At 33.6% G+C, this 144,179-nt stretch overlaps 2 protein-coding genes across 2 annotated transcripts; both read left to right on the top strand.

The window, feature by feature from the left end:
• The first annotated feature begins 36,377 nt into the window (after positions 1 to 36,377).
• Positions 36,378 to 89,451, top strand: LOC150104014 (O-acyltransferase like protein-like). The gene is made up of 15 exons (XM_090396777.1): positions 36,378 to 36,738; positions 55,706 to 55,935; positions 56,940 to 57,054; positions 60,589 to 60,682; positions 67,573 to 67,664; positions 70,750 to 70,920; positions 71,737 to 71,833; positions 73,791 to 73,874; positions 74,185 to 74,350; positions 77,349 to 77,428; positions 78,112 to 78,234; positions 82,611 to 82,731; positions 82,979 to 83,165; positions 85,114 to 85,256; positions 88,875 to 89,451. Exons 1-15 carry the CDS (start codon positions 36,420 to 36,422, stop codon positions 89,142 to 89,144), a joined length of 2,292 nt encoding a protein of 763 aa, XP_090252903.1. The 5' UTR covers positions 36,378 to 36,419; the 3' UTR covers positions 89,145 to 89,451.
• A 7,505-nt stretch (positions 89,452 to 96,956) lies between these two features.
• On the top strand, positions 96,957 to 138,760 carry LOC150104013 (nose resistant to fluoxetine protein 6-like). The gene is made up of 12 exons (XM_090396380.1): positions 96,957 to 97,293; positions 104,704 to 104,951; positions 107,064 to 107,178; positions 112,974 to 113,061; positions 113,223 to 113,323; positions 117,171 to 117,341; positions 117,516 to 117,609; positions 125,626 to 125,724; positions 128,771 to 128,896; positions 132,506 to 132,626; positions 133,125 to 133,311; positions 138,585 to 138,760. Exons 1-12 carry the CDS (start codon positions 96,957 to 96,959, stop codon positions 138,758 to 138,760), a joined length of 1,863 nt encoding a protein of 620 aa, XP_090252506.1.
• The last annotated feature ends 5,419 nt before the right edge of the window (positions 138,761 to 144,179 follow it).

Here is a 144,179-nt window from a genome sequence, read left to right as displayed (position 1 = left end):
AATAATGCAAATAAAATGTAACAAAATCGCTTCCTAATTTTTTCTACTGTGCTAAAAAAAAAAAAAAAAAAAAAAAAAATCAGCTGAAGAATGAGGTGCTGTTTGCAATTATGGTTGGCGAGACTACGGCTATGAGGTCAGTATATTATGCTTGTAAATTGTATTTGCGTGTTTTGTGGTTTATTTGTCTATTTGCGAGATGTAAGCTTCAAGTTGCCGGGATGAAAAACCTCTTCTACTTCCATATGAGACGGCTAATTCAACCTCATTTGTAAAGTCACACCCGTGACGGGATAAAATAAGGTCTTCTTTCGAACCAAAAGGCATTGCCAGCTGAAATACGGAAGCTGTCGTCAAAGGAAAATGAGATAATTATTGATGAATGGTTGGTATTCTCCCCAATGTAGATTTGGGGTAATGCCATGTATACAGTGCAGAGGTCATTTTAGGCTGGTTCGGAGTCGCCATTTCCAGGACATTTTATATGCATTTAATGTGACTAAAATCCGTGCTTTGAGAAGGCGAAGGTTTTTTTTTTTCTTTTTTTCAGAATATTTCTTCATAGCATTTATGAACCTGACAGCATCGATAAGAATCATTTACTTGGTACATAAAAGTCCTTTCTGAAAACTATGAACACAGCGATAATTCTTACTTTCAAGATGTCGAATAACTGCTAATAGACCCACATCACACCATGTGAAATAGCTCAGCGAAACTTCATTGTCGATCCAGCGCAATCTTCTTAATAGTAGTCAGTGTGTGGACATTGGAGATAAGCGATAGAAATGTCGGATGAAGCAGCTAATGAAACCAGTGTATATTACAACTGTTAATTGATTTTGCTGCCGATTGGTCAATTTTGTAGATGAAAATTTGATTTCTAAGAGAAAAAGTCCTTCCACTTCCGTATGGAAGTACGTCAGGTTTTTTTTTAGCTGCTTAGCTTTCTACGCGGATTCAAAACTGGATCTTTCCAACCAAATTGTATCATCCCATACCGACTGCAGTGCAAACGAACCTGCTACCTGACGAATAGATGCATCAGCAATATCGAATTATTTTGCCCTCTCCTCATTTGTGTCGCAGATCTGTATCACCGGGCCGTTTGCGTGTCTTTCTGTTATTTGTGTTGTCATCTACGATTCAACTACTACTGGATTTGTGGATGAGTGAAGTATTCCAACATATCCAAATATATGTTGGAGGATGGGGGAATTAATAGAAGTTTTAAAAATACACGCTTAATACGGATATGAATTTTAAAAATTATTTTAGTTGAATACCAATAATTCAAAAATTCTCCTTCAAAAACTCGCCTACACAGAGACTAGTAGTTACCGATACAGGAGGGTGCTCCACCCTTCTACGTACTTCGCTGAAGTACTAAGAAGAAATGAAATTTGTCAGATTATGGACAACTGTTTTTTTTCTTTTCTTTTGGAGTGAAAAAGTGTTGTTTTTTTTGTTATTCTGACTGATTTGTTGTTTCATTTTAGGGATGAAAAACAAGAGCTTCCTTCTGCAGGAGAAATCCTTAAAATTATGTATGAGACTGACTAATTAATATTCAGTTAAAAATTCCTTTGTTTGGCTGTGTAGCTCAGTGGAAGTGGCGCTTGCGTCCTCTGCGCTTGGTCGCTCGAAGTTAGACTTAAGTTCAAGTCTAGTCACCGAGTGGAGGAACTTTTTCTAAGCCTTTCTTCGGCCGATTCCCGAGTTAGTCGATCTCTGGCACGGGCAAGCGGGTTTTTCCTCCCAGGAAACTCAGGTTTTTCGTCCCGTAAACTCATGAAAATCGACCATAGTACCCACATTATTTCAGACAGTAACATATCTTGTTAGGGTTAGGTACCAAGAGATGGCAGCACTTGTCTGCCAGCCTCTTCATCGATGGCTGCTGTAATCAGTGATAGACATGGGCAAGCTATCTCTGATTGGCTACCGGTGGAGATCGAACTGCCCACTCAGTCTCCAAAAGCTAGATAGGGTATAAAGGTCTCGCCTACTCCCTATAAGGGAATAAAAGGTGTTAGCTGATTTTTTTTAATTCCTTTATGTAAGTTGTTTTCGTCCTACGGGATTCAAACTTATGCTGTCCGACAAAAGGGCACGTCGATCCCACAGTGCTACGGAAAATAAGCTACTTTCAGTATCTATTGACGAAGATTTAACTCCTTCGAGATTTAACTCGTTCGATTTAACTTATACATAATGAAATGACTGTGTGGTTTAAAAGGTTGTATTTAAACACAAAATCATCCCGGATTAAAGAAGCAAAAAAAAGAAATTAAAAAATTATTTTTTTTCATTTTGACAAAATGAATTTGAAAAGATGATTCATTCATTTTTAAACATTGAGAAACAACACTGCAAATCGGAACATTCAGCAGTTTCTATACAGCTGAAGGACTAAAAAGAAAGGTATCGAATTAATTTCGAATAAATAAGTCTTTATCTAGGCATAAATCTGTTATGATTTTTTTTTATGTTGGGCCCATACTCAGGAGGTTGGTTGGTCAACCTATAGTACATTAGCACCGTGTATGGGTAAAACGAATATGCATGCAATAGAAAATAAATAAGGTATTCTAAGTTAAAATATTTTATTGTTCTAAATACTACACGTATAGTTGGAAGTAAGTTTGAGCATGCGAAGATATTCCCTGTTGTATTTATAGCCATAGAGTAAAATCTTATAATATTTGGTAAAATTACTCTATATATTCAAATTACGATAATTTGAATATATATTAACTACAATCGTACGAAATTTTGACATAAACTTCACAAATATAAGAAACTTCCATTCCTTTATGCTTTAGGAGTAAATAAAAATCAGAATACGAATTTCAGAAAAGACGATTTGTTAACATCGCCTTTAAGAAACCAAACTCCTTTCAAGAATTTAGAAATCAAACTCGATATGAATTACAAGATGAAAAAAAAAAGACGTGTTTTTATGATATGCAGGGGAAACGTGACTGATGATATTCATTTGGGCACGGAAAGTTCAAAATAATGCAAAAATAATATTTTGCGAAAAATGTCAGTATTTGTTAATCTAGTGTTAGTGGATTAATAAACGCGTTTTAATAACCTAGCAAAATGGTTTCGAAAGTCATGTTACTTGATCTACTCAATGCTGATTTGGAAATGCGTCTTTCTATAGATTCATTTCTTTTAATCCAAATTTAGTTTATTAATTTCTTTTTGATTAAGTATCAGTTTTCATTTCTTTATATCACGAAAAATTATTCAGCTTCTTATATCTAAAGAATTTAATTTAAAGAATGCAAAGTTAAATAGAGGAAAGGAAGCAACGAACAAACAAATCACTTTACTTCGTTAACAAATCCAAAAACGAAAAAAGAGAAAGGGGGAAAAAAAATTTGAAGTATTTAATTTGATTACAAGGAAACAAGAAAAAGTTGACATCGCGTGGCATTCAGAAGGAATTAAGATAAAACTGCTGAACGAGAGATAAAAGGTTTTATGTAAAATCGAAAGGTAAGGAAAACGTAAGGATTAATTGTCATATTAAGGAAGTAGCAGACAACGATGACCTACTAAAGTGATCCAGAGATATACTCTGTCCATATCAAATATGGCACGTTAACTGTCGAGAGCGAAAATGAAGCTATTAATGATAAGATATATAAAGAAAAAATAAAATGAAATGACATAAATCAGAAATGTGTAATTATTGTTTATTAAAGTTTATTAGCTCGCACATAGATACAGAAAAAATACGTATTTTGTATTAGGTCTCTTGCCGAGCCAATATATGATATCAGTGAAAATAGCTATTTCTACTGATATTATATTTTTACATACATAAATCCGCAAACTTCATCGGTACATGCATGTATGTTATAGATAAAATAAAATAAAATAAAATAAAAAAATATACCGTTAAACCAGAGATATATTAAGTATGGGAAGCGATATCTAAAAATAATTCACGTATTCAGCAACGATACATTAAAACATAAACAATAAGTCAACAGCAGCGACATTTATTTTCTTTTAAATTGGATTAGATTAAAAAAATATATGATAATACACTCATTTGAAATTGAATTAAGAAGATAAGTTTTATAAGAAATATTCTGTTAAATATAAAATTATTTAAATTATTTAAAGATATACAAAACACTTTTATTTTTATTCAATACAAAGTATATGAAAACATTAATATAAGTTAATTTTATTGCGAGCGGTTATCGGATTAGTTCATTCTATCCAATACCCTTAGAGGGTAATGGATGGCAATGCTGTAGCCAATGAAGTTCTAACTGAGGCTCGGGTATTGCTGTTACCCTCCTGCCATGATCAGAGCGTTAATTGCTCAATAACACCTTATCCCTACACTGTCCTCTACAGATAACGGGGAATATGAAAAGCATTCTTGCTTCCCCCTTTAAGCCAGTCCTTATAAGGACTATAATTTTATTGCATTTTGTTGTTATAATTAAATTTAGTTATGGTCTGCTTATTATATGCTTTGATTCCACAATATACATGAATTCTTAATTTATGATCTGCTTTTGGTACAAACTGGTCCAAGTCTTCAGGCTTCATAAAATTGTCCGTTTTCTGGTTCTAATCTTGCAGTATTATAAGTCTGTTTTATCATCGGATGATTAGGCAAAGGTAATTTTTACTTCCTTGGAAGTTCTTTTTCTATCAAAGAAATAGATCATCTACAACTCAGATAATAGAATTTTCGAGGAAGGGGGGGGGGGGAGAAGGCGGGAGGGAGTGTGAATCACTGCCAGAGTTTTCCACCAGTTGTATTTCTTTATTGCTGAATGTACTGACACGAATCTCATTCACGATGACCCCGCTGAATAAACTAATAAACTGTTGTGGTCCTTGATGTGTTGGTGAAAGGACGTTAAGGATTACGTAAAGGAGTAAGATTTCTTAGAAATGCCTTGCATAAATTTCTTCATGCTAAAATGTCGAGTGAGTGAAGATTAATTCTACTGTCTGTTGATGCTTTTCCTCTGCTTCTAAATTGATTAAAAACTTTGTGACATAAATCTTCAAAGAATTGTCGTGGTATTGCCCTGGTTAAAATATATAAAGGATGTTTAGTAGTACATATATATTGGCATTTTATTGGTGATTTTGATTGATATCTCGCTGGCTTAACATTGCTCAGAACAGTTGGTTCTCGTAAAGTGGACAGAACCTGTCTTCATTGTTGTTGTTGTTGTTGTTGCTGTAATTTAAAAAGTGCTTTAGGCTATCCTGTTTGAAGTAGAAATAATCTTCTAAATAGTTCAGTAGGAAACTGTTGCACTTGCAAATAAAAATATTCCTGTTTACGAGACGAAGAATAAAAAAAAACGAAACTGATTAATTCTTAACGTGATTGTCAGACTGAAATAGCTTCTTAAGATCCAGTTTATTATGTATTCAGTATAACCTATAATCAAGTGATTTTTGAAAGTATCGCAATGACAGTGCCGGATTAACTTGTTCACCTAACAAGGCAATGGTCAGTCATGCAAATCACTTACGGGTACTCGAAAATAAACGGCTAATTCATGTAAACGGCTACTTATATTTATTTCAGCTTTGGCACTAAACGCGAATCAAATAAACAAAAAAATATTTTATACGTTTCTGAATAGTTGAATAAATTCTTATAAATTATAAATTTATAAGAATTATAAATTTATAATTTATAATTTATAAGAATTATAAATTATATTCATATATAATTAACTAATATCATCTAATAATTTAAATAAACTACAGAAATTGTATACACTGTACGTAAGACAGATACAATTATATGTCCTATTTATCAATTATATTTAGTTAAGTTATTTAATCACAAAAGTAAATTCAAATTCTGAATACATATTGAATCCATTTCCATCTACTTTTTTTTAACACTGTGATACGTTTTGCTCTCTCTCTCTCTTGTTTATATAACTCATCATTTGTTATACATTGTGGCCAAAATGTTTTTAATATTTTATGCAAATAATGTTATTGATCAATTACGATGTAAAACATAATCTAGATATTAAGCAAAACCTTCACAAATCATTCCGATGTTGTTTGCTTGTAATCACAGCAAATGCCATTTACTTTTACTATGTTGATAAGTTTTCTTAATTATTCGCATACATTTATGAAATATTCCATAGTTTGTAATAATTATCCATAATGTCTCTTTATCAGTACTACCAAAAGATCTGGCAAAAGCTATAATACCATTTACAAAAGGGTATAAGGAAATTCTAAATTCTACACTTTGTTTAGTAATATACCGATAAAAATAAAAGTGTGATGCATTTCTGTTTTATATTTTCTCACGCTTTAACATCTTCCCTTTCATAATATTTACTTTCATTATTTCACTTTAATCCTGTGCATCAAGCTTCTACAAGAAAGTTGGAGACACTGACGGTAGATTGAAATCTATTGAAATATATTCGAATTTTATTATTATTACTATTAGTAGTAGTAGTAATTTATTTAAGTTTTTTTGTGTGGTATTTCGAGAAACCAATTTCACCTAAAATTCTCTTACTAGGGTATGAATCGTGTCCGATACACAAGTTAGTTTAGCAAATAATTTGGGAGCGATACGCCCAACTGGATTTGAAAATGAACATTCTGTTCATCATCGCCTTTGCTTTAATGAGTTCCTTTTAGATAAGGTAGATTTTAATCTTTCTTAACCAAACTGGTGTTTAACTTTAATTAAAAGAACGAGAATGCAAGCATTACTTTGGTTATTAGAAAAGGAGGACAACATGTGACATACTAACATTCGTCTTATGACTTTGGCCGAAGTCCTTACCCATGTGTGAGTTTCATAGAAAAAATCAGCTGGAGCTCAAAATGGCTAATCTTTAATTTCTATATTGCTCAGACCATATTAGCGATAGCCTCGATCAGTAGCGGCCCGTACATAAGCACTGCGACACTGTAGTACCCCCAAGGAAAAAATAAAAATTTTAAATTTTGTTTGTGTTTATAAATAATAACAATGCTTACAACATTATATAAGTGCAACATGTTAAAGGTTACAGCTTATGTTTCGAGATTGATTGAATACTTAATGATTGGAATTGTTCGATTAACGCTTTAGATTACGAAACAAATGCACTGCGATCTAACGCCGATATTCGTTTGCAAATGTCATTGCTATTGATTCGAAACATTTATTATTGGTCTTTGTTTGTGGTGAGGATGAAATATTTTTAATAAAGCAATTTTTATATGTAAATTCGTTTATTAATTAATAAATTCGTTACTGATTAGGGAAAAAAGTGTTATATATATATATATATATATATATATATATATATATATATATATATATATATGCAACACCCCCACTTAAAATTTTCACCGGCCGCCACTGGCCTCGCTATAAATAAAGCAAATGCATTAAAAAAAGCCACCTCTCTCTCTCTCTCTCTCTCCAACTACATGGCTGGATAGACCGATTGACGTTTATGCAGATATTATATAGATGCTCATCACTCAGATCACATTGTGTTCTGGTATTGCATTATCTTGTTGTTTACATATTTATATTTACATTTATATATTTAACTTAAAATCAATATTAATACAAGTTATTTTCTGACAATCATAGAAAAATTGAAATCATTAAATTTTAAATTGAATAATTATTAAATTTAAATTATAAAATGAGTACCTAGGTAGTGGTCTGGTAACGTTTCCGCTTCAATAATGCTAGAACCACCTGAAGAAAGACCGTTATACGTTCGATTTAGTAGCCGACTATTGGAATTTTTTTTTCAGCATATTTCGGGTTTAGTCGATCTTTGATGCGACAAATAATATTTTCCCCTGAAAATCAGGATGTTAAACTAAGCAACTTAGAAAGATCTACCACCACTTTTTAAACAATCTTCTTCTTCTACGCATTATTCCCGCTTCCTATGCAGGGTCCGCGTGTTATTTAGATGCGACTTCTTGTTAGTACTACTCCCAACCGACCCGTCGCCTGGTCTGCCGCTGGGGGATGGGGATATATTTTTGACTGTAGAGGCGTATGTTCACCGGGCCGGTTTGTCTGCTTGCGGGATGAAAAACGCCAGATAAACTTGCGAAAAAAACCCTACTGACCGCGCCCAAGACCGGCTAACTTGGCTATGCCTGAGGAACATCCTCAAATTCCTCACGTCTACAATGGGAATTGAACCTGGGACACTCCTTCCCCAGGCATATGATTGCGAAGCGCAAAGCCACTAGGCTAACCGCGCGGTCCCACCACTTTTTAAACAATAATATGCCATTTAGGCTTTAGAATCACGAGAAAATAATACTGAGGATAATCTCCTTCATGAGTGTATGAAAGTAGGTATAAAAATCGCTGCAAAAAGATAACTTCCTAGTTGAAGTAAATACGAGACCAGTAGGTGGTAGATGAACTGCAACTGCCTGGTAAAAGAACACCACTTGGGTTTTGGAGCCAGGAAGTGGTGAATGCCATGTTTGTTTTCCATAACAGAGTTCTTCTCCATGCAGTGTACTAGTGACTATTCAAGGCCACACTAAACATATTTAGAGACCCAAAACCTCATCCATTTCTATGGCATATCAGTATAAATAAAAAAAAAGGCAGTGTCGCAGGCCAACCACCAGATAATAAACGATCCCAAAACTGTCAAGAGGCTTTCGTTCAGCTGATGCATTATCCTGCGACTACATACTCTGCCATATCATACCGGGAGAGAGAACAAAGTAATGGTATGTGGGAGGTACTGTCCAGGCCATTTTATAGCATAGAGATGGTTCAAACCCTGTATGGCTCTCATATTTAAGATTCTATCTCCCTCGTTGCATGGTCCTACTCTACCCTTCCATCTAACCATAAATGAACCAAAAATAAAACGTACAAATAATAACACTACGACTAACACAAATCTCCTCAAAACTAATCCCAACAAAAAGACAAACCAAGCATGAAATACAACACATGTTAGAATCCCCCCCCCCTCAAAAAAAAAAATATATATTTTTGTCAGAGTTTATATATATATATATATATATATATATATATATATATATATATATATATATATATATATATATATATAAACTCTGATGAATATATATATGAAATAAACTCTGATGAATATATATATATTCATCAGAGTTTTATATGATTTCCACCCTCAAAAGACTGTAAATCTACAGTGCATCCGTACCGTCAATGGGCTAATGACTTTTTTTTTTATTATTTTCAGTTTTATTTATTTTATGTAACAATGAAATCAATGTGATAATTACATTAATTTGTGGCATCTGTATTTATAAATTGTTCATCAAATTTTAAATTTTGTTCAACCTTCAAGTTGAATCCAACTGAAAAGAGAATTGACTGCATTATAATCTTTTTCTTTTCCCTTAAGTACAGGCTAACAGAAAAATAGCCAGTGGCAGATTTAGGAAGTGTGAAGCACTACGTAAACGGGGATCTCGAACTCCAGCGGCAGTCAAGGTCAAGCTCCATTCCATCTGTTCGAGCCACTCCCGCGTATTTCGTCAGAGAAATTTCTCTGATATGCATGGTACAGTATGTAAGAGAAATGGAACATTTATTTTTAATAAAATATCATATTACATATCGGAAAACGTTATTGATCACTTGTTGATTAACCTTGTCAATCCCACCATTCTCCACTTCCACTTAAAATATTTAATTTTCTGGTCTTTATTTCTCTGTTTCGTTTCTCAGCTGACAATCGACTGTCGAACAGCACATTGCGAATTCAAGGTTGCAAGTGTTGCCATTTCTGACAGTCCACTGTTGCAAGTTCGATTTTATTCAAACAACGCCCTATTTATAATATGAAAAGAAGCTACGTGGGTTGCCTTGTGTGATGCATGTGAAATATTTAGTCCACTTTGAAGTTAGTATGTTCGTGGATGTTTTATATTTAATTTCCTCAATTTTGACAAGATACATTTGCTTTTTCACGTTTCCCTAATCATTTTTATCATTTTCTCCTGTTAATTAATTTTATCTTATTGTTAGCTAATTTCGTTTTTACTCTGAGCATTATTTTAATACCAGGGTGGCTTATAATTTTCCGTTTACAGGTTTTATTTTTCAAGACAATTATGTGTGTGCGTGAGCAAATGGAGGTTGTTTTGTTTGATTAACTCTCTCTCCTACCCTCTACTCATACCTACACTGTCCTTCACTATTCTTAAATTCGAGTTGAAGTATTAAAACCAATCTATTAGCTTATGTACTTCTTCAAAGTATAATGGCTTTATGATGCTGAAATCATTTAATTCTTCTTATCAATACTGGGGCCTTTTGGAAGTCACGGTGTGTTTCTGCACTCTCTCCGAACAAAAAACACTTTAAACGATAATCAAATGTAAACTGACAAAGGCACAGATTAAGATGTGATGAAACTGGAACACGTTTGATCGAATTGTAATAATTCAATCACACATTCCAGTTCTATCAAACTACATCGCAATCGATGTCTGTGTTATCATATATTATTATTATCGAATTATAATTGAAACTACTGCATGAGTGTTCAAGGGAATAGCTTGTCAGGAAAATAGAAGTACTTGGAGGAAAGCAACCAAAAATAAAAAATAAAATAAAATAATTAAATAAGAAATACACCACAGCCTTTTGAATGGCTTGTGTATACTCACTTAACTTATCTTCTCAAACGTTCTTTATCTTATTTTATTTCATTTTATTTTTCCATAAATCTTAATACATAGGCACATAACAATACCGGCATGTTAAGCACTGCCAAATTAGATATTCATTGAATATAAAATGTAATTGTTATTTATCCTCCAGCCATTATAACTATACCATTCTGCTACATAAATTCTCCCCTTCCGGTTGATGAAATGTTTACGCACACACACATTGCGTCTTTTGCTAGATAAATTGATCAGATTAAAACAACCAATCGATTCTTGTAACTGTCATGGCACAAACCCTCTACCAACTTCCAGTCTTCTTTGAATACCAGTGATTTTCTTGACATCCATGAAAACCCTTGGACACTAAATCTCGGAGCTATAGATCAACTGGACCTGACTGCAAATATAACGGTGTCAAAACTTTCTTTCTTCTACAGGTGAATCCTCGCTTAATTAATAGTACAATCTCTGAGCTTTATTGTTTGCCCTACATACAATTCCTGTACTTAAATTCTCTATTAGCCAAAATAAACTATCCAAATTTTCATATTCATTAATTTTTCTGATGCCTGTCAATGCAACTTATAACATATACTGTTTTCTTCGATTCGTTTTTTCCGAATCGAATTTTTTGCATCTGTTCCCATTAAATTTTAAACCTTATTTCCTCCCAGTCCACATTTTTCAATATTTTAGGTCATCCACTTATTATGTTGATGTCCACTGAGTAGATGGACGGATAGAGTCATCATGTAAAGAGCATAGTCATCTAAACAATTGACTATTTTGCCGATTTATATAATAAGCAATGGAAGAAAGTTTGCTATTAATATTTGAACCTAGATCATATATGAATATATTAAATGACAATGGGTCCTAACGCTGTCCCTTGTAGCATCCCGTTCCTAACAAGCTTGTTTTGAAGAATCTCCTCTGAAGACAACTTTTTGTTATCCATAATCAACCTATTTTTACCCATCCCATTAAGTGATAATCAACACCTATTTGTGCCATTTGATTAGTAGGCTTAACTGGAATGCAATCAAAGGCTTTTCTGAAATCCAAGGAAATCACACCATAGCCATTACCCTGGTCTTTTCTAATTATTTCTTCATAGAAAAGTAAGCGGACTTATCATAACTGATCTTCTTTAACAAACCATGCCGTGATGTGTTCAACAAGTGATCCCTATCACGAATATCTTGGTATGATTCCTATTTTATTTTTTTATTTCCAGAATCAGACAAAAATCATTGGTCTACAATTTTTTGGTTTATATGATGAATCATCCTTATTCCTTATTTGGAATAGCCTATGTAAACCTCCAATCAGAAGCAACTATTCCCAATCTAGTGATTCACTAAAATAATTAAAAAGTAGATTAATTAACTCTGGCATATCTCTGTTTTCTCCAAAGATGTATATCTCTCCTACATCCAACCTTACTGATTTCCAAGCGATTTAAATAAAAAATTTCTTCCTTCTGTATTATGTCATTATTTAATTCTTGTCCATCAAGCAGTATTCTCCCTTTTAACTTACCACATGTCCACTTCCAAAAATACTTACTCAATTCTTTTGCAACCACATCTAGCTCGTTAAAATTGTTCCAGAAGACCTGATTATTATGATTAATTCATCGGTATTTCCTTACTCCATTTTAATATCTATAGAAACTTTTAGGATTAATATAGCATTCCTAAATAGTCGTAATTCAAGTTTTGGTCTACAATTGTTATTTAATAGTCCACTGCAAATTATAATATATAAGCATTATATGGTAGCATATAAGTAGATAGATATTTAGCATTAGCATGATGTTAATGCTTACGGTATCTATCATACTTAATAATCAATTTATCAATTCGTTTCTCTTTCGATTTTTTTTCTTCATAACATATTTCATTAAGAATTTGAATATTTATCCAACAGGCCCAAAGTTTATTACAAACTTTCTCCTGGAGATCAATTGCAATATTAGATTATGCAAGATGTGCTTCAGTTCTATTCATTTTGCATCATTATCTCTCCCATTAAATAGAGTCTTTCAGTTACTAATGCTTTAGTAGCTTCAGTTATTAATTCTCTTCAACAGATTGTTTCTAATTCAATTATTATTTCCCCTTTAGCCTTATTCCCCTCCCAAGGTCAAATGACAGTGGTCTAAGAAGAGTAATATGATCCATCGTTAATTCCTGTGTTATCAAATATAAGATCTTATCTTTTCTAATTGGTATTTGTAAATGTTGCTTTAGGTAACTATCAGGAAGTTGTTGCTCCAAAAATTTACTGTCAGTTAAATTATCATCTTTTTCATTCTTCCAGTTAATATCTCTTACTTTAAAATCTCCCATTAATAATACTTTACTTTTCCTTATCTCTTTTAGTAGCTGGGACATAATATTATTCATTATTGCCTTCACTACATTAAGATACTTTCGCCCTCATGTAAAGATCTCATACTTATTATGCACTACATTGTCTTGTATTCCTGTCCCGAATAAGAATTCAATAACTAAGCCAATAGATAGTTTAAATCTTCTCGTTGAAGCAATAATACCACTATTTTAGCTGTTTAGGCTTTTCTAACAACATTATAATTGTCATTACGCACTTCGGTATCATAAAGGCAATTCGTTAAGCCAATACGCAGAAATCGCCAAAATATGGGGCTTAATTTACCCCATTAGATCTGAACTTAATTATGATTTAATTTAATTGTGGTTAATTTATATAATTCCTTCAATTATTTAATCGTGCTGTTAACTATTTGGATTCTTCTTCCAGTTAGCCTGTTTAGAAAACGAAAAACCTTAAAACTTCGGGAGGGAACCTGCACTCTTCACAAATTGAAATTATTACCAACTCACCGTCAACTGAAGCCCTTATAAATGTAAAGGTTCTTCGCGTTCTAGACTTGCTAAGAATCTGGGTCTTTCCGATGAAAGGTCGTAATCGTTACCGACTGAAGTATGGGGCTCCCATTCACCGGGAATTCTTGCCAACTCATCAAAAATCGCTTAAAGAAAATTTATCGTTTGTGATCGAACAAATGTAAATAGAACTAACTGATTGACAATTGACAACTATAACTGAACGATTAATGTTAACGAAATGCTAAATTTCATTAGCATCGAATAATTGTGAAAGAACCTTTCAGGTTCCTATCTGAATGTCCTACCTAACTTTCGTCGAAAACATCACAGAATCTCGCTCCATAAGCATTCCTGTTCGTTAACAATAGATTAATAATCGTTTAAGTTTTTGTTTTAAAAAAATAAAAATAAAATAAAAAACAAGTTATCAAAAGTATAAAGAGGTTAGTTGGTTTAACCTACGTTCCAGAAACACTGTTTACCAAGTCATTATCTGCTGTTCCGGGATTCTGATGTAACCAGTCAGCAGGTTAGATATTTACTTTCACTATCTTTCTCTTTTCAGTATACATGCATAGCGGTCATTGGATTGGATCGGTAATATTTAAAATTGCACGAACGCATCTGTAAATGAGGACGCTGCAAACAAAATTCAGTTGAGATCATTTCTCGGTTGAAATAAACAGAGTAGTGGCATAAACTGGTACATATGCATATGCGCACATTTCAAACTGTAAACATTTATACAGGAAGCGAAAATATCATCACTGTAAGCAATCGAAAGCAGTTAAATAGACAAAAACTTCCCTAAATAACAATGACGCATTTGGCACTTAAAGCTTGATTTTGTTTAGTACAAAATTTCTAATTGTGAAATACCAGCTAAAGCAACAAGAAAACTAAGATCGACTTGAGAAGACTGAAAGTGGAAACTAAGAACGATTTGAATTATAATAATCGACAGAGTGATATTTTTTCCAAAGAAAAACTGAAGTGCTTCTACATTTGTAATATTTATCATTTTAATTTTAACTTCTTTAAAAGAAAAATAATGATTTGTTACTTTTTGGCAATTATGCTATTTCGATGTATATTATGAGTTGGACATTTTTATTTGTAATAAAACTGGATATTCCAGTCTTCCAATAGTGGAATGTCCGAGAACTTTTTATCTGTTTGTTATACATTATTAACCTCTCCCTTAAATAAATAAAAGAGTAAAACCTAGAATGCTATCGTATTTTATTGGTATGAATATTATTTCATAGCAGTCCTAAAAAAAATAAACAAATAAACCTTATAAAAATAGCACAGTATAGCAATGAACTCAAATTAAAAGTAATTTTTAAATAAATGAGAGGCGCGAAAGTCACAGTGATTACGTCATTGTTTATTTGTTCTATTTCGAAGAAATAGAACAAATAAACAATGAAGAAATATTTCGAAGAAATATCCTCCGTCGTGACCTAGCCTGATTTTGCATATAACCTGGCTATTTAAGATATTTGTTTAGTTTGTTTAGGCAAAACTAATATTATATTTTTATCATTTCCGTCCTGCCAAGGAAGAAATAAACGAAGAAGAAGCGCAATATGATTACACTTGATTAGATAACACAAGGAAGTTAACAATACTTTCGGTTTCCATCTGGTTACATATTTATTTTTCTTTATTTTCCTTAAAGCCAAAAAATATGTCATTAATTTGACTCAGTATGTGCTTTCGGTGCGTTTTTAAAATTGAATGAGAGAATTAGATAAAAGAAATATATTTCAGCCCATTTACGGAAAACATCTAGATTGAGTTAATGCATCTAATTTTGCATGATTACAACATTTTATAATTCTTTTTAAAATAAGACAACTATTTTAATACTATGGATTTATTCCCCGTAGCATTAAAGTGCTACTTAGGGAATGCCAACAACGAAATACATTTTAGGAATGTACTTTCAACGACATCTTCAATAAATCTTAAACATAATGACTTAATTTAGTGTAGAAACAATTAAATTCTATAAACAAATCATTAGATAAAACAGATTATTTCAATTAGCTTCTTAATATTAATAGGAAGCTGTAATACCATCCATAAAAATTACATCAATCGAAAATTTTGATTTAAGAAGATATGTCTTCAAGAAGTCTTCCGTAGTTCAGTTGGTATTCACAATGTTCTTTGGTTGGAAAGACTTGGGTTCTAATGCAGTCAAGTTCGCATTAGAACATTCATAAGAGGTTGTCAAGTGAAGTTGAGTTAGTCAGTCTCATACGATGGTGGGAAGGGTTTTTCATCCCGCAAAACAAGGAAACGGCAATTTACAGCCATATCAGACAATACAGCTGGGAATAACTGCCCTCTCATAAGCACTAAGGAGGTTTATAAGAAGCCAAGTTACTTGGCCGTGACCGGCCACTGAGCCTAACACGACAAGGAAAATGGGAGGAGATGGGATGTCTGCAACAAGTAGTTTTAAGAAATATAATGTTGAAAGACATTTAATGGAATAATCGTGAGTTAAAAATCAATAATGTACTACCAAGTAATTTGTTCCATTGTGGTACTCCACCTTCATTATAGAAAATACTTTTCATTCGGCGAAAATATTGCATAACTCTTTCGAAATTGCCTTTTAGAAATGCGCGCACACACACACACACACACTTCAAAGTATTTATGGTTTCATTCAACAGATACTTAGACGTATTCCTAGACGTGAAAAGTATCAAAATGAAACACGATAAAAAAAAAACAACCAACCAGAAAGAAGTACTGTGTGTGTGTGTGTGTGTGTGTGTGTGTGTGTGTGTGTGTGTGTGTGTGTGTGTGTGTGTGTGTGTGTGTGTGTGTGTGTGTGTGTGTGTGTGTGTGTGTGTGTGTGTGTGTGTGTGTGTGTGTGTGTGTGTGTGTGTGTGTGTGTGTGTGTGTGATGTGTATGACGTGTGGTCTTGCAATTATCTATACAGCATATTATATATTATAGAAGATGCCTTCTCTCAGCGGATTTTTCCACTAATCTGGATAAACAGATGTATTTTTACACATTCATGACACATTTGACGCATGGAAAAGAATTTCACTCATATGGCCATACTTGTCATTTACTGCTCTAATAAATGAAACATATACCTTAACAAAAGAATGTATGTTTGTATACTCCCAAAGGCGTGTGAGAAAGAAGTATTTCGACGTTCTCACACGGACGTCGAAAGAGGATATCATATCGTCGATTGATGCAATTGTTAACATATTACATCAACCAGATCAGCTGTAGTCAACATTTTCAGCCGACCGGAATGTTAGGGTGCCCTCACAGACATGAAACGCAAGAGAAGACCAAGGAAACTAACCAGGAGACTAAGTGATAATGATGAAATCTCGGCAATCCTAAGCCGAGGCAATCGGCCAGTTTCAAAGAGTATATATGGGTTAATATCGTTAGAAATAAGTAATTAGAGCACTACACAAAATCTTGCTCGCTCTTAGTTTATACGGAAGGGTAGCGGTACATACTCAAATATCAATTATAGGGATCAATCGCACGACTGAATTGTTAAAAACAACATGAGGATTGGTCCGTAGAACTTTGAACGGATGAACGTGATATGCAGCGACGAAGAACATTGCAATCGACAATGGAACATCTGAACTATGATTTTCTGTAGTGAATATGTAATGCTGTTCCGAAGGATCAACACCGACGGTGTGTAACACTTCTGTTAATAAATGCTTCCTATATTGCGTCTCTCTTTATTTATTCATTACCACAGTTCTCTATATTTTACTGCTGATGCTATTGCAAGACTACTTCAGGTAAATAATGTTGATGAATTCAATAAATGGGGGAAAATGACAAACTTGTAATCTCGACTCATCTGATTATGAGTGCCGTATCCACTCTCGAAAGCACGTGGATGTATGCGATTGTATCTTTAAGTGAGAGATGAATTTCATCGCTCAGTGTGAGACCATCTCCCTGCTTATTGGAGACTTGAAATAGCATGAAAGCAGGAATAAGTTCCGTGTTTAGTCTCTTTGGAAGAAGTAGGGGACAATTACTTAATAAATAAAAGTATAAAATTTCATAAAATGTAGAAAAAATCATTAGCCCACCCAGAGTACTAATAGTACTTGAGGTTTATAACCTTTCGTGTAATAATTAGTGTCTGTTAATTGCCAGTGCTTTCATGAGGCTGACTTGATTTTTCAGCAGGAAAAAAACTCAGGAGCAAATCTTTTCCACTCATGTATGAGACTAGTCTTCGCACCTTTCGTTGAAACGATCGTAGTAATGTGCCGCATATCCTAAATTATAATCAATATCTGCCAGGCACAACATCATAAACGAGCTGACAGGCACGACTTGTGGTTGTAATGCCTCGACTCTCAGAACAGTAGCTCTAGCTCTAGTCTTCCCTGTTACAGAGTATTGTTCTCCAGTTTGGAGTCGGTCACCACACAACTCTTGTAGACACACAGCTTAACATAACAATGAGAACCATCCCTGGTACCTTCCGATCCACTCCTCTTCTATTGTTGCCTGTTCTTTCCCACATCACTCCTCCATGCTTCAGAAGAGGAGGTTACCATCAAAGAAATAAAGAAAATCAGAAATAATATGTATCCTGCTACTCATCAAGATACTTGTGCTTCCTATTCATCTCTTGATGAATAGGAAGCACAAAGCACATTGCTTTGTCTCCAGATCTCCCATATGACATGTAGAATTACCAGATGATGATCTCCAGAACTGGTGGAGAAGACTCTCTTACAAACTACAAACGAGTACCTGATCACAGATTCAATTATCAAACTGCCAGAATTCATTCTACCTCGACATCTCTGGTGTCGGCTTAACCGATTTAGGACTAAATAAGGCCGCTGTGCCCGCTTGTTACATCTGTGGAGAATTTCACAATCACTCTTTTGCGTTTGCGGTGCTGTGCAGACTATGCATCATATCACTGATGACTGATCCATACACTTCTTTCCTGGAGGCCTCAGGAATTTGAATTTATCCCAAACAGTGCATTGATTGGTTAACTGAACTGTCAGTTGGTATATAGTTTTGCTCAATAAATTTTTGTATTTCCTTCATACGATAAATTAATAAATAATAAATAAATACTTAAATATAAAGAGCCAAGAGGCTTCATTTCGGCGATATAAACATTATTTAAATTAAGGAGATATTAAATCCCACATTGTTTTAAAACCGAATAAGAAACTCAAAGATTGGAATCAGAGAGTTTCATGCCGAATATAGTAAACTATAAAAGTATCGGCGAATACTAGCGTGAGCTGAATGCAAGTAGTCCTAGAACGTAGTACAAATTTGGGCAACTCACAGCAAAGGTGGTAAAGTTCTGATCGCTATTCTTGGTATTTTTCATAATGTAAAACACATTTCCTAGGAAATGTATGCTGTTATTACATTATGATGGGAGGTCACTAGCCTCAATAAAGGCTGAAATCGGTCTGGGTAGTGACCTCCCACCATAATGTAATAACAGCATACATTTCTTAGGAAATGTGTTTTACATTATGGAAAATACCAAGAATAGCGATCAGAACTGTACCACCTTGGGCGAGTTGCCCAAGTTTGTAATACGTACTTGGACTACTTGCATTTAGCTCGCGCTAGTGATCGCCGCTACTTTTATACTTTACTATATTCAGCATGAAACTCTCTGATTCCAATCTTTGAGTTTCTTATTCGGTTTTAAAACAATGTAGGATTTAATATCCCCTTAATTTGAATAATAAATAAATAAATAAAATCCAAGGTTTGCTTTCCTATTAAGGAGAACTGACATTCTCTCAAGTACGCTACAGAAAAGTGTTACGCTAAAGAATCCTAAGATGAAGAAAAGAAACAGAAATTAGTTTCTTCCAGGACTGTTCTTCATATATTGTAGAATTAAGACGGTTATTATGTTCTTTATGTAACTTCCACACGTAAAATGTTATAAACCTATAGTATATTAGTTCTATGGGTAGGTTACGATTTTTTCTTTTTCTTTTTTATATTTTTATATATTTCACATAAATAAGAAAAATTTTTATATAAAAAACCAAATATGATTTATTTATCCAATTATGGCCTAAAATAATTGAAGTTAAGCTATTACACCTAATAATAAAATTCATATTTCACCTACGTTATATAATAGAGGGCCGATTGATGTAATGGAGGAGAAGGAGATGCGGTGATTAATACCCTTGGAGGGTAATGGATGGCAATGCTGTAGCCAATGAAATTAAACTGAGGCTAGGCTATTGCTGTTACCCTCCTGCCATGATCAGAGCTTTAATAGCTCAATAACACCTTATCCCTACACTGTCCTCTACAGATAACGGGGAAGATGAAAAGCATTCTTGCTTCGCCCCTTTAACCCAGTCCTTATAAGGATATAAGGACTGATGTAATGGGAGAATAGAATTTGACCCAGGGAGGGTAATAGATGGCACCACTGCTGTAGCCAATGAAGTTCTAACTGAGGCTCGGCTATTGCTGTTACCCTCCTTCCATGATCAGAACTTTAATAGCTCAATAACACCTTATCCCTACACTGTCCTCTACAGATAACGGAGAATAAGAAAAGCATTCTCTCTTCGCCCCTTTAAGCCAGTCCTTTTAAGGACTGATGTAATTTAGCTGTGTTATATCCATAGGCTGCATGACCATAAAATGGGTACAAAACAAGTAATCCATCCTCAGATTCAAGTATTTTCCCTTAACATGGAAGAAAGCGGATATCAGGACAATCAAAAAGATTGGAAAGAATTCTCAACTCCCTGAGAGCTACAGACCTATCAGTCTTCCATCCAGCCTCGGAAAGGTAGCGGAAAAAGTCATTCTTACAAGACTTCAGACAACAACGGATAAGTTAGGAATTATTCCGGATGACCAGTTCGGATTCAGAAAAAACCATAGCACTGAACAACAAATACACCGGCTGGTCGAATATATCACTAAAGGTTTCAACTGGAACCTCCACACAGCTGCGGTCTTTATAGATGCTGCGAAGGCTTTTGATAAGATGTGGCATTAGGGTCTTCTCTACAAACTCATCAAATTCAATATACCAATTAATCTAGTAAAAATAATTGATGCATATCTCAAATACAGATACATGCAGGTCAAAATAAATGAAACTGTATCAACCAATCGCAAGATCCTGGCATGTGTACCGCATAGTTCACTTTTGCCCCCCCCCTGCTGTTTCCTATCTACATAGCTGATATCCCTCGAAACCCAAGCTCCACAATCACTGCTTTATATGCATATGATACTGCTTTATTAGCAAGATCTCTCACCCCTAAATTGGCTATCACAAGACTCCAAACAAATATTCATACACTGGAGAAGTGGTTGATGGACTAAAGGATCCAACCCAATCCTCAGCATTCTCTTCTGCAAAAAGAAGGTCCAGACTAAGAAAGACATACACCTGTTAGGAGTCAAGATTCCTTCGCAGACTGAGATCAAATATCTCGGCGTGTTGCTTGACAAAAAACTCCAACTCAGTCACATATAACACATAAGCTCGAAGACATCCAAAGTAATCGCGCAACTCTACCCCATGATCAAACTACTCATATACATGATGGTAATACGCCCAGTCATCACTTACGCATCTCCTGCATGGAACCATACCTCGAATACAAATATTTAAAAGCTGCAGAGGATACAGAATAAATGCCTGAGAATGATTCTGGACGACCCAAGGTTCATTAGAAACTTCCAGATTCACCGAGAAGTCAACACTATCTACATCACATCTCTCCTTCATGATCTAGCAGAAAAGTTCTTCACTAAGACAAGCAATCATCCAAACCCACTGATCAAGCAAGAATTCTACAAATACAAAAGACCCAAGTCAATTGTATGCTCAGCTGAACACAGTTAATCTCACTGCCCTTCCAGGGCGAGCTTAAAGCTCAATAACTCTCCACTCAACGAACTTCCCTCTCAGACAAAGGGGAATATGAAAAGCATTTATGCTTCACCCATCGAATCAGTGATATTCTGCGTTCTGCGACTGATCTTTCGTGTGGTGGCCGGGATATGAATAGCCCAATGTAGCCCATGCATGTCGTACGAGGCGACTAAAATGGGTACCCAGGGAGGGTAATGGATGGCAATGCTATAGCCAATGAAGTTTTAACTGAGGCTCGGCTATTGTTGTTACCCTCCTGTTTGTCATGATCAGAGCTTATACCACTATATTACCCTATCCATACATTTTGTTTACAGATAACGAGGAATATGAAAAGCATTTTTTCTTCACCCATATAGCGAAAAAAAAAACAACTGAACTTTCGTGAATTTTGACTAATAATAGAAGCTAAATATTTGGTAAGGAAAAACCAGCAGCTTATCATAACAAAACTTCTTTGATTTCTTATCAGAAGAATTTTAAGCATTTCTAATTAAATGTATTCAGAAATCCTTCCTTGCAAAAAGATCCTCATTCGAGTATTGAGTTCTTTATCAACCAGCATGTTATTTCCACACAGGATGGTTTCTGTATTCATTGCAGGCATTGCGATAATTGTTACGCCTTCCTGTTTTTTTCATCAAAAATCATGATGCAAAGTTGAAAAACAGGTTTGAAATGTAACACTCTGACATTTTCACATGCTTGGCCCTGAAACGTAATCACTGCTTTTAAAAAAGCTAGATTCGCCGGAAAATGACGAAAACAACTGAAAAGTCATATGAGTGGGAGAAAGTTGACATCACTTAAAGATAACTTATTCAAGTGGCACCTGGAGTTGCGCTTGCTAGTATCATCCTCAGGGATAAAATAATAATAAAAGAAATAAAAAAAAAAACACGGTTCGTCGCACATCGTTACTTCCTCTACTCTCAGATGACACATCATAAAGATTATTGTAATTCTTATGCGAAACATGAGAGATGAGATACGCAAATCTTTCATAATTCGTCATCAACGTAATAATTTGGTATTTTTCTTCTCAAATACAGCAATTACTATTGTCGTCAACCGTTACGCAGACACTGCGTAATTGATAAAACTTATTAAGTTCATGTAATAGATGACAAAATAATATCCTAATCATCAATAACCATCGATGCCTAGCTGGTCTTCTGTTCTTTCTCTGATATCTCTTCCAAACTAAATTTAAAAAGATAAAAATTCATTCTTTCCAAGAAATGTTTCAGTAAACTCCTATATACTCTTATTCAAGTTTTATTCCCTCTTCGGGACTGATATTTATGCATGTTTACTAAATAATGCAAAGAACTCAACATTGTGTACTTCTGTTCTATACATGCGTTGGCACAGTTGGTTAGCCTTGAAAAGTTAGACATGAACAATAAACAGCAATGGAGAAGATAACATTAATGATCAGGGGCACGCCAGTAGTTGTCCGGCGCCTGTGTTAACTTTAACAAGTTACACAATAGGTAATTTTTAAAAATGGTGCATGCGCAAAGCAATGTAGTTGTGACGTCACGATTGCCTGTCTACTTACGACAATCGGTTAGTAATAATGTTAACAAATTTTATAATTCGTTTATTTGTCATAAGAGTATTTTGTTTTCGTAGGTGCGGTTGCTACAATTAATTATCATTCCTAGGAAACGGTAAAAAATAAATTCTACAATGGATAAAGCAGGGCCAAGTAGGAAACGCAAACTACAGGTGTAAAATGGCAGTTTCAGTATAGCTGGACCGAAAAATATGGTTTTGTGCAGTCGTTTAATAATATCGTGTGCTTGATTTGCAAAAGTCCTGTAGGCATACCAAAAGAATACAATATAAGGAGACACTATGAAAGTCTGCATTCTACGTTTGCAAATCTACCCGAAGAACTACGTAAACAAAAGATTTCATTTTTGAAGTGAGAAATGACAGGTCAGCAAGTGATGTTTACAAAACCTATTCAAGATTCGGAAATCGCAACAGAAATAAGTTTCGAAATATCTCGCCTTATAGCAAAAAAGGTGCCGACCATTTACAGAGATTTCGTTAAAGATTGCCTTGAGATAGCTGCTAAAAATATTTATGCTGAATCAGCCAAAAATGTTGAGAAAATTCAGTTAAACAGGATGACTGTGCAAAGAAGAATTACTGCAATGTCGGAAAATGTAAAGGACCAATTAACATCTTATTCAAAGAAATTTGCCTATTTTTCATTAGCTATTGCTGAATCAACTGACATTACTTCCACAGCCCAGTTGTTAATATTTGCACGTGGAATAACGCAAGAGTTTAAGGTAAGCGAGGAGCTGATTGGAATGAGTTCATTGTGAGATCAAACGAAAGGTAATGACCTGTTCACTGGGCTTTTGGAACAGTGTTCCAAAATTGATTTAGATCTAACAAAATTATCAGGTATCACGACTGACGGAGCTCCTTCCATGATAGGAGCTAATTCTGGATTGGTAACATTATTGAAACAGCATTTGGGACGGCATGACGATGAGTTGATACAATTCCACTGTATAATCCACCAGGAGAGCTTGTGACCTGAGAAACTTGGATTTGAACATGTCATGAAAGTTGTGGTTTCAACGATTAATTTTATAAAATCCTGTGGCCTTAATCACCAATAATTTAAAAAAGTTTCTTGAAGACATTGAAAGTGAATAGGGTGACTTAATTTTTTACACAGAAGTGAGGTGGCTAAGTCGTGGACAAACATTGGAGCGGTTCCTAAATTTAATTGATGAAATTGAAATCTTCATGACTGAAAAAAACAAAAACGTCCCTGACATAAAAAATCCGAATTGATTATGTGACTTAGCCTTTCTGGTTGACATTACTAATCATTTAAATACGTTAAATACGCGACTTCAGGGAAAAGATCAATTGGTTACTCAACTTTACGACCACATTTTGTCTTTTCAGTGCAAGTTAAATCTATTTCAAATCCAACTGAAGTCACGGAATTACATCCATTTTCCTAATTATAAGAAAGTTTCTGAAAAGTTCAATATCAACTTCGAAACTGTGTATGTTGAAAAGATTGATAACTTGATATCAGCCTTCAAGGATCGGTTTTCTGATTTTAAAAAAGTGAAACCGTTTCTAGATTTATTTAGCAATCCTTTTGCCATTTTGTCCGAAAATGCACCCGAATCAGCACAGCTTGAACTCATCGACATTCAAAACGATGAGAGCCTGCGAAATAAATTTAACGAAGGTAATTTATTAAACTTCTATCGTTGTGTCGATAAAAACAATTATAAATGGTTGCTAGATAATGCATTGAAATGTGCAAGCCACTTTGGCTCAACATATATTTGTGAGCAAACTTTTTAAGTGATGAATATTAACAAATAGAAAAATAGGAACCACTTGACTGATGAAAATTCAGAATCAATTTTGCGGTTGGCTGCTACAAAACTCGAACCAAATATCAAAACAATTGTCAAATCAATCCAATGTCACGCATCAAATTAAATTCACTTACTTTTTATTACCTTTTTTGTAACAATTATAATAGGTATAAATAAAATAAACAATATATGGTAGATAACTTTCAAGTTTTTTTTTGGCGGCGCTCCCATAAGTTACAGTGGAACTATGCCGCCCTCGGCCTTAACAAGTTTGTGCGTCTCTGGTCTAAACAATTCATATTTTCTGATCTTGTTGAGAAACAAATGTTTGGGAAGAACGATATATACTGTCCTGAAGTTCTGCCGCAGATTTGAAAAACGACTATAGGGACGTGTTATGAACTATTTTGTGACACTGATCGTATTCTATGAAGCAGAAGAGCAGGTGAGTTATTATTATTATTCTAAGAAACTAGATCATGAATCGAGATTACTCGCTAAATTCCTCTCCCCTAAAATAAAAAAGAAGTTGTTTGTTTTAAATATTTTTGATTAGCATTTATATGCTGCTTAACTAAAAAAAAAAGCTTTCAATGGCTTTAAAATTTTGGAATGATTAGAATTCGATAATACACCATTTTATTTTTTGTATACAAGAAATAAAAATAGATTATCTATTTCAGTTTTTTTATCTCTTTTTATTTAGAAAGTATTGTAGATACTTGCTTTTTCTATGAAATAAAACGTACGGATAAACAGAAATTAAAGTAATGTTAAAGCCGTAAGATTTCAACATTAATCTCAAAGAGTGATGACATCTATTGACACAGAAATTTGTATGATTTTTAGATGTTAAGTGTAATTCTTTATTATACAGTTTTTATCTATTTTGGATAATTTGGGCAAAAATATTGCATTATTTTAACTGTTCAAATAGCTCCATAATTTTTATTAGCTATTCCAAAAATTAAATTTAATTAGAATCCATCTAGAACTCCAGAGATGTATGCGTAGAGATGGATAAAAATAAGGCGATAAAAATTCACATTACCAAATAATGGGTAACCAAGTTAAAATACAGTGTGGGGACTTTTCCATCTATACGATTATTCACTGCTGTGCTTCATTGTGAACACGTCAGTAAGTGAAACAAAGTCATCTTTCGTCACAGATTGAACATTAAATTTTTGAAAATATCCTTTTCTCGATAATGTCAGTCGGAAAGTTCTGTGATTCAACATCCTTGACATACATCTTTGTATGGGAAATTTAGATACGCTTCCTGAATGAAACAAATAACATCCTGACTTTTATTACTCCCATTTCACTCGGAATATGTTATGGCTTCATTCATTGCATTATGTCTAAAGAGTATTTACATCAACAAGGTTTCTTTAAGAATCCTCATTCTTTATCTTTTCGGTGCAAAGTTAGTTCGACTATAAAAAAAGTATTCTAACCAAAACCGCTTGCAATATTATTTCTTTCTTCTTTACATTTATTTCAAAGAATATTTTATGGTGTCACTCTAACTTCAAAAACTATTATCTACTACGTCAATTGTTTCAAAAAATGGTTTTGGGCAATTTTGCAAGAGTGAAAATAACAGCATATTAGTTAACAAGAATTATAAGGAATGACCACTTAACACCTAACCTCATGGAAATTTTAAAATGGTCCAAGTTCACCAGTCAACACTTATTATACGTGGATAACTCGTCTGTCTATCATCTATAATTTACTTGCTGGTTTATAATCTACTGTATAACCGTATTTCTTCTTGCTGATTTCGTGCTACATCAAAATTGCAAAATTATATTCCAGATTACATTTCAATAAATACATTTCAATTGTCTTCACTTGTTAAAAATCTTTCTTTTACTTATAGGATTTATATTTCTTTCTTCATTGGCTTGTTTAATGAAAGTTCGGATGTGTCATTCTCATCTTCGAAATGGAGTGCATGTCTTAGAAAAAAAATATCTGTTCATATGCTTTTCGAAATATTTAAATATTAATATTCAATCCAGCATTACTTAGTACTTTTTCTTTTTAAAAATGGAGATCTGTTACTATTGGAAACTGGACATTAAGATATTTTATGTTATATTTTACATTATTCCTTCTGCAATACTTTACAGTGCTACTCGCATCGGTTATTTATACCTACCCCTTCTTCCATAACATCGAGGTTTCAAACCTGTATTGAACTGCAAATACCCCTCTACATAGGTGAATACGTTTGAAGAGCAGTGGGCAACCATACTATTCGTTCTAAAGCAAGTAGCCTGCAAGACAAACAGAAATCACCAACATAACGATGATTCAGTAATTTTTAATTAATTCTAAAGCCCGGAGCTATTGGGATCTATGACTTGACTAATAACCACAAAACAAACACACTGACAGATTTAGAAGATTATGGAGACAGGATTATGCCCTAATAATAAAAAACACTGGGTTTATCAAAGCAAAGATTATTCCTTCAACTGTTCTTTAGTTCGTAAAGGAAATGCAAAGATCATTCGAATGTAGGTCATAGGAATACCTAGAAGCAGCTCAGGTTTTCATAGTTATAAAAGGCAACTCATACAGAAAAATTAACGATCTATAATCAGAAGGAGCGAACTTAAAAAGGAAACTTAAAAGTTCCTCCTCAGATAATATATTTTGAAAACATCTAAACGTTTAAAACGTATTCAGATGCTCATATGATTTCTGTCCCCTGCTCAATATACAGGACTTTATCATTAATAGCGAATCTGAGTTCTCATTTCCTGTAATTGTTGCCAACTCTTGATATGTTTTCGCTACTCAACTGACAAATAATATAATAAAATTGAAATATCCTATCATTTAATTTTAAAAAATCCAGTTATTTTTATGATACGTTTTGGCGAGTTTGTAGTAAAGCCAACCCGGTCCATAATAAAATGCATTCTCCAACCTTCTTTCTCCCCGCCCAGAGACCTTGTGTTCTTTGCGGTCGTGTGGTCATCATAACAATTTAGCCTTGAATATACACATTCCACATTAAGAGATCTTCAATATTCTATTTTAAATTTCTAGAATGGCGAAATCTGAAGGTTAAACCAATACTTTAAATTTCGTTACGGATATCAGTGAAAAACCGAATACCATATGGAAAATACTTAGAAAATAAACACATTAATGACAGCGGTCTAGTATGAGATGTGTAAACAAAATTTCGGTAAGGGTAAGAGAACAAAGGGGGAGGTGAGCCATCTAAAATTCTGAAAATAAAATTAATAATTTCTTTTACTATTTACCTACTTCATTTCATTTTAATCTTTTTTGAGGACGTTTTATAAGGCATGCATTTATATAAGTCAAGCTGTATGGCAAGAACATGCTTTTGAGCGGAAATATAAAGAATAAATAAAAATATGATAAAAGAACAAAAAACCTGAGCTCACTCACGTACGAATAGCTATGGAGTTACAGCGTTTTGTCTGTGGGAGTTACATAAAGAAAAAACCGTAAAGATGAAATGGGACGTGACTGGATATAACCTATTTTGTCAAAATGACTATACTGGCAAGTTACTTAACGCGTTCTTGTGTAATAATTATTATTATAATTTATTAAAAAGTGTGTTTTACAAAGCAATGCTATTGGAAAACACAATTTTTATAATCTCAGATCATTTCTATATTATTATTATTATTATCATCGTTATTACGCGATACCTTTGAGGAGTCCAAGGATTCATCGTGGGAGGGAACAATACTCCACTACACACAACTCACAATCTCCCCTTTTTATCTTTCAACTACAACACACAACGACATTGCTATCATCAACACACAACTTCATCTACCATCCATCACCAATAACAGTATTTTGTTAAATTGCATGTGTGTGTCTCATGGCTGATTTGCCTGTTCTTTTTTGCAGGAAGAATAATTCCTGCTACCACCGTGTGAGACCCGCTAAATCACCTTCAAGTGAAAAACCCATATAAAGATTCCGCTCGTTATGTCCAGAATCGAACTTAGGCCATTTTTAATAGAGGGACGCAATGTCCACGTATTTGTTGGCATATGCGTATTTAATATAGGTAGGTTATACAGGGTGTTCGGGATAAATTTGACAGTTTCGTAAGGAAAAAGAAAATCTTCTTTGTATCTATTAAATTTAATGAATTGACAAAAAAACATTACAGGCAGAGTTAATTACAATACTATCAACAAGATTTACTCAAAATAACCACCATTAGCATCGATCACAGCTTCAATTCTGCTTCGGAACCTCGAACAAGCTGATGCTACAGTCTCCCTGGGAAGGGCCGCAAAAACTGTTTTAATTTTATCCATTAACTGGGCTTTTGTATTACTGGAAGTGCGATTGGTGTCTTTTTCAACTGCGCCCCATACAAAATAATCCATGGGGTTAAGGTCTGGGGAGTTTGGAGGCCAAACATTTGGACTGGTGAAGTCGTAGAAATTTTCAGACAACCATTTTTGACTTTTCCCAGAGGTGTGGCAAGGGGCCGAATCCTGCTGCCATACATACGGCCTACCATTGGCTACCCTTGTTATCCAGGGCTTGACTACAGTTAGCAACTCCACGAACAAAGCCCGAATTCCAATGCCAGGGTTCTTCAACACCTGTTCCTGCAGATTTGCGAGGAATTCTGCTGTACGAACGCAATCAGATCGTCTGCTAGGGATCTTTCTTCTTGCTACATCCTCGTAGTCACCATTGCAAGTCTCTAGTTCATGCCTGATTGTTTTTACTGTATTCAGGGAGCATTGGGCAGCAGTCGTAATATCCTTATTTTGATGGCGGGCACGAATCATCATGATACAAGTTATTCTCTTCCATGATTCAGGTGGGTTCCAGCTATCCATCCTTCCTGACATCTTGTATATGAATGAAGAAGGGTCCAAACTTTTAAATGAAGAGAAGTGTGTGTTAATACATGTAACTTACGGAAAAATATAATTAATTATAAATATGTCAAATTTATCCCGAACACCCTGTATATCCTCGCTTTCAACATATAATTGAGTTTTGTAAGGACTAATGAAACGAATCCAAGAGATTTTTTACGCATTCTATATCTTTTTTTTTAATCATAGTTTTAACTTATGAGTCTATATAATCGAACACATTGCAGAGACACAGTACAGTGAAATAAATATCTGAATTGAATTAAAACTGAAGAAATTTGATTAGACTCTCCTTCAGGTCAACAAACGGCTAACTAGGACTGCTAAGATGGAAAAGTATAAGACCAGTTCTGGTATACGTCAAATGCATGTCGCTGTCACACAGTACAAACCTGCACGCAAGATGTCTGTATGAATAAATATAAAATATTTTATTGCAAAGTTATTTGGAATGAGACTAAGAAATTACTTATTGGAAACACAGGTTATTCACCCCAAAAATTGAGCCTTCAGCAAGTATGCACGAGCCATACCGTAGCTGAATCCCTAGAAGAATGTCAGTAGATGTGAAAGTTATACATCAGTGTCCGATATTATCTTGTTAAATTATTTAACAGTTTAACAGAATGACAAATCGTTCAATTTTAATTTTACATTAATGTGATTTTCTTCTCTCCCCTTCCACACACAAACTGCTGTAAACATTGCAATCAGAATATTTATATTTAACATAAATAAATTATCGAACTGACAGTTGAACTAATTGAAAACTGTCAGTCGGTTCAACCGTGGACAGACATTTTTCTCATTATATTATCAACTATTTCACTGTTCAGTCCCGAAATTTGGAAAATGTACGTGCATACTTGAATACTTTTCCGGCAATATCTCACCTTCTGGGACAACTTAAGTATGATTCCATTTATACGTCTTCGATATGCATGGATAGCCCGTACGTTGACACAATTCTCAACATTCTGCCTTTCTGCTCAAATGTCATTGAGTCCTCAGAATAAGCTTCGAGAATTCTTGTTAAAACTATTTCTTGTTTGCATCCGATGTGAATTACATATCAATCACACTTAACTGCTTAAATAAATTGAGTTATCGCGAGTGGATATTGTTCTTGAGTTTAATAATCTACTTCTGCTGTCTCCCTCCCAAGATAAAAAAATTTCAAAATAATTACATCTTGGAGCAAATGACATCATAAATTATTTATACTAGAAAAAGGTCAATACCAATCTCTGACTGAAACCGGCTCATACAATGGATTTAAATGATGAAAATGAAAGTGTTATGCAGAGAAAAAAAATTGCTTACTCACGAAAGAAATTCGAAAGGTTATTAAAAATATAAAAGAAATATAGCATTTCAAGCCCGTACATGTTTAAGAGCATGGATCAGTATCAAATACTGATCCATGCTCATGCAAAAGAACCTTTTGTATGAGCATGGATATGAATTTATTTTATGAGCTGAAGAAATAAAATTGTTTCACGCGAGATCAAAGATTTTCGAATTGCAGCCAGTAGGAGGGAACAAGTATTTACCAATTTCACGTTTTGCATCGCTGAGAACTACGATGCTTGTCGGGGATGTGACAATGCAATTAAATCAAGGCTATTGAAAAATTAGTCGGTAGACCATTCCTAAACCCTGTGGAAATGACAAACTCAACATTTCAATTTTAAAGGTGCTAGAATAAACCTCGCTGCACGAGTAACATATTCATTTCTTTAGATCTATAACCCCCCCCCCCTTCTTGAAGCCGGCTTTTGCGGAATAAATTAAGTGCAATCAAAATTTGGAAGATAATTGGTGGGATTTCGGAAGTGATCTGAATACAGTTTATGCAATTGATTTCCCACAAAGTGCAACACTGAAATTATTTATGTCCTCTTCGGAAGTTCAGCAACTGTGATCCCCCTAAGGAATACACAAAGTAACAAAAAAAAATGTTAGTTCCATCTAGTTGCAAGTCAAAAAACGAAGGATTGTTCCTGAGAGGTGCTATCCATAAACACATCGCTTGTTATTGGAACACCTATACTGTTAACATCAGGGTAAAGTACATCGAAGTTCTAAGAAAAGCATAATATAACAAGCCAAATACTTCCTGATTCAATACAATCAGTAGTATCTTAAAGTATCCCTTCCATCTTTCCATCTTTCTATGGGAAACCAGCTAAATCATGTTCAGTTGAAAAAGTCTTTAGAAATGCTCTTAACTTCCTAGATGGAATTACAACCGAAATCTTTCCAACCAAAAGGGTGGGATTAATAGAGAATAAGCTACGGAGGCTATGGAAAAGAGGTCGGCGTTTTCGTAGAGCAGGATTGAGAATTTATTTGCCGAGAGATTGAAAGCAGGACTGAAAGTGAATATTAAAATTCTATGTTAAGTTGGAATGAGGAGACTCTACACACATGAAAAATAGCTAGGTAATATTTTGACGAGGGATTATTAATTTACAGATATTTTAATTGCATTTACATCTGTTCCACATACGAGAGACTGCACAACCTATATCTCAGTACATCTGTGGGTAGGGTGAGAGAAGAAGAAAGCTATTGATATTCTTTATTAGCTGTTTCTACTTTATTCGCCTTTATACCTGTACAATATAATACGTGGTACTTTCCACGAAATCTTAACTCATTGTCAAACACATTAATTCACGTAAGTAGTAATGGGAGTAGATATTTACGACCAACAACACTGAATGGAAGACTTCCGTCCCATTAGTCGCAGTTGTAATAAATAAAATGAAATTTATAGACAACTGAGAGTGAACATGAACAATTGATGATGTATAAAAGATATCCTTGAAAGTGAATAGGTTTCTCTTTGTGCACGTATAGTAAATGACACCAACAAATTTAACTAAGAAACGGTATTACGTCATTCTTTCTTTTGATCACTTCGTACATATATAAGCTGACAGTGAAATCGTATTACTTGTAAATTGTCTTAGAATTTCAATCGAGCTTGGCTACATTATTTTAAAAATACCTGAAGTTTTCTCCATGGTTTATGAGAAACCGAAAATTATGGTTTATGTTGTTGGCGTAGGAATTATTATAGCATTGCTCATAACAAGTTGCTGGGGTCAGTATAGTTATGAAAACAATTCAGGCCATTCAAACGACACTGTTTTGAATGGCAACCTATCAGCACCAAATTTTATGGATTACTGGACATCACTGGAAACTATGTTGAAAAAACAAATGACTAATTTACTGAAAATGTTTCTTCCTGCTATTATTCGATCCAGTTCACACATTACTGACGGCTGTATAAACAGTTTAATGAAGTTGGCAATTGATCTTCAGAAATTAAAATCGTGGCCCTTCAGAAGTAAGTACGGTTTTCTTGAAGACTTGAGATAAATGAAAAAGTAAACAAATAATCAGAAATATTATTACAATTTTGTTATCAGATTATTTATCAGACTATTATAAAACTGTCTGAAATTTTTAAAGTAGTCAATGTTTTCTATTATATACTGAGAGAGGGGTTAACGATATTTAAAGTTGACAAAAAATGGCCAAAGCAAAGAGTTGTCTTATACTCCGAGCATAAATCTGAACTTCTGAATACTACAATGAAAATGAAAAAATTGTCGGAGGAAGCTAAATGTTCTAATAATAATAATAATAATAATAATAGTAATAATATATTGATGGTTATTTATGAAGTACTTCTCGAAACTACCATATCCTCCTTTTACTGTTCCTTTTAATTCTAATGATTACACTCCGTAAGACGAATGCTTGTGTCTTTGTTTTCCTAAATTCAAGTATAAACAATTTCACCTGCATGCACATATTAAAAATAAACAATCAAATAAAACGATTGCCGGGTTCTAAGTTAATTATGTAGGTCTATCAAAACCCTGCTAAAAGCTGCTAATCAGAACCTATTATTGCCTTTTTTTTTTCAGCTCGGAGAGGTTAGTGAGGAGCTCAGAATATAAACTCCACTAACTCATAAATTTAGTTTTTTCAGAACGTAACAACACAACTAGTATATTATGTGTTAACTTTAAGAACGATAGTAATGTACCATTAAAAGAAAAATGATTCATAGCATATTTGATTTTCCTTACTAGACTTATCTTAGTATGAGACTGGAAATACAAGCATGGGTCTAAGAGCGTAAAACATATTAAAATATTTGAAGCAACGTCCACTCATTTCTTAACAAATATTACTGAAAAAAAAAGCAAGTGACGCATATATTTAAAATGAGCCTCTGGGCTATTATTCGAACCACTTCGCACACGTATGATGACAAACGCAAGCACGTGAATTGGATTTTGATCAGAATATTAATTAGCGTAATTGCAAATTTCATTTAGGGTTCATCTAACCATGAACTCATTCATATTGAATTCACTGAACGTTGCAGCATTTTTGTGCTAAAAGTAATTATACCTATTAAGACATGAGTAAAGTATTATCGCAAAAAAACTTAATTAGTAATAATGATCACATAAATTCTGACATTTGCTTTCAGTTCCACTTCTATAACGGAAAATAATAATAATAATAATAATAATTATAATAATAATAATAATAATAATAATAATAATAATAGTGATGAAAGGAAAATTGATTGGGTATAGGAGCAGTTTGACATGCTATCAATAATTTAAGCAGAAAATAATTCTTACTGCAAGATTTGCAGTAAGAATTACATCATATATGAAAAGTAACGTAACGTTTTTTTTCATTTTATTTTTTTCATAAGAAATAAAAGTTCATGCATGAGTTGGCCTTTCAAATATGGTAAAGAATTATATCCACAATCATTAACTCCTTATGATTTCGCATGTATGACCCCCTGCAATAAAAAGTCAGGTCTTGCTTACAACTGGATTCTCTAGCTCTTAACTTTGTCTGTGCAAATAAGCCTGAGGATCCCTCATATTTTGTATAGGCTTATTTGTAGCTAATGTCACTTGTTTCAATTACTATTTTACATTGTGTAAAATCTCTCTCAGAGATTTGTCCATGATTGTTCGAAATTTTAGAATCCCTTATCCCTTTCTCACAAATTTTTACAGATAATTACTTCCTCCAAAGAAATTTACAACTGAATGTATGGAAAAGCATTTGGCGTCCTGAGCACATTAAAGTTATAAATTCCTGAGGCTTGTTTTTCGTGGTAAATATCTTTTGTGTTTATGTGTGGGTGTATCGCTCAGCGCAAAGGGAGTGTGACCTCATTTTAAAATAAATATTTATTACTGCTTTCTTATATAGAAGCAGAATCTTGAAATTCTGAAAAAATAACTTTCGTAATACTAATTCTTGAGTTTATCAACAGATTCCTCAATGTTGTTAATCAAGTTTATTTTCGTGTCACCATTCTACGCCTTCATTTAACTCATCTGAAATAATTATCGTTATTATCTTGTCAGATGATAAGAATATCAACTTTTTAATATCCATTTTTAAAACTTTATTTAATATCCATTTTTAAAACTAATCGGATAAAGATCTCGATCCTTTGACAAGTTACTCTGGTGAAGGTCAATATTTGAATTCTAAGCGCTTTCTGTATATTTATTTTTAATATAGATACATCTTTTACAACTTAAAAATAAATACAGTATACTGATCACGTCTTATAATACAAATAATAAACTTGGAGGGTATGTTGACAATATTTGTTGCTTCAGAATAGGTCAAGATATTTTATTTGAAAAAAAAAAATAAGCAATATAAAAAATATTCTGTTTAATTTTCTATTCCATTATATTTCCCAATTATCTTCGGAAATATAAAGGAATTATATTTCCCAAGATAATTAGGAAATATAATTGGGTCCTAAACAGTCATCAATTACTTTTCAATCATTTTTTCAAAACATTTTTTCAAAACATTTTTTCACTTTTTGAAATATCGTAATAATTGACATCATACTATGTGTTAAAACCATCCTTACTAGGCTGATTACTTGCTATTATCAAATCGTGCCCCCCCCTTCTCTCTCTCTCTCTCTCTCTCTCTCTCTCTCTCTCTCTCTCTCTCTCTCTCTCTCTCTGGTGGAGTATTGTAACTGTTACCTTTCCTTACTTCCGTTGAATTAACAGAATTTTATTCTTGTCAGTTTGACTCGCAATGTATCGCTATATCATAAAATGATGACGCAGATATCTCCTATCTGCCTTTTGTGGTGTAATTTATGAGTGTTGATCAAATTATATACATACGTACATATATCCTGTTAATATAATTCAAAATTATGATTTATTACTACATGACTAATCATTAAGATCTGCTTTTATTAAACTGTGGTTATGTTAGAAGCCAACACCGTCAAGATTTACTTCATTTCTAGTTGACTGACTTGGAAAAACACAGATTAAAAATAAAAAAAAGAGAGACTGACAACTTTTCTTCCCGCTCTGCGTTTGCGCAGTGACGTCATGAAAGTTGTCTATCGTGTTCATGCCACACGTGCTTTATTCATTACTCTCTCTATATAAACATACAAAAGATGAAGTCTCTCCATTGGAAACACGTGCGTTTAAGGCTTACCTCGATAAAAGAGATGCAAATAGAGGGGCACTTTTGGTAACGGGATAGTTGACAGAGTCAAGAGGGATGGGGATTGCTATGAAACGAGTGATTTGGACTGTGGCAGGTATTCTGGTGATGTGCGCGTTATGTGACTGCAGCAACAATGATAATAACACTGATGTGGTTGAGGTTACCTCGAATAAGACAACAGAAGCAGATCGAGTACGAGATCACTGGATCGCTCTCGGAAAGGTTGTGAAGGCAGGTGTCAAAGGATTGATGAAGAGATTACTTCCTAATATTATTAGAGCCAGTTCAACTCTTAATATCTCTACTGCATGCATGGGAAGTATCACAAAACTCATCTTCGATCTCCAGAAATTAAAACCCTGGGCTTTTAAAAGTAAGTCATGTTTTCATAGCTATTAATTGATATTTTCTTCTTTCTCTTTATTCAATGGATATCGTTTTTTACCACTTAGGACCCGTGAACTGAATTACAATAAACGTATTAAAATAATTCAATGATGACAATTAAATTAATATCATTAAATGAGCCTCCGTAGCTCAGTCGGTATAGACGAAACCCTTTGGTAGCAAAGACCTGGGTTCAATTCCCGTCCAAGAAGTGAGGAACGTCTATCTGGCCTTTTTCGACTAAAGGTGAGTTAGCCGGTGTCATACATATGTAAAGGGTTTTTCACCAGGAAATTCGGGTTTTTCGTCCTTCATAACAGGCAAACCTGCTTCGTGAACACACACACACACACACACACACACACTTCTGCAGACATAAGACTCTCCTCGAATAAGGAGTAACCAGCAACCAACCTATTCCATAGGGATTTCGGCTTGAATGCCTACACGGTAAAGTGTGGGTCTACGCGTGAGCATAAATCAGGATCATTAAATAGGTTATCTAAATACGATTCAAATAATCAACTAGTTAGTACAAAGCTTTAATTACTTTTTCTTAATTTTCGAATATTTAAAGATTCAAGTAATTAAAAAAGTATTAAAATATTATAACATTTTTTCAAAACTAGGGATTATGAAAATTATGCGAGTGACGTAATTATATAAGTGGAAATGAAATGTTTCCATTTATATAATTACGTCATGTTTAAAATATTAAATAATTAAATACTTTTTAAATACTCAAACAATTAAAAGAAATACTAATTAAATATTTTAAAAATAATCATTCTGTGTGTGTGTGAATCCCGACCAAGATTGTACAACTACTGAACATTTAGTAAGTGGAGAAGATCAAAAGATAAATATATCGGAAATCCTGCTCCTTATTATATAATTATTTAATAATAATTATAGACATAAGTATTCTATATATAATATTGGTTTTAAATAAAAATCCCTTGATTTTAATAAATACTATTTCTATTATGTTATATTATTAGTTGTGCAGATACTTGACATGGAAACGTCTTTTGCATACACTTGTATGAAGGATTAAAAAAGAATATAACTTCCGGGCATCTTCAATTTATGTTATAGAATTATCTAATCAGTTTCAATAAATTATTTTTTTTTTAGTCTAGATGGGTGAAGCAAGAATGCTTTTCATATGCCCCGTTATCTGTAGAACAAAATGTGTAGATAAGGTAATATACAGCTATAAGCTCTGATCATGGCAGGAGGGTAACAGCAATAGCCTAACTTCATCGCCTACAACATTGCCATCCATTATCCTCCTTGGGTACCCATTTTAGTCGCCTCATACGACATGCATGGGCTACCGTGTGGCTGGTATGTAAGTAACGCCCTCTCTAAAAATTAAGGCGATCTCCTTACCACTCCCTTCGAGTGGCCGAAAGACCGTCCAATTCAGCGTTGGTTCCACTCAGTGACGGAACCCCATCACTGAGCAGAACCGCTCATATTCCAGGGAAAGGCATCCACCGACAAGGCCCCTCACAGGCCACGCCGGTGAACACCTCCCCAAAGACTCAAAATGCTCTCTCAGGGTTTGCCCGAGAGATCATTTAAAGCTTATTACCGAATGTGGATAATATTAGATTTTATTTATTTATATGTCCTTTACAGTAGTGTAATTGAAAGAACAATTGCGAAAGGCAATACATGTGTCCAAAAGATTTGTTTCTGATTTTTTTTTTCAGTATAAATGCTATTCAAATTGGGTTTTGACAAAGATACACTCCTGTAAGGAAGTGATATAAAACGAAACTGCTAGTGTGAAGTTTTAGAAAATTAATATAATAACTAAATTAATGAATAAAAGTACTTGTCGAACTATTAATAATTTCAATATTTTTCCCAATTTTAATTTGCTTGCGTTGATGTCACAGTACAAAAAAAAAGTCATTTATTATTAAGTTTTTCATCTCTTTTCCGAGGAGAAACAAGTTAGTAATTTTGGATTCAAAATTATTTCGCTAATTTATAAGTTCTACCATCTTGTGGATATTAATTTCATTTATTTAAAGTATTTTTAACGCAGTGAAAACGTTTGTCTCTTTTTAAACGTTCATTTTGCTTGGAATGCGATTTCATCGAAAATTAATGGTTCAGGAGGTCTTTAACTCGGATATTGACATCTGCTGACGTTAAATGACGTCAGATGACGTCAATCGGTCTGCATTCCGGCATGATTCGCACGAGGGTAAAATATAAATCGGTATTCCAAGTTATATTTTATCCTCCGTTTACGTTTCAAGATAAGGGAATGCTCATCCTGATAATGAAACACCTGATGATGTTTGCAATGAAATTTGTAAGAAACATTAAAAGCTGTAAGTTGATGTTCGTAAAAACTTTGTAAGCAACATTAAAAGTGCTCTCTGAGTTAATTAAAGTGCATTATATTTTCCCATTAACGACAGATATATATTTAATAACAATGAGTATGAAATCTAGGCAGACGTTATGAATGTAAGGAAGCACATGTCAGGTTGGAAATTTAAGAAGCTGAATTCCAGTGCCGCGGTTGTTGACACAGTTGTGATAATGCATGGCTTAACTGTTGGTATTTAAGATTTTTTTTTCCAATGCTTCGATTTCCCACACGGAATAATCCGGACTAGAAAACGTAAAGTTGTTGTCTCATTTGGTGGAAGGTTTTTAAGATTTTCATAATTTTAATATACTTTATGATGGGACAAAATTTCTATTTTAATGTCACAACCGGCGTACACCTGAAGTTTATTGCAGTGGAGAAGCTCCTATGGGCCTTTCTAAGTCAAAGTTAACTAATCTTAATAGATGCCGCAGGGTTTTCTGTTTATGGAACTTCCATGATTCAATTTCTTCGCTTGGCAGCCAGGGAAATAACTCGAACCAAACCCAACGGAATACACTAAACTCAATAACTTCGTTGTTGTTGTTATTTTAAGAGTTTTCTTGTTGTAATTTTCGTATTGGACAAAGAATTATTGTTCATATGTTATATCAACACAGCCTCCATAGTCAGTCGATATAGATACGAGTTTGGTCGAAAAGACCTAGGGTCGATTCCCGTCCTTGACGTGAGAAACCTTTATCTGGTCTCTTTCAACTAAAGGTGAGTTAGATATTTCATACGTAGGTAGGGTTTTTTTTCATCCAGAAACTCTGGTTTTTCGTCCCCCACAACAGGCAAACCGGTCCCCTGTACACACATATCTACAAACATAGGACACACACCGGGAGGCATAGGGCTAACTACCTTATACTCTAGTTAGGGCTGCAGTTGCGACGTCAAAGAATAATTGGAAGGTCGTGGACACTTAAATGCCTGTTAGGACCACTGATGGATGGAGGGATGTTATATAAACACAGTTAATATCATTTCCCCTACTTACGCAACAGAGTCACATTTTGTGCAAGAAAGGAAACCCTCCATCCGTCTACAAAAAACGAATATGGAAATGATTCTAAACAATCATAAATCTGATTTCCGATTATTTATTACATTCTATCTGTTATTTTAAGTACCTTAATGATGACACGCAAGTGGTCCAAATCAAAGTATTATTTAAGATGACTCGACAAATGTTAGTAAAAATCTTAATTAATGTGGACTTTTATTAAATTTCATCGAAAGTGAATAGAATATTTATTTGATATTATTTCAAAATGTTTTGCCAGGTCTCATCAGGAAAATGATCCAATTAAAACCATTATTAACCGCGTCAGACTAAGGCGCGTTGATGCTCATGAACAATAAGTTTTCAATCCAATCTAATCTTGAGTCCAATCAAAGTCCAATTCCATCTTGATTATATTACAGAATTTTGAAACAATATTTTCTTTATACACAGAGTGGCGTTTAAATTACTCTGTTGCTCCGTCAGTAATCGCAATGCTATAATCGAAAAGGGTCTGAGTTCGATTCGCGTCTAGGAAAGAACTTCAGGACTGAGGATAAATTAACTAGTTTCAAACTAGTTTATTATTATGATGATATTGGATGCACAATAGGAATCGCAAAATGATTACATTAAGAATGCCTCTCTAAAGAATCCCAGGATTAAAGGCCCATTTAAACGGGCCTTTAATCCTCGGATTCTCCTTTAATTTTGTAAGTACCTATGGATATATTCACCACAAATAACTTATAGAAGTCATTCTGTAAATCTAAAATATTGTTAATGATGAATAATATTATGTTGCACAATCATGATTCATTGATTCATTTCTAAGAATATTTTTAAAACTCCATCTCAGCTTTGAGTTAACTGAATTTTGTTTCATCACGAAGAGGTAACAAAGTGTTTTGTTTGCATTTCTAACAAGTTTTTTAATGAATCATTTTCTATGAACTACCCAACAGTAAGAAACACCTTGGGAGTGAAAGGTATTCAGATTAAACTAAAGGGCGTTACTGTTATGCTTGTTGCCCCCTTCCAAAAATCCTTGAACCCTAAAATCACGTCTAAGTAACTGGTTGCGTGACTGTGTGACTAATTTGTTTTTGTCTTATTAAGTAATATAAGAGTTCCTCATAGCAGCCGAAAGACAGATGAGGTCGGATTACCTGACAGCTGTTTTCGACCGTGTCCTTGTTTGCCTTATCTAGCATATAATCATTACGCTCAGTTTACGTCTAGGTTCTGAACAAACCTTAAGCTCTCAATGATAGGAGAAGTTTGGAAAAGGAAGATGGCTCTAATAACTTCTCAAATATAACTCTGAAGCTAACTAAAAATTAAAAGTCGCTTTAAGTTAAAAATTATGACCCAGTTTAACTGGATAAGCAATTCACTCGCGTACTAGTGTAACTAGTATGCGATAATATGGATATAACGACAATAACTTACAGAAATAAAGTCCCTTAAATGAAAAATTTTCCTATATTGTGTGCCAAATGGTAAATCCTCTGTTTCTAGGTCTGTAGAAAGTAAGAACACTGCACTTAGGTGTGAGTGAATATGTAGTTTCTATTCCCACTGTGCACGCTTTTCTGAAATGTTTCTATGAGAAGTCCTAAGTTCTTCTTGAATAACAGTATTAGGAATATATCGTATCGTTTATTATTCCTAATACTGATCGTAGGCATATTTTCCCAAACGTATTGACAATATTAATCGCACGTTGAGTAGTGATGTTCCATGTGTAGGTAAATATGGATTTACCGGTAAATAAAAGACGAAATATTTTATTTACAGTAAAACATTGTATAAATAAATACATAAGTAAAATTATAAATAAAAATTATAAAATTTGATAAAAAGAAAAGAATTTTTTAAAAGTATAAAAAATTAATAAAAATTATAAAATGTTAAAAATTATAAAAAAATAATGAAAATTATAAAATATTAGAAATAAAAGTTTTTATAAATTTACACAAGATTAATTCCTATCTTTATCGGATCATACTTGATGCTTTTAGAGTATTATAAATTATATTATTTTCGATAACAATTATTTTTTGAGACTCCCACGCACGAATGTGTAGCACTTCGTAGAGTGGTTGAACTGAGAATTTTTTTTATTATTTCGTGAAGTTCATATATGAGTTTGTAATTTTATTTATTTACTTTTATCTGGTCCCTGCTCTAGAGACCAAACATGGAACTTTTTTCAAGCCACTTCAGGCCTTCAATATGCAGTAAGATAGTGAACGACAATCATAATCGTCCATTCCCAGGGCGGGAATTCGATCTCGCAGCTTGTTGGTTGGAGAGCGGATACTATAATCATAATTGCACACGTTTTTTTTTTTTCATTTTTGTTTATTTCTTACATAATCCTGGAACACTTCTCCGGAGACCAAACATGAAACTTTATCAAGCATCTTCTTCAGGCCTCCTATATGATGGCCAGTTTATAGGAGGCTTGAAGAAGAAGCTTGATAAAGTTTCATGTTTGGTCTCCAGAAAAAGTGTTCCAGGATTATGTAAGAAATAAACAAAAATGAAAAAAAAAATGTACAAAATTAATAAAAATATAAAAAGAATCCTTAGTCCATCCACCATACGAACGTACTATAGATTTTTCAAAAAAACCTTTCTAGGGCGGGAGTCTCATAAAATATTCATTTTAAATCTTTTAATTTATTTAAAAGTAATTTAAATTATTCATTAAAAAAATGCTGATCTTAATATAATGACGAAGGAACTTTGACTCTAATGCATCCCATTCCTGCACATCTTGTGGTACTCTGATAATAGTTTGATATTTTAGTCCACAAAACACTTATCGAAAATTGTAAACTTCCACTAGAACCACGAAAAAAATTCAACTACGGATATTTTTTCTGACTAAAAAAATATCAATTTGTTATTTTTTATCTTTATCTGTATTATATGATCTCATATGATCCTAACTCATCTCCAAGATGTTTTGACTTTATTTTCAGATTGTTGCAACATCAGGCGGGGCTGAAGTATCACTTTAATTAAAAACATTTAGTAAACTTATCCCATTTAACTTCTCTGGTCTTTGACATTATTTAATACAAATAAAGAAGATACCAATGTTCGTTAGTTAAACACATTAACCTGTGTACTTCAATACCAATATTCGTTATTGAAGCACAGTACACAGGTTAATGTGTTTCACACAAAGCTGCTGCTATTATGCGCCTGGTAAAAGTCTGTGAAATCGTGTGGTTCACTGCGATGTGTTCGAGTGTTATCGTTACAGAAATTAAAACAGCACTGACTTAGACAATAGTTCACAAATAAACATTTCACGCATGTAAAACAGGTTACGCCTAAAGCGATAAAGAAAAAAAATAGCTCATTTTCAGAAAATAAAATTTGAATTAACTGATGACTTTTTTTTTCAATACTGTTTATTGAAAGTGATTTAAGATGTTTATTAAACTTAGTTTCCGTATGAAGCAATACAATACATCAAGACTTAAAAAATAATCCCGTGAAGTAATGAATAATTATTTTCAGATCCCAATAAATGTCCGCCCATTGGCACGGATGTATTCCTTTGGTCAATGATGTCGTGAAATCAACAGTATCATCACGTGTGTTTCAAGGAAAAGATAAAAATCTCCAGATGCTTACATTTAGCTAAAACCATAAATTTAAATGATCCGCTGAATACTAATTAATGTTTTTACATCAAAATTCTTGATAAGGGTTGTAACTGGAAGCAAACAATCAATTATATGCGTTTTTTGTCGAGATGTTTACAGATGCAACAGATTACGGATCTAAAATTCTGGAACTTTGCCATAATTCAGTTTGAATTATTAAATAAATAATTACTACTATATTAATATGAATTATTAAATAAATAATTATAGGATTCCAATAATCCTAAATTCTCCGAAGTAGGGAAGATAATATTATCTTCTCTTATAATATGACATGATTTGCATAATATTGAACACTTGATTGCTATTTACTTATACGTGAAAGTAACAATGTTCATATACTAGTTTATATCAGCATCGAGGCCTTTGCAATATTTTCCATTTGGCTGGATTCCTATCTGTACACGATGAACTTTTATAAGGGCTTTTAATTAAAGATGTGTTGTTAGCCAGTTTCATAGAGAAGTAACATTGCTTCTAATTTAATAATCTAAATGTTCTAATAATCCTGTCTCTGCTGTTTTTCTCTTACACATGCAGGATATAAAACACTGTTGAATATGGTCATCCCTACGTATAAGAATAGGATTTCTAAATCTCTTACTTGACCGTACAGCCATCAGGGTCCTCTGTTGGAAATCAGATCCGGTTTTACCTATTATCACCAACCAATACACAATTGAAGGCAGTTTACTCTCTGGAGACAATCTACCGCTGATTTATAATCATTATTTCTCAGATGTCATTAGTTGAACGTGCGTTACCGGTAGATTACAGCACGGATATGTGTCAAATAGTTTAAATATACATGGAACTTTGCCATATAGAGGGTGGGTATAAAAAATATGAAAAAAGCACAATGTAATATATGAAAGCTCCAATAGATGTGGAGCTTTCCTGTATAATAGCACCTCTCACTCTTGTTTCCTAGTTTATAGTGAGGTCCTCTAATTCCTAACCACAATGACATATTTAATATCTCTAGACTATGACAACACATATGTCCGTGTTAGTAAGTGTAATACTGGAATTTCTCTACGCTTTTTGTCCTAATCGTTGAATCCCATATAGAAACCGAGAAACTATACTTGGCTTTCTTACCAAAAATTCGATTTTTCATTTCGTCGAAATAAGCAACAGGTCTAAAGAGCATGCGCAGTTAACAAACATAATCTACCGGCCTCAATGACCTTCTCTAATTCGAATCAAATACCAAACTTCCTAAAATCGATGTATAACTTTATAACTAATGCGATAGAACTAACCCTTTCCTCTCACGTTTTCGCAGATATTACGTTAGCCCGCTGTTATTTCACCGGTCAGTTAACGATGTTACGAGTCAGAACTGTATATTCAAACGATTGTCAAGATACTGTCACGTTTTTCTCCGAGGAAGACATACATCTTGATGTTTCAATACTGACAACATAATGATAGATAAAAACATAAATAAAATAAAATAAAATGTATGAGTAGCGCCGTAATGTTAGCAGTTTGAAGGACAGCATCTGTTCTGCAATGTGCTTTTCCTTGGACTCAATTTGAAGAACCAACTGAGCCGTTGTGGTTTATATACCATTTTTCTATAACCACCTTGGAGCATTTTGTTATGATTAACCTTCATATTCCTTTTTTTATTTTGTATAAAAATTTGTATTAGGAAAAAGTGAATTAACATAAATAGAATTTGGTAATGACAATGAGCTAAGCAGATCTTGGAGTGGCCTTCATTTTTAAGCGAAACATTTCAAATGGCCTTACACTCTATGAAGGAAGAGTAGTAATCAGAAATGCGAAACATTGAGAGAAATGAGAGAAAATTGTCATCCATGTTTAAAACAGAAGAGTAAGATTGAAAAAGATTGGGAAATAAAAATTAAGTACCAGGTAGCTAAAGAAACTAGTTGTGCAACTGCTAGTTGTGCATCTACATGAAGATCGTTTTTTAATAACATTGAATATGTATTGTTTTTTATTTCTTTTATATAGTCATTTTATTGGTTCAGTTCCTCATATGCATTCGATTAAAACATGATCTGGAGGAGGAAGAAGGAGTAATTGTTTCTGCTATTCGATATCCACTAAGGATCTTCAATAATTCTGCTCTGAGCTTGCCTTTAAGATTTTTTTTTAATTGTGTCATCCATATTTAACGCCGGGGATCTCATCCGGCATCCTATTACGTTTATGTATTAAAGGAAGTCATCAGAATAAAAAAGCGGTGTAAATATTTTTAATTTAGAGTTACGCTAATAGCCTCTGAAATATATTACAAAATGAAAAATTATATGCCTAAAAATAATTAGTAGTGAATAAAAACATAAAATTGCTTCGGAATGCCAGTTTGTTTTACACTTAAATAAATAAATTTTTTATTAAGTTTTTGTCATTCTTGTTATTTTTGTTGCTTACGATCACGCCAAGATAACTGATGTCAAAAAAGGGATTTTTGTCATATTAAACAAGAATTCAAAGCACCGTTTCATAGATTTCAGCATGCATAATGAAAGTATAAATCACACATGTGATTCAAATGTTTTGATCCAGCATTCATGCATTTGATTCATTACTTTTACATCTAGCCTATCCTTTTACTCTTTTTATTTTTAAATATCTGTCTTTTTCTTTCGTTTCTGGTAAGATTTCGTTAGAAGCGATGGATATGTTGTAATCACTTATCTAGACCTCTTCGTGGTATTTTAAACCGGTTTCAATAAACAGTTATGACTGAAGAAAAACATAAATATTTTTGACAGTATAATATAGAGAATGCTGAAATATGCTTCTTTATGACAATAAAATTTTAGACAATAATATTTCGAGGTTATTCAATTTCAGATACGTTTAAAATAACACGTGCCTTCGAAATAAATACTTCGTCCCATATGACTTTCAAAAACTGAGAAATATTGAGCTGCGAAATAACTGGCTGCAAACTTGTCTGCACGCACAACATGTATGTGTGTGTGTGTGTGCGTGTGTGCGTGTGTAGATTATGACAATAAAGTTTCAGAAAAATGTCAAAATCAGCGATTAGTATCATAAGTTACTAATTATAAGTTAATGAAGGTGTATATTTCTCTCCAACTCTCCTAAATGACAGATTGAAAAGCCAAACTTTCTTTGTGTTACATTTTTAGAACTGGCAATCTAGTAGCGACTTGAAATTTTAATTAATGATTATTGCTGTCACAGGGATTATTTACGTATATCATTAAGTTTCCGGGGTGAAACCAGATATTCAAATTAGTGACCTATAGCTGCGATGTTCTTCAGCTTACTCATCTCGACGTTTTCCTGGGAACAAGATAATAATTTAGCTGTTTAATACGTGTCATTAAAAAAACAACCAATCTCAATAAAATATGGCTGATTTTTTATGAGTGTGTTTTCTTATCGTAATTAAGTTGATGAATGCTGGTACAAAAAAACACTAATAATTGAAACAGAGACCTTTCGTTGATTTTTCCAAGATCAATTATCCATGCTTTTCAAATAGCAAATCCTGTAATAATGCAAACTAAATAATAAACTAAACTAGAAATGTGATGAACTCGGTTTGAGAATAAGCATTCATGTGTGGAAAAAGATAAAGAGGTGGATAAAAACCTTCTATATATATATATATATATATATATATATAGATGAAGTTCAATGTTTGGCATCAAGAGCAAGGTTTCAGACTATAAAACTGAATAAAAATACGAAAAAAAGCAATATATAAAATCTTTAAGAATATAAAAAAGTCCTTAGCCCACCCACTGTACACGAATAAACCTTTCGTGGATGGGTGCTACATAAAAAAAAAAGTATATTAATTTAAAATAATGCAAAAGACTAATTGCTTTCTAGATGTAATTGCTAAACAGACTGATGCCAAATAACTAAGTAGAAGAGGCTACAAAGAAACAATGCTTGAAAGAGCACCCCCTCCCCCCCACCCAAAAAAAAAAAGAAATTCACTGAATTGAGATCAGGAGGAGTAAAGCCTTCAATTTGTTTTTAATTGGTTTCAATTAAAAACAAATTGAAGCCTTTGGCTCTTCATATATTTAGTAATTTTAAGAAATTAAATTTTAAATTATAAATTGAAATTAAAATATAAATTACATTATTCTTTCGAATAGAAATGAAATTTACTTTATAACCTGTGTAAGTAGTATAAAATGGATATAATCGCGTTAGTTTTTCTCTATCAAAATATTTGTAGAAGCGAGATGTATAAATACAACTGGTAAATCGTTAAGTCAAAATTATAGAACTATAAGACTACTCTTGGCTTGAACACTTGTAAAAGCAAAATATACCCGTCCCCTCTACGACTGAAATAGCACCCGATAAATCCATTATACAAATTAACATAAAGAAATTTATACTACACGTGGGAAAATAAATCTAGCAGCCGTTGCTCTATCCAAAGGATATAATTATTCCCAGCCTTAAATTATTTTAAGATTATTTTAAAATAATCTTAAAATAATCTTGAGAAATGCCGTTGTCGCAATATAAATTCCATTTAAAAGCCCTTAAGCTTAAATTTCTTCTTGTTAACGAAGCAGAAACATAGACGGTATATTTATTGGCCCAAAAATAAGGAACAAACAAAAGCTGAAAGTTTTAGAAAGCATTTTGAATTTCCTAGAACCAAAAGTTGAACCTTATCATGCTCAAACTTAGTGGAAGCGATGGACGAAAGCGGTCTTGGAGGTCGACTTACTATTAGTACACCAAAAACATAATCAAGAGAACTGGAATCCAATTATGTTATCATACTACTTATCTGATGTGATTATAGCATTGCCATGATACTTAAAATATGCTACATTTCAAGGTCTTGTATATGAAAATAATTTTCTAATTATAGTTTATACGTGCGTTGATTTATTTATGTGTGCAAGTCAGTGAGTTGAAGATAAAATCTAGAGGGAGGGGGGAAGGTTTAGTTCCTAGATTTTATATTTAACTCACTTAAGATATCCATGAAAACTAGTTTCGACAGACTCGATTACCTTTCCTCCCATTTTCTATTATGCGTCTGTTATCGAAACTTTAAATCTTATATAAACGTTACAGTGTCGGAAAAAGACGGGAATGTAAAGTGGAATAGAAAATAAAGATTTTCTATGCAAATAGAAAATGTCTCAATAATGCAATTAATGCAAATATTTGGATTAAAATATTGAAAACAACAACAATCTAACACAAAGAAACGGTTAAGTTATTCCACTTGACATTCTTATATGGATAAACTACAAGAGTTCAAAGCATTTGTACGAAGTATGTTGTTCCCTTGGAGAATAATGAATATAAAGTTATAATCTCGAATACCTACGGGAAACCAACATTACGATACACTTAGAATTATTGATCACTGTTTGGCCAGTAGTTAGGATAATCTGTTATTATGTTTGCAGTATGAATAGTTTGTTGGAGATCATATGTCGCGGATATATTTAAGTACTAAATGTGTCAGTTTAAGTGGGAAAATAGCAAGATGGTCAGTGAACAATAAAATTTCTAAGAAATGTGACAGAATAAAATTTCTAAGAAATAGAGAATAAACAGTGATTTTTATATACTGATGTGGAATTTAACTCTTAGAAACCGCAGCACCTTACATAAATATAATATTTAGTAGTTAAATAGTCATTTTCATTATATAAAATATTTCATTTTATCATTATATTAAGGATTTCGTTGTATTGCATCATTTATCATTGCCACGGCTTTCTGTATAATACAATAGTTGCCGCTATTGCGTCAGAATTTTTATGCTATAAATAGACAGCAAGAACTAGATTTCGCAATTTCGTGTTGCTATCGCTATGGCTACTTTCGTGCAATTAACACCTCGCAGAAAAAGTGTGATTCAAGCTTTGAATAGAGAGGGCTATTCCTCTCGTGAAGTATCTAAAAGGATGTGCTGTAGTCAATCTACTGGGGTAGAGCTCCTGTCGAAAGTGAAGGAAATCGGATCTGCTGAAAGGAAAAAAGGGAACAGGAAGAAAGCCACTGTCTACACCATACCAAGATCAAGTTCTAAAAGCTCTGCTTCAAAAATTGCCATGCGTCGTCCGGAGAACTGAAACGGGACTGGGAATAACAAACGGGAGTTGTGATAAGCTCTATAGCGGTCAGGACAAGACTCATTCGAGAGGGACTGATAGCTAGGCACCTTAAAAAAAAAATAATAATAAAAAAATATTGGCTCGGTTCAATTAGTGCAAAGAGCATGCCAAATGGACTCCTAATCAGTGGAAAATAGCAATTTTTTCTGGCAAGAAAAAGTTTAATCTGCAGGGGACCGACAGTAGACAGACAGTTCGAAGATGATCGGGGGGGGGGATTTAACGCTGAGCGTTTGGATTAACAGTCAAATTCTCAGTCAGTGAGATGATCTTGGACTGCGTGTCGTATCATGGTGTTGGTCACCTGCATTTCAAAAAAGGTTCAGTGAATGCACAATGTACCAGAACATTTTAGAATAACTGCTGCCTACTGTCACAGACCACTTCATCATAACGACGAACTGCATCTTTCAGGATGACTCTGCCCCTTGTCACAGGGCAAAAAGTGTAAGTAATATGCTATTATAACCCTAAAATGTATCATAAGAATTGAGTTTAGTACTTAATAAAGCTTTAGTTTTGGTTGCAGTTTAATAAGTGGCTTAATGAACACTAGATTCAGTCACTAATAACGTGGCTGGAAACAGCCCAGAACTCAACCCCCATTGAGAATTTGTGGTACCAAATGGAGACTGGAATACACAAGAAGAAGATGAATACAGTTCGGCAGCTCAAAGAAGCGATTATAAGGGTATGGAACCATGAATTGACAGTTGCATCCATCAGGAAATTGATTTTGCCAATGCGAAAACTAAAGTTTGAGACCTGTATTTGTTTTTCCAGTGAAAATATCACTGTCCACTCCATTTTGAAATATTTACAAATTTGTCAAGTCTGTTATTTCCTAATTATGTCACATACTGTACTAAAAAGAACCAAATATTAATCAAAAATAAAAAAAATTATATTATCTTCTTAATTATTTGTGACAACTACTGTGGTATTATTCCTCAAATAGGCATTCAAATTTAATTACCAAAATAAAATAAAAAAAATCATGGTTACAACACGAGATGCCGTTTCTATGAACAAGAGGGCATAATGATCGAATAAAGTGAGCTTTTTGATTAGACACTCTTTTATAGAATATCTGCAAACGGATATCTACAAATCCCACTTCACCACTAAAGGAAGAATTTAGTTTGGAAAAGTAATGGAGTTTCGAAGGATGCAAATAGACATCGCAGAGGCTAAAACTATATTACATATTTTGTTAATTAAATCGCTAGAATTTTTGATGTCACTTTTGATAAGATAAAGCATTACCATTACATTCTATCAGTGCTATCTCATTACTGTTATATGAGCTAACATAATCCAATGCAGCTCGCTCGGGATCGACGATATCGTTTGCTTAGGAAAGTCATCTGGGTTCGAAACTTATCTACGTCATACGAAGAACCTTTATAAGCTTTTTAATTGAAAATGATTTAAACGGTTTTATATGGAGGTGAAAGGATTAACCTCCAGCAAAACAGAAAACTTAGCGAAGAGCAATTAGCAGACAGTAACAAACTAGCCGCATAACCTTAGTTGCTGCTGCCATAGTTCAAGACAACTCAACCTAACCCTAAGAACTAGTGTTTAAAAAACTGCACATTCAAAATAGAATATATGCGGAACTGATTTATGTTATTCTTCGTAACTGAGATATTATTCAAGATATATAAAAGACAAATGGTACGAATCCAAACTTGAACTTTTCCTTGAAACTAAAATCCACATTTTTGGCTACTTCAAATATCAAATAAACAAAGTCATACACCAAACGATAATGATTTTTTTCACCTCCCTCCCGAGTGATATCTACTGTTATAGATGGTTGCCGTTTCTTCTTAGTGTTCTTGGAAAAACAAGGAATTTCATTATCCCATCCCTCTATCATCAGCTTCCTTGTGTTTGCACTTTTCGCAAAACATTTTATTCTGGAACTAGAAAATGTGGAATGTACCAAACAGAACAAGATATGTTTTCTGTGTTCTGACTGCAGGCAGCTAAGCTAGAATTCTACTGGCGAAATTTAAAATGATACTTTGAAAGATTTTGTACACAACCATTCAGACCTTCATTGAGCAGAGTGAGGGTCTTAGACCGCAAGCAAAATCGCCAAGTAAATGTAATTTTCTAATACAGCATATCATGCACTTGCAGGGAGAGAAAAAATTCGGTAAACCCTTTATGTCACTGCGGTGTGAATTTGAAAACCGTTATGTGCTAAATTATCGTTATTTTCTTGTCAATGAAGTAAATGCATACCTGTTATTTAGCTGATAATTCAGTAATAAGCACCGAAAGTTAACGAAAGAAGTGAAGAATAGAAGATTGAGATTTGCAATTAGATGCCCAAGACAAAATTCTGTGTAACATACAATTTAAACTGGTTTACGTTCAACTAAAACCGCTAGCACTAAGATAGCTTTAAACTAGATTTGTGAAAACTCATTTATTGTTGTGTCACTCATGAAGATTTAAAAATCATGTAATATTTATAAGATGCTTGCGTGTATGTTTATTTTTCTAGGTGATGTCACTTATACAATAGAATGTTCCCAGGATGAAATCAGATGTAAAAATTTCAATGAAAAGGCAATTTTGAGAATTTTAATCGTTTTGTGGCAAGAATATTCTTTATAAGGACATTGGACAGGACCAGGCTAGTAATTAAGAATTCTCGAAGATGTATGAAATTTTTTTATATAAACAATATTTATTCAGAAAGAGAGAAAAAAAAAAGAAAGATGCGTCAGTGTGAAGCTCAATAAATGCGTCAGTGTGAATCTGAAGCTCAATAAATCAGATGAGTGATATTCGCAACTTCCCACCCAATCCTAATTAAGTGGGAAGTTACGAATGGCGTTTGCTCTTTTGGTTGGTTTCCGGGATGGAACACTCTACCATCTCCATATAAGACTGGCTAACTCACCTTCAGTTGAAAATCCCTTATAAAGATTCTTTGCCTCCTTTTAGACGGAATTCGAACCATGGTCTTTCCAATCAAATGCATCGTCGATACACGGAGGCTTATCGAAGCTCTATTTATAACTTGAAGGCTAAATTATGCTTTTATACAGAAGTGACAATAACGACAATAAATGCGAAACCGCAGAGTTTAAAATTTCATCTTTGGTATATTAATGAATAATGATATTTTTCCCAATACCGAGAGGCAGAACTACGTAGTTGTGAGATAATACAAGAGGACACAAAGTAGTAACTCTTCTCTAGCTCAGCTAAACCAACTCATCATTAATTGCTATCTTTTTAATGTTTATTTATCGAAAAGAGAGCATACATTTATAAAATGAAATATATGGGAATAGAACTAAATAACTATCGCATTACACAAAATAAAATGCCAGAACAAGCAATAAGAGTTTCTAGAATAAATGTCCCAACAGCCACATTTGGAAGAAGACGTACATAAGTAAAGAAACTAAAATAATCTACATTGTTGTTGTTGTCACCAGTGCTAACATATACAACTGAAACACGAACAGCTACTACAAACATTAGCAAATTAATGAAACCATTGAATAAAAGCATTAAAAAAACTGAATGTGTCACAAAATTATAGAAAAGCAGAAACTTGCAAATCATAAAAGTAAAATATATCTAATAAATTATTGGCTCCAAAAACGGAAAGAAGAAGAAAGCGAAAAGCAGCGCTACCAGCAATGGTAAGAAGACATTAGTTCAAAAAAAAGTACTTCCAGACATACGTATAACCAATTCAAAAAAAGTGTGGGTATTTATAAATTTTAGAATATAATAAATTTAATGTTAAGAAAAATATTAACAAAAATATTGTTTTACTGATAATATCATAAAACCTATAGACTTTTTATATTCCTTTAAAATTATCGAAAATTTGAAAACACCATTTTATAATTAAAATACACTAGAAAAATTAATTTTGAAGTGTGGTATTAGGCTCCCCGTGTGGTTGCCGGGATAAGAATAGCACCAATGTAGCTAATGCATGTCGTACGAGGCGACTAAAATTAGTACCCTTGGAGGGTAATGGATGGCAATGCTGTAGCCAATGAAGTTCTAACTGAGGCTCGGCTATTGCTGTTACCCTCTTGCCATGATCAGAGCTTTATAGCTCAATAACACCTTCTCCTTACACTGTCCTCTACAGACAACGGGGAATATGAAAAGCAATATTGCTTCGCCCCTTTAAGCCAGTCCTTATAAGGACATAAAGAATCGATTAGGCACGTAGAAGTGTTAATTCTCCGTTGGAAAAATATTAATACGTTATTAATATAATATGTTAGTATCGATAAATATCTGATTTTGAAGTGTGGTATGGATTAGGCACATAGAAGTGTTAATTCTATATATATATATATTATATATATATATATATAATATATATATATATAATATATATATATATAATATATATATATATAATATATATATATATATAATATATATATATAATATATATATATATATATATATAATATATATATATAATATATATATATATATATATATATATATATATATATATATATATATATATATATATATATATATATATATATATATATATATAATCTATATGTCATATATATATATATATATATCAACAACTTTAAAATAACTGACTCTTACAATATTCACTTATGTACTGTGGAACACTTATGCATTGCTGTATATATATTTACCTCTGTGTGTTGTATTATATTGTATGTTTATATACAATTAATTCTAATATTGTTCTTATTAAGAATAATATCAATATGCATTGGCCTCGGGATTGCTACTAACATATATCTAGTAGCATTGACGTGAGAGAGACAGGTTGAAGATCTGGTTGAAGATCTGGATCCGAATCCGGTTGGAGATGCGAGGTACCTTTAAGGGTTTTTTCTACTAAGATAAGTTAAAAATTTCTCATAGAGATATGGAATTTTTTTTCTTCTGAAGCTGTTCGATTTTCCCAATAAACAGGCAAATCGAAGATTGCACACAATAGACATAATATACTAGATTCATAACCTTAGTTGGTTCTGACGTGATGCATCTTTCAATTAAAGAATATTAATATAAAAAAGTGATATAAAAATAATTTTGTAATAGTAGCATTCAACATTTCTTCCTAGTGTACCTTAAAATGTTGTAGCAGAATATTATAGTTGTAGTTCGTCTAGTTCACTTCTAATGCAAATTACGTGAAAGCTGAGGTATTTTTACTCTTGTGTCCTGTGTTAGGACAGCATACGAGCATTTTCTTTCACATTGCTGAAATCTGTTTCGTAGAAAATTACTGCCTTTTCAATACACAGATTTTCGATCAGCATGTATTTATCTTTCCTCTGTTGAAGTGAATTGAACTGTTGTAGAACTACTTTGTGAGTTGACTTATAGCTTATTGTGCTTGTTCGACTACTTTCGGAAGGTTGATATGGACTACCATCAGTTCCCGTCATATGCAAGTAGGTGGTCATGTTTGTGAGCACTATGTGGATGCCATTCATGTAAATATTAAATAACGTAGGAGATAAAATAGGCTCCTTGCAGCAAACCATGGCAGGTTTCGTTTGGTGCACTGAGTTCAGTACCTCTCCGGTCTAGTTGTATTTTAATATTCATACAAATTTGATAGCTTGTTTTCAAATCAGATAACGTTGAGGTGTTTGAATTCCACAACAACACAAAAATATATATTTAAAGTTAAATAAAACAATGAACTGGTTTTCTTTTTTTTTTTTCAGTGTTCGATGCATGGGGAAAACCTGCTGGTGGTCTTTTGTACGGTATCATTACAAGCTTCGGATCTTATGATGAATGCGTAGATATTGTTGTGCAAGACAGACATATGAAAGAGGCATTTCGTGGAGAATACTGTGCGTTGGATATTCATCCTACTCTGCCTGCAAAGAGACGCTGGTATACCATGTACGAAGTTCTTCCTGAACTACGTAATATTTCAGCACCAGATTCTGTAAGTTTTATGTGTTTGCTATAATAAATATCAAATAAAGAGGAAAAACTATTACATATTGTGATATTTTACAAAATAACGAATTATTATTTTAGAAGTGTTGTATAAATTTAATTGTTTATTATCATCATTATCACAAGCTTCGGGTATGTATATAAACAATTACCAGAACAAAATGAAAAGAGTACGGAGCAATTGTGTGTGAGGGGTGGTGGTGGGGGGGGGAAACATGAGTGAATTTTTATATTTCGCCTAGTTATAAATCCAAGTAATCATATTAAAATATTCGTAGTTTTTCGAAAAACTATAATTATTGTAAAAAAATGCACATGGCATCATCATTTCAAACGTTCCGCACAACGCGCATGTGTGGACAGTCGATGACGTAATAGTTTCCACCTTCATGGTATTTATAAGACAGACTCTGTTTAAAAATACCTTGTGCTCGTTTTTTTTTTCTTTTCTTTCTGATATTCCTGTTCTTCCTCAAAATTAGACTTTAAAAATAGAGAAAGAATCTGTCTTACGTTGGACGTCGCCAATAAACATGGCAGTACAAAGCATGCGATCACGTGGGAAAAGTCGATGGCAAGTGCTTCCTAACCCCCCCCCCTCCCCCCTCCCCCTTAACTGGTCTGATCCCTCTAAACTTCGATTCGTTCCCAAAGTTAAACGAACCTCTCCGTGGTAGAAAACGCTTTCTTACCATTCATGAGGTTTGTACTTACTCAACCAAACGTATTAAACATATAAACAATAATTTGCCGACAGGAATACAGAAAGTATTTTAGTTTAACAATAGAATTGCATTACATACACTGTCTACATCACTTTTTAAATGATTCTCATATTACATCAAAATTAAGTCAAAAGAAAATACTGACATTTTATATTACTGTATATGTGTAAATAATCATTAATATATGTTAATAATATCTCACATTAATAAACATATGGAAGTAAAAAAAATAATAATAAATAAAATTAGCATTATTCTCTTTTAGCTAATGACTGATATGGTAAGTTTCGCCCAGTTCTTTCATTTTCTGTCTTTCCGCATCGGAACATGTTTCCCATCAACTTGCAGCAAAGAAGACGTCGAAACCATTGGACGATCAGGTAAATATAAATATAATAAAATTAGCTAAATTATTTCATTATTATTATTATTATTATTAAAACATTAAAACTTCTATGGAGTCAAAATTAATGAAACAATCTACTATATATGTGTTTATATTTTTATGGATAATGAAGAGAATTGTAATAATTTTTTATTTCATATTATTTTACATACTTTCGTTGAATTAAAAACTTCAATGAAAATGTATTTTTGATTTAAGTTTAATTTAAATACTTTATTTTAAAAATTGTCATTTTAAGTTAATTTTGTTTTAATTGCTGTAATACAATATTAAAAACACCTTAAACTTTTTAAAAGTAAAAATTTTAATAAAAAAAAAATCCGGTTGAACTTCTCTTGAATATGAATCCCGCAATAAAATGATCTCAGGGATTTCTGATTAATGGTTCGTTAAGATTCCACATTTGTATTAAACGAGTCCTTTTAGAAGCATTCTTTGAACATTTTCACATCCTCGATCTCTATTCTTTTATAGTAATTTACATTCTGCCTTTGTACTTTGCGGTTCTAATCCTTTACCAGACTAGAATTCGTCGGTCTTCTCTTTGAAAAGATTATACGAATCTGTTCTGTTCTTTTTTTCTTTATAAACTTTATCTGTTTTCAATCCGTTTATTTATCTTCCTCTATTCTTTTGAAAAGTTCGTTTACAAGCAATAATGCTTATATATCAATATCTTTTGTGTACCTTTTCCCCTTTCCACCTATTTTTTTCTTCTTCATGCTGTATTGACTTCTTATATTGATTTCTCTTCCTTCTCTCTCTCTCTCTCTCTCTCTCTCTCTCTCTTACTCATTGCTTGTTTAGGTATATATCGTCAGGTTCACTGTGAAGTTATTTCATTATGCTTCTTTAATGTATATCATCAGGATAACCTACGTTTAGCTTTTCTTATCCCTCCTCAAATTCTTGAGTTGTTTTTCTTCTACTGCTTTTTCTATAACGTATTGAATATTGTCCTGCCTGCCTTCTCACCAAAAGATTAAAGAAATCAAACTGGCAACTTGTGCAGTAAGCTATTCCACTTCCTTCAGGATTCTCAAAAATTAATGCAAACTAGATTGGCAAGTACATAATGTTTCCAATCATGTTCGTGGCAAACACATTTTATTCTTCTTACTAAAACTGCATCCAACTGGTTAACTGGGATCCGAGGTCTGTTAGGTTGTTCCGTTTTTGTACAGCCTCCATAGCTCAGTCGGTAATGATGATGCATTTTGACAGGAAATACCTGAATTAGGATCATATCTAGGATGCAAAGAATTTTTATGATAGCTTTTCACCCGATGTCAGTTAGAGGTGGAAGGGTGTTTTCTCTCATAATCTCAGATTTTTCATCCAGTATCATACCACCATTAATGCACACACACACACACACACACACACACACACACACACACACACACACACACACACACACACACACACACACACACACACACACACACACACATAACAGACATAATACACTAGCCTTACCGCTTATTGGCTTCAGCTATAAATCCAACATAGTAGTTACATGCAGTGGCGCACCCAGAGGGGGGGGCAAGGGACCCTGGCCCCCTCCGAAGGAAAAGGAAAAAAACACTAGAAGATTTTCCAAAAATCTTTTCCTAATTAATATTCTTTTTTTTTATTTATGCTGTGTCGTGTCTTCTATTTCTATACTACTTATAAATTAGCTATCATTGCAGATGCTCAGTCATAGGTCGTATGCGATGCGTAGTGTGTATTCTCAAATCGTCTACTCAACTCGCCCCCCCCCGCAAGATTAAATCTTGAGTGCGCTACTGGCTACATGCGTGGATATCCACCTAACAAATGCTACAGAAGTCAGTCCTTAATGAGAAGTTCTCTTTCTTCGGTGATGATGAACTATAGACTGTGGTTTTGCTTAAGAATTCTTTGATATGCTTCGCAAATCCTCTTCCATGTACAGGGTGTTCGGGATAAATTTGACAGTTTCGTAAGGAAAAAGAAAATCTTCCTTGTATCTATTAAATTTAATGAATTGACAAAAAAACATTACAGGCAGAGTTAATTACAATACTATCAACAAGATTTACTCAAAATAACCACCATTAGCATCGATCACAGCTTCAATTCTGCTTCGGAACCTCGAACAAGCTGATGCTACAGTCTCCCTGGGAAGGGCCGCAAAAACTGTTTTAATTTTATCCATTAACTGGGCTTTTGTATTACTGGAAGTGCGATTGGTGTCTTTTTCAACTGCGCCCCATACAAAATAATCCATGGGGTTAAGGTCTGGGGAGTTTGGAGGCCAAACATTTGGACTGGTGAAGTCGTAGAAATTTTCAGACAACCATTTTTGACTTTTCCCAGAGGTGTGGCAAGGGGCCGAATCCTGCTGCCATACATACGGCCTACCATTGGCTACCCTTGTTATCCAGGGCTTGACTACAGTTAGCAACTCCACGAACAATGCCCGAATTCCAATGCCAGGGTTCTTCAACACCTGTTCCTGCAGATTTGCGAGGAATTCTGCTGTACGAACGCAATCAGATCGTCTGCTAGGGATCTTTCTTCTTGCTACATCCTCGTAGTCACCATTGCAAGTCTCTAGTTCATGCCTGATTGTTTTTATTGTATTCAGGGAGCATTGGGCAGCAGTCGTAATATCCTTATTTTGATGGCGGGCACGAATCATCATGATACAAGTTATTCTCTTCCATGATTCAGGTGGGTTCCAGCTATCCATCCTTTCTGACATCTTGTATATGAATGAAGAAGGGTCCAAACTTTTAAATGAAGAGAAGTGTGTGTTAATACATGTAACTTACGGAAAAATATAATTAATTATAAATATGTCAAATTTATCCCGAACACCCTGTATAACCAAGATCCAGGTGGTGTAAGATATAATTATACTCACCCAGTTTGCCATAGGCACAAGATTTGTGAGAACTAGATCAGACCTCAAAAGTCCATGAGAACAATATACTTAAATACGCATCGCGTCTCAGAGCACCAGATTTTGGGGTCTCTTTTTCTCTTGGCACCTTCAGAAAAGTGTCTAGAGAAAAGGAGAAGAGTCCCAAAAACACTGAACACTAAATCAGATTTTTTTATCATTAAGCAATAAATGTCATAAACAATATCACTAAGATTAGTAAATTAATCCCGTTTAGAATTTCAACGGGAGCTTATCGTCACTGCGAGCTAATTCTTCTATATCGAATCTCGTTTGCACTTCTTTCAATCGTCATAAAGCTAAATCAAAATATTAAAGGAAAATGATTCAGAAATATTGAGTATTTTAAAATAAATTTAAAATACTCATAATAATTATAAAAATAAATTATTTATTCTTAAATTATTTATAAATTTAAATTTAAATTAATTAATAAATTATTTATTAGTAAATAAATTATAAAAATTTATATTTATAAATAGTTATATTTTGAAGACAAAAGTAATTAATAATAAATTATGAATAATAATTGAAAAATATGAACTTATGTATATACAAGAATATATCTTTGTGTAGCTCTCGCGATGTTTGGATTGAAAGCAGGAGTCTCAGTGCCATTTTGTGAAACCAAGCAGGTGCTAACTATTAATGGTAAACAAATTGCCTTTCTGTAAGTATAGTTTCATTAAATTAAATACCAAAAAAAAAGAAAAAAAATGAAAAACGATTATATAAAATAATTATTGATTTAAATTTAAATTTAAATAGGTAGATTGGAATTGTAATCATACTTATATTCGTTTACTTAACAGTGAGTAATTTAATATTAATTCACTTACGACAATGCTGGTGTGCTTATGTAAAATACATTTCTCTGACAATGGATTTCTTTGGTTTTGAAAAAGATTTTGCTCTCTTAAGGTTTCTTCCTTGTCTCTGAAGACAACAAACCAGTTCGAAACAGCTGTCAGGCCAGTGAAACCTTTATGAAATGCACTAGTAAAAGGCGATTATACGCACTTGGGCAGCGGTCGTGATCTTTTAATAGTGCAAGTTAAGGCAACTCCGATGCTGATAAATGTATTCTCATAAGCATTCTGGTCAAATTTACGAAACTTTGTACATTGTTTACAATTAAAACTATTTTTTTTTACCTTCATGTATATCTATACTCGTGAACCTCCGTAGCTCAGTCGGTATAGATGGAGACCTCTGGTCGAAAAGACATGGGATCCACTCCCGTCAGTGACCTGAGGAACCTTTGTCTGGTCTCTTTCGACTAAAGGTGAGTTAGGAAGATGGGGGAGGATTCACCCGGAAACTCGGGATTTCCGCCCCCAAGAACAGGCACACCGGTCCCTCAGATGCCCATGAACACAGGCATCTGAGACTGTTGTGGTTGTAAGAATAAGAAACCTCGAGACTGCAAAAGGTAGAAGAGGATGATTAAGAAGAGAAGTTCGTAATATTGATAAATAAAAAGGCATTTTAGCCATTTGCTTTTTTAGCTGTTTCGCGTCAAGAGCGAAAGCTTTTGCGTAAAAATGGAGAACTTTTAGTTTATTACTACACAAAAAAAAATAGAATTTAAAAAATGAAACTATTCATATTCGAACTTCCATAAACCTCTTATTCTAGTCAGATTAATTAGCAGTTGTGAAAATAATTTCGAGTCTAGTCGGCGAATAGAGGAAATTTTTCTAAGCCTTTTTTCGACTGGTTCCCGAGTTAGTCGATCTCTAGCACGGGCAAGCGGTTTTTCCTCCCGGAAACTCGGGTTTTTCGTCCCGTAAACTCAAGAAAATCGACCGTAGAACCCACATTATTTCAGACATTAAATATTTTGTGTTAGGGTTAGGGACCACTAAATGGCGGCACATTTGAGCCGTCTCTCTTCACTGTGTACCGCTTAATTAGTGATAGCCTTGGGCCATCTATCGCTGATTGGTACCAGTGGAGATTGAACCTGCCCATTCAATCTCCAAAGTTAGATAGGGCTAAATGGCCTCACCTACTCCCCGTATAAGGGAATAAAAAGGCGTTAGCTGATTTTATATATATATATATATATATAATATATATAATATAAAAATATTATACATATATATAATATTCATCCAAGCTTGATTTGCTTCCTCAGTCTTAAGTAAAAGGCTGGTTATATTCCACTAATTCGAGCCCTACCCAAGAGCCTATGATTTCAGGAAATACTTTCTGAAAATGAATGCTATGCCGAACAAAGCGGCCTTTTGCAGCTTCCCGATTTTCAATCCATCTAACTTGACTGATTCTAGATGTTTCTAGATGTTGTTTCAATGTTTTAGGGATGGCGCCTAAAGCACCTATTATTATGGGAACAACTTTCGCTTTCTTTTGCCAGATTCGTTCAACTTCGACTTGCAAATCGCGATACTTTGTAATTTTTTCATTTTCTTTGTCGTGAATCCGACAATTTCTTGGTACTGATATTTCGATAAACTGAAGACTCTTGTTTTCACTTTTTTCAACCACTGTGATAACGGGTGTAATACATTCCAAACTTTTGTCAGTCTGGATTTTGAAATCCCAGAGTATTATAGCTTTTTCATTCTCAACCGCTTTCTGGTGAACTTTATGCTTCCAATAGTCTTTAGATACTTTAAACCCATACTTTTTTCAGAAATGCCAGTGAATTATCTTAGCTACGTCATCATGCCTTTTACAGTACTCAGTTTGTGCGATTTTGCTGCACCCACTTATAATGTGGTTTACCGTTTCATCCCTTTCTTTGCACAATCTACATTTACTGTCTTCTTGAGTTTTTTGCATTTTGCCTTCATAACATTGGTTTTAATGGCCTGTTCTGCTGCTGCAAAAATTACCGATTCTGTTTCTTTCTTTAGTGCTCCATTTCTCAACCATTGCCAGGTTAAGTTGCTCTCAGCGCTGTCCTCTATCTGCAAAGGTATTTTTCATGCAGTGCCTTATTTTTCCATCTTTGAGTTCTCACTTTTACTTGGTTGGTTTTGTATTCCAATTCTGTCTACATGGATTTAAATAAACCCTCTTTCCTTAGCTCAGTTAGACATTTTTCCGTTGTTTTCTGCAGATAATCATTCAGATTTCGTTTTCTTCTTCAATAACTTGCTTTACTTATAATAATCCTCTGCCTCCTTCTTTGAGTGATAGATCGAGCCCTATCAATGTCACTGCAAGGATTGAGGACATGGTGCATTGTCATTAATTTTCGAGTTTTTCGGTCTAAATCCTTTACCTCTAGCAGGGTTCATTCAACAATGCCTGCTGAATATCTCAGAACAAGTATGGCCCAGGTGTTAATTGCTTTTATCAAATTTCTAGCATTAAGCATTGACTTAAGGAGTTTCCTTAGTCGCCTTATACATTCTACTCTAGTTTTTTCTTTGATCTTATTGTGCAGAATTTCTGATGCTTCTAAAATTCCCAAATATTTGTAGCTATCTTCGAATTTTATTGCCTTGATTTTTTCACATTGAGTAGCTCGATTTCGTTCAGATCTTCAAACTTTCCTCTTGTTATTCCAGAAATTGCGCATTTGTCTAAGCCAAAATCCATTGATATATCTTCACTGAATATGTGCACAGTATTAAGCAATGGTTCGAGTTCATTCTCTGATTTTCCGTATAACTTCAGATCCTCCATGTATAAAAAGTGAGATATCTTTGCACTTTTTGCCCAGTTTAATAACCATGAGCAGTTTTATTTAAAATTCTAGTTAAGGGGATCAATGACAAGATAAATAATAGAGGAGATAATGAGTCTCCTTGAAAGATATCCCTTTTTTATGTTTACCTCTCCAATTTCTTCTCTGTTCAAAACCAACATTGTTTTCTAATTTTTCATGCTGGATTGCAAACATTTTGGTATGTTTTCGCTAATACCGAATAGTTCTGTGCTTTTTAAAATCCAACTATGAGGCACTGAATCAAACGCTTTTTTATAATCTATCTAAGCCATATGAAGGTTGGTTTTTCTACGTTTGCAATTTTTCAGAATCATTTTATCAATCAGCAATTGGTCTTTTGTGCCTCTTCAATTTTGCTGCTACGTTTTTGTTCAAGTGGGAAAAGATAATTTGCTTTAAGATAGCTGTATATTTTGTCAGCTAGTATGCCTGTGAGTAGCTTAAAAGTTGTTGGCAGACAGGTTATTGGTCGGAGGTTTTCTGGCTTTGGGCCAAAAAGGCCCAAAAAAGTCCTTTATCCTTTATGATCAAACATTTTCCCTTTTGTGAGCCATCTTTCTTTGCTTTGTCCTTGTAAAACATCGTTAAATTGGTTAGCAAGTTTTTTTCGTGTAAGCCTCTCAGATATTTCAGCCAGTAGCCATGAAATTCATCCTTCCCTAGTTTTGACCAATTTTTTATTCTTATCTTGCTTTTGAACCATTTCAGTTGTTATTTTCAGTTGGTCCATTTTTTTTGTTCTTGAGATTTGTTCATAATTTCTTCAATCCACTTTCTTGTTATTGTGCCTCTTAGGGTTGTCCCATAGGTTTTTTCCAAAATTTAAGTGTATTTTCTTTGTCTGTGGTATTTATATTTATAATTTCTTTATGATTATCATTCCTGGCAATCATTTTTCTTGTAAAATTGGTGCTGATTCACGCGAAATATCGAATTTTGCTTGTACTATTAAATGCGTGCACTATATCCTCTTATTTAACTGCAACTGCAACTATTTTTTGCTTCAGTTCCTCTAATACTTCATCAATAGGTCATGTTTCAATATTATATCTTTTTATAGGGTTATTTCGAATTTTCGTGTTTGTCAGCTTCTTTTCCTTAAGGATGTTCAAATTGCTCACGTCTGCTCTGAGTTTAAGAATTTTATTCTCCTGTCGATGCTTCATTTTGGTTCCTGAGCTTTTGAATTCACTAATCTTATATTCTAATTCAGATGTTACGACGTAGGCTACTGAGTACATAAGTTGATTCGTTTGTCCAATAGTTTCAGTAGGCATAGCCCTTGTAGCTCTATTAGCTTCTTGTAAGGGTTCCTTCAGTTTTTGTTGAGGTACTTGTCCCAATACTGGAAGCCTAACTTCATTCCAGGTTGCTGTTCATTTGCTCAATAATTTTTGTTCCGAGTTCTTATTCCTTCTCTGATAGCTTCCTTTCAACTATTTAAGATTTTCAGCATTCTGCACGATGGAATCTAGTTCTGATTCATTCATATTCTTGGTCAGTCAGTACAGTCTCATTTTACAGCTTGAGCTTTCAGTGCTTCTAGCTCAAGTTCACTAAATATCTTACGTTTGATAATGAAGCTGTGCTGCTGTATCAACCTTTCGAATGAAATTTCCGAATTTGGATGTCGTTCAAGCCGAAGTTGGAACATTCGTTTCTGAAATTCCCTAACTGAGGGGCTTGAACTGTAGAAACACTGCATGATTTGTCTATTTTGAGCCATGCTCCACTTTTTCCTAGTAATTACTTTCTTGTTTAATAGTAATTACTGTGGATCTTGCTCCTGTAGCCCACTTGTCACTGGATGTCCAGGATCCAATGCGGTCCTTGGTAACCCGCGCGACGACCGATGCGGTATAGAGTTTTGATTTTTCTTCACCATTTTTAAATAGGGGTGGGCAGGTACCTGAGGCGAAGGTAGACTCCCACTGCGTGAGAGGGGGAATTATGAAAATAGGAAAGAATCACCCTTAGCCCTCAGATACTCTAATAGCGTTGAGGGGGGGGGGGGGAGGAACAAGATGAAAAGAAATACAGAGGGAAAGAAGAGTAGGGACCAGTCTACAGATAATATAACAGGTGTATATTATATGAAGTAAGGCGTGGTCCAGCTTCAGGTGCCTCGGGTTCACCGTGCCAGTACTCACTAGAATGAGCCCTTGATGACTATATATATATATATATTTCCATGTTAGCATTTCCATGTTATCTTAAGTCTTATCGCAGGAGGACCACACTAATCATTATTTAAGCAATGCCTTCTGACTCTGACAGTAGTGCATGTGTATGAGAGAGCATCTCATACACATACACTAAAACATGTAATAAAAACATACAAAAACATACAATAAAACATCTAAACAGTTACAGGAGAATGAATTAAAACACGATCTGTGAAAATTATATCAGCACACGTAATACAGAAAAAGTTGCATTCATATCATACGAGGATGTCAGAAAAGTTCTCGGCCTAACAATGAAAAACGAATTTATAATTTCAAACTTATTTTTATTTTTCAATATAATCTCCCTTAAGACTAATACATCTATTCCAGCGATGCTCAAGCGCCATTATCCCGTCCCTGTAGTGGTTCTCGGTAAGATCTGCAAAATGCCCCTCTACAGTTGCAATCACCTCTTGATTCGAAGAAAAACGCTGTTCAGCGAGGAAGAGTTTTATTTTCAATAGAGCTCGTAGAAGTCAGAGGGAGACAAATCTGGGGAATAGGGTGGATGTTCCAACAATTCATAGTGCAGATCCTTTAATTTACCCATTGCCAAATTGTGGGTAGGTGCATTGTCCTAATGAAAGATGTTTTTTCTTCTGCAAACCGGATCTTTTCTCACAAATTTTTTCATCTAGTCTGTATAAAAGATCTAATAATATTCCCTGGTTATTGTTTTACCCTTTTCAAGATAATTAATAAACAAAATGCCTTTAACATCCCAAAACACCGATGCCATGACCTTTTCTGCTAATGGAACCGACTTTGTCTTCTTTGGCGCTGAACAACCGACTCTGTCCACTGTTTCGACTGCTGTTTGGATTCTGGTGTGTAATGGTGAATTCAAGTCTCATCCACAGTAATAAATCGATGCACAAAATCCTACACGTTCTTTTGAAATGCCTATAGTCCCAGCAATTTCACGCACTTTGACTTGCCGGTCATCCAATACCACCATATAGTGCACTTGATCAATGATTTCTTGTGCTGTTACACTTCACGTGGATCATCTTCAAGGTTGGTACGGCCACGTTTATACTGGCAGCTCATTTCTTAGATGTCGAAAACGAAGAAGAAGAGTGCTCATAAACTTTTGTGAACTTTGAATCAATTTCTTTTGTCATTAAACCTTCTTTTACAAAGAATTTTATAACCGCACGATACTCAATTTTACCCATTTCAAGGGATACAGACAACACATTTGCTTCAGACAGCTGTATAAAACAAATTACTTGATAGAATGACTTGCAATTTCACATGGATGCTTATGACAGACGTACCAACTTAGAAAAAGAAATCGTGCCAATAGTGTTGCCATCTATGGTCGAAGCCGAGAACCTTTCAGACCACCCCTTATAAGTAATTTTTCAATATAAAAATAGCAATGTTTGTAGTTTATATATAATTAGCTTCATTGATATGTTAAACAGAATAAAATCCTGAAAGTTCTTTTTTGCATGGTATGAAGTATAGAATAAACTATGAACAGAAGTAATTAAATTAAATGAATTGATTTTAGTGAAGATTACGCGAATTAGTACTCTTGTCTCTCTGAATTTAATGACTAGAAATGCGATCATTAATAATACTGTATGGACATTTATAAGCATTTATTATTTTCTAATGCAGATGTGCTCTGGCTGTTTTGATTTCTCTAGTTCTACTGGGAACGACGTTGGACTGTTTTGTAAGGCACGGATGTCCAATTCTTGCTTCTGAATGTGAGTGTTTTTCTTTAAACTTTAGCTGTACTTACGATTCTATATTTCTCTAAGCTGTACTTACGATTCTGAAATTTTTCATAATAATAATAAGCAATAGATACAATATTTAACGAATTTCTGGAAAATAGGCATATCATAATATAAAATATAAGAATCAAATTTAACAATCAAAGTTCCTCTGTCTAGAACAACCATTACCCATGGAGGATCGGATTCAAAGTTAGATATGCTATGCGGGCCGCACTCAGTGATTCAAGAATAATTAGTATATGACGTTTTTATATCTTATTCCATGTAAATGCCAGTTTTTATTTTCATGTAACCATTTTTTTCATGCTATTTCTTTATAAATGCAAATTCCCAATATCTTTATATACAACACATATACATCAATAATATTATAAAAATGACTTACTTTATTATTAATATTATTATTATTATTATTACATTACCTCTCCTGGAGTTGAACACTCATCGAGAGAGAGAGAGAGGTTTATATCATTAACAATTAAATACATTATATAAAAAATATACATCATATTACAGTTTAACGAAATAAGTATACATACGAATCTGCAAACGTATGTAAAATCTCTCCTGCCTGTTACATATCTACCACAACATACTCAAGCAGTGCATTCCACTTACCCACTACCCTCGACGTAAAAATAAATAAAACAAATACTTCTCACACTCTTATTCACCACTTTCTTACGCAATTTCCAGGGATGACCTCTATATATTTTTCCTTCCTTATTTTCCACTTTCTGAAAAAATCTTTCGTATCCCTCCGGTAAATACTTCTCAAGAGCGTAAATGTTTCAATGTATCACCCCTTCTCCTTTTAACAGCCAAACTCTCCAGATTACATGACTTCAACTACATTCCACAGTCCTGAAATCATTTTTGTCAACTGCCTCTGCACCCTCTCCAAAGTATCTTCATCCCCCCCCCCTCCTCTAAATCCCAGTAACCAGATTTGGATACAATAGTCCAGATGTGGCCTGATCAGAGCCTTATACAGTGGAATGATTGCCATTTTATCTTTACTGATTAATGTTCGTCTTAATATTGCAACAAAACTCTGAGTTTTCTTGATTTCCTTTGCAACATACCCTTTAAATATCAAATTTAGAATAACTCTAAGATCCCGTGCTTCCTCATCGTCATCCAGTATACTTCCATACATGGAGTAGGCGGTATCCCATCTGCAGTTTCCAAAATTCAAAACCTTACAGTTACAGTAACATTAAGCCAGAATATGAAAAGATAGATGCGTATATAATTGTATTTAGCGTATATATGACTGCAATGAACTACATATACATGTTTCAGACACTCTATCTCGAAGAGCGCATGCTTGTTGTACATGTGTTGGCGCGAGATTGACAAAACATAGATAAAAGGAACAGAATTGATGACACTAGCACGTGACTTCATAACTTCAACAGTCTCACATACATTCGCCGCAACGAGCACCACAGTATTTTGAATTCGTTTACTTCATTCCACTTATTTCAGCATCGAATGTAGACGGTTCTTTATAATTGATAAAATAACTTACAAAACTATCAAGTCTAGATTTAGTTCACTTTCCGCGGGATCGTATAAACATTATTCTCCGACTATACCATCCCGTAGACCGTAAGTTGGACATCACTGATCTAGAACATCAATGGCGTTGGCTGTTGTGTTGGGAAGATCTTTCGAATGAAAAAATGCACTTCAAGTGGAGGAACCGGGAAGTTATATCGTCGAAGAGTGTTTATTTGGCTTTTCAACCGAAGCTGAGCCAATGGTCTAATACCTAAGTGTAGCTTTTACATCCTGAAAAAAAGGCAACACACGACCAGAAGGATTATCAGTGATATTCTGTGAATGACGGCCTGTGGAGGACTTATTCAATTGGTGGGCCACGAGTTTTATAATGTGAGAAAATTCCTCTCAGTAAGGAGTGCGTTATGAAGCTGAATGATAAAAGTCATCACCTGTCACTTAAAGAATTTCTTAAATATCTTTTCCGAGTAGAATTTGCCTACATAGTGAAGTTGTAGTATTGTCAGAACACTGTGATATCTCAGATTTAAGATATTGGTTTTCACACAGCTTGATTTTTATATTTTTTTTTTATTTCGTTCGTTCTATCTCCAAAATAATGGTTATTACACTGAAAAGAAAAGTCTAGGAAGTTACTTGATAGTCGTTTATAGAAATATTTTCCAGGATCTTGTCCTATTTTAAAATATCTTCTTTGTCTATTTGGAACATTTAAAGATAATAAAAAAAAAAAAGAAATCAGCTAACTTTTTTGTTCCCGTATAGGGAGTAGGCAAAGCTATTTTAGCTCTATCTAACTTTTCGAGACTGAGTTTGTAGTTCGATCTCCACTGGTAGCCAATCAGAGACAGCAGGCCCAAGGCAAGGTCGAAAAAAGGCTTAGAAAAATTTCCTCTAGCCGCCGACTAGATTCGAAAGCAAGTCCTCCTTCGTGAGGTCAAGCGCCGTGGTATGCAAACGTACATCCACAGAGCTACACAGGCCCTTGAGATAATAAAGATAGACATGGCAAATCGTTTGAATATGTATAATTTTTATTCATTAAACGAATTATTATATTATCAAATCATCATATTCTTTCTGGCTGTTCTATTTTTATGCTGTTATCGATATTGTCTGTTTTGATTTTCATTTTTTAAATAAACAAATGACAATTTCAACAAAAAAGCACATGTTGCTATTCGGTTTGACAACCACAACGGTTTTAGTGCGATCAAGTTGACCCATTTGTGATAAAAGATTATTTATTTAAAAGACTGACTCATTCAAGAATGAAAAAAAAAATTAAAAATTTTCTCTCGAGTGAAATATCAATATATTTTCACTGTTAAAAATATCATATTGTCAACTGTTACAATAAATGACTTCGATCCAATTCAGTTCTTTCTCATTGAATGATACTAACATGATCTTATAAATGGTGCAGATTAAAAATATATGTATTGTTTCCAAGAAGATCTGTTATTATTCTTGAAATGTTGTTATGTAAAATTCTCACACTAATTTTGATTTTGTACATTTGCAGCTATTCCCAGTAAAATTCTTCTTTCATTTTCTGCTTACACCAACACAGCAAAACTATTTACAACCCAAGTGTCATCGGATACCTTAACTCCTCTACATGGGCTGAGATTTCTCTCAGTGGTGTGGATAATTCTGAGCCACACCTATTTATTTGTGAACCCAAGGATTTTTCGTAAGTCTATTATTCTCTGATTCTGTTAGATAAAAAAAATCATAATAAAAATTTTAAGTACATAATTTCTAGCAGAGAGACAATGGGTGTAGTAAATTTAATTAAAATACCACGAAATAAGCATACTATAAATATTTGTATTTGCATTATTATGTAAAATAATAGAAATAGGAAATGATAGCCAAATAATTAATTAAAATTTTGAAAGTTTAAAATAGACATAAAACCTATTTCTTATGAAATAAAAATTTATTTAAAATATTACATAAAATTTCATTTGATCAATTTACTAAATCTATATTTCATTTTTTCAATAATTTTATTTATACACCAATAATTGTTCACTTATGGAAAATACAATTTATGATATAAAAGTTTTGGCGTGGTCTAAACCGTACACCAAGGCAATTTATATGGTATTTGTTGTTGTTACTCTCTATTAAATTTCTGTTGAGTCTTGCCCCGCTGAGAGGACTTAAGATTTTGGAGGATTTGGCCTGAGAGAGCATTTTGAATCTAATCTCCTGGGAAAATGCTTTCCGGCGTAGTGCGTGAGGGGCCATGTCGGTGGGTGCTTTATCCTGGAATATGGAGCGGTTCTGCTCAGTGGTAGGGTGAGCTGTTCCACTGAGTTTGGTTCCACTCAGTGGAACCTAAGCTGAGTTGGACGGTCACTCGTAGGGAGTGTTCCGGGAGATCGCCTAATTTTTAGAGAGACCTTTACTTCAAATGTCTGTAGTCTATATATTTGAAACAATATTTTAATGATATTTTCATATTCATTTTAATAAATATTCATTTTTATTATTCTTTTAGGAAGAATGATGGGCGCTCGTACAGAACTGGGAAAAAGCTTTGGATTTCAGTTTATAAATAATGGATTTATTGCAGTGGAAACTTTCTTTTTCATGGGGTGAGTTGAAGTTTATAAAATGAATAAAAGATAAATGATGTAAATTAATAACAACTACACTTCATCCAATCACCATTCTCCTTCAAGGCTGTATTACAACCTTCTGGTATGATTTGCAAAAACAATTTAGTTGATTAATAGAATTTTTACGCCGGATGAATTAATGAAGTGCGTTAAGTTAGCCGATTATATCAAGGATACGGAAGAGACTTAAAATTCCTGAGTTTCACTTCCTGCCCAACGGTAGATGAAATTAACAAAATGTCTGAAAAATAATGTCTGTCTGAGATCTTACTGGCAAATATACCATAGATATTCTCTTACATGGACAAATTGGCATATAAGTTCCAAAAATATGGTCTCAAATACTTTTCATGCCGACTTGGACGTGAAGTCTCACGAAAACTTAGCGGATGAAGCACTAGATGTCCTGTCCATTATGTTTTCTTCCTGATCTATTACAGTTATTATTTAAATACAGTTATTTCACCAATATTTATCAATAGAATTCATTATTCTACAAAAGGAGACATGCCTACATAACAACCATATGTTACACAAATGCATAGGATACTATTCCATCCATATCACTCCTACATCCTGAAACATAATAATTATAATATAAGAATCAGGCGTCGTATCTGAAGAAGGCAAATCAAACTAAATCTGTGCTATAATCACTGGAAATGAGATTTCAACAACAAAATATTCTGAGCTTTAAAAAGTGATAGTTCCGGATTTTCTTTAGTCAGACAGATGTTCAAACTAAGGGGGCGGGGGGGAAGAAATGCCCATCATTCATCCAAAATGACAAATTATCATTAATAAAATTACCCTGTTTTGGTATTTTCTTGAATTTATAGTAACATGCCATTTTACTGAAATCAGGAAGAACTTTTTTTAAAAAATTATATATGTAATCAAGAGCTACATGTAGTGTCCCTCTTCGTCGTTTAAATAATAGGCTTCATTAAAAATGCTTATGTTTGTTTCTTGTTCAACACTTAAGAGTAAGTCATTTCTTCCCAAATACTTTTTTTTGCAAAAAATAATAAAAACATCTTTAGGAACTGGTCGGGAATAATCATCAGATATCATTCTTGTATGACGATAACATTAATTACTGCACCAAGCATACTGCAGCCGTAATTTTGTTTTGCTTAATTTTGTTATTAAAATGATCCGACTGAAACTAAAGCTGAAACGCCTCGGAATTTTAAGAAAAAAATACCGAAAAAAAATATTAATAATAAAAATAAATATATAATAATTTCATTAAACTCTTTCACAAAATTCTCTAGTCTGTTTCCATCATTTTGCTTATATAAATGTCGATCCATACCAAATAGAACTCTGTGCATCCGAAATATTAATTTCCTTAACTTCCATCTGGCTACAGTGGAGTTATTATGTAATGTCAAAAACTTGCGCTGCTCTTTGTCTTGGAAAAATGGGGAAAAAAAGGTAAGATTAAAATTAAAACGAATATATGGACGACATTCTTATGGATTCCTAATACTGAATTTGCACAAATTTTATACTGAAAAAAAAAAAAAGTAATGGGTAATAACATTTTGCGAGACGCACCTAAAAATGATTATGCCTATTACATTATTTACCTTACACGACTGCTAGTTTCTGAAAATCTGCATTAACTTGTGTAAAATTTGTTTAAAAAATAGTTTTTTTCACTATCTTCTGATGACTAATTTCGAAGAACAGTCGTATTAACGATGCCCTTTGATCGGAAATGCTTAGGTTCAAATCCTGTTTAGCAAGCAAATATTCTTCATAAAGGCTTTTCAACCGAAAATGGATTATTCTTCAGCCATAATTCAAACCAATCAATTGATTTAGATATATTAATCCGTTCAACTGTTTCATTGTTTGTTGTTGTTTCCTTTCCCTTTGTTTTGTATTAATTAAATATTAACAAACATTGTGATTCATTTTGCAGGGGACTGTTGTCAGCATACTGGAGGGAAAACAACAGAGCAAAGCCGTTTAACATATTCCTTTATTTATTCTTCCGATTCTGGAGGTAAGCATTTAAGTTTGCCAACATTTCACATAAGCCTAACACATAAACATAATACAGTATGAGAAAGAGTAAAGAAAATATGTTCCCGTCTGTCAATAATTCCTTCACAAAAAATACTCTTCGCAAGCGATGGATTACTTTGTGCATTAATTATCCATTCTATTATAATATAAAAGTTAATTTATCTTAAAATAAGCAATAGTTTTAATAATAATTCAATGTGTCAGGTTTAATCTACTTAATATTGATTTTATTAATATTGATTTATAAATATTAATTTGTAAATTGTTCTTAAATATTTGCGTTGCAGGTTACTTCCGTCATACATGTTTGTGATTGGATTTGTCATGATTATGCCTTGGTTTGGATCAGGTCCTCTTTGGCACGAAACGATTGATCCAATTGTTGATAAATGCAGCCGTAACTGGTGGGGTAACTTTCTTTTCGTCAACAACTACGTTCACAATAGTGACTTGGTAAATATATATTTAATATATTGTACTTCTGTATATTTAGAGCTGATTAGTCTAAAATTATAAACTATATTCAGTTTTCAAGTAAAAAATATGAAAAAGATTTCTAAGGATACATTTTTCACAGAAATCTGCATAGATTAGTTTTGTGATTTATCTCATACTCCTAACTCATTTGTCAGTGGTTGCATTTTTTACCTTGCAAAATCAATGATACAATTTTATATAAATTTATAGAAATTTATAAATTTTTTTCTAGCTCAATTAGTTAACTGGTGTAATATATATGTATGCAACAAGATTTTTTTTTCATTGCAAAACATTTCTTTTTTTTTTTTTTGGCTAGACGGGATGAAGCAAGAATGCTTTTCATATTCCTCGTTATCTGTAAAAGAAAATGTATGCATGGGGTGTTATTGCGCTATAAGCTCTGGTCATGGTTGGGTAAGGGCAATGTTCGAGCCTAAGTTAAAAATTATTGGCTACAGCATTGCCATTGGTTACCCTCTGGAATTCTCCCTCCTTCTCCATCTATTCCGCAAAATCTTCTTAAGTCCTTAAAAGGACTGGCTAGATGGGCGAAGCAAAAATGCTTTCCATATTCCCGTTATCTGAATAAAGTGTAGGGATAAGGTGTTATTGAGCTATATAAAGCTCTGATCATGGCAGGAGGGTAACAGCAATAGCCGAGCCTCAGTTAGAACTTCATTGCCATCCATTACCCTCTTTTTCACCGCAAAACCTTCTAAACCAGGGGTCTCCAAACTACGGCCCGCGGGTCAGATGCAGCCCTCGATATGATTTTATCCGGCTCGCCAATTGGATTAATTTTTCAATAAGAATCCGGAAAAAAAAAAAAATTGAAATCTTCAACACGGGGTGTTCATAGATTTCAAATGCATTAATTAAAATTGTGTTCAAAATATATTCCGGAATAGCAAAAAGTAACCGTAACCAAGTTACGGTCTTTCTGACTGTAAAAGGTCGGTAAAAATGGACTAACGAAGAAAAAAATTTGAATTTCACAAAATTTTACAAACAAATTCGAAGAAATTTGCTTGTAAATTTATCTCTATTTTGGGGACAACGTATCTTTGCGAACAAACGTTTTCCCGAATGAAATATATCAAGTCAAAATACAGGGCAAATTTATCTGATGAACATTTGAAATCGCTACTTGCAATTAGCACTTCAAAATTTGAATCTGAGTTTAATAAGATCTTAAAAACACAAACACAGTTACATCATTCACATTAATGGTTTTATTATAATTTGTGATAAAAATATGAGAATTCGTTGTCATTAATATGCGATAATTTAATCTCACATACTCTGTAATAAGTTTTTATCTGCTTTCAATAAAACTCATATATATCTAGTTCTAGAGTTTTTTTGTTTTTTTTTAACTACGGCCGGCTGAACAGTGCTTTAGTACCCAATGTGGCCCTCACGGCGAAAGGTTTGGAGACCACTATTCTTATAGTCCTTATAAGGAGTGACTTAAAGGGGCGAAGCAAGAATGCTTTTCATCTTCCCCGTTATCTGTAGAGGACAGTATATGGATAAGGTGTTATTGAGCTATAAAGATCTGATCATGGCAAGAGGGTAACAGCAATAGACGAGCCTCAGTTAGAACTTCATTGGCTACAGCATTGCCATCCATTACCCTCCCTGGGTACCAATTTTAGTCGCCTCGTACGACATGTATGAGCTACATTGGTGCTATTCTTATCCCGGCAACCACACGGGGAACCACTGTTCTAGACAACTGGAGAATACAAGTAGAATAATATTAAATTCATTATCTTGTGTGGGAATACTGTCTTGTTTACTGAAAGCTTTAAAAGGCAAAAAAAAATATTTTATTGATCTTTAAAATAAAATTTTAAATTCTATAAAAAAATAAATAAATAATAAATAATCATTTTCTTATCCACGGTTATAATGCACCATAGGTTTACAACCTTTTGTATGAGTGTCGCACAAATATAAAAACATGTTTAAAAAAATATCAAAACACATACTGTGCTTGCCTCGTAGATTGTAATTGTAATTGAAGACAGTTTAACTTGTGGAATGGTGGTGATGACAGTGTCGGATATAAATCTCTCCGAGATAGACTGCTTATCTGTATATAATGGACTCTATACTGCTAATTTGTTTAATCTCAGTAGCTGTAATCTTAGAATTACTAAATTAATACGATTCTAGATTAGTAAGAGTTACTAGATTAACAGATCTCACATTTACAAAATTAAAATGTATGTGAGATGTTAGAGGAAAGAAAAATAGTTATTTTATTTTGTTATCTTTGAGATCAAGTTTGTTTATCCACATCAACCAAAACAAAAGTGAAAAGCTGCATTGTTATTATCATAAAACTAATCGAAAAAAATATCACTTACAGTCGTTTTTACATTTATTTTGTTTTCCTGCAATTATTAACTGAAATGGCAAAACATTTTCAAATAGTGGCTGGCTCGTCATTTGAAAATATTTCTTTAATTATAAGATTTAATTTTGTTTTCTGTTTGCGAACTTAGACTATTCCATCTAGAAAGAGATTTGATGAATTATACTAAACATTTGTATGATTTTTATATTAGGAATTTATGCACTATCTCCTGTTGGGAAAAGATACTTCTGACATGGAGGGTTATATCACTCTAATTCATTCCTAAAATCGATTCTAAAATTTTCGGTGAAAACTGAGGATCATCAAATGATTATTGGCGTTATTATTATTAATTTCTCTGAATTACTCTGCACTAGCATTAAAATATATTCCTCTGACGATAATATTAAATTCAGATTCGATAAGGTAAAATTACTGAGTTTAGCAAGAGCTGGCCCATTTAAGATAAAATGTTTAGATTTTAATATGTTTCATATGAAATAATTCAACATTAAGTAATGTTTAATATGAATAATTCAGCAATTAATTAAACCAAATAGATTATTATTTGATTATAATCTACTGAATTTGTTGCGATTATCACAGTGCATGGAACACTCGTGGTACTTATCTGCTGACACCCAGTTGTATATTCTCTTCGTCGTAGTGTTGATTCCCCTGACAAGGTAAGCACTAATTATACGTCAACTTTAAGAACTAACCATAATGTCATAAGTTGTACTACATTTTTAAAAACCATTATGAACCATAAACCATAGTATTTACATACTTCTTTGAATGTTTTTTGTGATCCGTGATAGTCAATTTATTCATGACTTCTGATATTCCACAATACTAATCATAATTTATAACTATAATTATGGTTTCGTGTGAACATTTTCATATAGTATGTTAATTTACTTTACGCAATTCTTTTTATATTTTAATTTTATAAGATTCAAATCCGAAACGACGTATTTTTGCATAAATGACAAAGTCATAATTATGTATCATGAGGGAAAAAAATTGCTTTTATACAAAATTACTTTGTTTATTTAGTGTATTTATGTATCTCTTGCAATACTGAGTTTGTTGCTTCCCAACTCTGATTGTAACTCACCCTAGTCTATAAATTCTATGGCATCATGCATTTATCATGTATATTCATTATTTCGGATATAAGGTATTTCATTTCTTGTTTTCTTGTTTATTTTTATGATCTTTGTATAATAATATCAGGAAAAGTTTGCATTTTTACCTCAAATAGACTACCGACAACAAATTCCTTGAAAAAATTAAACATATTAAGAAATTCTGAAATGACCTTGTATTTCATTCTTTTCTGAATGTTTTTTTTTAAATCTTTCAGATGGCCAGTTATTGCCATGGTGATCAATTTTTCCATGCTGATAGCGGCTTTCATCGCTACAGTATTCCTAAATGTTTATTACGATTTACCACCAACTGGATTGGTACTCTATCCGGATAAGAGGCAAGTTTATTGACTTTTATTAATGGAAGTGAATAACTAAGGACAAGTATATAAAATTTTATTGGTCCAGAAGCATTTGTAACAAACGCATTGAGTTTCAACACAATGTAGCCACAAATCATAACAAACATTTATTAGCAAAAATAAACATTTTTACCATATAGCAGAAATTAAATTCAGTGAGAACTGGGATGAATAAAAAACATATGACCTAGAACTGATATGACTTAGAAAACTTAAACTGCTCTTTCTCGATAAAAATTCCATATTTTATATTGTTAACTAGGTTATGCAGCATTGAGATAATGAACGACACTATTGTTTTATGTATCTAAAACAATACAAAGTTTACTAAAGTCTCTGATCTCTATTCAACTGATTTTTATTTCTAATCTAACTCGCATATCCATATATTGAAAATGGATTAAACGCTATCTTAGACCGCTAACTTGACCTTTTGGCTGATTCCTATATTATTCCATATAAATACATTTGGCTGACTTCCCACGATACTAACCTTACTTATTTTGTTATCTACTTCCCTTTAATTTGCACAATTTCTAAAAAAAAATTGCACACCATAACCGACCTGTAGTTTATAAGTAGGCTACCGAGAATGCAGTTGACATATTCAACTTTTATAGTTTTTGTCATTTTATTGCTGGTTTTCATATTAAATTTTCCAAAGAAATTATTCAATTTGATTACTGCTTCTTTCCAAAGATTATAGCCTATTTATTTAAGAAGTTAATGCCATCTGCATAGAATAAAAAACTTAATATCGTGACTGATATAATTTTCTTCAATGATATTGCCCATACAGATTATAAATAACCTAGAATTTAGAATGCAATCCTGCATTAACTGATTTAACAACGAACATCATCTTCCCGTACTTCCTTCAATTCTGTATTACTGTTTAGGGTCCCATTGACACCCTACTTGTTTACTGTTTCGTTATCTCATCATATACTTTTTTCGATAGATCAATTAAGACCAACGAGCAACGCGTGTTAACAACCTTTTTCAACGGTACTGTTATTATAAAATTAATCTAACGCAGAAACAAAGAACCTTGGCATAAATATCTCAACCTCTGCATCTGCAACCATATTACTCTGCATAGAGTAATAAATTATTTTCAATGTTTTCTGAAGACAAAATCCGAATCGATGACAATAGCAATTTTCTTGTCATAAAAAATGATGGAGCAATTCGAAGTAAATTCTGTTTGTTCATGCAGCATATCCGTATGAATAGTCTTAGAAAAAATGTTCGTACATTCTTGTTTGAAATTACATCGCTTAGAAGCAGGAACTCTATGGCAATATAAATCGTTGTATTAAAAAAATGTTTAATCACCATGATAGCACACTAAAATATATTACTATGCATGCGTATTGAGAGAGAGAGAATGTGTGTGTGTGTGTGTGTGTGTGTGTGTGTGTGTGTGTGTGTGTGTGTGTGTGTGTGTGTGTGTGTGTGTGTGTGTGTGTGTGTGTTGGGGGAGGTGTAAATAATAAGGGCTGAAAAAGATTTCTATTTTATTCGTTTTGTATACAAAAGTCATAACGATGTATTATCTTTCCATCCAGTTAGCCGATTTAAGACATTTCTGTAAAAGGTTTTCACTAGCTTTAGTAGAGCCTCCGTAGCTCAGTCGGTATTGACCCGGAAACTCAGGTTTTTCGTCCCTCAGAACAGGCAAACTGGCCCCGTGAACACACTGCTGCAGTCAAAAATACATACTTAATCCCTCATTAGGAGGGCTCAACCAGTCCTAAGGGGTGGTTGAGGATCGGGGTGAACCCCACACGAATAAAATAAATAAAACTAGCTTTAGTGAAAAAACTGTGTTTTTCTTTATATCATTACTAGTATATAACGCGACGTTTTCCAGGTCTTTAATTCAATTGGTTTTGTTTTCTTTCTTTCTTTTTAAGAAGCATCCTGTTTTCCAGTCTAACTGTTCCCGGAAACGTTTTTCCTTTTTCTTTTCTGTCTTATTTATTTATTTATTTTTGAAATTCCAGCATATGGAAACCAGACGTTTTCTCTTAAAAACATATTTGCCCATCTCAGCACGAATGTTCATAACTCATTAAAAGTATTAGGCACTTTGTTTAGTAAAATAGATTTCGAAGACGATAAATAATATTTCCTTACATTAAGAAGTGTTATTTTTCTTTCTGTTTTTCATTTTTTAAAAAATTGACCGAAAAGAAAATGAGAAAGAAAGTCCAGCATTAAAAAATAAATAAATAAATAAATAAATAAATTAAAGATAAAATTGAAAATTTTATCTCCTCGATCAAATAAGAATTAATAAAGATGAATACGAATTATCTTCAAAACAAGTTTTCTAACAACTGAAGGGCGAAGGTCGCTTTTAAATAGGAAGTATAACTGGAAATAGTGACAAGTTAATAACAGCATGCATAACAGTGGATACTTTATAAGCTTCTGCAAGTTCATTATCTACCAAGTTTCACTGCATGACAGGTTTCAGCAGTGTTGCCAGCAAAAAAAAATAAAAAAATAAAATAAAAAAATCCGTATGTAATACCATTGTTTAATTTCAAAACTGGTTCAGTATGTTTAATCTAGGACTGGCTGTGAGTTTCAAGAATTTGTTTGGTTTAAAGCCACTGATATAAATGCAGTTCATGATTACAGCAGAAATAATCAAAAAGCAGTCCGGAATGCTGCAATACATCGCAATTTTGTATGAACACAAGGGGGATCTATTCCTGCAAATTCATTACAACGTCACTAAATGTAATATTAATATAATTTTGTCACTTTTCCTATTAACCGTCTCATCTTTTGTTATCTGAGTAGGAAAAGGAATTACAAATCAATAACTTATTAGCATACTATTATAATCAGTGAAGAAAGAATTTTCATCGTCTATTTCCTCATGAAAGTTAGCATCATGTGGGCTTCGTACTGCCACATCAATTGCATGATAGCAGAATGAACAGAAACATAATTAAACATAATTAATGTATGAATATGTCTGTTAGTCTGTCGCGTGCCAATATTGGGTGAATAGATACCCATCATAAAAGAGATACCTGCATGACACGTCATATCACGTCACATCGCCATCCTGCCCAAAAACTTGGAATTTTCAAAACTTTAGCTTCCAGAACGAATTTTTCCTCAGCTAGCACTGTACTTGGAACAACAAACTATGCTAACATTGTTTGAACAAAATGGACACAACAGAAAAACCATCGCAAAACACAACAGGAAAATCCATGTACCGTATAGGACGCTAAGAACCTTTATCAGGGCTTTTCAAATGAAGGTAAGTTAGCAAGTCTCGTACGGAGGTGGTGGGTTTTTAGCTCCTGGAACTTCTCCTTTGTAGGTGTCTGTGGTATCCCTTATCAATATGAGTATAAATATTTCAGATAAAAGGGATGGGCAATCTCGGTAAAAAATAATAATAATAATAAAATAAAAACATAAAAATACATTCAGTACAGGCAACCAAAAAGCGGACTAGCACAACACCACTTAGATGAAGACCATTTTATCAGATGGAAGAAAGCCAGGTTACTTCGCAAATCCCAGAGAGAGATTTAAATCAGAGAAAATGTTCTTGGTAGCTGTACAAGTTCTAAAACCCAGATAATTGCCACTGAACTGATGGTGTGCTCTTGCATAGAGTTTGGCTCACTGTCCTGTCTTCCCGTCAGCATTAATAATAAAAAAAGATTACCACGAAGAGTGAGATGTGAATTTCCTTGTTCTTGAGGTTATTTCTTTTCTTCTCTTCGCTGACTGTGTGTTGTTAAAGTTCTTTTATAATACTAGCCAGAACAGGTAAAACATCGTTATAAAATAATTAATCATGGTCAATAAATTATTTATAATTATATAAATATATTATAATAATATATTTATTATTATATTATTTGTAAATAATATATTTACAAATAATTATTTATTTTGATATTTTAGTTTCAATTTGTTTTTAATCCATTCAAACAACTTTGACATGAAAACTAAAGAATTAAAATCGGTCTAAAAATTTTATGAGAAACGTTTGTATTTCCAGTAAGGACAAGAGGCCATAAATTATACGTAATTTGAATACTATTATGCTTAATACATGATATGAATACTATTTCGATTCGCCAAATTGCATTGAATGATGAATCAATGCGCCACTTATACGTACAAGATGCTCACAGTGAAGATAATTATGAAAATTCTTGAATGTTAGAAAAACCATTACTAATATATTCAGTGCTAATATATTATGGATATGAAACACAATATATTAGTATATATTGTTCCATATCAACAATACATTTTTTATTTTATTTATTTATGTATTTATTTATTAATTTGTATTTCTGTAGTGATCGCTTCTTCTTTGAAGAGATAATGTACATCAAACCTTATGTCCATTTGTCTTCGTACGCCATTGGGATTGCAGTAGGATATTTCCTAGCCACACGCCGTCACATCAAGATAAATCGAGTAAGTATATATTTCAAAAATAAATACCTAATTGAAAAATAATTGTTTGGTTATTTAGTTTACTTCAATAAGAAATTTAATCCTAACAATGGTGTTTGCTATATAAATTAACTGCTGGTATCTGGAGTTTGCTTTTTCCTAAAAATCATGAATACTGTTTTAGATCTCCTGCTAGAAGGTAGAAGTGACGATGATGATGATGATGATAAACACTACTCTGTGTAATACTTAAAGTTCTCGTTTCTAGGTGATTCAAGCCTTCGCTTGGTTGTTCTCTGCTACAGTTGGTATGGCAGTGATATTCAGCATTTACAAGTGGAACGTAGGAGTGAAGCCTACTATGGTAGAATCCGCAGTGTATGCTTCAACATCCAGGATTGGTTGGATGATGTGCGTAGCCTGGATAACCGTTGCATGCATCACAGGAAGAGGAGGTAAATAGATTTCGATTTCTCAAACCCAAGAAATAATTGAGTCTATTAATTATAATTAATTTAGAAGGAAAAGTGAAAATGAAAACTTCATTTCTAGGATATGATACTGAAGAACAGATATATATTTTCCGTTTAAAATGAGAGGGACTGGAAGTTATCCAAGAAAATAAAGAAACTAATGCACTTTTGTGACAAAGAATATACCATGTATTTAGATAAAACAATACGTTTTGCTGCGAAAGTTGGTAGAGGATAATATCTCCGCTTCTTTTTATTTAAAACCTTATGAAGTTTTGAAATACTTTTAGAGCTTCCTGTAATGTGACGCTACAGGAAATTTGCCTACAAAATAAGCAATTACTATCGTAATTGCTTGTATATCTGCCAATTTGTTTGTTTACAAGGCAAGTATTAGAGCGCAGCGAGAATGTTTTATTAGTTTGCTGAGAGGTTTGTGTTTTAACCCATCGCTTTGTAGTGGAAAAATAAAACGAGTTTTTCCAATCTCTCTCTCTCTCTCTCTCTCTCTCTCTCTGTCAAAACGCCTACTGGGACCAACAGACTGCTATTAGATTCAAGTAGTATTAATGATAACTGATGAAAACAGTGAAGTTTCATTAGGCTGCGTAGTTTCTTTATTAAATGCATTCGCATAAAAGAAGATGAACACAAAATGGGTATGAAGAACACCAACAACACTCAACAACATCATGTATTAGCCTAATCCGAAATAAATAGAATTATGAAGTCTTTATAAAGAAGCTGATCTATACAAGTACGAGAAATGTAAATATGTTTGATTTAATTAGTACTAAACAATTAAAGAGAAAAACAAACACTCATTTTTTTCCTTGTCAGTGTTCCCAAGTTTACATGTGTGGGAGATGCAAACCGGGATATTCCTGCAGAAAAAAGCCACATTTTTCCCCACTTAATGATATATTCAAGTCTAGAGATTTTATCGTCTGATCCCTGGGATTCTAGAAATTCTGGAAATTCTAGAAATCTATAAAAATCCCTTTACATAACATGAATAAAACAAATAAATAAAATACATAAATAAATTAAAAGTAAATTTTTTTTTTCAATAATTATAGAATTCTTTGAAAAAGTAATATATAACGTTATCAAATGGTAACAAAATAAAATAAGCAATTTATGGAATAACAAATATATCACACACACACACACACACATACACGCTCCTTCTCTCTCTCTCTCTCTCTCTCTCTCTCTCTCTCTCTCTCCCTACTTTAAAAGCGTATTCTACACTTCAAGACTAACGAATACTGAGTAAAACAGCTAGATGCAATGAATCAGGTGATTGTAAACAACATATGTAAGATATGCTTCGAGTTGCTGTCAGTCTCATAAATTCAACATGAGCATTTGTTTTTGTGTTTCTAAGTTATATTTCGGTGTCAAAGTCATATTCATACATCTCTCAAGACAGCACATATAGGTATATGACTAGTGTGATGGAAATAAATGTAAAAAGTACAAAAATTAAACACATGAATCTATAAAGTTTAAGGAACCTTCTATTTATACAGTTCATGTTGTTTTAAATCTTAAATTTACATTAATCTGCTTGTTTGCCTTTTTTTTACATTATACTTTTAATTAAAATCCATACATTTGAATATATTTATTCTTCTCATCATAATATCTACCACTGATTTTATTTGATCTGAAAAGGATCCACCTTGCACTGTTATTTGCAAAAAAGGATTATGTTGAAATGCCCTAATTGATTGATTTCCTATAGAGCGTAGTCATCGCAATTATCTTCAAGTTTCTTTCAAAGATCATCAAGTAGCTAATTCTCTACACGCGTATATTTTATCGTCTACTTTCTATTAATAATTTGCAGTTTTTGTTTTTGTTTTTCAGGTGCCTTGAAATATGTTATTGTATAATCGAAAATCAAATAATCTTTTCTAAACAGGGGTTGTAAACAGTTTCCTAAGCTGGAGTGCATTTATTCCGCTCAGCCGACTGTCGTACTTGGCTTACCTCGTACATCCCCTCATCCAGTACATGGTATATGGGTTTTTCCATGAAAGGATATATGGACATCATCTCGTTGGTGTAAGTGTTTGGAAATGATCTGTTATTATTTTAATATTCTTATGTAAAGGTTTATAGAGTTTCTACACTTTATTTTTCTGTTATTTTTCTTGTAGAGAAAGGGTTAAGTTAATAACTTTTGTTGTTAATTAATTAAACATTTTAGCAAAGCTTTAGAACCAAACCAGCAATCATAGATGTAATTTTCTACTTTAATTATATCTTAAGATGAGCAAGGTCTCGCAGTATTGACTCTATGTTGTATAACTACCATGCAGTAAAATGCTACGATGCACTTAATTTTACTGCATCTACTTAATTGGAATGAAAGAATGAAATTCTTAAGATCCCACTTATTAAAATAAACAGGAATGTAATAAATTATCAATGTTAAATAGAATAAACAATTACAGAAGTGTAAAATTAGATTTCAAACATTAGGCATTAAAATTCGACATTTGAATCAAATAAAAAACATATATATATATATATATATATATAAACTAAGAAAAACATTATCCTAAAATAAGAAGCACTATTCATAGTAAAACTCCAAAAAACATGTCCAGAATTATCAAGAGTTGCTGAATTCCACTAATCATGCAAAATCCAAACTTCTCACCTTCAAATAAATGACATGCTTTTCTCAAAGTCAATGCTTTTGATATGGACGTCCAACAACATCTTTACATTACAATGAAAAAAAAGACAAAGTAATTTTCAATAGAGAATGCTTATGGTGGCTTTCGTGGTCTCCGTATTGATAATTAGTTGTCTACATGCAGACTTGGGCAAAAATAGTTACAAAAAATATCGCTAAATGTCAAAAATTACGAAACAAACAGAGATGTTTTGATACACAAAAGATCACAGGTATGTTGATCTTCTTTTTTTCCACTGTGCGTCTATTTTCTTATTCCAACAAAATAAGATCACAAGTTTATATTCTAAGAAGAGTAATATTCTTTGTTTATTGTTCCGTCTGATTTCTTTACTTTCTATAAATTAAAAAAAAAAAAAAAAAAACGTTTTCAAGAAAGAATAAAAGGGTCTAGCAATTGGCATTAATTTTAAATGCCATAGCAGACATTTTGACAGACAATAATTTTCATGATTATTTAGCAAAGTGAAAAATGATATACTAAAATAGAATTTATGCATACCTGACAATAGAGAATATAAAATTTGGACGGAAATCATAACAATTGAATATAATTAATTTTTAATTCAGAATATTATTTACTCCTAGCTCACCCCAGTTAATAATGTTTTGTGATAACGTATATTGCACTAATAAAGTATAATGTACTGTACGCCCACAGATGCGAGACCCTTCGACACTTTTGCGCATGTCAGAAGGAGAATTCATTCCGATAATAGGGTAATTACTCCATCTTGTGGGACGAGTTGTTTATTATTACACGTCGAAAAATTAACGTTTCTTTTATGGACATTCTAGTTTTTAAAGTAGTAACTATTTTGCTTGTACAACAGTTGAAAAATTTTACGTATAAAGCACGTGATTTCGCGTGTTGTCCAATCCGTACGTCCTTTATTTCTTTCTCCCCTTCAGCATAAATTGACTATTCTTGATAATGTACCAGAAACTGATTTATGAACTGTGGACGTACAATACAATAAAGCTTCCTAAAGTCCTAAAAAGGACTGATTAGATGGGCGAAGCAAATCTAGCTTCGAGGCTTAAAGGGGCGAAGCAAGAATGCTTTTCATATTTCCCGTTATCTGTAGAGGACAATGTAAGGATAGGGTATTAATGAGCTATATAAAGCTCTGATCATGGCAGGAGGGTAACAGCAATAGCCGAGCCTCAGGTAAAACTTCATTGGCTATAGCATTACCATCCATTACCCTCCCTGGGTCAAGACATTCCAAGTTGTCCTGCGTGTGTGTGTGTGTGTGTGTGCGTGCGTGCGAATTTCTCAATCAACGGCTGCAGTGGAAATCAAGCCAATTAATCATAGATTTGATTTCATAGCTTCCCAGCACAGCAAATAAACCAATAAATAATAACTGGTGTCATCCTCAGATAAGCTCAAAAATAAGCTTCGAGGATGAAAGCTAAGAAAATGCATCTCATCCAAGATAATAAATATAAATAATAAATAAATAAAAAACTAAATGTATCATATATAATCAAATGCATGTATGTACGTATCACATGTAAACAAATGTACGTAATGTTGTATCATATATAATGATAAGTATGTAATCTATGCATCATATGTTATAAATTATTATAATTATTATTTCGAAAAATTTATTATTATTATTATCAGAATACATGAATGTATCAAATGTAAAGAAATGTGTGTAATGTTGTATCATACGTAATCAAAATTCTATAATATATATGTATCATATGTAATAAATTATTATTATTATTAAAAAAAAGAGAGCGAGACCTCCAGGGAATCAGAGACTCATCGAGGGAGGCCACGTACTAAACACACCAGCTAATATACTTATTCTTGAATTCATTCACGTTGCTTGCACTCACAACATCCAAAGTTAATCCATTCCAATCACGCACCCCCCTCTGAGAGAAAAATCTAGCCCTCACACCCTTCTTGGAGGCCTTCATTCTCCGCTTCCAGGGATGCCCTCTCGTCCTTTCCCCATCCTCCATAAATTGAAAAATTCCATCAATTGAAATCCTGTATGACTCTTTCAGAAGTTTGCAAGTCTAAATCATATCACCTCTCTCTTTCTCCTGTTTTCTATCTACAAATAAAAAGTGTCTGCGGTCTACAAATTCTCAATCTGTCTTCATAATCAGTATTCCACAATCCTGATATCATTTTTAACACTCTCCTTTGTACTCTCTCCAATATATCAGCATCACAACGGAAACTAGGAGACCAGACCTGAGCACAATAGTCCAAGTGAGGTCTTATCAAGGTTTTGTAAAGTGGCAAAATAACATCCTCATCTTTACATGTGAACGTTCGTTTCAGAATTGCAATTAACTTTTAAGTTGTATTTACAATCTTTACCACATGATCCCTGAACTTCAACTTCCAATCTACTAACACTCCAAGATCCCTAGCCTCATCAGTTTCTTTTAGCCTAATCCCACCAATATAATACGACATTGGATATCTAATCATGCCGAAGTGAATGACTTATCATTTACTGACATTGAACTGAAACTCATTTTCCCATGCCCACAATTTTCCCATTCCAGCCTATTCAAATCATTCCAAAGATTTCATATCAGCAGCATTCATGATTATCTTACCTATCTTTATATCATCAGAAAATAGCTGTATGTCGCTTGTCAAATCCTTCCCAATATCATTAATGTACAGTTTGAACATATTAACGAACATATTGACCCGTGGGCTGGGTTCGTGTCTTTTAAATAGTGCAAAATCAAAGGCAGAACCCTTGCTGAAGGTTATATTCTTATAAGCGCTCAGGAAAATATAATCTGGCTATAAAATAAAAATGAATGTATATTATCCTTTATAAAAATAGGAGTTTATTATATAAAAATTTCATAAACTATATCTTTATTGTGCAGAATTCTTTCTTTTAATTGGTTTTCATTCATTGACATTAATTTTATTGATAATTATTTTTAAGAATATTAATTTTTTTGTCTGCTTCCATTCTTAGGTCTACTACTTCTTTGCACATCTAGTGACTACACTGTGCGTCTCATATGTTTTTAGTCTTCTCGTCGAATCGCCTTTCATGAATTTAGGGAAACTCATTGGAGTAGGCGCTAAAGAAAAAGACCAAATAAAAGATCAACCAGCAACAACAAAAGTAGAAGTTGTTAGGGACTCTCCAACAATAACCAAACTCCACTTACAAGAAAATGGTTTTGTGAAAGCTTCAGATGAAAAAAATGGAATAGAGAATTGCATTTTCATTAGACTCTGAACATCCCCAAAACAGGAAATTTAGTATTAAGATTGTGGTGTTTGTTTATTGTATTAACGGGTCTGGTCTGAAACGATTCTGTTAAACATACGGCAGTGAATGAAAGCCAAAACATGCCAATAATAACTTTTCGTAACTAAGCAGAAGAGGAGAGGAGAGAAGGAAAACATTCAAGGACTGAAGAATGAAAGTATTATCATCCAAGTTCTTTAGTTAATGGTGAAATCAGTAGTACATAGTATACCTAAGTTTGCATATAAGTTTAAGATGCAAACAAGGAGGTTCTATAATGCCAAGCGAAAAGTTTTTCTTTCTCCGTAAGTTTTTTTTTTTTTTTTTGCTGTTATTGTCATTACCTGACACCTCCATCGCGGGAGGACACGCTATTCCACTGACTACAACTCGCCATATTCCCCTCCTTAGTCTTACAACTACACTACTATCAACATGCAAACGCCATCTACCGCTCATCACTACTACCAATAGCATATTTGTTTGTAAAGTTAATGTATCCTATCGAGAGATTTTTTTTTGTTTAATTTTGTGTTTTGTGTGTGTAAAAAGGGATTTAGAGCAAAACTAACAAAAAGTTAAGTATATTCTTCTAAGATGATGAATATTTATATAATGACAACAAAATAATCTTTCTCAGTTATGATTTTAAAAATATATATACAACTCATATGAATATCAAATTTAATTGTTTGCGATTATCTACTCAATGGTCTTCTTGTCTATTTAAAATTAAGCATCTTGGACTACTTTTTATAACTTATTTGCGGCTTAGGACTGCATTCTCAATCCCTGTATAGTTAATGGTTATATTGGGGTTGTTTTCTTTGTCTTTATATTTTCTGAAAAATCTATGTATTACATTATATATACAAGCAAAATTTAAACACAACAGAAAATGATGCGTAGTTGTTTAGTTTAATATACCCGATATGCCATATGTTCTTGAATGTGCCGTTTAACATACATTATTATTCTGTAATTAATCTATTTGATGTATGTGTTAATGTATGTCTATGTCTATAATTTATACAATGTGATTTAGAAAAGGTTTAGTTTTGTGGTGTTCGTTAAAATTTCTTAGTTTCATTTTAACCCTTATGATGGTTAAATTCATATGTTATTTAACAAATTAAATTAATTAACTTTTAATAATTGATCTCTGAATGGATATGATGGATGTGTACTTCATATGTGTCTTTGTATATCTATCCAAAACATATTCTGAAGAAGTTATAAACATTTAATTAAAGTGCTTTTTGTTAAGCCAAAATGTATTTGTAATTGTTATTTCATATAAACTATATAGTAATTTTATACCAAAGTCATAAAATAAGTTTATTCTTATTCCATATATTCTTATATATGACAATGAGGGCAATGATGATGCCATATGGATTGTGGCAATTATACGGAGGACACTGAGGTGTTGAAGTAAGGACGTTATGGCTCCACCTTATAAGACTCTGATTAGGCCACACATGGACTACTATGCACAGATTTGGCCACATGGTTTTTCAAAAGGATGAAGAGATATTAGAAAAGATTCAGAGACGATCGACTAAGATGGTTTCTGGTATCTGGAATGTTGAATACGAAGACAGATTGGGGAAATATAAGTTGCAGAGACTAATGGTTCTGCAGTAAGAGTAGGCCCGGGATATGATTGTGAAATATCAGTTATTAAGCAGTTATTACCAGATTGATGTGAATGTTGTTCTATACAGAATGAGAAAACAAGAGGTCATACGTGTAAGCTGTATAAGGAGCGTATGAGCAAGGGGGGGGGGAGGTAGGAACAGATTTTTTTGTACGGAGAATGATGGGTGATTGGACTGCTTTGCTTGAGAGTGTTGTAAATGCGGAGACGGTGAATATATTTAACAAGTTCATGAGTCACTTGACTCCAGGGAGGTTTGATGATGAAGATGATGATGATAATAATAATAATATAATTATTATCAGACTAGTATTATTAACTATTATCATCATAATAGTTAATAATACTAGTTATATGAGCTTCTTTTGGTGAGACACAAGAATTAAATTAAAAAGTGCGGTAGCAGTAAAAAGATTTTGAATAAATACGATGTTAGTTGAATTTCGTTCATTCAAATTAAATGTGAGGATGTGCCCATTGCAGTGTTCTTCTTGTTTGCGTATTTGATTGAACATAACTAGGAAACATTCAGACAGATTAATGTTGGAGTTTTATTTAGGAGTACGAAGTCTACTAACATTTTTACAAAATCGCAGATTTTACCCTCTGTCTTGTCATAAGAAGTGTACGATTTCGGATTCATTCTATGAATTTTTCCTAGCTATGATCCATGAGATATTCAACCAAGAGTATGCTAACATGCATAACACGAGGTATACCTTTACAATTAATTCGAATTATCGAAATCCCTCATTACCTAGTTATTTTCAACAATCTATTACTGTTTGTTAGTCCGACTGTTTATAATTCATTTCAGAAAGATGGTAAACATTGGTTTCTCTCCACAGTTTTATATTTATACAGAAGCTTGCCATAAATACTGTTGCAACTTCCCCGCTACCCACAGAATTGCGCGAGCCCTGTTCCGATCTGCGCTGGGCGCAACCAAAATTCGTGTGTTTTCAGTATAGAGAGTTGTCTAGCTGTACGAGTTAACATGCAGTGGGGATGATTATGGTAACCGTCTAGCTGTAATACGACTTCACAATGTTGGAATGCAGCCACCTGTTATTTTCAACACATTAAAACACTAGAATGTTTGTGTATTGGACGATTAACTGATATAACGATGCAGAAAACTTGTTTGACCGCGAAAGAACAGGGTGACCAAGCTGCGTTAGAACGAAAATGCGTGTGAAGCCTGTGAAAGGCACACCTCCGCTGTAATCCTGTGAGAAGGAACAATATATATAAAAATGTGGTCCATAATTACTGTATATAATGTTTCCCGTGTGTGTGTGTGTGTGTGTGCGTGTGTGTGTGTGTGTGTGTGTGTGTGAAACAGTTTTATTCCCATTTATATATATACAGCATTTCTGATTCATCAAATGTTTCGATTCAGTAATCAATAACAAAAAATAAATTATAACTTCCGTTAATTAATGATTAAAGGAATGATGAATATTATTATTATTATTATTATTATTATTATTATTATTATTATTATTATTATTATTAAGAGAGGCCTCCAGGGAGTCAGAGAATCATCGAGGGAGGCCATATACTACACACATACCAGCTATCATACTTATTCTTGAATTTATTCACACTGCTTGCACTCACAGCATCCAATGGCAATCCAATCCAATCAAGCACCACTCTCTGAGTCTGGCCCTCACACCCTTCTTGGCGGCCTTCATTCTCAGTTTCCAAGGATGCCCTCTCTTAATTTCCACACCCTCCATAAATTGAAAAATTCCATCAATTGATATCCTGTATGACCCTTTCAGAAGTTTATAATTCAGAAGGCTGATATGATTGAGACTTACAATCTCAATCATATCACCCCTCTTTCTCCTGTTTGCTAGTTTCTGCAGTCTACAAATTCTCAACCTGTCTTCATAATCAGTATTCCACAATCCTGATATCATTTTTAACGCTCTCCTTTGTACTCTCTCCAATATATCAGAATCACAACGGAAGCCAGGAGACCAGACTTGCGCAATAGTGCAAGTAAGATCTTATCAAGGCCTTGTAAAGAAACAAAACAACATCCTTATCTTTACATGTGAACGTTCGTTTCAGCATTGCAATTATCTTTTGAGTTGTATTTCCAATCTCTGCTACATGACCCCTGAACTTCCTATCTATTAACACTCCAAGATCCCTAGCCTCATCAGTTTCTTCTAGCCTAATCCCACCAAAATAATATGACATTGGATATCTAATCATGCCGAAGTGAATGACTTTACATTTACTAACATTGAACTGATACCCGTTTTCCCATTCCCATAATTCCAGCCTATTCAAATCATTCTGCAAAGGCTGCAGATCAGCAGCATTCCTGATTACCCTACCTATCTTTGCATCATCAGCAAATAACTGTATTTCTCTTGTTAAATCCTTCCCAATATCATTAATGTACAGATTGAATAAGAGTGGACCAAACACTGATCCTTGTGGTACACCACTTGAGGCGCCTTTACTTTATAACTTATACGCATACGCCTTGCCCGTCACCATCTCACGTAAGTTCTGTTATGCTGATGACACTGTAATTGCCATTCGACACAAAAATATCAGTCAGGCAGAGGTACTTACAAAAGATCTGAAAACAGTACGTGAATATTTCAAAAAATGGAGGCTCCAGTTCAACCCAGACAAAACAGAAGTATCATGCTTTCACCTTAATAATCAGATGTCACTTTTCCTATCTGCTTTGAAGGATGTTTACTACAACACAAAAGGTTTCCAAAGTACTTGGGCGTGACCTTGGATCGCACGCTCTCTTATAAGCAACATCCAACAAACGTTTCTGCTAAGTTAAGAACCCGTAACAACATAATACAAAAACTAATAGTCACGACATGGGGAGCAACAGCCGATAATCTACGGATTACAGCTCTCAGACAAATCTTCTCTGTTGCCGAACGTTGCTCACCAGTTGGCTAAATAGCACACATGTTAAACTTATTGATAACCAACTAAATAATACAACGAGACCGATTTCTAGTGCAATCAAACAAACGCCCATGCATTGGTTTCCGGCTTCCAACATTGTTCCACCAAGTCTGCTCAGAACTAAAGCTCTCTTACGGGAGTATAAGAAGATTCTGGAGAACATACCCCTACCAATACACTTAGATCTTTTAGATTTAAGTGTACAACGATTGAGACCGAGACATCCACCATTACAATTAGCCCAACAACTACTACAATCCAGTGGCGGCTGGTGAAAACTTTAAGTGGGGGTGTTGTATACACAAAATTGGAAAAATAATTCATTTTTTTCTTAATCAGTAACCAATTTATTAATAAGTAAATTTACATATTAAAAAAATTGCTTTATTGAAAATATTTCACCTTCACACACACACCAATAATAAAAGTGTCGTATCTCACAAACATAACTTGCGGAAGCATACCATTTATCTGTAGCGCACTGCTCAACGAGCAGTGTCGGATTCACTTGTTACATGCAGTGACAAGTGCAAACGAATATCAGCGAATCTAGCCTCAACTGACCGAACGTGATAATTCTGACACTGTGTTAGATCGCAGTGCATTTTTTCGTAATCTAAAGCGTTAATCGAACAATTCCAATTATTAACTATTCAATCACTGTCAAAACATAAGCTGTAACCTTTAACATGCTGTACTGCATTTATGTAATGCAGTACAACATGTTAATGTTGTCAGCATTGTTATTATTTATAAACACAAACAATATTTAATTTTTTCTTTTTTTTTCATGGGGGTGCTGCTATGTCGCAGTGCTACTGCTACAATCAAACTTTGACCCGAAGCAAAAGTGACAAAAACAGTGGGAGAGCCAGACAGATGATATTACAAAATTTTTTCTCAGCAAATTACAAGAAAGTTTTGATGCTTTCTCAAATCTCAGAAAATCCTGGACTCAGCTTAATAGGATACGAACTGGTCATGGTGTATGTGCGGACATGCTTTTTAAATGGGGTAAACGATTGACCCCTTTTTGTGATTGTCGAGTTCAAAGTCTGCTAATACTTTATACATGTGGATAAAATAAACTAGTTAAAAAAATAAATCTCCATTGACCAATATCTCCCAAAAACCTAATTCTAAACACACTTTGCTGCCTATAAACTTTCATAACCAAATCGTGAATGCTTAATTGTTATTGGACATCCAATTGTGTTTTTACGCAATAAACATGAGCTGACATACATCGATGCTATTAAAAGTTTATAAAAGAAAGAAAAGTAAACAAATGAACTGTATTTCTCAAACTATTTTCTGATTTGACCATTAAAGTATATTGAGGAAATTAGTATTCAATATTTACTCACAGTTTTTTAGGTATAGCTAAAGCAGTTTCACTGATCTCACTCTCTGTGTCATTCTTTCGCACAGTCAACCGGATGTGTTTGACATTAAAGTTGTCCATCAACTCTCATCTTCCTTTATGGTAAAACGTTGTGAAATACCGAATCGAATTTAATGTCGTTTTGAAAGAATGATGAAGGAGTGTATGTACCATGAAGTTAGCAGTTCCATTCTTAACGCATTTACTATCAAGCGTTATTGTTCTCAAAGTGTGAAACATGCATTAGCCTGTTTGGCTTGCAGTTTCCATAATTACTTCCTTGTTTGATAACAAGTGTTGATTGCGAATAACATCGTTCCCGTTTGCACTTGGTTAACAGTAAACAGCTCCCAGCGATTGTAGACAGTCAAGTTCGTCTATGCGGAAGTGTAACTAATTCTTCACACGCTGAAACAAGATGATTTCAGAAATGGACACAACGTCGACCTACTTAAGAAAGGTGAAAGATCTCATCGTTGCTAAACCACCAAAGTCACGGTGACAGAAATTGCTGTTAAGTGGTTTTTATACGCACGTTAACAAAGAAAAGAATAAAATTATTGTGAATCTTTTACAATTATTATTATTATGATCTGAAACCAAATATTAGTCTCCTTATTCATCCAAGCAAAGAATGTTGTAAATAAAATAAAAAATAAATAAATAATAATAATAATAATAATAAATGTGATATATACTTGAAACGTTACACTTTTATGGTTTAAGTAATTTTACAAGGTTTCGATCTTATCTGTATTCATCTTCACACGATTAAAAATATGAATATAATTTTAAGCACTATAATGCAATATATAAATAATTAAAAACCTTCTCTGAACTTTCATATTACTATAAATTAATTACAATATGTCTCGGTGCACCATTTTATTTTACACTCAAAAGTATAAGTGATTCATCTTTTCATAAGAAATAAAATATAAATAAAATATAATATAATGCACATCGATTCCTGCTCTTTCTACACTACATAGAACTTCACATCTACTTTGTAGTTGTCAAATTTTTCATTACATAAACCACCGTCCTACACCACACAACACCATTCTTGGAGTAATTTTACAAGCGGGTATATAATCTTGGCCAGTTTGCCTGTTTTACTGAAGAAAATTGAGTAGGAGACCTGTTCAGCAGTAAAAGACCTGCAACCTTACCTTAACTTGATCAAGTCCATATAAAGGTGCCCGGAGATTTGAGTTATTCGAACCCATTTTTGTTCTAATCGAAGAATGCTATATATATTTTAATCTAACACACACACACACACACACACACACACACACACACACACACACACACACACACACACACACACACACACACACACACACACACACACACACATTCGTTATATATATAGATCAACATACATATAGCTGTTGGTCTGCTTATCTGGTGAAGAAAAAACAAGAAAAACTTCATCTGGAATGGAGTTAATGAAGAAAGAATAGATGAGGGCAGAAACACGCCTAAAAACTTCAGTAAGCCAATGATAGTTGAAGATTTTGTTTTCAAATTGTTGTTTCTTTAATCACAAATGCTGAAATTGGGTTCACAGTCGATAGTTATTAGACATTGACCTATTTAAACAACGATGGTTAATGACACGTAAATGGTTTTTATCGTTTTTCTAGAATTAAGGTCAATATTTAACACTTTTTTTATTCTTCCTTGAGGAGTTGTTTGGTTTTGCCCAATGAGCTGGAGGTTGGGTGTTTTTGGATCTATTCATTTTTAAAACACTTGGTAGGGATTACAATTACTCGTGTGATTTACAATGAAGCACGTCGTACGGATTTCTGATGGTCGACTACTTTGTGGATTTATTGTTGTGGTGTTCATAATCATCGTTGGTCTGTCTGAATGGTCCAGGACACCTGAAAATAGACGCATATCTCCTGATTTTGTGATTAATGCACCAGTTCATCGAAACGTATCAAACACCTTGAGAAATATGGAAGACCAAGTGCTTTTATTGAGTTCTCGAATTGGTGAGAATATTTTTTCCTTCTTGAATCGACCAGAATTGTTGTCATTACTCTCTACAAAATGCTCAGCATCACTGATAGCTTTCGTCCGTGACTACAGGCGTGGTGCACTGTGGTCTGTCGAAAGTAAGTTAATTACCTTTTAAAGAATTAAATTCAGAATAACTTTCAAATATGAACGTAAATATTCGTGGTAATATCTTAATGATTCGCTGTTCATATTTTGGTTCTAGTCTATTTATTACGAAACCCATAATGAAATATCCTTAGTTTAAAATATGGCAATTTATTATTGTACATATCACCATTCTTTCATTTCTTTGGAACGACGTTCCTTTTATTTATTGTCAACTACACATGGTTAAAGTTCGTTTATCAATCTTAGCACAGCGCAACAACAGCAGCAGGAAACGTCAACCATTCATATTTGTCCGACACAATTACATCTACTCACAATGACGTTGCTTTAAATTTTTCAAATTAAATGCTTTGAAATAATGTTAGATCTTCAATATTCACTATTTCTAACTCTGCTAACAAGAGGTCTGCCAGCTCCAATTGTTGAAATAAACCTGCTCATAACACAATAAGATGTGTGTGTGTTATGCGCACTCTTTACCGAAATGCCACAGTCCAATTTGTTAGAGGATGAAACATTTTGAAACATATATACACATTAGTTTTTCACAGCTGGGATATTTGTGATTTAATGGCCAATAATTCTATTTGTCTAAAAGCTTAAGTTCTTCTTATAGAAATAATGCTCTAAAGGAATAAAAAAAAAACACTTCAATGCCAAAACATTTTGTAGGGAATGAAACATATACAGTAACATGTCATCCCCTAATATATTTTATTAGGGGATAATTTGCCTTTGGGAAAATACGTCCAACAAAAGAATTTGTAGTTATAGCGTTGCATGCTAAGAGGAAAAAACAATGTTGAAAGATATGTTTAAAGATAAGTTCTCCTAGTTGTTTCTGCAGTAACCTTTGACTACCAACTAGCTTTCTTTTTGATGCCATTTGAATAAAAAACATCTCATATTTCCAATTTTATTGATAAAAATAAAATATAAACTCTACTTATACGTCCAAACCTACTTAGCTAATATACACCGAAACAACAAACGTGTCAAATACAGACTATTTGTTTTATATTTGTTTTAAATTATTATTTTTTTATTATTTTTTTTTTTTGCCTGGATGGGTGAAGCAAGAATGCTTTTCATATTCCCCTTTATTTGTAGAAGAAAATGTATGGATGGGGTATTGAGCTATTCATTCATTCATTCATTTGGTATGGTGATTCAACGGCCGTGAGCAGTTGGATCACCGGGTAGGTTTGCCTGCTTGCGGGATGAAAAACCCCAGATAAACTGGGGGAACAAAATCCTGCTGTCCACGCCCAAGACCGGCTAACTTGGATATGGCTGAAGAAGATCCTTAAGCTCCTCACGTCGTCGACGGGAATAGAACCTAGGACACTCCTTCCACAGGCATACGGTTGCGAAGCACATAGCCACTAGGCTAACCGCGAGGACTATTGAGCTATAAACTCTGGTCTTCGCGAGGAAACAACAACAGCAGAGTATCAGTAAAAAAAAAATTGGCTACAGCATTGCCATCCATTACCCTCTTTGTTTTATAGAAGAAAATGTATGGATAGGGTGTTATTGAGCTATAAGCTCTGGTCATAACGAGGTAGCAGCAATAGCCAAGCCTCAGTTACAACTTCAGACTGTAACTGAGGACTGGGAGATAGATTCTTTATACCTTCATCTGAATGAAGTAAATCTGTGTGCATGGAGTGTTATTGAGCTAAAAGCCCCAGACACAGCGGGGTAACGGCAATAGCCGAGACTCAGTTAAAACTTGATTGGCTACAGCTTTGCCATCCGTTAACCTGGAAGTCCTAAAGAGGACTCATTAACCCTTCTCTCACAGCAAAGCTTCCTATGTAGTCCTTATGACTGGCTTAAAGGGACGAAGCAAGAATGCTTTTCATCTTCTTCGTTATCTGTAGAAGACAGTGTAGGGATAAGGTGTTATTGAGCTATTAAAGCTCTGATCATGGAAGGAGGGTAACATCAATAGCCGAGCCTCAATTAGAACTTCATTAGCAACAGCATTGCCATCCATTACCCTCTCAGGGTGGACAGCGACGTCAAAGTTTCCTAGTCCTTATATCCTTATAAGGACTGGCTCAAAGGGGCGAAGCAAGAATGCTTTTCATCTTCCCCGTTATCTTTAGAGGACAGTGTAAGGATAAGGTGTTATTGAGCAATTAAAGCTCTGATCATGGCAGGAGGGTGACAGCAATAGCCTCAGTTAGAATTTCATTGGCTACAGCATTGCCATCCATTACCCTCCAAGGGTATTGGATTGAATGAATCAATCACCACATCTCACGGTTGATTGATTCAGAGGAAGTTTCCTATCCTTATCTTTATAAGGACTGGCTTAAAGGGGCGAAGCAAGAATGCTTTTCATCTTCCCCGTTATCTGTAGAGGACAGTGTATGGATAAGGTGTTATTAAGCAATTAAAGCTCTGATCATGGCAGGAGAGTAACAGCAATAGCCGAGCCTCAGTTAGAACTTCATTAGCTACAGCATTGCCATGCATTATCCTCCAAGGGTATTGGATTGAATGAATCAATCAAGAAGTTTTCTATCAAACCAAATAGTTTATTTATTTTAAGTTATTAAAAATATAAAAAGGCTTTTTAGGTAACTCAGAAAATCAATAAAAGTTTTCGAAATATTTAGATATTGAAATAAAATAGTATTGTAATATTATAAATGCACTTATTTTTAATAGGAAATTATGTAATATATATTTTATTGCTAACATTTTGCTAAAATAAGTGTTGCAATACATTTTCATTGATTTAAAATTTAGCTGAAAAATAAATTATTCAGCACAGTAAGTAAAGACTTTCCATACCACTATTTTAATTTGTTTAGTTTTTAATACGATACATTTAAATATTTTGAACAAATGTATGAGGTTTAGCTACTTTCGACTAATAATTAATTTTAATTAAAAACAACTGATTTCAATATGGACTTCATATTCTCGTTTATTCAGCATATTAATGGGATTCTTTGGATTCTCATATGATTCGTGGATTAAATCACAAACTGAGCTCTTAATATTTTAATGTAAAGTTATATGAAATACAATAAAAGCCTAATTTATAATACTTTCCCCTAAAACATCCCCACGAAGCAAGTGGTAATAACTATTGCAGTCTTTCAGTGTGACCATGAAATGTCATTTGGTACTTTTGCTCAGACTTCAGTTTTTTCAGAACTTGTTAAGCATGTTTTTCAAGGATCCATATTGTTCTACCTTTTATACAGAAGAAGCATCCTGCATTAATGTTTCTATCACTAAAAGCGTGACTTGTATATATATATATGTTTTTTTTTTTTTGAAAAATATCTGCTAGTTATAGATTAAAAGGTAAATACCGGAACGTAATGGACTGATGATTCATAAAAAAAGAAGAAAAAAAACAGGAAGCAGGTAAAGTTGAACTATCATATCATTAACATTTACATTCTCTGAGCATGACCTTGATTACAAACACGAAAACACCCTAATCAAGACGAAATACATTATTATACACACTGCCAACAGTAGCTAATGATATATGAATCTGTCATCCAGACATAAAATTACTGTAATACTAAACAATAAAATTGTTTAGTTTATTGTTTAGTATTACAGTAATTTTTTTTCCTGAGTCAAAAAATAATAATAACACTAATAAAAGCGGATTTACAACCAAAACCAAACGTTCTTGCTTCTTGCGTAATCATTGTTGACTGAAGAAGTCGATGTTTGTAGTTCGTTATTGTTGCGTTTATAAAATATGAAACGCCTTTAAGCTTTCCATTTGTTTTTAGAATGATCTCTCACTGATAATAGAGTATTCCTTTCAGCATAAAAATAAGTTCTACAGAATTTACATTTATTGACAATGTAATTTTCTGGAATTACAGAAATTATTTTAAATAAAAAAGGCGACGTCTTCCTTCTGAATTTAAAGGAAATCGTTACGCTAGCGTTAGAATAGACATTATAGAGAGAATATATGGATACCAGCACTCAATGACATTAATGTTTTTATTTGAGAGAGAGAGAGAGAGATTATAAAGGTAGGAAGGGGTCGTTAGGTCACTACTAATTTCACTACTTATTCTAAAAGAACACCTATTTATTACCAACATCTCGCATTTTACGACTTCGATAGACTTTTGGATAATCTGAACTCTGTGAACAACTGTGAACTCTGTTAATTAAATACAGAAATATTAATAATAATAATAAATCTTGGAATGAAGCAGTCTCGTAACGTTTATCTTGTTTCCTTCCTGTGAAAACGAGCCGGGGTGGTTGTGGTTAGAATTTATGGAAAATGATAATAGAGTTGTAATGTTATGAAAAATAGATTAAAGGAGAGAGAAGGATTATTTTTTTATTAAAAAAATATACGCCAAATAGAACAACAATCTGTAATGTGTATTCATGTTAAATTTGTTTCTTACCTCTATCTTCTTGGACAGTTTTTTCATTTTTAACTGATAATCTATTTCAACTGTTGAATTATTTGAAGACCATCATGTCTATTCTTTTTATGATGAAGGAATTGGTTCCTGTCAGGTATTTACTTCTTAGCATAGACTTAACTCCTTCGAGGAGATAAGTTCCGTCTATACATATCAGTCAATTTCGAGATACAAAGCCATATTGTCCAATCGATGCGTCTTCAAATGGAAGACTCTTGCCTATTGAGGCTTTGAAATTCCCATAAGTACTAAACGAGTGTTATTTCTTTAATTTGTTGCAACACCCGCTATGTTTAGCAGTTATCTCTTTAGAAGCATTACCGTGAGAGCGTATCGATGCATAGTTTTTATGCATCGTTAGTCCATGCAAGTTCTATTTTATTTCCATTTCTGCTTTATCAAGATTTCCACTCCATATTGACCCTTGGTTTCTCAAATATGATACAACAAGTTTCCACTCTTCAAGACACGTATCTGCTGTTAGCTCCTCTTCCTTACTTTGCAAGGTTTAAAATCTTCTATCCCTCACTGTTTCCAGTATTTACTTCAGCTATTGTAGGTTCGCCACTCTATTTTGGGTGTTTCCACATTAACAGCTGACAGATATTTCGAAGATATTGCTTTGGCAGTTTTATTGGCTCTCTGCCTAAGCCACACACACATATACATTTGATTTCTTTTTCATGGAATGAAATTTAATGAAAATATGTATTAGCCAATATTGCTACATCAGAGACCTTCAACTTAATGTTTCTAGCACGAAACAATATATGGCATTAAGTCTGTCAAAAATTGCTTATAATAGGTTCATGAACAGCTACAAAGTCAAACTGCAAACGCTGCTTGTGAGTTGTCCTTGAACACTTCATCCATCTTAAAAGCCCTAGAACAGAGAGAGAGAGAGAGAGAGAGAGACTTTGTTCTCGGTCTAATTATCATCTACGAGATGTTTTGTTAACATCAGTCTAAGAATATCTAACGTACGAACTGCATTAACTTCCAGGATATAGTTGTCAGTCAAAGAAAATTACATACCATATTGCAACCTTCACTTCATGCTCTCAGACCTCTCATCTTTTATCTGACAGCGCTTGACAAGTCTGGTATTGAACAGGATGAACGGAAACGTCTTCATTAGAAGAAAACAGTGAGACAACGTAATATGCAGAACAGTTTAAAAATGTACAATAACGTGTTAGAATAATTTGAAACTTTTTAAGCATTTCAAGTAAAATTTATTAAAAACAGGAAAATAAAAAAATACATAAGGTAACAAAAACTGAAAAGAATTCCCCTGGAGATGACATACATACTACAGTAGAGGGTGGTGTATTCAAAATTGGTATTTGCAATCTCCAGTCATTTATTTCTGCCATCAGATGAGTTGTACAGGCATTACAAAGCAGTAAACGATTCTGTTTTTAACTTCTCTCTCTCTTGCTCGATGGAATTTAATAATATTAGTATTTATTTAGAATGCAGTACAATTATAATTTGGTATTTATAACACAGACTTAAACATAATCACAGAACAGAATTCATTCTTTGCTTTTAATCAGATAATCATTTTTATTGGCAAAAAGATTCGAACTAATTTGATAAATTGATAATGATAATTAAATTTGTAGGTTTAAGAGTTCTATTGAAATTTGTTAATTCATATTACTTTAGGTTTCAATCGGATCGCTTGTAATGTCAAAATTAGGAAAAATAAATTAAATAAAGGGAAAATTGATAAACATATTTCTTTTTTGGCCGATTCGTTGAGTTTAAAACGGAACCATCAACAGGTGGATAAAAAATATCTTTGAATAATGTAACACTTCCGTAAAGATCATGTTATTTCTACGTAAAAAAAAAAAACAGAAATGTTGACAAGTGAAATGCAACTCTGAACAATATCGGATGTAAAGAATTATAGAGTTAGCAACATTTTACCATATGCAGATGTTGAAGAGCAATAAGTTTCAGTCTTGGGTTCATCAGTGTAGGAGATCAAAAATACGGTTTTTCTTTTAAGTGAATGGTTTACTTTTACTTACAGAACGATTCTTTTTTTTTTCTTTTTGTTATTAACGAAAACGATTTTTATGGATAATCCATTTGATTTTATAATAATGTCCATTTTCTCGTTTCTTTTTCGGTTTCTTCGTTCGAAAAAAAATTTTTTTCCCGTCATATGTGAAATATGTTTATTGGCAACCTGATTTTTTTTTGGCTTTTTTTTTTGCTATAATTAAAAATCAATGATATTAGCATGCAATTTTATTATATTATATTATATTAGCATGATCCTTTTTCGAAATTATTTTCTTCCTATAACTGCGTTGTTTTTATTGGCAAAATTATTCAAAATGTTTCTAATTTTGGCATAAGCGAACCATTTTTATTGGCAAACCATCCAAAATAATAATACATCCCATCCTCTCTTTAGCTTGATGGAATTTCATAATTTTTTAAAATTTCAAAATAATTTCTAAACCAGAAACAAAATTCATATTAATTTTTTTCTGCTATTTTTCTAAAGTGTATCTAAATATCTAAAAACCCTATTTTTCGTTATGCATAAAAAAATTACAAAAAAAAATGAAATATCCATATAACAAATGTCAGGAAATGAGTTAAGCTGTCCAGACTCATTGCTTTTACATTTCTAACAATTTTAATATATAATACACAAACCATTTCGTCAGGATACTCTTGTTCACAGAAGACGTTGTTAATATGATATAATCACTTTTGACGGCAATTAAATGGTTAGCTAAATTATCAAAAATAGGGCTACCAAAAGCATCAAGAAACCAACATAATAATGCATTTCTTAATAAGCAAAAACAAGTGTCTAAAATAATTTAATTTGTAACCGTTATTAATACATCCATAATCTAGCCGCTTAGATGAAAATCTCGATATACACATGCCGCCATTTATATCGCTTTATTTTTTTATCCGTTTTAGTGTTTGATTCATCTGGAAAATTCCCATCTGGAATGATGGAAGGAACTCTTACAGAGTTTGGATCATATGACCAGTGTTTAAGAATCACAGCAGCTGTATCCATCAGAGATAAACGTGGCTCTAAGATCAATAGAATGCTTGGCCAGTATTGTAGTGTTAATATTTATCCTCCTCTTCCACGAAAGCCTCGTTTCTATACCTTGTTTGCTAGCTTTCCTGAGTTACGGAACTTATCACAAAGGAACACAGTAAGTGCAGCCAAAAAATCTTATTTATTCAGTCATTATTGATAAATGATTTATTAAATTTTATTAGTTTGTCAATGTATTTCAAGTTAAATTTATATCATTAGATATTTCATGTATTTGGAAAATGCTGGTGGTTTAAAATCTTTCTCCACTAACCTCTCATTCCCCTTGTATAATGCAAACGTCTATATTAAAAACTAAATGAATTATATTAAAATAAACTGAATGACATTTTATTCTATGACCCATATCTCTAGTATTAAACACATAATTACAATAGAGCCTGCTTCCCTTTTTAATATTTGACTTGCCTTGGAATAAAATAAATCCAGTTAGTACTAAACTGATTTTTTTGAATTCTTCTCCTAATCACTGTAATGTGAACACTCGTGTGTTGATTTTTGGGTGTTAAAATTCGCCTACTAAAATGGAAAAGAAAACATGAGAAAGTAGTTTCTCTTCTGCTCAAAACAGCTGTCTTCCTAAGAAATGTCATATGTAAGTTTTTCTGTTAAAATATCCTAGCTTCTTCCTCAAGTTCTACCTTAAAAAGATCATTTCTAGATCCAACTGTTCTAAAAAAGAAAAGTAAACAAAATCCATCGAGAAATTATATGAGATTAACTATGGGAATAATAATAAAAAAGCAAAGATTACAAGTTTAATTTTCATGCACGTCTTTGAGTTGGAGAGAGGATCAAACAACATAATATCACTCAAGCAACAAATGTAAAATCGAATTAGTAAATCAGAATATGAACTTATCTAAGTTAAGGGATATTACATCCCATATTGTTTCATAGCCGAATAAGAAACTCAAAGAATTTCTTCCGAATATAGAAACTATATAAAGTTCGGCGAGTCCAAGTGTAAGCAAACACCTGGATAGTGCAACATCTGATCCATTTGGTAGTGCTACACTGAGGCAACTCACAGTAAGGGTGGAGCAAGCTCCGATCACTATTCTTGGTATTTACCCATAATGTGAAACCCAGCTCCAAGGAACTGTATTACTGTTCTACATTATGAGAGAAGGTCACTACCTAGATTGGTTTCAACCTTTATTGAGGTCTCATCAGTGAGTAGGTAGACCTAGTAATACCAAGTTTGTAGCAAACAGAACTTACATACCCCTACTATGAGAAAAGCCAAGAAGGTGTCCTAATAAATTATTAATTATATGAAGAGCCAAAGGCTTCAATTCGGGGACATGAACTTATTTAAGTTAAGGGATATTACGTCCCATATTGTCGCCGTAATGTAGAACAGTAATACAGCTCCTAGCAGCTGGGTTTCACATTATGGGTAAATACCAAGAATAGTGATCACAGCTTTCCCCACCCTTACTATGAGTTGCCTCAGTGTAGCACTACCAAATGAGTCAGATGTTGCACTATCCAGGTATTTGCTTACACTTGGACTCGCCGAACTTTATTTAGTTTCTATATTCGGCATGAAACTCTGTGAGTTTCTTATTCGGCTATGAAACAATATGGGATGTAATATCCCTTAACTTAAATAAGTTCATATCGCCGAATTGAAGCCTTTGGCTCTTCATATAATTAAGAATATGAGCTGATATTTTATAAGATAGTATAAAATGGTTCACGCAGTTAGCCTAGTGGCTGTGCGTTTCGCAATCATATGCCTAAGGAAGGAGTGTCGTAGGTTCGATTCCCGTCGGAGACGTGAGGAGCTCAAGGATATTCCTCAGCCATAGCCAAGTTAGTCGGTTTTGAGCCCAGGCAGTAGTTTTTCCTCCCAGTTTAGCTAGGGTTTTTCATCCGGCAAGCAGGCAAACTTGCCCCGTGAACACACACGGATGTACAGTCATGAATACCTCCATTAGGGATGCAGCAGAGGAGTGGCGTGCCGGCTGCATTATTTCGCTGTGACTCCTCATTAGAGGAGACCTAACTCGTCTGAATCAGATGGAAGGGAGAGATAGATTGTATAAAATGACTTATGTGAGTAGTAAATGGAAGGATATCCTAGACTAGGATTCAATTACGCTCAATTTGTTAAAATCTTTCAAGATCATTATGTTTATTTTTGAGTGGAAATGTGTTTAAAAGCTATATTAATATACAGTCTGGTTTATTTTGTTAACAGAGCATTTCATACATGGCACGATTTATTCATCATTTTTATACATCTCCATTTCGACTTGGATTGTGCATTCCGTCCATTTGTAGTCTTCAGGACTTACAGAAAATCATGGATTTTGGTAAGTTTTGTTTATATTTCAATAATTTACAATTGATATATATATATATATATATATATATATATATATAATTGAATTCAATATATATAATTGAAAATTATTTAAAATTGGGAAGTTACAGAAGAATATTAGATGGAAGACGCAGGAATTACAAGAAGTCGAGACGCGTTTAAATGAGCATAGGCAGAAGATTAAAATTAAGTAGCAAAATAAGAAACAACGAAGCACGTAATCAGGTAAGTCAATAAGTAACGTAAACCAAGTAAGTAACCTTGATTGTAAAAATAAGGGATATTATATGATATGGTATTCTATCATAAAACATTATTATTAGATACCTCCAGGGAGTCCAAAGACTCATCAAGGGAGGGCACCTGCTCTACAACTCGATCTCCACCACTCAATCCACCAACTGACCGCAAATACACTAATGCCATCGATCGCCGACCACCACCACTGGTATTTCGAAAGACAATCACAAACATCCATGCCCACGGTGGGAATCGAACCCGTAGTCTTTTGACTGGTGAGCGGATACGCTAATCAGTCGGCCAGCCTAGCTGGCAAATTAAATTATGATGGTGAGAATCTGTGTGTAAGAGTGTCAGTTTTATGCAACTATGTTAATGACGAGAATTGGCAATTATCATGGAAATGCTTATGAGAAGTGAGCGAATTTCGATTTTGTGTTTTCCGGTTCGGATTCACCAACCATTTGCAAAAGATGTCTGCATAAATAAGACACTAGGTGAGAACAGAAATTTACAATTTGTCCAAGTGTGTCACACGGACTACAGACAAAACAAATTGCAACAATAAAAAAGCATGCAGGTAGTTTATCATGAATGCTAGGATTATCAGAAATAACAGGGCTGAGTTTGTTGCTTTGGTCAATACGTTGGTACTTCTGATTGTAGGCATTAGTCAGACCTCGCTACAGAAGCAGACATACTAACTGGTATCAAGTGCAAAACGTACAGTTTTTAGGAAGAACAGACAGTATTGGAGAAAGGAAGGGGGGGGGGGGGAAACGAGCTTGCTACTAAGGATATCAGATGACTTGAATCAAGCAATCTTTAGTATTGAGACCTATGACTCAATACTATGGATATTGAGTTAGTATTGAAACCTATAACTGTAATACTAGTGACGACTAGAAATGCTTAAGGTGGAGGTTAACAAGATCAAACACATAGTGAGATGTTGTTACAGAACTTGTGGATCGGTTGTAAGTGGCGAAGGAATGAATAATCAAATAAAGACGATTAGTGCGAAAAGAGTAATCATAATGGGAGACTTTAATTATCCAAATATTGATTGGGTAGCAGTAGAATCTCATGATAAGAATGAAAATGCATTTATTCAGCTGTTGCGGGACAACTCCCTAGATCAGCATGTGACAAAAGGAATTCGAGGCCAAAAAGTGTTTGGTTTGATTTGATTTGATTATAGCGTCAGAGGGGAATTTCAGTTAAAGAAGTGATTATTTTGCCTCCACTTGGTGACAATGATCATGCGGTACTGACTTGGGAAGTGATTAAGTTTATGGATGTTCCATTCAGAAAAGGTTACATGCTGAACTAAAGCAGGAAAATATGACCAACTGAGGAGTATACTGAGTTAAGCGCAATGGTATCAATTGCTGGATGACGAATATCGATAGTGCTTGGGAAGTGCTTAAAATTACTTAAATGGTGCAATATTCTGATAATTCGAAGAATAAATATGGGTACGAGTTAATGACAGTGTAATCGTATGAACGAGAGATGCGTAAGAAAAGGATGATGTGGAAGGAAGATCGCTATAACTATGATGTCCGTTACGAAATTTATAAGCAGCATGCCAGAAGAGTCACAAATGCTGTACTGGAAAGCTAAGTCTAAGTATGAAAAGAAACTAGCTCTTCAAGCTAAAGACAACCCCCAAAGGATTCTGTCGCTATGCTGCAAATAAAACACAGAATGAATGTGAAAGAATAACTCTACTGAAGCAAATGGCGCGACGGTGATGAAAAATAGGTAATTCAACAAATCAGTGCCCATTTTGCTAAAAGCTATCGATCGTCCTGGTGTAATCAACATCGACCTCACTGCTAACTCTTTACTGGAAGAAGAAACTCAGGTGTATTAAGAAGAGTTATTAAAGCTGTTGCACAAACTGAATAAGAATTCAGCAATGGGGACTGATGGAATATCAGTACGTGTGCTAAAAGAGTGTTCAGCTGACTTGGCTATTCCTTTGACCAGGCTATATAATTTGAGTCTCAGAACAGGGATGGAAAGAAATATATAGAAATCCCATTACACAAGAGTGGTGCAAAGATCGATGAATCCAACTATCGACCAATCAATATCTTAGGAGTAGTGGTGAAGATTTTGGAAAAATTGGTTGGGGCTCGCATTAAGAAATGGGTTGACAGTGAATCTCTAATTTACAATGAACAGCATAAGTTTACTAAGGGAAGGTCATGTTTTAGCAACTTGTTCACATTCTACAACAATGTTACCATTGAAACTAGACAAGATGAATGGATACACATGATACTTTTGGATTTGCCAAGGCTTTTGACAGAATACAGCATGGAAGACTGTTGCATAAATTGGAGAATATGGATTTGGATTATAGAATATTAGCGTGGTTAAGAAGATGGCTGACTGACAGTGGACCAGTGCTTGGTCCACTGTTGTTCATTCTTTACATTAATGATATTGTGAAGGATATGAGTGCTAAGATAGAGCTATTTTGCTGATGATGCAAATATAGGTAGGCTAATTAGGAATCTGCTGATATGCAGTACTTGCAGAATGATTTGAATAGGCTGGAATTGATGGCATGAGAAAATGGATGTCAGTTCAATGTTAATAAATATGATGTCATTCACTTTGGCGTGATTAGATATCCAATGTCGTATTATATTGGTGAGAGTTAGAAGTGACTAGAAGAAACTGACGAGGATAGTGATCTTGGAGTGGGAAGTTCAAGGGCAATGTTGCAAAGAGTGCAAATACAACTCAAAAGATAATTGAAATGCTGAAACAAACTTTGACATGTAAAGATAATTATGTAATTTTGCTTCTATACAAATCCTTTGTAAGAGCTCACTTCGACTGCTGTGTGCAATTCTAGTCTCCTTTTTTCCGTAGTGATTCAGATACAGCAGAGAAAGTGTAACGGAGAGCATTAAAGATGACATCAGGTTTGTGGAATAATCTTTATGAAGACAGCTGAGAATTTGTAAAGTGCAGACACTGGCAAACAGGAGAAAGAGTAGTGATATGATTGAGGCTTGCAAACTTCTGATTCATACAGGATTTCAATTGATGGAATTTTTCAATTTATGGAAGATGGGGAAAGGACAACAGGACATACCGGGAAGATCAGAACGAATGTCGTCAAGAAATGGGTGAGGTCTAGATTTTTCTCTCAAAGAGTGGTGTCTGTTTGGAATGGACTGCCATTTGATATTGCGTGTGTGCAAGTGTAACAGCTGGTGCGTGTAGTGTATGGCTTCGTTCGATGAGTCTTGACTCTTGGAGGTCTCCCAAATATAATAATAATAATCATAATAATAATAATTCATTGCCGAGAAATAAATACATTTTTAAGGATTCAGGTTGCAGCTGTTGTCTGCCGCTAACTTCTAATTCTAACTTACACTTGGATTTGAAACAGCCTTATTTCTAAGGTCAGCTTATCCGATTTCCCAGTATAAAACCATAATTTTCACACGGAAACCTTACTTGCATGTGCCAGAGATCAAGTAACTCGCAAATCAACTGAAAAATCTCAAAAACAAAAAAAAAACAAATCCAATGTTTGGCGACTAGAAGCGAACTTATAGCGCTCTTCCTTCTAAAAGTCTAGTTCTTTGCAATTAGAAATTGCCAGTATAGACACACCTGAACGTATTGAATCAGTCACTCTAACACGCTTCTAAAGGTCTAGTGTTATGAAATCAGAAACGTTGCCAGTGTAGACACAGCTTTGAAATAAGAACTTTAACACGAAAACATTGGAATAGATGCTGCAGTAAGAATTTATGAGACCAACTAGTGAAATATTATAAAGGAAAATGCATATTAATCTCGTATTTCGCTATTTTCAACATGAAATGGTATTGAGAATCCATTCCATCTCATCCCAACTTTCGTCTAGTGTTAGACTCAATGACCTGTCAGGGGCAAGTAACCTGGCTTCTTATAGAAGCCTGATATAGCTTATTAATGACGGTAATCATTTCTGTATTACTCTTATGGCTGACAATCGCATGTGTTCCCGGATAGTTTACTGTTTTGAGGGATGAAAAATCCGAATTTCCCAGGGGGGGGGACCCTGCTACATTGGTATCGAATCGTCTAACTCTCCTTCAGTTGAAAAGTCCTGAGACAGATCCGAATCGAGAGGAAATTCAAATCCATGTCTTTCCAATCAAAAGCATACTTTATACCGAATGGGCTAAGGCGGCTGTCAAGAATCCTTTTTTCCCGCTTATTATTAGGATTTATAGTAATAGTAATATTTTTTAACTAAGCCTCATCTTTTTTCACAATGGTAGGTGACCATATAAGTCCTTCAGGTTCGAGGCAAGGGGAGGAGACTTAGGAAAAATTTGATAAAATTAATAACAGTATAATGAAGGGAGATTAATCCTGTCGCGCCATATTGTTCCCGTTCGTGTGTGTGTGTGTGTGTGTGTGTGTGTGTGTGTGTGTGTGTGTGTGTGTGTGTGTGTGTGTGTGTGTGTGTGTGTGTGTGTGTGTGTGTGTGTGTGTGTGTGTGTGTGTGTGTGTGTGTGACTCGATTAACCCGTTTTGGAAGATGGAGGGGGAAAAAACTCGATTTTTCTCACGTGCATTTATACTATATTCCAAAAATTAGGAAGCCAAGTATTTTATTTCGAATACTGATCAAAAGCAACAAGCTACATTTGATGGTAAAGAAACTGGTCTGATAGAATTTTTTCTCAATTACTTTACTGTTGTGTACATCGTGGCTATATAACCCAACGTTTTGAAATTTTCTACATCGTTTCAAACGTGGTTCGTTTCTATGTTTCCATAACAATCACCAGAAACATGATGAAGTAATTATTAAGACTAAAATGAATGTTCTCAGCGGAAAGTACTGGAATATGTAGAAAATATACCAGTTTTATAATTGAAATATTTTGGGAAACCAGTTTAGCTCTAAGTTGAAAGTACCTATTGCTACAGATGTTACCCTAAGCTGTTAATGAAATACGAAGGAATATCACTAAATAGTGATACGTGTATAATAAAATGTTAAATCGTTTTAGAATGTGTATATGAGTTTACAACTGGATGGATACTTAGTCAAAATCTTGAAATAGAAGTGTTAGTAGTTGTCAAGAATGCACTTGAGTCTCAATAGTAGCAGTCAAGAAAGTTGTTCGATTTTGCGTTAAAATAATCTTTAATTACACTGCTGTTTCCTTTCCGGCATTTGGAGTATTCCATTTCAACCACAGTCGGACTCAGCGAGCAACGAAAAACTGGAGTAACCAGAGCAGCACCAATACCGCTGACCACAGTTTCATTGTGTGATAGAATATCGTCAGTATCTACTATGTATGTGAATGAGTATCAGCATATCTCTCTCTCTCTCTCTCTCTCCCTCTCTCTCTCTCTCTCTCTCTCTCTCTCTCTCTCTCTCTCTCTCTCTCTCTCTCTCTTCAAAATAATTTTATTTTTTTCTGAAATGTGTGTGACAACGAATAGCATTTGTTTATCTATTTGTGCATTTATTTATTTATTTATTTATTTATTTAATTTTAGTTTTATACGGCACAGAACTTGCATCTGTGGTCACTCGGTGTGAAGTCAAAAGTGGACTCTCCTTAAAGTTCGACCACATTCTCGTCATGTAAGTTTTTTTTTTAAATATTCTGCTTATATTTCTGTTTATCTCCATTTTAATGTTTTAATATTGTCAATTAATATTTTACATTAACATAACTGATACTTTTAGTAGACATGATTATTTGAGATCTCATAATAATTAATAAATTATTTTTGCTTTAACAGAATCTTGCTTTCCTCTCTAATTTTCACAGTCATATTTGCAACTATTGTTGATACCACAAGAACTCATCCAGCTCGAATAAAACACACAGATCCTAACACAGGTGAGAAAATCAATGCAGTTTTTTTTCCCTCTAAATAGCACAATGTAAATTGATAAACTACACTTTATATATGCTATCGTATATATAGTATATACATAGTATATCGTATATCGCAATTCGTACAGCATAACTAATAAACAAATTTAAGTTAGAATGGATGACGTTAGGTACACTTAATGAGAAAGTGACGAAAGAATGTTTTTCAGCTGCGAAGATAAAGGATGTTAGTGACGCTAGTGAGTATGCAGAAGAAAGAAGCGAACGAGTTGATTTATTGGCTGGCACAAATGATTTCAAAGGTGAGAAATATGCAACGAGAGAAGATATGAAAGTTGCTAGTGGAAACGAAAATGAAGAGTAAGAAGGTAAAGATTGTGAACAAGATTGTGTAGAAGGAATAGTATGCAGTTTATTGATATATGGAGTGAGTTTGATGGACGAAAAAACTTATATATGCCTGACAGACTGCATTTGAATGTTTTAGAGTCAGATGTTTGGAGAAAGTGTTGTTTAGTGAAGTGTGGTAGTGCAAAACCAGAGAAACTAGAGATATCAGGGAGGGTGAAATCAAGTATGTGTCTGGTCACCCTTGCGATAAATGAACATGCGTACGGTAATGATTATGCAATGCCAAACGAGAATTCACAGGACTCCGATTTAAATGGGTTGGTAATGGCATCACACAATGGTATCTATGAGTACAAAGGGACGTAGATATGCATGTACACAAATGCAAGAAGTATTAGGAATAAGGGTGAGCAGTTTTTAGCATTGGCAAGCTCGACTTAGCCAAAAAGTATAGGCGTCACTGAGACCTGATTGATTGAAAATAATATTACAGGGATAGAATGTAAAGGGTATTGTTATTTTCAGGGAAGATAGAAGGAATAGGAACAGAAGGAAGGAGTGGGGTATTGCTGATGAATTGCAAGAAGAATTACAGCCAACAAATGTAGTAGTTAAAGAGGATTTTAGGTCTGAGGGAGACTGTTCATTTGAGGCTGTCTGATGTGAAATAGAGGAAAATAAGACAAAATACGTTGTTGCGTACTTCTATAGACCAGAGGATCCACAGGAAGATGCCATGTATCGGCAAATCAGTACAATGAGTGTAGGCGAAACAATTATTTTAGGAGACTTTAACTATGGGATTTCGATTGGATGGAGGTAAGGAGGGGAATATCAAGATGGGAATGAGATTTATACAGTTGCTCAGGGATAATTACAAAAAATAACGTTATAGACGGAGCGAGGGGTACGAGCGGTGTTGGATCTGATAATAGCATTAGAAGATGTGTCAATAACCAAGGTAAACCCTGCCTCCAATTGGGGAGAGTGAATCATGCGGTCTTATTCTGGGAAGTTGCCAAACACGTGGAGTTCTCTGCCAAGGAGGGATTTATGTTCAATTATATGGGTGGTGATTATGAGAGACTCAGGAGTCATCTTGGAAGCGTGCCATGGCTTGAGGGGCTACAAAGAAAGAATGTCTGTAGTGCATGGCAAGTGGTCAGAGATTGCTTGAGGATAGCAGTATCAAACTGCATGCCCAAGGTCAGGAGGATAAACCAAGTTGGAATTAAATTAATGAGTATTTAAATTAAATGGATGGTATAAAACAAGAGCTGCAAAAAATGAAAACATTGTGGAGGAAATATAAAGAAAAAGTGATCAACATACCCATGAGTGGTACAAAGTACAAGCACGAATGCTGGTGACTAGTATGGGAAGAAAATTCAAATCAGACTATGAGAGAGAATTAGCTAAACAGGCCAAAGTAAACCCAAAAGAGTTGTTTTCTTTATGTAAGAGATAAAATGACTATTGGTAGAATGACTTTAAACAATGCTCATGGTAGGAAGGTGACTGAACCAGAAGAAACAGTTAGGTTATTAAGTGATCATTTTGCAAACGTGTCATCCATGTGGTGATTTTGAAGTTGCTGATGTTACAGAGACATTGAGGTATTTCCAACATTGAGGTACATGAACTGGGGATATTCAGCATATTAAAAAAAATATGAACGTGAACACAGCAGCGGGACCGGATGGCATATCAGCTCATGTACTACGTGAATGTGCAAGAGAATTGGCATTGCCTCTGACAAAGTTGTTCAATAAGTCTCATCTCTGGCAGAGTTCCAAGGAAGCGGAAAGAGGGTAAGATAATACTATTGCATAACGGTGGCTCGAAGACAGAGGTAGCAAACCACAGACCAATTAATATATCGGGAATGGTTGTTAAAGTATTGGAAAAGTTGGTGAAAGTGCAACAGTGGGTGGATAGGTATGTGGTGCTCTATAGTGAGCAGCATGGCTTTGTAAAGAGAAAGAGTAGGTCCTGTCTTAGTAATTTATTCACATTGTATGATAACTTGACAGCTGAATTGGATAAAGGTAATGGCTACGCAATGACACTGTTCGACTTTGCCAAGGCATTTGACAGAATACCACATGGAAAACTATTACAAAAACTGGAGAATATGGGAATGGATATGAGGCTAGTAGGATGGATAGGAGGATGTACTCCTATCCATCCTACTAGACACCAGAGAATGGTATGTGGCGGAGTGAATTCTAGGAGAATGATGGTGAGTAGTGGAGTACCCCAGGGTTCCATACTAGGGCCACTACCGATTAATTTGTATTTCAATGATATAGAGAAAGATTTAAGAGGGGTTATTCAGTTTTTTGCTGATGATGAAAAACTGGGGAGAGCAGTAGTTGGTAAAGGTGATGTAGATCTCCTGCCAGATGATTTAAATAAATTGGTATTGTGGGCAAAGGATAATGATTAGCAATTTAATGTTGCAAAGTGTAAGCTTATGCACTCCAGTTTGAAAAGGTTGAATATTATTTATCATGCTGATGGTATTGGTTTGGAGGAAATTAATGAAGCTAGGGACTTGTAGATAATGATGGACAAAGAGCTAAAGTTCAGAGGACATATTGCAAAAGTTGGCAAAAAAGCTCAAAGAATTACTTGGATGTCGAAAATACGCTAACAAGGAAAGGTGAGTAAGTTATTATCCTTTATCTATGATCTATGATTCGGCCACCTCTTGATTACTGCGCACAGATATAGTTACCTGGGTTTCTTGGGGACGAGGAAGCGGTCGAAAAGATTCAGAGACGAGTGACCAAGATGATGATAGGTCTGTGGAATACTCCCTACAAGGACAGATTGAGGGTTTGTGGGTTACAAAGTTTAGTTGATAGGTGGAAAAGAGGGGAGATGATGGAAACGTTTAAGATGTTAAAGGAATTTTATAAAATTGATGCAAGTGAAAATGTTTAATATATTACAAATAATCACAGAACTAGGGACCTTCCGTGGAAGTTGTGTAAGTGTGGTTAATAGGGTTGTGTGAACAAACCTTTTTGCTCAGAGATCGGTGATTGAGTGCAAGGGATTGCCATAATTTGTTGTCAGTTCCCTGACGGTGAATTGCTTCTAGGAGAGATATGAGAGGATTTGTGTGTATGATGGTTGATTTGAGTCTCCCGCGATGAGTCTCCGGTCTCCATAGAGATGCCGTAAATAATGATGATTATGATAATGGATGGGGGAAGGTCTAAAAAGTTTATTTTATTTTATTTCATTATTTTTTGAAGGAAGTAGACAAATATGATAGGATACAAGAGAAATTATGGGGGAATAATTTTAATTTATTAATATTTATTCTTTGTTTTTAATATTTAATGTTTTATCAATATAATTGACCTCGATTTTTCGTTCAAATAATATTGATTTCAAATTTTTTCTTCAACTTGGTTTTCAATTTTGTTTTGTCTCAGTTTTTAAAACTTAAATAAATTAATAACGATTTTTTTTCTTTATTTTCTAGCTACTAGTCGAGAAATTCTGCTGGCCTTTTCTGCCTACAGTAATATTCAGAATCTTTTCAATGCAGCAAATAGTTCAGAGAAGTTAAGTTCCTTGCATGGCATTCGCGTAATATCAATGTGTTGGATAATCCTCGGACATACCTTTCTTTTTGTGAATCTGCAATCGTTTCGTAAGTGAGATTCATATTTCATGCTTTACTATTCGTTTATAATTAACATTGAAAATTATTAATTATAATTAAATAAGCTTAAATTGAAGTTTAGTGACTGCTGTCTTTGTTGCAACTAAAAAGTGTGAATTATGACAGATTTTTTAATTATCAATTTTTCTCTGACTTTTTAAGGAAATTTACTAGCAATGAGAGAGCATTCGAAAGCGGTTTTATTTCAAGTGATTGCAAATGGATCTTTGGCTGTTGATACCTTTTTCTTTATAAGGTATGTACAATTAAAATTCTCTTTTTGTATATTCTCAAACAACTTTATTGGATAAGTAGATAAAAAAAGTATCATTTTTGAAATATTATATCTGCATTAAAAAATAAATACATAAAATGTATTTTCTAGATCTTTCTGTTCTTCTCTTATTCTTTGGTTTCCAACTATATACTTGTTTTATTATTCTATCTTCACTTCTTCTCTCCACAAGTTCAATCCATTTTATCCTTCGCGTTGCTACCCAATTGCCTATCGCTTGTATTTCACATTGTTTTCTTATATCTGTGTTTTTTTTTTATTTTATCTAGTCAAGTTTTATTTACTATTTTTCTTAATATATTCATTTGTCTTGTTTCTACATTATATGTCATAATAGGCCTGATTACTGCTTTATAAATTCTGGTTTTTGTCTCTACTCTAAGATGTTTATTTTTCCATATTGTTTCATTCAAACATCCCGATATTGTTGCAGCTTTTGCAACTTGTTCTCTGACTTCTAGATGTGGCCATCCTTTCCAATTCAATTGTATACCTAAATAGTTGTAATTTGCTATTTGTTCGATACTAGTACCTTCTAATTTGCATCTTTGTGGCTCTTGTAATATTGTTGTACATTTTGTTTTAGTTTTTGATATCTTCAAGTGGTATAATTTTGCTGCTTTATTAAATGTATGTAGTAATATTTGTAACTGAGTTTCATTTTCTGCTATTAATGATTTGAAGGCAGATGGTCCAAGATTTTTTGTCCTTTATAAGTTTTTCCAACGGAACACTCGTCCAGTCGGACATTTCATCCAATCTCTACTCGTCCGGTTGGACATTTCTAACTAACCTAACGTGTGAGGGTGGACCATGCATATTGTCTTGCGCCCTTCTCTTTTGTGTCAACTGACTATTATTAATGATCACAAGTTACTTATAACTCCTTGAACTAATACGAAGAATTGGACAAATAGGATTGGACGAATAAGACTGGACGAAATGTTTTGTATTTTATTAACTTTTTTGTATTATTTCATCCATTATTATTTTAAATATTGTTGGACTTAAAGAGTCTCCTTGTCTAATGCCATTACTAATTTGTATCTCTTTACTTATTTTCCTTTGTTTTTATTATACAGCTATTATTAACATATATTTCTTTAATTATTTGTATTATGTTTTCTGACACTTTTCTTCTCTGCAATATTTCTATTACATCTTGAATTAATATTTTGCCAAATGCTTTTTCCAGATCTAATAAAGCATGTAAATAATTTATTATTGTATTCTATTGTTTTCTCTATCAATTATCTGATTATGAATATTGTATCTGTACATCTATCTTCTCTGAAACCTTGTTGTTCATCTAGTAGATTAATTTCTTTTGTTAGTTTATTATCTAGAATTCTTGGTAGTACTTTTAACGAAGTATTTAATAAATTCATCCCTCTATAATTTTCTGCTTTGTTATCTCCTTTTTTAAATATTTATATTGTTATACTTTTTTTTCATGCTACCGGAATCTTTTTTGTATTTATTATTTAGTTACATAGTATATTTAAACTCTGAATTATAATTTCGTTACCATTTTTTAATAATTCATTATTGATATTATTTAGACCTGGTGATTTTAGTGTTTTAATTGCATTTTCAGTTTCTGTTATTTCAATTTTTGTTTCATTTATTTCTTCTTCTTGATTTATTTGTTTACCTAGTTCTACTTTTTATTTCAACTATTTGGTTATAACGGATTTTAAAATAATTTTCTAATTCCTCTATTTCTACTTTTAATATTTGGATATATTCTGCTTCTTCTTTCTTTTGTGCATTAATAAATCCCCACATTTGTGTCTGTATACCATAGAAATCATATTCAAGTTCCTCTGTATATAATTTCCAAAATTGATTTTTCCTTTCTATTTTCTTTTAATTAACTTTATTTCTTATTTCTTTATATTCATTCCAATTATCTGTTGTTTTCATCTGTAGATATTTTTGATATTTTTCTTTTTTTTTTCGTTTGTTAATATTTTTATTTCTTCGTTAAACCATGGAATCTATCTTCTTGATTTTGTTATTCTTTCTTTAGCCCTAATACTTCTGTTGCTATTTCAGTTAGATTTGTTTTAAAAATCTTCCAATTATCTTCTACATGTTGTTCGCTGCTTAATGGGTTATCATTGAACTTTTGTTTTAATCTAGTGTAGTATAATGTTCTAACGCTTTCTTCTTTTAATAATTCAACTTTAAATTTTATTTCGACATTGTGTTGTTTTTCTTTAGATTTTATTTTAACCCATTTCTTATAAAGTCTTAGTTTACATATTAACAGGTTGTGGTCACTTCCAATTTCTGCTGATATTAACATTCTAACATCTATTTCTGATGGGTGTATTACTTTATCACATATAATATAATCTATTATTGATTCCTGTCCTCTTGTGTTTTCAAAAGATAAAATATATAAAAATGTAAAATACGTAAAATATATAAATATATAAAATACAGTAAAATATCTAATAAGTAGCACTTTTGCACTTCTTTGGATATCTGAACGACCAAATTCAATTATACTAGTAAAACCTCACAATATATTTTGCTTGTACAAACGGCTCCAGAACAACATTAATAATATTTTTTAATGATAGTCTTCTTCTTCTTCACGCATTAGATGTAGTATCTGTTGCGACCAAGACTTCATCTTTTTTATTGTATCTTTTAATCTTTTTCTAGGTCTTCCTATTCTTTCGTTTCCAACTATAGACTTGTTTTGTTATTTAAGAATTGGACATTGGACAAAGTGAAAAAAGAAACTCGAGATTCGGCAACCCACAGAAATCTTTTCAACAAACATTTATCTGCTCTATTACTAATAACCGAGCTCTTGAATAACTTATATGAGAAAAAAAAGAAAAACGTTTTTTCGTTCTTAAATATAAACTATCCTTCACTTTTAATTTTTGGTGTCGTTAATAATTATTTTAAAATTATTTTAAAAATTAATAATTATGCTATAATTAAATCACTTATTATTTATTTCTTTATTTTAACAAAAATTTTATATAGATTTTTAGATACCTTTTAAATTTATTGGAAAGTGATTCATATTAACTTTATAATAGCCTGTTCAAAGTGCAGCCTTTATATTGAAGAATCGGCAAGTTCTACTTTTCGAGTTCTGTAATAAATGAAATTTCTGTATTTATGAATAAAAATGATTTTAAAATGAGTTTGGTTGTATGTAAAAAAGTTCGAAATAACAATCAAATACTATAGTTCATTATTAGTAATATTTTGTTTATTCATTTCGTGTATTGTGAGAAATATTTCAAGAATAAAAATGCACTGGCCGCTGTTAACTTCTTAACAACTCATTCGTTTGTAATTATTATTATATTCACTGTATTTTCACTGTATGATTGTAACATTTTTTCATCCTTGAGAGGCAGTTTGTAATCTAAATTGCTACTTCATTCAAAGATAATCAGATATTTTTTTTCTTATTCAGTGGACTACTGAGTATCTATGCCACCCAGCAGAAGACTGAAAAATATCAATGGAGATTCAGTATTTCAGGATACATGTTTCTGCGTTACTGGAGGTAAGTTAATGTTTCTAAAGTGTGTTTTAATTATTATGTAATAGAATTCGATCAGCACTAAACTGATAGTTTATTATGTTTGGTGACTAATTCAAAAAAAAAAAATTTCTATTTGCTAGCTAATTAAAACGGGAGAGAACTAATCGAAATATCTTTTAAAAACAGAGTACCTGTGATTACGAGAGCAGCTTAGTATTTTAAAAAAAAAAAAAAGTAAGTTTCAAGGTCATTATTAACCTGAAGGAAAAGGTGTCACTGAAATAGCGGTTAATACTTCTTTATCACGTGAGCTCATGATGTACTTAATGCAGCACATTAACTTTTATTTCACCTTAATAAACTTACGGGATCTTTTACATGAAGCTAAAACTAGTGCAGTAAGGGAATAAATACTACAATTTATGGAACATGTAAATGAGCAGATTTTTCCTCACCGATAAACTACCTCCTAGCGCAGTTGGAAGTACAATGGTACATTTCCCCACCTTCGAATGGAAAAATATCCTCATTCGCCTATACAGACTGAGCTGCGGAGGCTCACAGTGGTTTATAATAAATAAATAAATAAAACAGGCATATTATTTTCTCTCTTGAAGATTTGTGTCATATAATTTTCTCTATTTCATATTTATTACATATTAATTGCTATTGTTAGAAAATACATATTTTATAAGGAATTATAGGTTCCTTAAGGAAACTACAATTTCTGCAGACCAAACATGATTTAAATAATGATGATGATCTAATGCAGATCTAATGGGCGGTCTTAAACACTAATGATGCAGATCTGAATGTTGAATCATTTAAATTAAATTTCTTCGTATACAAATTAAATTTTATTTAATAAAATATCGAACTGAATAAATTTGGTAAATTACATATGTGATTGAAATAAGTTAGTTAAATTTATTAAATTAGACTATTTCATTTAAATACATTACATTTATTTATTTAAATCAGGAAAATTTCGTATATTATGTCACATCATATTAATAACGATTGTAATAAATATCAGGAATAAACATTTATAAAGTTGTTTCTTAGGGAACTGAATTTTTTATCCGTAATTTCAACAGTCTTTATGCAATATTATTGACAAAAGTACCTAAAATCGACTCATCGAGAAATGCGACTTTTTTTCATGATTATTTTTTCTGCGTTTTTTAAACTAATTACATTTTCTGCTCATAATACACGAATATTGTTACTTAAATTACATTTACGAATTACAAAAATATTTATGTAATTATTTTGCATAAATAAAGGGGCATGAAAAGTACAAAATATTTACACAATTTAATATAAAATCTGTTTTGAATTTTAATGAAAAAATAATTTCTTTTAAATTTATTTAGAATAAAATATTTGTTTTAAAATAAAAATAATTTTTAAAAAAATTATCAAATACAGTACTTAACATATTCGTGTTAAGTATTTAATATTTAAATTTAATATATAATATATTTTTTAAAAAATATTTCATTAATATATATATATATATATATATATATATATATATATATATATATATATATATATATATATATATATATATATATATATATTTTTTTTTTTTTTAATATTTCATAAATTGGAATTAATAAAATTATCAAAATCTAATGCAATTAAATAGTTAGGCAATATCTTTAATAAAGATCAAGACAGGATATTACAACAAAAAATTGCAAAAGCAACAACAGCACTCCAAAAACTAAACCCACTAGGGACAGATAACATGCTTGCAATTACGAACAGTTACGCCTTATGGACAAGCTTAGTTAATTCAGTACAGTCATCCCTGGACTTACGTCCTTTCGAAGATACGTCCGTGATGATCCCATAAGGGAATAAATGACATTTTCGGCTATATACAGAGGACCTCAACCAAAAGCGATTGCTCCTTAGCACTGTGACCATAACCGCTAAGGCACTAAGTCTCTTCAACGTGTTGAAGGAGAAAGCAGAACCCGATTTTGAATACGAATTCAACGCTTCTTCCGGTTGGTTCATGAGATTCAAGCAGAGTTTTGCGCTACATAATATGAAAATGTATACGGGAATCTGCAAGTGCTGAGAAGGCTGCCGAGGAGTTTGTGGAAAAATTGGATAAAATTATTACGGAGAAAAATTATTTGCCAGCAATTATTTAATATGGATGAGACGTCTTTGTTTCGGAAAAAAATGCCCGAGCGGACATTCATCCACAAAAGGCTGAAATTTATACCTAGTTTCAAAGCTCTTAATCCTCGTATTACGATTCTGTTACGGGTAATGTGGCTGGATATAAACTGAAACCATTTGTAATATGGCACAGTGAGAATCCATGAATCTTCAAAAACATTAGGAAGCATACTCCCAGTTCATTATCGGAGCGATAGGAAGTTGTGGTTGACTCAAAAATTGTTATGCGAGTGAAATAAAAAACTATTGTGTGAAAGAAAATGTAGAATTTAAAATTTTATTAATTCTAGGTAACGCTCAAGGTCATCCTTCTTATAAATCTTATAGCGGTGATCTTCACCAAGTTCAAGGTCATGTTTCTCCCTCCAAACACTACTTCATTGATCGAACCGATGGATCAGGGAGTTCTCGCGGTGTTTAAAGCTTATTATCTACGGACGACTTTTTCACAAGCCATTTCTGCCACTGAAGGAAATGACCAGACTCTGATGCAATTCTGGAAAATACTCAACATTTATCATGTTATTAATTATTGCTGTGGCTTGGGACGAAGTGACCTCTCAATGTATGAGTGGCATATGGAAAAAGACATTAGAAAGGTTTGTGCACGATTTTGGAAGTTTGTGATAGTGGGCCTAGTAAACAATCTGAATCTCGAAGTTCAATGATGACGACATAAATCAACTCATAGAAAGTTCCCCTGAAGAGTTGACCAACGAAGAATTGGTTGACCTGAAGAAACAACGTGTTGCAGAAGGGAAAACTAGAAAAGTAAGAGGGAAAAGAGAAACAGGGAGAGGTAGTTAAACAATTCACAGTGAAGGATCTTGTAGAAATGTTCTCTGCAGTTAGCGACGTTCTCAAAATGGTTGAAGACGTGGGCCCCAATGTTGAATGCTCCTTATTAGTAGAAACGAAAGTACATGATGCGTTTGCTTGCTATAAACAAATTTATGATGAAAAGAGGAATAAACAAAGCACATTAGAATAGTGGCAGTAACACATAGCACAATTTCATGATAAGGTTTAAAAATTAAAATGATAGTATACTTATTACGGTTAAGTCCCTAACCCCCTATAACTCTGTTGATTTAATGTATCGACTTACGTCCGATTCGACTTACGTCCTGCCGGATGGACGTAAGTCGAAGGATGACTATACTTCTTTACGGAAGTGAAACTTGGTCCTCTAAAAGAAGGTGAAAAGAGGTTGCTGGCATTTGAAATAAGGTGCTATAGACCAGCGCTTCTTAAACTTTTTCTGCTCGCGAACCCTTTTCAACCGAGAAATTTTTACGCGACCCCATTTCGCCCGAAAATTTTTACGCGAGGATACATAGGTATATAAAATAGATATACAAATCAAACATTTACTGATAATAAATCGTAAAGAAATTTATTTTAAAACAATTCTTTGGTATACATTTAAGTAAAGAATTACAAGCAATATCCTCAAATCTGGATTAATTTTTGATCGTTGTTCGTTCAGAAACCTTTTACTGTTGCCAAATTTTTCTCGACCACCACATTCGGTTACGCGACTCCATTTGGGATCGCTACCCACAGTTTAAGAAGCTCTGCTATAGACTCCTAAAGATAATACCATAATACAATAATATCATACACTGATCGATCCTATCACAAATTCTGAAGTAAGAAAAAGAATCAAGTCTATCTCTTTTTTATTATATTTTTTATCTGATCCATACACGAAAGGCCACAAGACCTATAGGACATTAGTGCCGTGTGTGGGCAAACTTTCGCCGGTCCAAGAGATAACATCATAAATAAGATTCTAAGGAAACAACTCATGTGGCTTGATCATATCAGCAGATCAAATGGTCTACCAATGCAAGTTCTTGAAGGACTTATTCCAGGAACTCGAAAAAGAAGCAGACATAGAATAAACTGTATAGACAATATACGAAAAAAATTGGATAGGTGCTTCCAATTATAGAACTGAAAGCAAAGTGTCAATCAAAGAGCGAGTGGAGGACTTCTGTCAGGAATATTTCCTGATGTTTACTCTACGATCTTTTGTGGACTATGGGATGAAGAAGAATGATAATTAAGTAAACAACGGTATTAAGGATGTTGTATAATTAATTTATTATATTATACTAATTTAGCGAAATACATTTTATACACTGTATACAAATACATTGAATGAGCATTTAAGAAAATATAATATAAGAAATGTGCCTCATTTAAAGCAAAAATAAGTTAATGTTAACTAAATTAAACCTCCCTAGATTAACGCCAGCATATTTTTTTGTGATGTGCCTGACTTATCTGATTCCATTCGTCGGGTCGGGACCAATGTGGCACGAGTCCGTTCATCATTTAGCAGAGTACTGCAGGGCGAATTGGTGGGTTAATCTACTCTACATGAATAACATCATTAGGCCTCAATACAGGGTAATTTTTTATTTAATCCGTACTTCGATTACTGATATTATTAAGAAAATTATTAGTATTATTCCTTTATTTAAAACTTCAATATACTTTTCAGTGTCTGCAGCATACTTGGTTTATCTCAGTGGACACTCAGCTTCATCTAATGTTCCTGCTGGTGTTGGTTCCTCTAATTAGGTAACGCAATGTGGTTTATCGTGAATATATAAAAATTGGCAATTTCTCTGAAGTTATGAACTGTCTTTACCAGGGGTTTAAAATCATTTTCATTAAGAGATCCCAAAATCTTAGGCACTGAGCGAAATTCAATCGAATTCAAAGAAAACTTTTATTTCAGTTGTTTACGTTTTTCCGTTTCACTCGATTTCAGTAAAACTAAAATCGAAATCAATGAATAATATTATTACAATCGTTTTGGAATTACTACCAAAGCAGCTAAAACTATGAAGCCAATGTATCTATTTCAGTAAACTGCTCGTGTGTTTTCTGGCAGGTCCCTTCTGAAAGTTTCCGAAAGGAAAATTCTGCATCCTTTGTGTGAGACCTTCAGTTGAATTCGCCTTCGTAGGCGAGATTCAAATCCAGATCCGAAGACCATCGCGATACCGACTGAGATTAATACAATAACAGAAGACTTCAGTAACAAACTCAGTAATAAACATTTGAGCAACATATGATGAAATCTCGCTTATTTAGCAAGAATATAATTAATTACCTTTCACATACTGCTAGATTAATGAAGTTAGCAGCACACTGAAGAATTTAATATGCAGGCAAAACTGCAACTTTATCACACTTTGTCGTCCTGGTTGGCCGAGTGTTGTACATGCTCTCCTAGCGATATGTTCGAAATCCCGTGGTAATCACGGATGTTTCTGATTATCTTGATGAGAAAATTCATCTTCCACCTAAATTGTATACAATTGTTATAAAAGATTGGGTAAGAAATGAAAATCCTTACCCCACCCAAATGACTAAAAATGGACAAAAATTGAGAACTCTTAGTATGGAAGAGCCACTTCGAAAAACTATCGAATAATTCATCAGCGAACTTCACTACAGGTGTTTTATCAGAAATAAATCCAAAAAGAACTTCCCATTATGTGTAACAATTATTACTCTACAAGCATTTGAAACTGCAAAAACCCAAAAGAACGAGAAATTACCTGGATTGGATGATATAAAAGCAGAGACTATTAAACATGGAGTAAAGAATCTTTGGAAACAACTGGTAAATATCTGTCATATAGGTCCAGCTACATCCAACAACCCATCATAATGGAGAGAAGGTATAATAATACCAACATCCAAAAAAGGTAATTACAAAGGAATCACATTACTTCCTACCACAATAAAACTGTATAGCAGGATGCTTCTAAACAGAATTGAGCTATATGTAACACCTCTTCTACTCAAAAGAAACAAGCGGGTTTCTTGAAAAATAGAAGATTATTGAACACATCCACAACCTTAGAAGGATCAAGAGATGATAAAACCTTCCCCTAATCTTAAACTTCATGGATTTTTCAAAATCCTTCGATTCAATCAACAGACGAAGGATGTTCAAAATTCTCAGTTATTACAGTGAACCCTTGAAAATAATCACCGCAATAGCAGAACGGTATCCGAATTATCACCCAAGAGTAATGATTAATTGATAGATGACTTGGGTCTTTTCTATTTCCATTGGAGTTCTTCAGGGAGGCTCTTTTCACCACATCAGTTTTATTGTTATCCTTGATTATGTATTCAGACATACAGAAAATGGGTGAGGATTAACTGTCGAAGATTCAGCAGGACAAACCCCACATAAGCAGTCTCTGTTTTGCAGATGATGTTGTACTGAGTGATGTGATTCTTACACTCAGACTGCCCAAGCTACCTAGATAATTTATGTAAAAATGCAGCACTGATTGAGTTGGCTGTCAAAGAAGTAAGTCCTAAACAACAGAAAGAATGAAATATTACTCTAATAAATGCTCAATAAATAAAATAATTAAATATAGAACTGGAAACTTAAATAAATCAAATAAAAGTTTAAATATATATTATTTCTATTTAAATAATTAGCAAATTATGAATATTAATTATAAATAAAAGCGACGCCATCGTAAATTAATAATGTTGAAAATTTAATAGATGCTGAAAAATAACTCAGAAATTATTGTTTGTTTTTTATAATAACTTATAATATGATAATTAAAATGTAGCTCGTCACCAACTTCATTTCTGAGCATAGGAAATCGAGAAAATAACATCGAATCTTATTATATGGCATATATTCACTGGTATTAGACTACTTTTACTTTTAGAGGTCATATTGTTCGGTAGAAACAAGCGCATTTTCAAGATTATGGCTTTACAGATGGGCTTAATTATTCTAGTATATTCTTTAGATATCTTTAATAATTCTATAAATCATTTGTCTGTCAACAATCGAAACTATGTGTTTAAGTGTAAAAGTTAGAAATGAATGTGGTAAAGAGAATCAATTAGTCTAAAGAATTTTAATTTTTTTAATTTGAAATCATAAATTTATTAATTAAAAAAAAAGCAATCTTTTGCCATGTCAAAACGTTCACAAATATCCATTCCCTTAGTGGGATTCTAACCAGTGACATATCGAAGAGTGAATATTTGTGAACGTTTTAACATGATAGATGATGTTTCTTCGTTTGCTGCGAGACCACCTAAATATTAACTGTCTGGTAGCTTAAAAAACGTTCCATTTGTCGATCATCTCTAGAGTAGGGAAATCAGATTTTATAGCCCCCGACCCATCCACTGTTTAGCACAACAGAATTTCGAATCTTTCACGGACGAAAGCTAATCAACGATGAAACGTGTGCTATCAGTGCCTTTTCATGATATCAAATCTGAATAGCAAATATTTAATTTTAAATATTTTAATCTAAATTTATTTATGCTTTTAATTATTTAACTATTTTAAAATTTTCAATATTTACATTTTGTCATTTATAGAGGTCACCGAGGACAGGCAATATTTATTGGTTTCGCTATTAATGCTTTATCCTTTTTGAGTATTTCACTTATTACCTGGTTCAAAGATTACCCACCAACTGAACTCTTTGCTCATCCTGATCCCGAGTAAGTATTTTGGAAATATCTTAGCAGCTGAAAACCTTTACATTGATATTCATCTATAGACTCCGTCTGTAGAATAACAAAAATAGATATAACAGTTATGTTTTATATTCTGTATTATGTATATATAATCAGATTTTCACCGATCAGTGTTTCACCATCGGTGTGTTAACTTCTTCAGGATTAATAAAACTCGAATCCCCGATTGAACCTCACACATATAATTGACAATTCAAGTCTTTTAGACTGTAACTCAAATGATACCTAAACACCCTATCAGACAGATTAGACAAGGTGATTTCCTTTACCTCTTAAGAATTTTCACATGAAAATATAGAAATCTATAGGAATCTGTTTTATCATTATATAATTGAGATTTCAGTGGTATCCATTAAATCGAATATTTCTTCTCCCGAAAAAACGTTTTTTGGCCATTCAAATGAATTAATTAATTTTCACTTAATAACAGTTCATTTGAAATAATGTATACACTATTTTGATATCTGATACACAATATTATATACTTTAAACTTTTCTAATTCATGACATATAATTTTAATAACAGAAAATGATATGTGTGTGTGTAACTGTAGGCTATTGGTAGGGCAAAAAAGATTACAAGAATTAAAAATTACTATTGGAAGCAAAAAAGATAAAATTGGACCTCTATCCAATGATGCAAAACTCGGAGACTTTGGTGAAAATAGTATCGATCTAAAGAATGGACATCTACTCTCTAGTTATGGTAACAATTCAAGATTCCAGTGAGGAATAATTGGCTTCTTCATTAACAGCTCCATAAAAGATAAAATACAAATGCAATCGATTCATAAAAGATAAAATAACTCTACCTTAAAATAATGTTATAAATTAAGAATTCTACAAGTTTATGCACCAATCTCAGACCACACAGAGGAAGAAACAGATGCATTTTATGAAACATTAGACCAACTGGTAAATAGCAATGATCCATTCTTTACGATCTTGAGGAGACTTCAATGCCAAAGTAGGTGTAAGAGATGCACATCTAGCAGCAAATAGAAAATGTGGACTAAGACAGAAGAATGAAAATGGAGAAAGATTGATAGAATTTGCTGAAAGCAGATTACAACACCATTGATCAAATATATGTAATAAGACGAATAATTTAAAAAAAAATGAATACCAAAAACCTTAGGTCTGGCATTCATTTTTACATTATGAATACTTTCTTCAAAAAAAAAAAAAGAATCAGAAATGGACATGGAGAAGTGTTTAATAAAATATATTATATTTTAATCGACAGAAAATATATTATTCAAGATACAGATGTAATAAAGAGTTTCAGTACAGGTAGTGACCACATATTAATGAGAGCAAAAATTGCCATCAACAAAAGATGGGAAAGACAGAAACTGATCAAAAGTAAAAGACCATCTACTAATTTACGAAATCTGAAAAAAAAGAGGTCTCGCAGAAAGAGAAAAGTAGAGTTTTATAATATTAATATGAATGAAGACTTGGATAAAAACTATCAAATAATAACTGAGACCCAACTAAATAATGCCAAAGATATGGGTGGAATTGACCAAAAGAAGGATAAAAGAAAATTGTTTAATGAAACCCTTACATATTCTCAGAAAGAGAAGAGAAATGAAAAGAGATCTACACATGAGAAATAGAATAGAATTCTCGCAACTTTGTAAAACAGTAATAAAAATTATGACACAAGAAATTAGAAACTTTAGGACAAGGAGAATTTTAATTACAATAGAAAACAATGAGTCTAAAAGGAGTGAGAAGAGAGTTGTCCATAGAGCAAAATAAATATAACCGTTAAAGATGAAAATGAATTACTAATTAAAAAAAAAGAACAGATCATAAGAAGAATAGAATTCTTTTCTGCATGATTCCCAAGATTTAAACCAATGCAAAAACAAAAATGTAATATTTCAAATGGAAGAGGAAGAAATATGTCTTAATGTTTTGAAAAACGTTATGCAATGGGTAACATGAGTAATATAAAGACACCAGGTGATCACGACCACTAAACGTTCTGAAAGCAGGTAGTGTTCCAGTCATGACTATGTTAAGTAAATTTTATACACCATACTTAAGACAGAAGAAAATACCAGAGAGTTGGAACAATGCTGCCCTTATTATATTTTTTAAAAGAAAGATGGAGAAGATATTAAAACTTACCAACCTATCAGTCTCCTTTCAACAATATACAATTTTTTACAAAAATCATTAGCAACAGAATACAAAGCAGGCTGAATTTTGATAACTTCCAGAACAAGCAGGATTCAGAAAACATCACAATGCCATTGATCATATATATGTCATAAGAAAAATAATTGAAAAAACTCTTAGCTCTGGCATTCATTGATTTTGAAAAGGAATTTGATTCAATCTCAACATTAACTAATTTAGAATCCCTTGAAAATCAAGTAATTGAGAATCTTACATTGATATACTTTGTCACATATATAAAAATTCAACTGAATCTTTACAATCAGGAATAGATATGAAATTTCCTATAAAAAAGGAAGTTAGACACATATATTAATACAGCAGTAGTCCCAGAAGAAATTTTTAAAAACCTGGATTGGAAAAATATAGGAATTATAGTAAAAGAGAAAGAACTAAATCATCTACGATTTGCAGATGACATTGTTATTTTAGGAAACTCTGCAGAAGAACTTCAACAAATGATCAACGAATCAAATGCAGGGTGTAAAAAGAAAGGATTAAATATAAACAAGGACAAAACAAACAATAATGTATAATGAATACATCACCAAAATCATCTACAAATGGAACAACAGGAAGGGTTACTATATCTAGTAACCTCCTATATTTATCCAGGAACCGAAGGCTATCCAATCAAGTAGAATTCAACTTGGTTGGATAGCCTTCGGAAAACACGTGAAGTACTAAAAAAAAAAAAGAAAAAAGAAAAATATCCCAATCTGCCTTTAAAGAAAAATATTCTACAGTTATATACCTCCAGTCGTCATGGCATATGTTAGTAAAATATAAACTTTGACAAAAAATTGACCAACAAGTTGAAGATTACTCAGAAGGAAAAAGGAAAGATCATTACTCAGTATTACTATTCTACAGAGATAGAAAGCGCAATATTGATTATTGGTTCAGAGCTCAGACTAGGGTTGAGAGACATTATGACAGGACAGTCATTAAAAGATCCAAATGGCAAGGCAGGTCGTATTGTAACATTGAAACAATGAACAAAGCTGATATCAGAATGATATCCTAGAGATGGAAAAAACAGCTGCAGGAAGACTGAAGAGACGGTGGGAGGATGAGATGGCAGAAACTCAGTGGCATAGAAAGGCTCAAGATGGGAATGAGTGGAGAAGTTTGAAGAAGGCCTTCGTTCAGCAGTGGAAGAAAATGGCTGATTATGAAGTAAGAAATTATTCACACGCTAGCCCATATGAATTTATTTTATTATTATTATACATTTATATAATGCATTTATTATCGTACAGAATATTTCATAATATTCTATAATAATATTATAATACACAATAAAATAATAATAATTTCAAGTTTTTCTTTTAAGTTCATTAATATTTTTTTCGCACTGAATTGTGTTTCTCGCATCAGAGCAAGAATGGAAATGAAAAGAGACATTTATTTCCGACCTCAATCTCATGCAGGAGCTTATACAGCTGGACTTATACTTGGATATATAGTAACAAGACATTCGATACTTAAGTTAGTTCCGGTAAGTGTTCTATTTGTGTATGATCATAGAGCATAACTCTCTCTTCTTATGAGCTTCTTCGTAACAATTTTTCTTACATTCTGTGCCTCTTCTTTTCAACTGAATGAGAGTTGAGTTTCATACGGTGGTACATGAGTTTTTCTTCCTGGAAACTCGGATGCTTCACTTGCGAAACAGAAAAAAGAAAATTCTGCCTGAAAAACAGGTAGAACAAATTCTTTTTTACTGCAGAACACACCCAATTAATAAACACAGACCTCAAAATTTCAGTTGCTTTCATCATAATTGTAACCAACCCCTATCTTTGTTTCTAATCGTTGAGATAATGAACAAATAAATAAAAAAGTAAACAAAAAATACTGATTTCTCAAAGAAGAGTTACAAAATTCCGTTATTAATTCTATTATTCCTAAAGCTAAAATCTAAAATATAAATAAACTTAGTGCTTTGTTTATTATTTGAAGTGCTAATATTAATTTTTAATGATTATATTTTTAGCTAGCCCAGAAGTTTGCATGGCTTATATCTCTATTATGTTTATGTGGTCCCCTTTTTGGAGTGTACAGCTGGAACAATGGAAATATTTCTAGTCCTCAAATAGCTGTTCTCTATGCTTCATTACACAGAACAGTGTGGGGTATTGGAATAGCTTTATTAACATACCTTTGTATTATAAATCATGATGGTAAGTGAAAAATACTTCTATTTGTTAATTGCGACCGCATGATTAGCAATTCTTTGTATGACTAAATATCCAATAAAGTAGTGCTCGTATTACTTCGCGTTACTTGAATCTTTCTGGCATCCGATAAATTAATAGATATAAATGAAATGAGCAGAATACACTCAAAATACACGGAGAACAACTTAGTGTATTTTGAGTTAATGTTTTATCAAGAATATAAGAGAAAGTAATTCCTGGAATACCTTTTCCTTTTGTAGGAGAAAGTGCTCTCTTCCAACTTCCTCCTTTTATTTTTTTTTATAAAAAATTGATGATAAACATTTACATTTAGAACCAAAATCCAGCAATTGTATTATTAAACGGTTTCTCCAAAACCAACAACAAATTGCTGAATATCTAAGTGGAACTTTTGCAACAACTAATTAGAAAAATACAAAATTTGAAGATCCTTAAGTCCTTAAAAGGACTGGCTTAAAGGGGCGAAGCAAGAATGCTTTTCATATTCCCAGTTATCTGTAGAGGACAGTGTAGGGATAAGGTGTTATTGAGCTCTGATCGTGGCAGGAGAGTAACAGCAATATAAAGCTCTGATCATGGCAGGAGGGTAACAGCAATAGCCGAGCCTCAGTTAGAACTTCATTGGCTACAGCATTGCCATCCATTACCCTCCAAGGGTATTAATCACCGCATCTCATAGTCGATTCTCACATTTGAAAATCCTTATAGTCCTTATAAGGACTGGCTTAAAGGGGCGAAGCAAGAATGTTTTTCATCTTCCCCGTTATCTGTAAAGGACAGTGTAGGGATAAGGTGTTATTGAGCTATAAAAACTCTGATCATGGCAGGAGGGTAACACCAATAGCCGAGCCTCAGTTAGACCTTCATTAGATACAGCATTTGCTATTCATTAGCTCTAGATTTGGCGCCTAGTTGAGATGGTGCCATTTATTTTTATCTGCATGTATCTGTCAGTGAGGTATGATTTTATTAGACAGGTAAGGTTTGTTGGAATTTTGGCCTGTATGAGTTTGTAGGGTAATCCTTGTTCTCCTGAGAGCAGGAATGCCTTGGGTCTTTTATGTTTGTGATAGTCATGTTCACTATAACTGGAAGCTTGTCTGATTAATGGGTTGGGATGAGAGTGTGCCTTGCTGAAGAACTTTTCCGCATGATCATGAAGGAGAGAATGTATGTCTGGGGTTCCGGTTTCTCTGCGGATCTGCGTGTTTCAGACGAACCATGGGGCGTCCAAGATCAACCGCAGGCATTTGTTTTTTATCCTCTGCAGTTTCAGGATGTTAGATTTGGATGTGTGACTCCATGTTGGGGAGGCATATATTATTACTGGTCATACCACCATCTGATATAGTAACAGCTTGTTGCGTCTACCCGATTTTCTCTTGCGGGTGATCAGGGGATAGAGTTTGGCTGTGGTTCTGGATGTCTTTGTGCCTATGAGCTGGATGTGGCTGTTGAAATTTAGCTTTTTCTCTAGCTGTACTCCAAGGTATTTGGTTTCTGTCTGCCATGGTATCTTTTTTACGAGGAGTTGAGTGTCATCTTGGATGAAGGCTTTTAGTCTGGTGAATAGTATACCTGAGCTTTTGACGGGGTTTACTTGTATCCTCCAGTCCGAGAACCATTTCTCTAGCTTTATGATGGTGTCCTGGAGACGACTGATCGCCAGGTGTGGGCGGAGAGATCTTGTCATTATGGCTGTGTCATCAGCGCATAGGGCTGTGATGGTAGTCCACAGGTTCTGTGGAATGTCTGCCACGTAGATTGTGAAAAGTAAAGGAGCCAACAGGGATCTCTGTGGTACTCCTACCAGGATTTGGCGCCTAGTTGAGATGGTGCCATTTATTTTTATCTGCATGTATCTGTCAGTGAGGTATGATTTTATTAGACAGGTAAGGTTTGTTGGAATGTTGGCCTGTATGAGTTTGTAGGGTAATCCTTGATGCTATACCTTGTCAAAGGCCTTGCAATATCGAAAGACTGCAGTTGTATGAAGGTTCCAGTTGCATCCTTGAGTGATATGCTCCACTAGTCGGTGTATTTATTGCAGTGTGCTGTGTACACGGTGGAAGCCAAATTGTTCGTTTGGAATTATTCCTAATTGGGCTGATTTTTCTTGTAGTCTTGAGAGGATGATATTTTCAGCAATCTTTCCTAGGTTGGAAAGCAGGCTTTTCCGACGGTAGCTTTGCGGGAGTTGTGGAATGTTTCCTGGCTTTTTTATTGGTATGATGTCGGCTGTTTTCCATGCAGTTGGGAAGTGTTGTATCCTTAGTATTGCATTGGTTATGTTAACCAGGTGCACGATAACCTTTCGAGGAAGTTGTTTGTAATTCCATCTGGAATTGGAGCTTTTTTGTTGTTTAGATGTTTTATGATGTTGGTTGTTTCCATTGGAGTAGTGAGAGTGATGCTGTCTGGTTTGTCTGTGGTCTGTCTTCAGGTACGCTTGACCTGCTGGTGGATTTTATATGTGGGTGATGTTTATGTTGTCATATGATGGGCTGCATTGTTTTTCTAGGTTTCCTGCTATTGCTTCTGCTTTTTCTGTATCAGTATGCGCAGTTTAAGAGCCTTATAGTCCTTATAAGGACTATAAGGGGTGAAGCAAAAATGTTTTTCATCTTCCCCGTTATCTGTAGAGGACAGTGTAAGGATAAGGTGTTATCGAGCTATTAAAGCTCTGATCATGGCAGGAGGGTAACAACAATAGCCGAATCTCAGTGAGAACTTCATTGGCTACAGCATTGCCATCCATTACCCTCCAAAGGTATTAATCATTGATCACCGCATCTCACGGTCGATTCCATATTCTCTCTCCTCCAAGTTTAAGAGCTTAAAGTTCTTAAAGGAACTGGGTGATGGACTGAGTCCTTGACTCTTTATCCCGTCATCTGAATGAAGAGCATCTGTGTGGATGGGGTGTTATTGTGGATGGAGTGTTATTGAAAGTTCTAGTCATGGCTGGGTAGCGGCAATAGCCGAGCCTCAGTTAAAACTTCATTGCCATCCGCTACTGAGTCCTTATAAAGATAAGGCTCAGTTTAAGAGCCTTATCCTTATAAGGACTGGCTTAAAGGGGCGAAGCAAGAATACTTTTCATCTTCCCCGTTATCTGTAGAGGACAGTGTAGGGATAAGGTGTTATTGAGCTATTAAAGCTCTGATCATGGCAGGAGGGTAACAGCAATATCCTAGCCTCAGTTAGAACGTCATTGGCTACAGTATTGCCATCCATTACCCTCCAAGGGTATATCTTATTGTTCACTCCAGTTTAAGAGCCTTATGAGGACTGGCTTAAAGGGGCGAAGCAAGAATGCTTTTCGTCTTTCCCGTTATCTGTAGAGGACAGTGTAGAGATAAGGTGTTATTGAGCTATTAAAGCTCTGATCATGGCAGGAGGGTAACAGCAATAGCCGTGCCCCAGTGAGTTGCCCAGTTTAAGAGCATTAGTAGTCCTTATAAGGACTGGCTTAAAGTGGCGAAGCAAGAATGCATTTCATTATCCCCGTTATCTGTAGAGGACAGTGTAGGGATAAAGTGTTATTGAGCTATAAAAAGCTCTGATCATGGCAGGAGGGTAACACCAATAGCCAAGCCTCGGTTAGAACTTCATTAGCTACAGCATTGCCATCCATTAACCTCCAAGGGTATTGGATTGATGAATCAATCACCGACTTTTTAAGTAAAGGTGAAATCTCAAAAAATCGGACGATCTCTAGGCCACTCCATAGTGTAGTGGGCGAAAGACCGTCCATATCTCAGCGTTGGTTCCACTCCGTGACGTGCTCCCCGACCATCGAGCAGAACCGCTCAAATTCCGAAGAAAATCATTCACGGACAAAGCCCCTCAACGGGCCGTGCCGGAGAACACTTTCCCCGGAGTCTCAAATTGCTCCCTTAAGGCAAAAACCTTAAGAGAGCGTACTCAAAGCTCTCGAATCTCAACGCGGGTAATAGAAACAACCGAACCTCAGTTAGAACTTCATTGGCTACAGCATTGCCATCCATTACCCTCCAAGGGTATTAATCAATCACCGCATCTCACTGTCGATTGATTCCTCTCCACACCTCAACACCTCAATATATCTCACGGTTGGAGAACATTTATCGTAATCATCATATAGAAGTAACTAAAAGGTGTCTTTCCTTATTTTTAAAATACTATAGCTTAGGGAAAGACATTAAAGTATTTCTCCTAAATTAGAATAAAAATTAAATATTTTAAGAAATTATATTATTAATTTAATCTTTTATCGAATTATAAGCATACAACATTTATTGAAGTCGCATAAATGGGAACCAGACCTTCTTTAATTTTGTATTTAGGCGTTGCCAAAGAAATCTTGGAGAGGGAAGTGGTCATGTAAACGATCGTATCGAACATATTTAGAGTAAAGGGATTCGTGAAAAATCATTTGTAAAAATTATTTCTATACAAGGAAGTATAAATACTTCCTTGTATAGAAATATACAAGGAAGTATTTATACAGAATCAGTCACACCGTTGTAAACACTCGTATCTCAGCTTGTATAATCTGCAGTAATTTTATCTCTAAAATGTCTTTAAATACTACACTGTTGTATATAATAAACGCAACAAACAGATGGGGAAATAATACTATTTATTAAGCATATATCCGCATTGAAAATCAAGTTTGTACAGCAGGTTGTTTAGCAAAAATTTGTAATCAACGACTATTGAAAACAATTTTCTTTTCATACCTGTTAAATAAAAATAATTTCATTATAATTATTCCAATCAAGAATACTTTGTCTATCAATTTCATTTTAATGACATTGATAACAATGGAAATATTGTAGCTTTCATTAAAATAAACATCGTCCATTTTAAGAAGTAAATATAGTTATTATTCAAGGCAAGCACCTATTGTACAGTTTCTAGCAGACGTTTGTAGCCTTTCAAATGAAAACAAAAGTTTTAACAATGTGTTGCATTGATTAATGACAACTACTCGGGACTTTTTCACACAAAATTATACCTATTGTACCTTACATTCAAGTTTTTCAAGGTAACTAAACCAAGTAGGAAATTTATTCAAGGATAAAATAATTCTCTAAGATGTTTTGAAAAATAAAAAATAAAATGAAAATTAGATTAGCGTGTTTCAAACAAACGAATCTAATTTTCGTTTAATTTTTTCACTAGCGATCCTTATAGAAATTTCTATATTGTGCTTGTATTCCGCAATGTCTCTGTATTTGAAATGTTATTTCTTCTTTTCATTATTTCAGGATTTGTAAATACATTTCTCACTTGGAAAGCATTCATACCCATCAGCCGGCTGACGTATTTAGCCTTTCTAATACATCCTCATGTGCAGTGGATCTACACAGGATTGACAAGAGAAAGAATTTATTACAGCCCTTATATGATGGTAATTAAAAAATTTTATGACACAACAAAGTAGCAAATATTTCTCTTCCTTTCTCTCTTTCGTGTGTGTGTGTGTGTGTGTGTGTGTGTGTGTGTGTGTGTGTGTGTGTGTGTGTGTGTGTGTGTGTGTGTGTGTGTGCGTGCGTGCGTGCGTGCGCGTGCGCGAAAGAAAAAAAAACCAGATTCTGGAGAAAATGTGCATCTATTTGTGAGATTGGCTAAGAATTAATAACAATTAATTAATTAAAAGAAGATATTTTTTATGTATAGACGACCTTGCTGTCGACCCGCAGAAGATCACGAAGAGTACTACCATAGAATTTAAAAAAAAAAAAAAAACAGAAAAGGATAAAAATGTGACTAATTTATTGTTTTTTATCTGACTCTCATCCACGAATGGTTGTAAATTTATAATGACGTAGTAGCATCTCTGAGCTATAGGATTGGATTTTAATTGATTTATTTGTTTTAATTTTATGTATATTTTATAATCCCGAAACCTGCTGCAAAGACCAAACAGGGAATTGTTTGCAAGCCATTTCTGGCCTTCAATTAGGGACAATAGTCTCACATTGGGTAATCGTCAACCTAAAGACGACCACACAAATAACCATGCCCGCGGTATGTATGTTATTTAGCCGGTGCTTGTACTGCTGTATTCATCGTCGGTTGAAACAAATCTTTGCGGGTTCCTCGCGTCCGCGACTAAAGTGGAACCGAGGTCTTTTCAATCGAGGATGGCTTCAAGTTTTCGACTGATCTACAGGTGTGCTTTCAAGGTTCCTATTAGAAAGTTAGCGCTTTTAGCGTATAAAACATGCAATGTCACACCAAGCAAGAACGGAAATTTTGATTTAATAATAAATAAAAGATCAATGAAAATATACTCATAAGCATTCTGGTATTGTTTTAGTAAAAGGAAGACATAGACCAGAAACACATTGATATTCTTCCAGTATATTCGTTTAATAAATATTTTCTGAAAATACAAATAACTTTTTAATAAACATGCCTAGTTGGCCGAGTGGTTTGGGTACCCGACTCCAACCAATACGCTGCTATTTCGATTTCCCCCCGCAAGCAGGGATGCTTGTGATTTAGGTTTTACTATTTAACTGACTGACTTCCTGTTCTGAACCATTTGACTCTTAATGAATAATAATTAAAAATAACTACGTATTTAATGGGATTCACGAATGTTTAATATATATTTTTAAATAATACAATTCCAACGCCACTCACTAACAAAGCTGGAGTGAATTCTATGTGCTACCAAACAATACCACTCTCGGAGATTTGTATTTCTCAGCAAACTAGTTAGTTGCCTTATTGGTATTGTCTTGTGGGTGTTTTATTTCTAAAATATCTGCCAGTTCTTGCTTTTAAAGAATGAATGTGTTTTAGTGATGGATCTGGATATTAAATAATTCCCCATCTTTTACTTATTTTTATTTTAATTTATTTAATTTTTTTCACAAATCTGAGCCTTTTTAATTTCTCGCATGAGACAAAAGTTTTGCTTTAATGGTTCTAAAGAAAGAAGCGCCATCTGTAATTTTTCGAAATATTACTGACCAATTTTATATTACTTTTTGACAACAGTAATTTTATTTATAATGAATTTCCTTAACTGAAACTGAACTTATGTTGCTTTCATTTTTTTCAGGCATATATCTACTGCGGACATTTAGTATTTACCTACTTACTGGCTTGTCTCCTGAGCATAATCTTCGAATCACCTTTCTTGAACATCGGTTCGATTTTGGTTACCCGTTTTTATGGTCGTGAAAATTTCAGTAAGCAAAACAAAGGATGAAAGCAGTCTGAACAAATGCAGCCAAAAAACTTTCCAAAGTAGCAGTCTACATCCTGGAGGAAAGGGTAAAAAAAAAAGCCGAGAGTTGTACAACAAATATTATTAAAGAATTTTTCTTTTGTGAAGAAAAATAAAGATTTCGTTTTTTTCTTGTTGTTGTTGTTGTTGGACAGGTTTCAAAACAAATGTAGTTTTATTGCTACACCAAAATAAAACTATACTCAAGACAACACTTACTGTATTTATATATATAATCAACACGAGAAGCCACAAAACAATTAATACGAATTTTTAATTTCAGGAATTCGTTCGCTTACCTTGTCGTTTTCATACTCTTTCACTCTCATACGTATCGTTTCTACAGTTTTTCATATTTGTCTTATATCAATCGTGTATCATAGAAGCAGGACTATTCAGTCCATTCCAAAATAAGAGAAATAAAATTTAGCCATCGAATTATCGTTCCCGTGACCAACCAAAAGGTGCTCTCGATGCCGACGGAACTCTGAAATGACAGATAGGCCCAATTCACTGACGCGGGATCTTAAACCTGACTGCCAGACCAGAATGGAGACCGCGTCTTTGTCACGAACCACTTATCATATGCCGGATTTTCTTCTTGAATATCTTACAGTATATTTAAAAGGAGATCTGATTAAGAAAACTTTCGAAGTGTTTGGAATATGGTTAGGATTGATTGCGGGTATTCTGGTAAGGAGATGGGCATTTTGTGTCCGATTGTTGCCAACAGCAAATACCTGAGGATTTCTTAATTTCTAACGCAAATATCCCCGCATTCCTGGCACTCTCGGGATTTTTTTTTTTTTGTCTCATAGAAATAGTTTTGTCTGAGAAAAATGTAAAAAATTTAAACGGTTCATCTTATGCTTGGTTATTTGATACGGACTTTCGAAAACATGTTCATAATTATAGACATACTTTCAGGTTTAAGCAAAGGAGTATCAAAAGCAACTCATTTCATTTCAACATCTGCATGAGCAGGGACAGAAAGGACGAGGAAAAAATTGGAAATCTCCTTGGTACCTATGAAGATCGATGAAAAATTTTTGAAATGATCCAGTTGTCCATTTTCAAACATGGGGGAAAAAGCAAGAAAAGCAAGAAAGATTATAATCAAGTATCAGGGAAATTCAGTAAACGCAGAAAACAGATATTCCCATTAAAAATAAAACTAAAATTGCGTTACTAGAATTCAAAGAGTTTTTTAAATATTAATATTTAATATATATAAACATTAACAGAGTCCAAGATCGGTACTATCAACATAAGAAGCCTGAATGGCAAAGAAATGGTGCTAGCTGAAGAATTGGATAATTACCAGATAGACATAATAGTGGTGAGTAAAATAAAAAAGACAAAAACTGCTGAGATCTTTCTGAGCAATAAATACAAAATATTATATTCAGACAATGAAACTCAAAGAAAAGAAGGAGTAGCTATGGTACTGAACACAAAATACGAGGCTAATCTTCTTGAATGGCAAGCAGTATCAAATAGAGTGATGTGGGCAAATATCAGAATATTGGACAATGAGATTGTTTTGTGGCTATGGTCCCACAGAAGGTCCTACTAAGATAGAAGTGGAAGAATTTTTTTAAAGCTTTATAGAAAGCAACTGACACAATGTAAAAGGAAAACTTGGTCCTTGTTGGGGACTTAAATAGCAGAGTAGGAAATGATTGTCAGACATACAAAACTATTTGAGGAAAATTTGGAGAAAATAGCAAAGCTAATAATGGCAGCTACCTGTTGGATTTATGCTCAGAACATGGACTGGTTATTACTAACACAATGTTACAACATAGAAATGGGCACAAATTCACATGTAGAGAAGAGTCAAGGAATAAGAAAAGTCTCATTGACTATGTTATTGTTAATAGTGATGTTTTCTCCCTGGTGCAGGACACCAGAGTGTACAAGAGGATTTGAAACTGCAAGTGATCAGCATTTAGGTTTGAGCAGGAAAAAAATTGAATTTCATTGAAAATAAGCACATGTAAGAAAGATTTAAAGCGAATAAAAGTTGAGCAGCTCTCAGATGTGAACTGTACACTAAAATACGCAAACATTATTCAAGAAAAACTGAAAGTGTTTCAGAACAGGAATCAAACTGTGGAGATTCCGTGACAAATCCTGAAGAAAACATTGATTGATTGATTCAGCCAGAGGGGCATGTGGTGCGGTTGTCTGCAAGGATAGAAAAATCAGAACTCCATGATGGGCATAGGAAATTAAAGAGGCAGTGAAGGAAAAGAAGAAATAATATTAAAAGTTCCTGGAAAAATAAATCAGCTTGTGCTCTTAGAGAAATACACAGACAAATGTAAGAAAGCTAAACATTGTATAAAAACTAAGTAAACAAATGTCATGGAAAGACTTTGATGAGAACATAGAAAATAAATATCAAGAAGGTGCCAAGATATTCTGGAGGTCGTTGAAAAAGCTCAGAAATGGAGGGAAAATGTGTTGTAAAAGGAATTAGAGTTGATAAAGGTGAGATGAAAACTGCAGAAAAAGATATCCTTAATGTATTGAGTAATTACTTCGAAAAAGTGTTAAATGAAACAATCAGTGACAGCAAGGTGGGCATGCAGTCCGGAAGGTGGAATGTGGAAAGGCAGCTGGAGTAGATGATATTCTACCAGAAATGCTCAAGTATGGAGGTATGAAAGTCTTACAGTGGCTGCACTGCATAGTTCAGAAGGCCTGTACAGAGGGACGAATTCCTGATGATTGGAGTAGATCTCTAATAGTTCCCATATATAAAAAGGGAAATAAAACTGAATGTGAGAATCACAGAGGTATTTCCTTACTGAGTGTTCTTGATAAGATTTATGCGAGTATACTTGAGAAACGGTTGAGAAAGATTGTGGATGGCAAGCTTGGTGAAGAACAAGCGAGATTCGGGCCAAATAGAGGCTGTCAGAATTAGATTTTCATTTTACGACAAATAGTTGAGAAATCATGGGAATACGAGGTGTGGCTATTAAATGACGAGAATGGTTGCAAAAATGTGGTTTATTATTACAATTGTACAACTTAATTGTTATCCCTTTCAACATACTTCCCTCCGCTATCTATACACCGTTGAATGTTGTTAGAAGCAGTGCTGCAAGTCATCAGGTGTTATCTGCTTCAGTTTTCTCCTTCACCTCATCCACTGACTGAAAATGAGTGCCCTTCAATGCGGATTTCAACTTTGGAAAAGGGTAAAAGTCGCACGGAGCTATGTCCAGTGAGTAAGGTGGATCGTCCTCTTATCAGTCATGGGATCTTCTTATCAGCCAGATACTGCTTTACAGACAGTGCACTGTGGGCTGGAGCGTTGTCCTGATGGAGAATCCAACCGTTGTTCTTCCACAGATCGGGTCTCTTCTTCCTCACTCGTTCTCTCAGCTTGGCCAGAACCTCAAGGTAAGAATTGGTTAACTCTGACCCTCTGGTACCCATTCAACCATTATCACGCCATTGATATTTATATAAAAAAAAATAATAAAAAATAAATCAGCATTGCCTTCAGTTTTGACTTGCTCATTCTTGTTTTTTTTTTTCATTCTCGGTGACGTGGGAGTTTTCCAGTGCACCTCCTGCAACAGTCTCAAACACTCGGTCGGCG

Source organism: Typopeltis vanoorti, chromosome 8, assembly GCF_054136105.1.
Source record: "Typopeltis vanoorti isolate ZY-2024b chromosome 8, IOZ_Tvanoo_1.0, whole genome shotgun sequence".
In the NCBI taxonomy this organism is placed as follows: Eukaryota; Metazoa; Arthropoda; class Arachnida; order Uropygi; family Thelyphonidae; genus Typopeltis; species Typopeltis vanoorti.
The sequence above is the reverse complement of the archived record's forward strand: the minus strand, read 5'-3'. Positions and strand labels throughout refer to the sequence as shown.

What these genes read in the sequence shown, in the direction of transcription:
- LOC150104014 (XM_090396777.1), top strand. Translation starts at nt 36,420, where the DNA reads ATGGGGATTGCTATGAAACGAGTGATTTGGACTGTGGCAGGTATTCTG. An exon ending in ATATTTCAGCACCAGATTCT is followed by an intron (nt 55,936 to 56,939) that starts GTAAGTTTTATG and finishes ATTCTCTTTTAG; the next exon opens with CTAATGACTGATATGGTAAG. An exon ending in TGTGAACCCAAGGATTTTTC is followed by an intron (nt 70,921 to 71,736) that starts GTAAGTCTATTA and finishes TTATTCTTTTAG; the next exon opens with GAAGAATGATGGGCGCTCGT.
- LOC150104013 (XM_090396380.1), top strand. Translation starts at nt 96,957, where the DNA reads ATGAAGCACGTCGTACGGATTTCTGATGGTCGACTACTTTGTGGATTT. An exon ending in ACTTATCACAAAGGAACACA is followed by an intron (nt 104,952 to 107,063) that starts GTAAGTGCAGCC and finishes TTTTGTTAACAG; the next exon opens with AGCATTTCATACATGGCACG. An exon ending in TCCGTTCATCATTTAGCAGA is followed by an intron (nt 125,725 to 128,770) that starts GTACTGCAGGGC and finishes TGTCATTTATAG; the next exon opens with AGGTCACCGAGGACAGGCAA.